Genomic DNA, 144,179 nt, shown 5'->3' on the forward strand with positions numbered 1-144,179 from the left:
GACCACCGGACCAAAAGAATAAAGTCCAAGGTACAAAATTGTTTATGTTTTGTAAAGTATACTCTAAGTTTTCTTATGTCATCAATTATATTTTTTACTTCATCATCATTTTAAGGTATACATATAGTTCCTAAATACATTATCAAGTTCTAAAAATATGCAGCTGCAATAAAAATCTCACATCCAACTATTCCTTGTTGAAAATCTTTATGGTCAAAATTCTAAAAATCAATTACAAACAAACCAATTGTTAACAAAATCAATTTCACCCAAAATAAGTTTTGCAAGGACTTGTTTTTTCTTGGCGGATGGTCTACCATGAGGTTTCTTTGCAACTGCAAACCCATCTAGTGTTAGACTATCTTTTCTCTTCTTGTCAATTACTCTAATTAGAAGTTTACATAGTTCATGGGTTTAGGTGACAACAACACACAAGTAGATGCAACGAATTTAGATAAATTAAAATTTTCCTATGAGTTACATTTCAAGAAATACTTAAACAAATTAACATATTATCAATTAAAAAAATATTTCAAAAAACTAATTTCAAATATTCAATCAAGTCAATTACGTCTTAAAAGATGGAATGATAAAAATTTAGATATGAACAACCCTTAAAAAAAATTGATAAAAGAAGATACAAAAGTAAAATAAATCAGGATAAAAAATAAGAAAAATATTAATTTTAGCACCGATGTGTATAATGATAAAAATAAAAATAATAACGATAGTAAAAATGATCGCCATGGAAATTTAAATCTACCCAAAGATATAAAAGGAAAATACCCTACTGTTGTTCAGTGTTATCGATCTCGGATAACGGATCATATCGGAGACCCCAAAAATCCTATATGTTGTGTTTGTTTCCAAGCATGAGGAGGGAGGAGGAAGTGAGTTTTTTTTTGTGTGTTTGTTTCAATGATTTTGAGAGTAGACGAGTGGATTGGGGAGAGGTAGGAGGCATTTTTCACTCTTCACACAAATGAAGATATTTGTGTTGATTCATGTGGATTCTTGTATTTTACCCAAATACCCTTGTGTATACATTTGTAGTTCAGTTCACGACTAAACAATTTGCATATTTAATTTTTTTCTAATACAAATGTTTCTTTTAATAGGTCATTGGGAGGTTAACATCTCAAATAGCTACTGTAGTTCAAGAAAAGGATAAACCAACTTACACCCCTAATGCTTCTGCCATAACCTGTTATGTTTTTCGTTATAACTGTATAATGTTGGTTTGGATTGAGGAGTCGTGGATTTGTGAGGATTAGAGAATATGTATGAGGATATGTGAGGTTGTTTGAATTGAGGACGGATAGAGTGGATTTGTGACGACGGTTTATTGTAAGTTTACAAATTTATCCTTGTTATTAAAAAATATTTGAATAATGAATTGTGATTTTTTTTTTAGGTTTGAATTAATTAAAATTTTCTAATATAGAATATCCATAATTACTTGTATTTTTCAAAAAAAAATTAAAAAATATAATAGAAAATATTTTTGCGTTAAATTGAAATTAAATTATTAAATATATTAAAATTTATGAAAATAATATTTTATTATATTCATTTTTTATTTTATATAACTATATATGTTTTGTTGATATTCTAATTTTATTTTATTATTTTTATTATTTATAGTTATATGTTGTTATTAATATTATAATTAAATACTTTTTAAATTATTAAATAAATTTATGTAATATTTAATTTTGTATATCTATACCTATATATAAAGGGAATTCTCCTCTTTAAATTTCCTCAATTTTTTTCCTATTCTATCCTTATATGAATATTTCATTTTATATCATTATTATGGGCATTGCGTTATTTCCTATTTTGTCAAAAAATTTAAATTTTAAAATTTTCAAACCCTAAAACCTTTTTGAAACACTTCAAATTTCGAAAATATTTAAATTTTCAAAAAAAATTAAATTTTCAAAAAAATTTAAATTTTCAAAAAAATTAAATTTTCAAAAAAATTAAATTTTAAAATTTTATAAATATATTAGGTAAAAAGTTGGAAACAACATTTTTATTTGAAATATTTTATGAAAAATGTATGAGAGAATAGTTTTCAAATTGGTTTAAGAAACAGTCTTTAATCTCTATTCGATTTGAATATACGCATAAATTCATGTACTCACTCTACTTCCCACTTTCTTTTCTATACCCTACTTTCCACTTTCTTTTCTCTTTCCTTTCCTTTTTCATGTTAAAGCATACTTTCATTCTCACTTCTCTTTCTCTTTCTATGTGTTTGATTAATCTTTGTGGAACCCTAATTTGACCTTTGTCTTATGAAATTGTAATTGAAGTTTGTGACTAGATGGAGGGGAAGGACTTAAGGAAAGGAGTTGCAGATACCATCACAACAATCAGTAATTCTCTTTATGTGCATTTCTATTTGTGAAACACTAATTTGACATTTTTCTTATGAAATTGTGATTGAAACATGTGACTAGTGGTATAATAAGGACTTAACAAGAGGAGCCAGAGGGTAAGTGATGAAAGTCTTTATCATTAGACATTTTTGAGAAATAATTTTATGGATTTAAATAAAATCATACATAACATTGACTAAAATATATTCTCATTTCCTCACGTTATACGGAAAATTACTTCCAATCTAATTTACTTATTCACAATCTTCAAACAGGGAGAAACTCAAATTTTTTTCCTATTTTATCCTTATATGAATATTTGATTTTATTTCATTATTATGGGCATCAAGTCATTTCGTATTTTGTCAAAAAATTTAAATTTTAAAAGTTTCAACCCCTAAATCCTTTTCAAAACATTTCAAATTTCGAAAAATTTTAAATTTTCAAAAAATTTAATAAAATTGTCAAAAAAATTAAATTTTCAAATTTTAAATTTTCAAATTTTTTAAATGTATTAATTAAAACATTGGAAACAACATTTATATTTGAAATATTTTATGAAAAATGTATGTAAGAATAGTTTTCAAATTGATTTAAGAAACAATCTTTAATCTGTATTGGATCATAATATACGCATAAACCCATGTACACACTCTACTTCCCACTTTCTTTTCTATACCCTACTTTCCATTTTCTTTTCTCTTTCCTTTCCTTTTTCATATAAAAGCTTATTTTCATTCTCACTTCTCTTTCTCTTTCTACGTGTTTGATTAATCTTTGTGGAACCCTAATTTGACATTTGTCTTAGTAATTGAAGTTTATGACTATATGGAGGGGAAGGACTTAACAAAAGGAGTTAAGGGCACCATGACAACAATCGGTAATTCTCTTTATGTGCATTTTATATTGTGAAACACTAATTTGACATTTTTCTTATGAAATTGTGATTGAAACATGTGACTAGTGGTATTCACAATCTTCAAACATGGAGAAACTCAGTTCGAAGAACGTAGAAAGAGGAAGACATTGAACCCCAAGGCACTATTTACCATGTGTGTTCCTATCCTTGTCGTGCTTATCCCCCAAGCGCAAGGTTTCAATGCGATGAAACATTGTTAAGAGCGGTGTGTAATCTAGATTCGGTACGTGTTGCATCCTCGAAAAAAAGTTACATGCGCTTCTACATCCACGGGAGAGTGTAGGGAAAGTTGGTATTTTTCCTATTTTATCCTTATATCAATATTTTATTCTATTTCATTATTATGAGCATTTTGTCATTTCCTATATTTTTCAATTTTTAAAAATTTTCAAGTCTTAGGGTATTATGATGCCTATTGAGCTTATTGTCCCATATTCAGAAGATCTAACACATGATAGTGTGTTTTCCTTGGACGTAAGTTTATATCTTGGAAAAGTAAGAAAAAAGTGTTGTTACCCAATCTAGTGGAGAAGCTAAATATAGATCTATGGCCCTAGTTCCATGTAAAATTGCATGGATTAAAAACTCCTTCAAGAGTTAAAAATTTGTGAAAATGAGGAGATGAAATTATATTGCGACAATAAGGCAACTCTTCATATTAAATTCAGATAATGCATGTGGTCACATAGATATCTAAAATTCATTTAGGCGTAGTGGCAAAATAATATTTTTATTTATTTATTATTTTAATTTTCACATAAAAAATGTTGGTGATTGTGTATAGAAAAATGGTGGCAAATAGCAAAAACGTTGGGCCGAAAGAACTAGCTCAAACCTTTTTAAATCAGGTTATTCTTCCTACTTTCTCAATCTTTTTCTTCTTTTCTCCTTGAAAAAATTATTTTTTCACTTTTCTCCTCAGTTTTTGTTTCCTTTCTCTCCCAAAATTTGTCGATGAGTTTGAAGGAGATGTTGAATCACTATTTATTCATGTTGAACCAGACTAAACTTTTGAAAAAGGAAAAAGTAATCCTGATGCAGGAGAAACATAGAATTAACACTTTGTTGCAAGATGTGCAGAATGCTATGCACGTTTTCAATGCAAGATCGCAGGTGCAGAATGTCGCAACCATCAATACTAATTCTCCAATGCATTGTAATAAAATTCTTCCAGGTTGGTGTATATTTTTTCTGGTTAATCTTAGAGTTATTTCCATTTTTTAACCTTGGGATTTATATTTTTTTTCCTTTTTTGTTAGTTGCATCATCTACTAGTGCACCTATGACTAGAGTAATGGACAAGAGGAAAGATGTTTCACCAGTACTAGAGGGAGAGGGTCCTCAAAGAAACCTCGTGGTAGACCCACTGGAAAGAAAAATCAAGTGTAAGATATAATTGTTTATGTTTTTGTAAAGTTTACAGTAAAATTTAATGTCGTCAATTATATTTTTACTTTATTATCATTTCTAGGTATCACCATACTGTCCACCATCATCTCTTCCTCTTCCTGCACCATCATTGGTTGATAGGAGGAGATGATGGTGACAACATAATAGGCACGTTGTTGGTCTTATATAATAGGCACCAGATTATGTAATCCGGTACAGTTCATTGTTTTAAATAATTCCGAATTATATTATCTGGTTTAAGTATTTAAGAAATTTCGAATTACCTAATCCGAATTAGGTACTTAAGTAATTCTGAATTACATAATGTGGTTTAGGTTTACAATATGTTTCCTTCCGAATTACATAATCTGGTATGGACATGGTGTATTTAGGGTTTCAGACTACGTAATCCGGTTTGGTAGTGTTGTCCAGTTAAGTTGTAATCTGGAGTTGCAATTTATGTGTTTTGCACCACCATTGCAAAAAAAAACCTTCTTTTTCACTTTCGAAAAAAATGTGAAACAACTTTAATTTTAATCTTTTTACTGAAGGACATTTTTTATATTTTAAAAGTTGATGGAGGGGCCAGAAGAAATCATGGAGGTGCGGCAAGAAACTGTCAAAGATGAAGGCTTTTGCTTCTTGCACTATATCAATTTGCATGCCATTTTTTTCCCTCAGATTCTCTCATTGCACTCACATAAAAAGAAACCATTCACCTTCATTTTTGTTTTTGTTACCATTGTTTAGGCCTAGGATGCATTTCTTTTATATACAGCAGTTTTGCTTCCTTAAAAACAAAGAAAAACCTGAGTCCTTTAGACTGGCCCATCAGTTTCACTATTTGCCACTTCCAGTTTTTATATCTAGACCGCTTCTAGAAAAAGCCTAGGCCCATTCGGCTGGCCCAGAAGTTTAGTTATTTGCCACTCATGATTTTATATCTGCACAATCCTTTTTAAAAAGCCTAGATCCATTCATCTCGCCCAGTATCTTTACTATTTACCACTCTCAATTTCATTTATACACCCACCAGATTTTATTTTATTTAAAAAAGGTTTGAGCTAGTTAATTCGGCCCAACGTTTTTGCTATTTGCCACCATTTTTCTATACACAATCACCAACATTTTTCATGTGAAAATTAAATTAATAAATAAATAGAAATATTATTTTGACTCTACGCCTAAATGAATTTTAGATATCTATGAGACCACATGCATCATCTGATATTTAATTAGATTGTTTGAGTATTTTCATAATCGTTTACACCATATAATACCTTTTCTCATAAAAAAATTAAAAAAATTGTTCTCTTTGAATAAAATTCACGCAAATAGTCAATACTATAGGTGTATAGTTTACACTAATGAAATCTGGACTTTTGTCAATCTGCTAAAAGGCAAAGTGATCATAGGAGTTAAATGAGTTTTCATAAACAAGTTGGATGAGCAATGTAAGGTTGTAAGAAACAAGCTAAACTTTAGCCAAAAGATACTCACAACATAAAGGTATAGATTACATAGAAAGATATGTTTTTGTAGCACATTTAAAAAGTCCATCATTATCAATTTTTAGAAACTCAATAAAACTGCTCCAATAAAAACTTTCAAAGTTGTAGACGATCAACTAGGCATATCATACTCATATGATAAAGAGTTTTGTCTCACAATTTCAAGATAATGCTAAAAAATCACAGAAAATAATGAAAGAAAAATAAGTTCAGACATAAAAAACATCAAGATTACAGATAAAAAGTGATATATACAAATGCAAAGAGTCAGGTCACTTCATATCATAATGTCCTAAATAGCTAAACAAGGACAAAAACAAAAAGAATAAATTATTCAAGATCATGAAATCTTTCATGTAACTTAAGAAAAACCATTTGATAATACCTTGATTCATTATAGATTTAGAAACTGGGAAGGAAGAAGCTCATATGGCCTTCAAGGCAAATAAATCATACAATGCATCATCTAATGACTCAAATGAAGAGGTAAAATTTAATATGTTACACATGCTGATGAGAATCAAAACGATGCTATTAATAGGAGGAATGGTCAAGGACCAAAATACTTGAAGTTCTTCTTATTAGTATTCTTAATAGGGAGGCCCAAGCCCAAGAAGCCCAAGTCATCCCATGAGGGGCAAGGCCAAACATTAAATAAATGAGCATCATTGGATGACTCTTCTTGTAATTACTCTTGTATAGTTTTAGGAAGTGTGGATATTAAATAAGGAGTATGAATATACAAAATAAAGTCACATTGTCCATGTGACTTAGGGGGATGGTGTATGAGTACTTTAGGAGCTGCCAAAACTAGAAAAGAGGTCACACCTTCCTCATGTCTAGCTAGGCGCCGAATTTGAGTTTCATTTAGGAGGGAATTCTGAATTTGTGTAGCTTTTCATTTCATCCCTCTAAAGTTATAAATAAAAGTGTTTGCTCTTTGTAAACACAAGTTGAAAGTTGAATTTTAAGTAAAGAAACTCTACTCAAATTGAGAGAGAGCTTTCTGAGATTTGATCTCCTTCCTAATCTTGTGTGCTTTTGGAGGGTACAAGTGGCGACAATCACACACTCATCTTGGAGCTTTCACCACCAAGTGGCGTGTTCCTATCCAACTCCATCTCATTCAAATCTTCATCCAATTAAGTTATCCTTCCTTTCATCTTCATTTCCATGTTTTAGCAAATTTCAATCGGTAGCTTTGTTCCTATGCTTTGTTCTTTGTTTTTAATCGGTTCAATTTGTTCCTTTAATGATTTCAATCAGTAGAATGTATTCCTTGTTCAATTCTGGTATATCTTCTATTTCTATGCCATAATTGTGTTTTTACTTGTGTTCATTTGTTGATCTTGCTTTCCTTTCCATTTCCGCCCTATATTTGTGTGTAAGGATATGACACTCACGATTCTTATGAGTTTGGCTCTTCATTTGGAAGGCAATGTCCTCCATTGACTTGTCCTTAAGCCTCCTTAATGTGTTGTATCTTGTCTTGTGTCAATTCAATTCATATCACATGCTTATGAGGCTTTTTATAATACTTCCAAATTCATAAAAGCCTTCAAAAATATAAAAAGGAATTTCTAAAGTGTTTCCAAAGAGCTTGAGAAAGTGAAAAAGATTTCTAAACTGTTTGATGACATTCTAAATGAAAATCTTGGGCTTCCATCTAAAAATAAAAAGTTATGTGAAGAGAACAAGGATATGAAACAAAGACTTGAAACTCTAACTACTAATTCAAAATACTAAAAAAAGAAAATGCTTTTGAAAAATGAAAGTATTGTAAAAATGCACAAAGTAGACAAAGATAAAAAGATCATATATGGTCTACTATATGAGAATGCTTCATTAAAGAAAGTCATGTCCCAATTTGTTATAGTTGGGAAATCTCTAGATATTTTACTAAGAAAATCAAGGAGACCCCATGATAAATCTAAGATTGGATATGAAGGAAAGTCTCATAGTAAAACACATGCATCTAAATATGTAAATATGTAGTATTGAAAATTACAATAGAAGTTTGATGATAAATATGGGCTATAGTTATATAAATTAATTCATTTTATATTAATTAATAATAGAGATTTAAATTTTTTACAATCGAAATTACATGAAAACTTTGCACTACAACTTCACTAAATTTTAGTTGCATCATTTCATATCAATTGATCTTAAGGATCTAAAATGAGTCCCTTGAGGCTTGAATTGAATTATGGCACTTCAACTGAGACAACAATATAAACAACAAAGAAACAATATGTAAATCAATATTATTTTCCTGAATCCTTGATCTACAGTGAAGTCTCTATGCTCAATGATATAGCCCCTTCCTCAGAGCTAGATATGCCACAACTCTATATCCAATCAACATTATAGTCAACACAACCACATCTTTCCACAAATTATCAAGCCCTAGACACTTTATGGCAGGAAAGTCTCTGATCTTACAATGTAAGCCATGTCCACACTCATAGACTTCATTTACTGAGTATTGCACTCCTGCAAGAAGCTTATAGCAATAGTGACTGAAAGAGATGTACTTCAACCAAGATATAAAGAATGGAATTTTTTGAATGTAGTAACCCCCAGCTAAAAGAAACACCAGCATGGTCACTGAGGCTAAGGTTGTGGCTTGTTTGACATCAATCAGAATGGCCCCAAGTGCAAGGCCTATTCCTTGAGAAACTAGCACATTGAAAAGCATGATCAAGAGAGTAAACACAAACGTAACTAGGGAAGGCTTGAGACCTTCCATCCAATAAGATATTGTTACAAAGATTGTAGGAAGCACAAGCTCCATTGGTAAGTCCCCAACTGTCCTGGCAACATAGTATGAGGATAAATGGTACATTCCTGATGATCTTTCTTTTATCAACATTGGTCGGTCAAGAGGAAAAGCAAATATGGCATTGAAGAGAGGGAAAAAACCCCAGAAGATGGAGAAGAAGAATAGCAGACCTACCTGTTACAAGGATATAAACATTGTTATGAGTTAGTAATTTGGATTGCGTTGTTAAGTGAGATTTGGAGACATATGAATAATTATTTATTCAACGGAGGAGTGGTAGACTATTCTAATGAAATTTTGTCCTTCACACAGGTTAAAGTTTGATCTTTGATCTCATCAAAGGTACCTTCAGCAAGTTTCTCATTCTCTGATTGGTACATAGAACTCCTGGTATGTATGTACCCAATTAATAGTTATTAATAGAGTGGCGGGGTTGGTCTTTAAATTTTAAGTTGTTTTTAACTAGTTGTGGCAGGGTAGACAGTCAGGATTTTTTTGAAGTATATGTCTTTTTGCTTTGAAAGAGGGTTGTACTACCCTTAAAGTAGATTACATTTATTATTTTTTTTCCTGATAAAAAAAATGTTGTTATCACCTTCTAATTTTTAGTATTTGAACAAGTAATTTAATGAGCTTTGGATAATACTCTTAACACCGTTACTAACAGGTTGACAATGTTCCTATTAAGTCTGCTGCAAAATTCTTGCCTTATTTGATAATTTAACAATCACTATAAATTTTTTTAACAATGATTCAAAGTTAAAGTTAATAGAGGTAAAATACATTAAATTTGCTTGTCTAGGGACTAAAACTCACCATTATTATGCTTAACATCTAAACAGTACAATTTTTAGTAAATTTTTCCTAATTAATATTAATTGATTTTTGAATTCTTACAAAAATAAGAACAGGTTCAAGAGAGAATATATATACCTGGTCTTGTATCTGTGAGGGATCAGAATGCCACCATAGAAGTCCTGAGAGGATTGAGACAGACAAGACTTGGAAAATTCTTAGGCTAGAGTAAGATTCATGTCTCCTCTCTTTCAAACCTCTCTTAAGCAGAACCATGAATTGTTCCCACCAGCTAGTGGTCCATTGGTTCTCAGAACCTACCAAACATTCATTTAAAGATAATTTACTCATTCAGTCATGGTATATTGATACAATACAAAGATTATACCATAAAACTTCACTTACTTCCAAATGTTCTTGAAGCAAAAAAGGCTAGTTCTCTGTGATTTTGTTGAATCTCTTGTTTTAGAAGAGGATATACATTCTTCTTATACGATGAAACTAGGAATTGTTTGATTGAAGCTTGATCCTCATGCTGATCTAAATGTTCATCTTCTTTGACATCAACAACTACACCTACAGAGCACAGGATGTGAAGAATTAAAAGGGGTCATTGCATGTCTCACTTGAGGTTCAATCCATGTCATGTTTTGTATCTTCATGACCAAACTCATGAAAATCATGATCTAAGATTCTTCCAATATCATAACTTAATATCTTGTTTACATTGTAAGAAATTAAGCTTAATTAATTATTCATTAAATTCACACTAACATAGTGCCTAAATGATCATCAATTATAAACCTTTAAAATGCATGCACAATAAATTGGTTTACTTTTAGAAACAAAAAAATATAAGTGCTCGAAAAAGGTATAAGGAGCAAAAAATGTATATGAATTCTAAGAAATAAATTTTATTAAACAGAACCTTAGTTCAATGAATGAAATCTAAATTTAAATTATTCAACATGAGTCTCTCTCCGTAGTTCTATAGAATAAATTTATATAAAGTATCATTTTCCTAAATGATAAAGACAAAAAATAAACACTTACACTAGAAAAATAAAATAAAATATCTTAAAACAGAATAACAACTAACTTATGATTGAAAAGAAAGAAATAAAGAAAAATACTATTGATATTACAAAAAGGTAGAGAGAAACAATAGAATGGGAGATTGTTATAAAAAAAATATATAATAGGAATAGTATATCTAGAAAGTGAGTGTGTTTTGTTTTATATGGTGTTAAAGAATATTTTTCATCTAAAGTATAACATTTGAAAGGAAAGAGATTCTTTTAACACCAATCATCAATGAAAAATATATATTTTACAAACACTTATATTAATATAATAATATTTTTAATTAAAAAATAAAATAAAATAAAATATTAATTTATTGAAATATGAAAGGAATGTTTTAACTTTGACAATGTTAACATATCAGCGTCCCATTTGAAATTCTTATATACATATTGTTGTTTTTTTAGTTTATTTCTGGTTGTGATTTTTAACAAAAGTTAGTTTTGAGTAGTGAGTTGGAAGGAGATGAATATAAAGATTGTTTCAAAAAAAAATTTTATCATTATTTTGATATACTTTTTAGATTGTTTCAAATTACACTTTTCAAATAAAGGTTATCAAATGTAAAGAAGTGTCAAATTATCATTGTTTTTTTTATATTATCTTTTTATGTATATATTATCTATTAATAATAAAAAAAATTCATTTAAAATTCTAAACCTTAATCTTTAAATTCTAAACTTGCTTCCATGTCACTTTAACAAACAAGGTCAAGTAGAAAATCAGCTGGGTTGATGAAACAATTGAAATTCTTAAATTTTAGGTGAAATGACTTACCATTAGCAAGGTCAAGTAGAAAATCAGCTGGGTTGATGAAACTGAAAGTGGGCACAAACCCAATGGAGTCAAGATAATTCATGGCCTGAGATGCTTGCCCGGTGAAAATCGGGCACCCCTCCGACAGCAGCAACACCTTATCAAACATCCAAAACAACCTGCTCGAAGGTTGGTGAATGGTGGTCACCACCGTCCGACCACTTCGGGCAAGACCATGAAGCATTGCCACGATGCGTTGGGCAGTGGTGGAGTCCAACCCCGATGTCGGCTCATCAAGCAACAACAAACTTGGGTTTACCAACATCTCCTGTCCTATGCTCACCCGCTTTCGCTCGCCGCCTGAAATCCCCCGAAAAAAGGCGGCGCCGCCACCAACGCGGCTGTTTCGGCACTGCGACAACCCCAGTTCCCCAATAATCATTTCAGCCTGCTCCATTTTCTCTTCCCTTGTCAAACTCTTTGGAAGTTTCAACATGGCGGCGTAACCTAGAGTCTCGATCACAGTGAGGTGAGGGTACAAGACATCGTCTTGGGACACAAACCCTATGTTGCGCCTCATGGAGCTGGAGAAAGGGTGGTTGTTGTACGTTACGGCGCCGGAGAGTTTTCCGGCGAGACGGCCGGCGAGGGCAGTGAGTAAAGTGGTCTTGCCACTCCCTGAGGGACCCAACATTGCCATTACCTCCCCTGGCCCCACCATTCCACTCACACCATTCAACACTGTTCTTGTGTGCTTTGGTTTTTGAGAAGATACACAACCATTCTTCTCCCTTCCGAAAGTTATGCTGTAGGAAACATCCTCAAACTACATGCAAAAACATTACAACGTTAGATCAACTAAATCAGCATATTAATTAACTAACCCACTAAGCAAAACACGTTATATATTGATTAATTACATGCCAATTCAATCACTTCAATGGTTTAACATATAAACATTTTTCACATATGGTTTCACATTCATACACATTGACTATGTAAAAAAAAGTTACACTCTCAACCGATCAAATATCATGCTAAGTATGTTTGACCAGATAAAAATCAACAAATTTATGTTCTACACTGTTTGTGAGAAGATGAAAATTTGCAAATTATTTGTATTGTCCGTAAATATATTGGTTACTCTTATTTTGAAAAATAAAGTTTTTAGAAATAAAGTGTTCCTATGTCGTTCCATTTGAGTTATTTTAAGGAAATATTTTCTTCATTTTCGCAGCTTAAGTGAGAAAAGATGGTATTTTTAAATTTTTTTCTGATTTGAAAAGAATTGATGAGTACTTTGAGGGTAACGGGGCGAAGGGATTGACGAAGAACAGAAAATCTTGGTGGTGGAATATTTGACTGTGGGTGTTGGTGAGAATGATTGTTGTTGTGAATGTGATTGGCGGCGGAGGAAGATGGTTCGGCGTGGACGGAGCTGTTTTCCGGGAGGTTGGGGACGGCCGGAATGTCAGGTGTAACAGCGTTTTCTTGCTGAGGGGGCATCATCGGAGATTAATTTGATGGTTTGTGTGAAGAAAATGAAGGTGGAGAAGAAGAGTGAGATGAGAGAAGAAACACACAAAGGAGTGAAGGAAGGGTGACAATATATAAAGATTAGGAAAGAGACCCACCTAACTACCCTTCTTGTGTTTTATTTCTATTTTTATTTAAAAAACTAAATAAAAAATCATTAATTATAAGGAATTATAGTGTTAGATAAATAATGTTTCCTATTTTTATATTTTTCTAAATACTTTTCTCTTTTACAAATTTAAGGTTTAAAAACTTGTTCTTGTTTTGTATTGCTGTGGAGCAACACTTATTTTTATTGATGATTAACCTTTAATTATTACAAAATTTTAGTACAAATTTTCTTTCTACCTATTTAAAAAAAAAATGTAAATCGTACTTAAGAATATCGTGTTTAGTTTCACTCGAATTAATTATTTGATTTAATTATTTTTCTTAAAAATCACTAATGGTGTTTTTTTTTATAAATTTTGATTGGTAAAGATATGATTAGCATAGGATAACGTGACACTTTTAAATTATAATATTAATGAATATAAATTAATTTATCTTTTTTTTCTCACACAAAATATTTTCAAGAATTAAACATTGCAGTATCTTTTGCTTATAAAATAATTGTGACCATTTTTTTATTAGTGAGTCTTTTGATTCCAAATATCGAGGCTTCAATGATGAAGAAGAAAAGCTTACGTAATGACTAAAAAGGAATAGCAACAGAAACATGATTTATCTAGTTTTGAAAAGTAATTTTAGTTGTGTAACTTTAATCTACTTTTCTTCATCTAAAACCTCTGTTTAATTTTCTTTTATATGAATCTTAATATAACGGAATACTTATATGCATGGTGCACGAAGCTAAATTTAATAAAATATAATATCTAATAACCTTTTATCATAGAAATAAAGTAATAATAATATATGAAAAAATTTATATAACATAATCACACTAAAATAAAAATCAATTTTTAGAAATTAAAATAATTAATCACAATAATAATTAAATTAAAAATTATTTTAAAAACTAAAAAAAATAATTTTTAAATTAATTTCTATTATTGTTAAATAGTTTCTAAATTGATATCTAATTAACAACCAAGTTTCAACTACCAATTATTTAGTTTTTAAATTTGGTAGAAAAAAATTTGATTGCTAATTAGATACCAATTTATAAACTATTTAACAATAATAAAAATTAATTCTTTTTTTAAAATTTAAAATAATTTCTAATTTAATTATAATTTAATTACTATTATAAGTAATTATTTTAGTTTTTAAAAATTAGTTTATTTTTCATTGTTATTTTAATCAAATAACATATATTTACTTGTATAAAGAAATAAGAGTGTGGTATTTGGCATTAGCAACGTGTAAGGAAGTGTTTGGTAAAATTCCAGTCTTTTTTTATGCAAAGAAGTGATTGAAGATATTTTAAATGGCAGTGAAAGTAAAACCAAACAAAGCACAGGGGACCCTACAACTTGGATTTGATCATATCCACTAGTACTTAAAGGATGCAAGAATAACAAAATCATTTTTTGTAACAGTTAAAATAATGGAAAAGTGTTGGTTAGTAGTAAAAGTTGGTAAAGTTGCTAAGATTTTTGCATCCTTGCCTCATCATATGCTTTGCTAGCTTAGACTTTTTGATACTTCTTTTTAAAATATCTCACAATTCAATAAAAAAATACATTTATTTATAACTGTAATATAATTTTTTTTATCAGTAAAAAAAATTTAAATATAAATCAGTTTAAGGATAGTCTAATCCTTACACAAAACAACTCATTACAAAAGAGAGACGTAAGTTTATCAAAAATTGTGAACTCAAAATCATCCTAAATAACTGAAGGAAAAACATGTTGGTGTATTAGAATATAATTTTTCTTTAATAACTTTGATATGGTACAATATAATTTTAAAATTATTTTATTTTAATAAAAAATATTTTTCTATCTTTAATTATAATAAAAATGTCATATCAATTTTTTTTAATTTATTTTTTACTTTATGTCATTATTGAAGCATTAGTATTTCTATTTCAACCAATATTTCAACAATAACTTTTAGAAAAAAAAATTATATTTGACTTTTTGATAAATTAAAATTAATTTATACACAAAGTATACAACTTTGTAAAATTTTATTCTAATTTTTATATAAATTAATTTTATGTTATAAAAAATTGTATGATTTTTATTTTAGGTTTTTCTTTATAAAGTTATTATGAAGAAAATTGTCAAAATATATTCAATGAATTTGAATTCTCAACTTGTTTCATTAAATTTGAGAGCAAAATCATATCTCAAGATCAACAAGTGGTATCAAGTTCATTTGTTTAACCTATATATAATATCATAAATTAATTAGATATAATTTTCAAAATGAATATTAAAATAATTAAATTTATACTTTTTAAATTTACTTCATGCAATATTTTCTAATTTCATTTAAAATTAGACCAAAAAGTATTCCTTCTGAGTTGAAAGCATTAGAATTTGAATAACATTCCTTTTTTATTGCCTCGATCCCTTCTTTTGAGTAAATTACTAATTAGTTATTCTTTAGAAGCATGAAATTAATATTTATAATTATATTTATTAGTATGAAATTAATACGATACTTAAAGTTAGTGACTATAGTTTTTTTATGTGTTTCACGTATTGATAACTTTACACCACTAATTCACAAAATTAATAATGTTAAACTTAATATAATTTGTTATTAATCAAAACAACTTATAAAGTAAGAAACCTTTAGTGACCAAATTGATTCATTTCACATTATAAATGAATCAATTCACTGCTGGTGGTTTTATAATTTAAATTAATAAATAATTATCAAATTTAAGGATTACATTTATTTATTTTATAACTTTACTGGCGTAATCGAGTAATTAATAGTTATAATTTCAAGAAGTAATTTGATGTACCTGCTAAAGAAAAAAATAATAATAATAAAAAAAAAAAAAAAAATATATATATATATATATATATATATATTCCTTAGTTTTTATAAGATTATTATTATTATTATTATTATTCAATCACAATTTATCATCACATCCTTTATATTAATTATTTAGAAATTAGTGTGAGTAATCGATGGAATGTTTGTCTTAATTAGTGTGGAAAAATTAGGTTTACGGTTACTCATATTTTTCGTGAAGGAAATACGTGTGCTAATAAGTTAGCTAATTTAAGATTTTTTCATAGAGAATCTTTTCTTTGGTATAATAGGCTTCCACATTGTCTGTTTTTAGAATTATTTATGAATAGGTATAGTCTACCTATGTATCGTTTTTGTTAACATATGGGTTTTGGTCTAGTCCCCCATATTTTTGTTTTTTTTTATTTAATAATATTTTTTTCATGTGATGGTAAATGATTGTTGTTACTTGATGTGTCAGCCTAGCTGAGTTCTTAAGTGACATAGTGATGCCTAACATGAAAACTTTTATTTTAAATTTTTTTTTTTTTTTTGTTAAGAGAGTGAAAACTAGGTTAGTATATATAACTATTAAACTAAATATGATAAAAAAAAACACTTTTTTGCAACACACTCTATGTTTTGGCTTGAAATTTTATTTTACTCTCAGAAAATATATTTTAGAAGCGTAAGTATTACTATTAAAAAAATTATTAAATAAAAAATAATTTAAAAATAATAGTAATTAATTATTATATTAATTAAATTAAATACTATTTTAAAGACTAAAAAAATTATTAACATGTAAAATAGTTTTTATTATTAATAAAAAATTTAAAATAATTTTTAAAACAATTAATTATTAAATTTTTAGTTATCAATTTTATAATTTAAATTAAATAATTAATTAAATTTAATAGCTAATTAAATATCAATTTAAAAATTAATTTATAAGTTTTTATTATAAAAAATATTTTACATACTAATAATTTTTTCAGTTTTTAAAATAATATTTAATTTAATCAATATAATAAATATTTATTTTTTACCTCTAAAATTTAATTTTTATTTAATAATTTTTTTATAGTAAAAAGTTTTTTTTTTCATAACTTGTTCACATGTCATACCCAAAATTGTAAAAAATACCCGATATTTACGTTTGAAAAAGCAAGTTTACTATATTATATATGTATAAATACACTTAATGTTTTGATTAAATTTAGTGAGGAAAATGGTAAAGAAAGGTAGCATAAATAAAAACTATTTGATTTGCCTAACTTTAGGGTTGTTTTTGAGAGGGTACTCTCTCTTTAGTGGTGTGTGCTTGACATAAAAGTAGGGTTCCCAAAAGAGCTTTAGATGTGTCATGTACCTATTCACCAACAAACCTAGTGCCTCAAAATGGTCTCCTCTTTCCCATAAAAAGCCAATGGTTGCACCATGGACTCACTATCATCATGAGGGTGTCTTCTTTATTACTATACCTTTTCCTTCCAATTCCAATTCTAAGATTGAGATTGCTATCATTTTATTTCCTTAAATATGCTAGCCACCTCTACCCAAAATAACAAGGTATATTTAGATTTTGGTACAATTTCTTTTTATACTTTCTAAGATTTTCTAATAGTTTGTAAGATTTTTTTATCAATAAAAATAAATAAATAAATGTGGTTCACTTCAGGGAGTAAATTAACTCTTACCTAAAGAGTCAAACAATTTCTTTCACCAAACAAACTCAAACCCATAAAATGATGTCTACTGCATACACTACAAGAAAATCATGAAATAGAAACCAATTTTAAAGACCAAAATAATTAGTTGCATTTTAGAGACTAAAAAAAATGTTGGTTTCTAAATTAGTTTCTATTATTGTTAAATAGTTTCTAAATTGATATCTAATTAGCTACCAAGGTTTTAACTACCAATTATTTAGATTCTAAATTTGGTAGCAAAAACTTTGGTAGTTATCAATTTAGAAACTAAAAGTTTTTTTAGTTTCTAAAATAATCTCTAATTTAGTCTCTATAACAAGTAATTATTTTTTGTCTCTAAAAATTAGTTTCTATTTCATGATTTTTTTTAGTGATAACACTGGAATCATAACTTCTTATTTAGATTAGAATATCTCTAACATAATTTTTTTTATTTAATTTTTTTTATAAAAAATTTTGATTTCGAAAGGGCAACACTAAATATTTGATTAAAGATCAATTTCAGTATTTTAAAAGAAGCAATTGAAATAAATTTTAACAAAACTGTGTGAACTATTTTTCTTTTGACAAAACTATTTTATGAATATTTAGCATAAATGTATAATTAAAATTGTAATTCAAGATTATTAGTTACGCAGAAGTAACTGCAAATAAATTTATCTACACACTTAGTGACCGTCTATATTTCATTTTTATTTATTTATAAGAATTGATTAGGATTAGACATTATTCAATTGAGTATGCTAACCTAGATTCTTATATTTTATATTTGTGTATATTTAGTAAGAACGAAAAATAAAAAAGAAAAAAAAATGAAAGAAAATATAATTCGAAATCCAATTTACTAGGTTATATAATAAGAAAGAAAAAAAAATTGTGTTATATGTATAAAAAATAATATAGAAACATATATTCATTTCTAACATTATAATTTGCTTATATAAATTTGGAAATTTACTAAGATGAGATTGCTCTAATTTAAGGTTAAAAAAAGTTTTTTTTTTATATAAAAACTTCCATATATTAGTATGAAATTTGATATCTCTATTAAGTTAATTCTTTAAGTAACAACAAAAAAGATATTTAATAAAAGAAAGAAAAGAAAAAAGTTGGATGGAGGTGGAGGAATAAAATATGTTAAAAAAATGTGGATATATTCTCACTATTTGCTATATTCTATCACACACTTGTAGATTAAAAAGAGGCTTAAAGCTGATTTGAAGTATGAAACAATATTCTAAAACTTTTCAACAAATATTCAGATGATCATACACTGATGTCACGTGTCAAAATACAAAACATTTGTCTTTAAAAAGGATTAAAATATTAAATGAATTATGATGCACTCCACTTAACATAAAGTAAAATAAATTGTTGTTAATTCAATCTCTATTATATGAACTATTATTGCTTTTCAGTTATTAAAAGATATTGCAACCTTGTTTTGGGCCTCTTCCAGCCCATGACTCATATCTCTTTGCATTTACATATAATAATATGATCAAATCTAGTTTTTACTTTGAATCAACGATACCAAAATGGATCCTTCACCTGCAATTTGGTCAAGATTATCATTGATTATATTTTTTTTGAAAGGTTTTAGTAAGTTATATAAAGCGTCAAAAGGGAAAATTCTCTTCATGGAATCTTTATGAAATATCAATGGAGATTTTTCTCTTTTTTTTCTTAAAAAAAAAATACAGTGAAGTGGTGGAGAACGTAAAATCATGACAATAACAACTCCAACACTTGGAAGACTAGAGGTGGAGGAAGAGGAAAACAATGTACTTATTATCACACAAAGTGAATCACACAATTGAGGAATTTCATCCAAACATGATTGTCCACCATGGATGAAACAAAGAAACAAGAATGTCATTCTAAAAACAAAAAACAATTAAGGATTATTATGCAAGCCAATGAGATAGTTTCTCCCACTCCGTACTTGGTTTGCAGGTTAGTGAGTATGTCCTGCATTTTCCATAGCAGATTGTGGACCGACCTGCACAACCCACCTTGCATTGCCACCCTTATCGTCGTCGATCATCATGCTACTACGCCTCCATCCTCCACTTCTCTCTAACACCCTCACTCTTCTCTCCCACCATAGTTATGTGCCCTTGTGCACCACAATTCTCGGCTTTGCACCACCATCGTCACCGCTCACCCTTGTTGTTGTGCCTCTGCAACCCTCGCGGCATCGCTTCTCCGCACTTTGTCGAACTAGTGAAACTAAGACTCTTAAAACAAACAATAGAAGAGTTTGCACTTATTGTGGTAGAAATGGTGACAACGTAAATATTTGTTACAAGAAACATGAGTATCCTCCTGGTTACAAGTTAAATAAAGGTATGTCCAATTAGGTTAATAATGTTGTTATATTTGATTAAGTGTTTTATGAAAAATGTCAAAAAGGATAGGATAATGAAGAGATTTGTCTCTCAGCACAACGGTATCAACTCCTATCTGATATGTTCAAGCAAAGTACTACTAACAGTGATACAAAGATCACTATTCTTTTTGTGTATGTGGACCATATTGTACTCACTCGAAATGATAACGAGGAGATCATTCATATCATAAATTTGCTCAATCAAAATTTCAAGATCTTGCCTGAACAATAAGGATTATATTTTTTTATAAGGATAGTAGTATTTTTTTAAATATTCCTATTAAAGATTTTTTTTATTGTTGATAAGAAAATATTATTAATGTTTTATAAACTTAAATACTTTTATTAATTAATTTTTTTGTTGTCGATAAGGAAATATGATTAAAGTTTTACAAAGCTGAGTGGTGACAATCGTGCATGGAATTGTAAAGGAAAAGGTGCACAAGGAGATGCATTAAGAGGGAATTTAACAAAATTGCATTAGGTTAAAATAATCAAATAGATAATCTCAAATGGTTATAAAAGTTCTCTAAAATTATGCTTTTGTTTAAAAAGAATATATTTAAATGAGATAAATATGAACAAGAGACAATATTTTTTATCCTTCCTTACAAAATTCAATTAAACGTTCATTTTTATAACCTTAACATTGAAGTGGATAATGTTTGTGTATATACTTAAATTTATATGATGTGAGACTTATAAATTTAAGAAAAATAAACCATTTAAATGTCAGGAGTTTTTTAAGTATTTTTACTGAAATATGTAAAACTTTTTTTTTTCAAATTCCACCTCTTAGTTTATTTGATACCTATCTCTTCCTTTTTTTAGGACCACTCAAACTTTATTAAAAATAGTCTTTCATTTATAAAAAAATATTTACACCTGTTATATTTGATATTATCCCAACACATAATTTTTTTTAATAATAATATTGAACATATTAGTGTGTACATACAATTTTATCTAAATATAAACTATTTATTACAGTACTTAGGTTAATATATAACATCCCAATATATTCTATCCTAAAGTGGTTTTACACCATTTTTACACCATTATTTCATTCTTCACTCACTCATAGTGATATATAGATGAATTCTACTTATTTGGATGTTACTTAGTTTAGTAATAATCTTTTATTAGATAACTTAATTTCAAAGATTTTATTAATTATCAAGTATAAGTTTTCATTAAAATTTAAAATGTTTATTTGAAAATAAAACTAGTTATACATTTCACAGTTCACACTGATTAGGCAATTCTTTTTTTTTTCTTTTGTATGGGTTCAATTGATTATATTGGAATCCCTTCCTTTATTGGCGTCTCTAAGTGTGTATCTTATTCTTTGGATTTAGATAAAAAAAAATATGTGAAAGGTAAAGTTAAGAGTTTATTCATTATTTTTTATTATTTATTATTTTTACTATATAATTAATTATATCTTTGATTTAATTCATTTTATAAAAGTCAATCGAGAATATTTTTTATATTAATTATTTTTGTCTTATATAAAGAGTGATATGAAAACTTTATTTGACTAGTGGATACAAAACCAATAAAAATAAAACAATAAATATGATAATGACCTGAGAGATTAAAAGACTTAGGTGTCAAAACATGTTACCTTGGTCCATTTTGGTACATGGCTCACCAAAATTAAGATAACATGTTGAAAATTTTGGTTGTCTTGATAAAAATAAAGCTGGCGAGTGGATTTATTAATTTTTTTCTAAAATATATTTTTAAAATTTGTTATATATATTAAAATTATATTTAATCATTTAAGTATTTTATAAGTTTTTATTTTATTAAAATAATTATTATATTTACATAATAAATTATTTCATTATAACCAGTAATTATAATTTAATTGAAAGTATTAATGATTTATATTACAATAATATTATATTATAGTATAGCATTCTTTTGAACCATATAATATATAAAATAATAATTTTTAAATTGTTTTTATTTTAATTTTTAATTTTAGAAAAAGAGTTAGAAGATTCTATTCTTTAATCCGACAGATTAAAAAGAACAGATCAAAATAGATTCACTTGTTGAAAGTACTAATTTATTTTCCTAAATTTTGACAAAATTGCCCTCGGATAAGACACATTTTATCATTAGTAAAGAAAAACTCAAACTAATAGAAGTATTTTTAAAAACATAAAAATAGCATTAAACTAATTTAGAAAAAGATTGAAAAAGTATATAAATTTAAGACAAACTTATTACTGTAAGATAAAATAACTCATCTTTATTAAAATGATGAAAGGTATATAATGGTTAATTGAAATTTCAAAAGTTATATTTTTTTAAGAGCAAAATAATTTCTTGAAGCAGGTGCTTAAGCAATACAAAGAAAACAAATAGCTAATGCAAATAGTAAACAACACTTAAAAAAAAATACAAAGTAAAAATCAATTTTAATTTTAGAGATAAAAAATATTTATTATAACGACTAAATTAAAGATATTTTAGAAAAAAAAAATTTTAACTTAATTTCTATTATTGTTAAATGGTCGTATCTAATTAGGTTTTTGCTACTAAATTTTATTTTTTTAAATTTTTAAAATATAATTTAGTAACTATATCAACTAATTATTTTTTAAAAATTAATTTCTATTTCATGATTTTTTTAGTGTTTATATATATATATATATATTTATTTTTGGTTTTATTAAAATTAAATCATAGCATAGGAATAGTTTCTAGTTAAATATTAGATCACAAAAGTGAAGTTGATTTTGATGATCTTCAACTTTATTGGCGGCACATATATAATAAAGAGATTAGGTCAAGGTTTTATTTACAAAAGAAAATATGAAAGTGATGTTTTGAAAGTCCATTAATTCGTTCATAATGGCTCTGATCTTGTAAGTGGTAGAGAAAATTTGAAGTAAATGTTGAAGAACTTTTGGTGAAGCATTTTGACTTTTTAAACCAAAAAGAACATGTGAGAGTACTCAGGAGTTTTTAAGATTCGGAAGTATGTTGAATAGTAAAGAAGAATTATAATCAATCTTCTATTTATGAGGATGGTATGAGGTCTGGTTGTCTTTTTGTTAAGTTGCTAGGCGTTCTAATAAGAGATTGATGTCATGTATTTCTGTATAAGGGTTGAATTACCTCTGAAGTGGTTCTTATTTATTTATTTTTTATTGTTGATAAAAAGAAATGAGAACGGTATGGAAACAAAAGACCATTTCTTTCCATATTTAATTTATTTTGAAAAAAATATTAAGTGTATGATTTGAAGTTGAAAACTAATTTTTGGTTTAGGGTTTAGGTAGTCAGGCAAAAATGTCATAGTATTTCGATATTTTTTGACAAAAATTGAGTTTCAAACAACTTGTTTTTAAAATATTTTTTAATAAATATTAAATATAAACTAATTTTAAATACTAAAATAATTAGTTAATATTTCATTAAATTAGAAATTGTTTTATAAACTAAAAAATTATTAATATTTAAAATAATTTATATTATGAATAGAAATTTAGAAAATATTTTTTAAATTATATCTAATAATTAAATATAAATGTTTTAGTTACTTACTACTTTATATTTTTTATTTGTTAATTTTGTGTTTTTATTATAGTAGATTATTTGACTAGACGGTCTTTTAAAAGCATTTAACTAAATAGAATGGATAAAATCATACAAAAAAGTTCAAGTTACTTGGGTAAATCAAAATCTAATCTTAAAAACATAAAAAAAAATAGAACCTTACAAAGTATGTATTTATATAAATTAATACATATTATTAAGTCATTTTAACTAATTTCTAATGCTATCACCTAATATTTTTTTTCAAATTTCACGTACACTTCTCCACTTTTTTTTTTCACAATTAGAATGATCTCTAATAAATCTCTTCAATAGTTCTTATATGTTCATCCAAACACGTGCACACCCTTCTTTCATTTCACTATATTAGGCGGTCGTAACAATGTATACCATTTTCTTTAAACAAATCATTATACCTTTTATAGTTGTTTTGGAATAATAAATACCTTATTAATTATAGATTTTTTTTACAGTTTGAAATATTGCTTTTCAGACAAATTATATTTTAATTTTAAAATTTAAAATGAAATTGGCTTTGAGTATATATATAACAAATATTTTAGCAAAAATTATTATATATTAAATATTTAAATAACTGTAGAAAAATTAACTCCTTTAATAAATTTACAGTTTCATTTATTCGGCGAAAACCTAAGTCTATCTTCGAATATTTCTTTTGCAACTATTTTTTGCTTAAATTTGAGCTAACCATATTATTTCTAATAAACATAAATATACTAAAGAGCACAATTTAGTTTCTTTATTTCATGGATAAATTTTTTTGTTATGAATTCTAACGTAGATAAAAAAAAACATTGTTTACTAAAAAAATTATTAAGTAAAAATTAATTTTTATTTATTATCGTATTGTTAATTTTTTCTATTTATTATAAAATTGTAGCGTCCATAAAATTCTATTTTCAAATATTTAATACAACAAGATATTCAAAAAATCGAACTCATAATTATTGGCTAAACTAATATGCTATATGATAGTTTATACACGTAGTTGGTGGTAGTTGCATGAGGAGAAATTCACCATCGTGAATACCATGATTACATGAGAAAAATTTATTTAATTCCCAACACGTAAACTCTATATTGCACATGCTGGTCAAAATCAATCAATCAATTTTCTTTGATAATTCCCAGATTTAGCTCATAATCCTTTGTGTATTCGACATGTGGAGAACCATATCTTAGATTGTCTTCAAAAAGAACCGTCCATGTTTTGATGACCCCCACACACATTGTAGTACGAATTCACAAGTTTTTCAACACATGTTTTCAACTATAGATCACTAGCTTAATAAATTACACTACTTGTTGTGGTTGACTTGTTCTTGTTTATAATAATGGTGTAAAATTGGAGGGTTGGCCCCTACCCACCAAGATCACCAAGTCAAAATGGTAACTGAGAAACCACAAAGTTCTTCAATTAATGCACCTGTGTAAAGTTGCCAACAAGAATGCTTGGTTACATAACTCTCATACAAAATATGTTAGGGTACAAAATTTGGATTTTCAATTGTTGACTTCATTCATAATCAACAATTTTGTGGGTTGCATCATCATCAATAATCAACTTAGTTTCCAAAAGGAATGAGATAAAGCACTAAAGTAGCTAAATATGCACATAATGGTATCTTCAAATAAGTGATTCTGCTAGGTGTATGGACATAAGCAATCTAGTTACTATGATGCCCTCGTGGGACTTTTTTTCTCTCTTAACCCTAAATATTAAGTATTTTTTAACTATCATAATTTTCACTTACTTTTTTATTTTTTATCAAAAAATAATTAATGTAAAATACTCTATGAATATTTTTTAGGGGTGACAAAGTGGGGCGGGTCAGTCCGCGGTCCGCTGAAAAAAAAACGCGGGGCGAGTTGCTTATTTCAACCCGCTGGCCCGCTTAAGCTCGCCCTACATTATCCGCAGCCCGCACGGGCTAAGTGCGGGGTGGGGCGGGTTAACCCGCATAACTTTAAAATGTAGAAATTTTTTTCTGCACCTCCATATTTTCTTCATGTAGTCTCATATTTCACATTCCAAAAATTTTAATAACATCTTAATACGTATGTCTAATGAAAATAATATTATGAGACCATTTACCTAATGCATCTAAATAATAAAAATTCAAAATTTTTATTTAAAAAATTATTTTTTTAAAAAAATATTTCTTATGCGAGCTGGCCCGCAAGCCCGCAAGCCCGCGGACCAACCCTTATGCGGGACGGGCTACAAAAATTAGCCTGCAAATTTTGTGCGGGGCGATCCAGCTCGCATTGCCACCCCTAATATTTTTATTCTCATAAAAGAAAGTTGTGTATATATTTTTTTATTAACAAGAAAAAATAAAATAAATATAGGTCACTTCAGAAGTGATTCAACCCTTATACTTCATTAATATCTGTCACTCAATCATACAACTAACAAAGACAGATCTTCCTTACAACATGCAGAACAAAGAAAAAACAATTAACCAATTTAAGATAAATAAATTTTTTTAATCAAATACATACAAACTAGAAAATAAAGATATCAATAAAAAAGGAAAAACAAACTAAAAAGACTTTTAAAATTAACCAAAAACTGTTGAGTAGAAATTTTTTTCATAATAATGATCACTTTATATAATATTAAAAGTATCAATAACCAATAATATATATGTTTATATATAATCCCAAAAACTCTTTTTTTTATTATAATCTACCCAATAACGTTTAAACATTTTTGTGGCAGTCTCTTTGTATGATACATAATTAAATGGTATTATTTTTTAAAAAAGTATATGTTATGTAAACATTGGCTGACACTATCAATAGATGTGACAGTTTTGACTCATGCTATTTAACATGCTTACAGATAATGTTTATCTTAAGTAGTTAGTATATTAATGCAAATCAATCACATCAATGTAAACAATTATGAATGTAGAGTCTTCATATGTGCCATGTACAATTCCTATAATCTTTCACTTCAATAATTTCCACACTTTGTAGTTAAATAATGATCATCAACTTTTGAACAAAGAAAAGAAAAATAAAGGTTATTCGATATCTGTGGATACTTCAATGGTCTACGTTCTCTGTTTTCTAAAGCCTTTGTTCCACCAAATTTGTGTACGATTTCAGCATTCACATCTAATAGATTTACCCAATAAGTAAGCTTTGGAAAATGCAACACCAACCCCTGCAGGGTAACCAACAAAAAACTTGACACATGGTTTAATTTAAATCAATAAGTAATTTTATCTTTTTTTCTTTCATCATACCTGTGCAAGTCACTGTTATAAAACAAAATATACAGATGAAAGTAACATGTTCTCCTACGTACGAGCGGTCACTCTCAGCGTGAGAAAGAATGTGTTGGAGATCTCACGTTGACTAGAAATGAGAATATTTCATTGTATATAAATAAATGCAAACCCATAAACTGATTTTATAAGGTTAGGTTAAACTTAAAGTTCACTTCTTAATAATAGGTAAAATAAAATATGAGATTGAAATTGAAAAAAATATAATAATGTCACCAAACTATCTGGTTTTTTTTTTTTTTCAGAAGAAAAGTTACTGGAGAATTCTGAAGCCGTAGGAGTGTTTTTGGTCCTTTTAAAAAGTTAATGGGCTTGAAGGTGGACATGGCCATACACTATCATTGTCATAAATGTTTCACCAACTTGTGTTATGCTAGTACACACCAATTCACTGCTCTCAGAATATCTAGCTTCTTCTGAGGTGGTTGTACTATAATATTCAATATTAAAAATTAACTAAAACTAAAAACATATAGATATATAATTGGATTTTATAATAAAATTAAAATCATAAATCATGGACTCCCAAAACTATGAAACCCAAATCAAAACTTGTACCAAAATTTATTTTGATATTGTTAATATAGTTTCACATTATTATTCGAGAGTTGAAGTGAATGTTAATTTATATACTTTTTTTTCTCCTTTAACTCACTAAAATGTTTTTTAAAAACAAAATCGTGACGAAACAATTATTGTTTAACATTTTTTTTATTAACAAGTAAAAAATAATAAATATGAACAATTTAAGGGATGAGATAAACTTTAAACCCTAAACCCTAAATTCTAAATCCAATCTTTATACATGAGCTCATGACAATATTTATCAAATCTCTTCCCTACAACATAAACCTTACAATACTAAAAAAAAATAAACAACCCATCCAGAAGAATAAACCTTACAAAATCATATGTCTACTCTAAGAGCTTCATTAGTTCTAATCATTTGAAATGCTTGCTCTTCGTGCAATGTAAAAGTTTAAAAGAGAAAATAACCAATGCCAAAAAAAAAACTTAGCAATATGGAGCACGATAAGAAAATATGGTTTTCAATTTCTTTACGACAACCACACAAAAGTTATCGATACCACAATGCAACTTTCACTACAAGAAAATCATGAAATAGAAACTAATTTTTAGAGACCAAAATAATTAGTTGCAATAGTAACTAAATTAGAGACCATTTTAGAAACTAAATAAAAAATTGATTTTTAAATTAGTTTCTATTATTGTTAAATAGTTTCTAAATTGGTATTTAATTAGCAAACAATGTTTTAACTACCAATTATTTAGTTTCTAAATTTGGTCTCTAAAACCTTGGTGGCTAATTAGATACCAATTTAAAAACTATTTAACAATAATATAAACTAATTTAGAAACCAATTTTTTATTTAGTTTCTAAAATGGTCTCTAATTTAGTTACTATTGCAACTAATTATTTTGGTCTCTAAAAATTAATTTCTATTTCATGATTTTCTTGTAGTGTTTCTTTCCTCAAATTATCATCCATGTCATATGTCCATGAATGTTAGATATTGTTTATGACTGTGCTATGTTTCATTTTAATATTTATTAGTAATTTGTTTTATTTAACTATTAACCAATATCAGTGCTTCATCTTAGTAGTTTGTTTAAGCTACATTACATACTTGCTTAAACAATTTACTTCAAATCCGGTAATACTTGAAGTAAAAACGTTCTCATCTAGACACATTACAAAATAAATCATTTTTTGTTGTGATGATCAACAATTCATCACAAAGAGTGGAAAATGTTGTGACAAACATGAATGAGTATATATACCTATAACGAATTTTTTGATGTCATTGTTATTGACTTGAAAAACAAGTCAAGTATCCAGTGAAGTTACTTGATGATGATATTTGAAGATATTGATGTTGAAGATGTATAGTGTGTTATAGCTTTCATTGGATGTGTTTTGAGTCTTACACACAAACTTTTTTTTTCTTACACACAAAATAATCACGAGTCTCAATTTTAGTACGCAGTATCAAATTAACTAACTTTAAAAATGGTTTTAAAAGATGCTGACAAATTTAGAAACTAAATAATTGGTAGTTAAAATCTTGATGGTTAATTAAATACCAATTTAGAAACTATTTAACAATAATAGAAACTAATTTAAAAACCAATTTTTTTTTTAGTTTTTAAAATGATCTCTAATTTAGTTACTATTGCAACTAATTATTTGGTATCTAAAAATTGGTTTCTATTTCATGATTTACTTGGAGTGTATTGTAAGGTTAAATACTTATGACTCGAATGTAAGATCATAGATTTTAACTAATTTGTGCAATAATTTTTTCATTTATCTTCCTTTATTGTGTTCCATTCCAAACTTAAAAATTCATTTTAATTTATAAAGAAGTGTACTTTTTTTTTCTCTTAAAATAAAAAATGTGTCTAAATATATCTTTTACTACTGTATTGTCTGGTATAAGACAGCTTTTGAAAAAACATATCTGCAGAAAGAAAAAAAGTTGATTACTCACACGCACTCATAATGTTTCCTGATATGTTATGAGAAGATAAGTATGATTATTGAGCTTACCTACACATGTCCATATTCATGAACCCTTTCTCTTCTTTTCCTACTTTCTTACTACCTCACTTCTTAGCCTGCACAACAGAATGTGGTAGTGGAAGCATGCAGGTCAATCAAGGGGCTTTATGAAAAGTTGAACCCTAATTGTTTTTTCTATTTGTTTTTCTTTTTTTATTGGTGTTTTGATCCGTTAATTTGTTTTTCTTCGCTTTAGTTTGTTGTCGGTAGAAGTTTTTGTCAGAGTGATATTTAGAATAGATGTTTAGAAGATTTTTTACTGTTAGTCTACTCTTGTTCTCCTTATATATGAGTTGGATCACCCTTAAGTACTTCATGTAAGAAATTATGTAAATTAATTTCTATAAAGTGACTCACATGACTTGGAGTTTGGGTTTTGGATCCAAATATGATTTAATAATAATTATAATAGAATAAATGGTCCATTGGTTAACGTGAGAAATATATATATGATGATAAACCTAATAGGAAAACCTACATCCGATGGAGATTGGGAACTAAAGGCTATAGGGTTCTGTTTCTGCAAATAATAGTTGTTTCACTATTAACCATCACGAAAGTGTGTGACAATAACGGAATTGCTAAGAGATAGATTGAGACAAATGAGATAAAATAATTGCTAAAGTAGGATAACTCATGGATCAAAGTAAGTGTCTATTCCTTCTTGATTGTATGGATATATGTGAGAATCATGATATGATAAGATCTGTATGAGGACATCATTGTATGTGTTCAATTGTACGTTTATTCATGTTTTGATTTACCGTTGATATATATATATTTATTTATTGTTAATAAAAAAAAAGTTGAACCCTGATTCACTCAAGGCTAGTTTGTCCATTTAGGTCTGAATTATTAAGAGATGAGAAGGGATAGAAAGAAGGGTAACCAAACAAGGTGTTAGCATGCCAAACTGGGCACATAGCAACCTCAACTTGTTAAGGTACTATGTTGGTGTTTTTCAAAACAATGTGACCCCAGTAAATGTCATGTGTCAACTCAGATGGTGTTAGGGTTTTGACAGCATAGGGTCACAATGCAGTGGTTCCTTCATGAGGTCCTTAGAATTAAAGGGTTGCCCATATGGGAAATTATTCCTACAACTCACTACCTATTCCATTCCACTTTTGCCAAAAAAACTATTACTTATATCTTCCATTTTTCTTCATATGCTTCATTGAATACAGGGAAAGTGCCATCTAGCTTGTATAAATATTCAAGTGTTAGGCCGGTTGGCAGCATAAATAAATTGGCATTCCAACCACACAAAACATCTTTATAGGGTAATGGAAATAAGAATCCAATAAAAAATAATGAAGAAAAATTAAGTGAAAACAAAAGAGTCTCATTACAATTCCATGTATGAGTCAGTCTTCAATTAGAGCACCTCCAACCGTTGAGTTGTAGCTTTTCTTCCCACTTTCAAACTCTACAAAATAGAGTTGAAAACATAGCAAGAATTCTCTTTTTTAACCATTTTTTTTATTATTAGAAAATGGATTTTAAGTGTAATTCTATTTTATAAAACCGGTTAATGAGTTTGTCTTCATTTATATATTATGAAATGTTTTACTTAGATTCTGATATCATATTAAAAAATAACTTTAAATCTAATTAACTTTATAAAATCAATTCATAAGGTAAAGTTTGCATTCGCTTATATACTATGAAATGTTCTTATTTATAGTCGATATGGATCTCCAATCAATTAGACATAAAGACATTTCATAGTATATAAAAATGAATGCAAATATCATCTTATGAGTCAATTTTATAAAGTTGAACTAAGGTTAAAGTTCACTTCTTAATATATTATCCCAATTCAAGACAAACAAAAGTTTTGAAGAAAAGAAACTTTAAAATAAAGGAGATGGTACTTATTTTTAGCTTACAAAAAAAAAAATAGAGAGATGTAACAATGAATAATCATGTATAGGAGAGTTCAGTATAGACAAACATGAAAGTAAGTCTAGTTATGGAAGTTATGGTTGAGTTCATGTGTAAAGGTTGAATCACCCTTAAATTCGTTCATATTTATTATTTTTTATTATCGATAAAAAAAAGTGAATATTTAAACTTATGATAAAGTTATTAAAATTCATGAATAATGAGATGTATAAACAGGTATATAGAAACATGGAAATATTGGTCACTAACGAACAGAAAATGAAATTATGCTCTGTATGAAATGTTGGACCTAAGAAACTGAGCTTGAAGTTGATATTGATCTGAAAATAAGGTGGACAGCACTATGGCAGTGTTATTGCTTGCGCAAGTTTCAATTATATCACACACTTGCAACCTACTTGATTGAACCTCACTACTTTCAATGCTTCCATGGTATCTGCTTTAAACAACATATGCCATATTCTAATTTATTTTTTAATTTTTTTTGCAAAAGTTGATGCCAGTGAATAGAGCATGTATGTAAAAATAGTTATACAAGTCCATTTTTAACATAACACTAAAATGTTCATTAAACAAGTAGAAAATGGGATTATAAGGTTACCTCTATTACTATCAATCAATAAAGATGAATATTCCTTGTTGCAATGGAAAAAGGAGGTTATGACGAACTCTAATTACAAATGAAAAATAGACAATAACTTAAACATAAAAGAGAGAAAATCATAAAAAATAAAATACAAAAGAAATTCTTATTTACTTGTGTATTAGAGAATAAAATACATGGTGTATATATAAGAAAAAGACTAAGATCTAACTAAAACAGAAAAGAAAGTTGGGTCAAACAAACAAAGTCAAATAAAATAAAACTAAAAATGTTAATAACCTCAACCCTAAAAAAAAAACTAACAATAATAAGATCAATGGAATAAGAAATGGGGTCAAAGTTACTTCAACCCTAAAAAAGAACTAACAAATAATATGAATGAAGTAAAGAAAATGGGATTAGAAGATTATCTCGATCCCAAAAAAGAATTAACAATAATAAGAATGAAGTAAGAAGAGGGAGTCAGAAGGTTACAACAATTTCAAAAGGAAACTAACATGCATGTGTTAATATAGTAAGAAAAATATTATTTTAACAACTGTATAATAAAAAAAACATCAGTTTACAATCTTTTAAAATTTATACATTTTTTTATATGAATCTACATATTAATAAAAAATTATTTCTTTTTCTATTTTTAACAATTATAATATAAAACATTTAGTTGTTAGGTTATATTAAATAACATTTAAAGAAAGTTACTCCACAAAAAGCAGTACAAAGGATAAAGGGTTGTAAAGATGGGGAAGCAAGCATAATGAAATAGTGAGATTCTATGTGTTGGTTATTTTAAGAGATTTTAGGAAAATTTGAAATATATGTGAGACGAATATTTATATAAAATATTATAATAATATTTTTAACTCAAAACTTAATATTTTCATTGTATGTTATTTTTTTATCTATTTATATTTAAATGTGAGATGCTTCAATACAATATTATGTAACAAAGTGATTGAACAATTATTAAAAAAAATTAAAATGAAGGATAAAATATTACACTACAAGAAAATCATTAAATAGAAACTAATTTTAGAGACAAAAAATAATTAGTTGTTATAGTGACTAAATTATAGACCATTTTAGAGACTAAAATTTTTTGGGTTCTAAATTAGTTTCTATTATTGTTAAATAGTTTCTAAATTGGTATCTAATTAACTACCAATGTTTTAACTACAAATTATTTAGATTCTAAATTTGGTAGCAAAAACATTGGTAGCTAATTAGATACACATTTAGAAACTATTTAATCATAATATAAACTAATTTAGAAACTAAACAAATTTTTAGTCTCTAAAATAGTCTCTAATTTAGTCACTATAGCAACTAATTATTTTTTATATCTAAAATTAGTTTTTATTTAGAAGTTTGTAAGTATCATCTCATACACACAAAAAATTATTTTAAAATTTAAAAATTTCCTTCAATAACATTTTTCTTAAAACTATAAACTTAAATTTCAACATATTTAAATATGGCTATGCTTTTTTTTTTTGGTTTTGTTTAAGTACTTATTTTTATATGCTTGGTAGAGATCTTATACAAATGACTTCACAATTTGGTTAGATGGTTTGATGGTTTTTATTAAGTGTCTAGGTAAAAGAAGCAATTTTGTTTAATATGCAATTAGGGGTTGTACCTTAACACAAAAATATGAGTTTAATAGTGATGTAAAATAGTTTATATCATCATCTAGTTATAAATTTGTCACATAAATTTTAGGGTCATTAATATAAAAAATAGTAAATTTACAATAATATGATGATTTTTGTATAAGGGATTAAAATAAAGGAGACTAATGTTTTGTAAATTGTTTTTGTTTGTATGTTTTTTGGAGTTTGATGTGACTTGACTGTTGTCAAAGATCGGTCTCTTTATTTGTCTTTTGACGTAAAAATTTGTTGGTAATTTCTGTTGGAAGTTTGAGATAAATTGTGAAGTTGAGGCGAAAATAGTGTCCAAACTACTTGATTTCTAAATATAAATTTTTTCAACAATAATTTCACAATCCTTTTTATAGATCTTCAAAAGATGGGCTTATGCTACCATCCAAAGGCCTAAACTTCCTGCACCCCATAATTTTTAGTTGTACACCCATAATTTTTAAAAGTACCATTTTACCCTTTATAAAAGTGAATTTTGGATTATTTGTTTTGAAAATCTTACAGAAGCTTTCTTATATTATCAGAATATGATTTTTGGGATAAAATTTTAAGAACAAAATTTCAATATGAGACACATTTTTTTGAAGACATTAATATATTTCAGAACTTTTCCAAAACAATTTTTTTTAAATAAACTTTTTACAACATATACAATATGAGAAAGAGTTTTTCAGAACAAGCTTTCCAAAAAAAAAATTAAAAAAAAAAAACTGTTAGAAACATGTTTGATAGCTTCCAGATCCAGTTTATTTTTTTTCAGAATGAGTTATCTCTCTTCTTCTTCCTCTCAAAAAGTGTATTGGAGAATGAAGACGACAACAATGACAATTGAGAGGATATTTTTTTTTTTTTTTTTGTTAATATTGGGGTGCAGTTAATAATGATGGAGGTAAAGGAAGAAAAAAGCCCATCGAAATGGTATACGACTTTTTTTTGGATAGGGAAATATAAGTGTCAACAAAGAATCTTACACTATGCACTCCCCATATTTTCAAGATGTAATTCCATACAATTTGAAATTCCAATTTTACCATCTGAAAATAAATTATCAATGGTAAGCATTCAGTTCTGGAATCGAGTAACTTTCTAGATTATAATTTTGAAATACATATTTCTAATTTAGATTATATTTTAAAATAAAAAATCTATAATATATTAATATATTCTGAATTGTGTATTATAGAATAGAATATGCATTTTAGATTAAAAATGCATTATGAAATGTATTGATACATTTTAGATTCTTCGTTTTAAAATGTATTTCTAATTTTGTCATTCTGCAGAACTTGTACAATAAGTATATTTTCAAACTAATAATATATTTTAGAATATCTAATTTTTAATTAGTTTCTTTAATAATTATGAATCTTTCATTCTAGAATATTTCAAAATAAGATTTATTGTTATGGAATACTATTTTTGGAACAATTTAAAATTTATCTCAATTGCCTTTTTATTTGACTCCCTGTGATTTCTCTGCTTTGCAAAATTCATCCAAATGTTACTATAGTCACTAGTGAATTTTAATATCAATAAAAAAATATAAATTATAAACATTAAATATTGACACTACGGTAAATGTAAAAAACTCATTAGGCTAGAACGAAATTACAATACTATAAAGTAAAATCAGTCTCTAATATAAGAAAATAGAGAGACACAAGACACAATAATAATTTATAGATATGAAAGCATGCACGTGTCAATATAATTTTTTTGGATGTTAAGAAATGATATATAATTAAAAGATGAATATGAATTGTTGAAGATCTTTACATCGTAAAAATATAAGAAGATTTTATAATATATAAGTATAAATTTGATCTTATAAGTTAGTTTTAAGGTATACTGATAAAAATATATGAGCAAGCAGATAAAGTTTTAGACTCGTTCTGCATAATTTACAACTCGCACGGGTCAAGGACGAGACGGTCCAACCTACAAGCCTCCATAATAATAAAAAGGAGATTTTTTTTTTACCCCTCAAATATTTTCTTGCATCTCGACTTTAGTAATCGAATTTTGAAAGCAAAATAGTTAATCTAGATTCTGAAAGGTAAACTAGTTGTTCCAAAAAGATTATTTCATAATAATAATTTTTTTACTTCTAGATTTTTATTTTCAAAATTGACTTTTATGAAATTAAATTTTAAAATTGATGAAGTGTTAAAAAAAAATATTTGATGGAGTATTTTCTTGTATCACAATTAATTTAAAAGTGAATTTTCAATTATCTAGTAATAATTATATCTATTCTACATATTATAATTATTGATACTAAAATGATTAACACAAGGTAGAACATACCTCTATAAGCACTAAAATTAGTGATTATTTTTTATTGGAATTTCCATAAGACAAAAAATTATAAGTTTCTTTCTATTAAATATAAAATTAGTACCGTGATGACATATGAGTGTCTGTATATGAAAATTTATAGTTTGGTACTGTTTAATGTTAAAATTTAAGGGATTCTTTTACAATGTCCAGCAACAAATTACTTTATTTTCAACTCATAATTAATTTACAATAGCTAAAGTTGTGCAAAGTGAAACACAATAATAGAAAACAATTATTTAATTTAAACAAATAAACACAAACACAATTCCTTTTAATAATTAAGTTTTACTTGTAATATGGATTCAAACAAAAAATATAAATAAAAAGTCTAAAGAGAAAGAAAGACCTTTAAAAGCAATTAAGATTGTGGAAAGAAAGTAGAAAATATTTATAGCAAAACAAATAATTTTACTTATTGTCATTTACTTTGAGAAGTGTTTTAGATTAGAAATGTATATTTCTTCTATTGTGTCTACTATGTTCTATACTAACATGTACAATTGGATAATGATGACAAAGACTATTGTTTAGGCCTAAGGGTAAACTTACTAAGTTGTGAATGTCCAATTAGTTAGGCTAATACCATGTAATAAATCTAAAATAATTTTTTTATTAAAACTAAAGAAAAAAATTTACTCATATTAATTAGCCAAATTACTTGATTAAATATTTATTTAATATAATGGGTGTTACAAATAGTCATAAGAAAATGAAAAAGCAGGGGAGAAATAGCCATCCCATATTTTGAAGTTATATTAATCTTATCTGTGCAAGTGAAAAAACATTTGACTAAGGCTTTTGGCTACATTAATCTTTCATTAGCATATACCTAATCCTAGGAAGGGTCACAAAAATAAAATGGGAAAGTGGGTAAGAGCATGTCAACATACAAAATCAGTAAAAATTGTGTATATTTGTTGAGAACTTAACCAGTGTTCCTCATCCCAGCAGCAATGCCATTTATGGTGATAAGCAAGGCATCTCTGGCTTTAAGGTTGTCATCATCACTTCTTAGCCTCTTGAGAATCTCTACCTGCAACATGTTCATGGGATTGAGGAAGGGAAGCCTGCTCTCAATCAGTTTCCTTAAGCTCCTATTATTCTGCTGAGGTTTCTCATGCCCACTAACAGATAACACAAACTTCCCAGTTTGGATGAGCTCTTCCCTTAGCTGACTTCCAAGTTTTTGTCTTTTCTCAGAGACAAGAACTTCATCATAGTGCTTGGCAATAGGAATGTCTGCTTTTCCAAGAACCATCTCAATCAAGTCTATGGTGCTTTGGAAGAAAGGCCACTCTTTGTACATTGCCCTTAGCTCTTCAGTTTGTCCTTTCTCACTAGCACCTTTCAAACCTGCTCCAACTCCAAGCCAAGCTGGAAGAACAAACCTGGTTTGAGTCCATGCAAACACCCAGGGAATGGCACGGAGGTGGCCAATTCCAGTGGTGCTCTTCCGCCTTGTGGGGCGGCTACCGATGTTGAGGAAGCCAAGCTCTGATTGAGGTGTGGCTTCATGGAAGTAGGACAGAAATTCTGGATTTTCATACACTACACTTCGGTAACACTTGCAACTGATATTTGAAATGTCTTCCATCATATTGCGCCACTTTTCTTCACGCGGTGGGAGAGGAGGACGAAGGGTAGCAAGTAAGACAGCTGTTGTGTATATCTCAAGTTGTCTAACAGCTGTTTGTGGCAACCCAAACTTGGCCTGCACCATCTCTCCTTGCTCAGTTGTACGAAGGGTTCCCTACAATGCATCAGTATCATTGGTTTCAGAACAATGCTTGTACCTCTGCTTTCAAACCAGAGACTGTTAAACAAATGAGTTTCAAACCAGACAATTTCATGGTGTAGGACACTCAAAAATTAACATAGTGAACAACAGACCAAGAATAATGCATATGTTCCCATGTTAACCTTCACCCTTCAAGCAATTCAATAGTTCACATGACAATGAGAAGTATACATCAAGTTAACTATAAACTTCTTGTATAAGTATTTATTGGAGAACGAAATAATAAGATAAAGTAACTGAGCTTCTCCTATTAAAAGTTAAAATCAACTTCTGAATTAATTTTTAAAAGAGCTATTTCATCCCAACTTCTCGAAAAGTTGAGGTGCATATGTTGATTTAACTTTACAGGAGAAACTTGATTCACTGTTTTTTTACTTTCTTCATAGAAGAATTCAATCAAACATGACCTAACACCTCAATCCTAATGAGCATAATGCTTATAACAACAATAACTTGTGTTTAGGTAACTAATTTCATAATTTTTAAGAAATTTAAACATAGAATTTCAATGGCTTTAATCTTAAATTATTTAATTTTCTCAAATATTTTGTTCGAAATCAATTTAAATTTTGTATAAATGATTTCACTTACCACCTAATACAAAAATTTGTTTTAATATGAAATATATTTTTTTCTCAATCAATAGCAGGTGAGATTACTTTAGATGCTGGTCACAATTATTTTTGCTAGCATTAATTAAGTGTTACCTTCTCAAAGTCTTTGGACAGATGTTTTATGTTTCTTTTCTAACTTTTCAGTTGATATTAGAAAAAAAAATTGACCAACTTTAGAAAAAAAGAATAACACTAATGACATCAATAGAAAAACAATTTCACCATACACAAAAAAAAATAAGTATGACAGACTTCATCTATACAAATTTTACTGACATTCTGACTAACATTGACCAAATAAATAATTTTAAATGACATAAACAGATAAATAATCTTAACAATGTCAACAAAAATATAACCTATATCAACATCGATTAAAATATCTGACTTTCATTGGTCAAAAAAAGGTATCATTGATGCTGATTAAAAAAAACTTTAGTTGGCATCCCTGGACATGAAAACCTTGGATAAGATTGGGAGAGAAGAGAACAATCCTCACTTGAGCTTTGATGGAGATTTGCTGAAAAACAACTCGACTAACATCTAGAGTTTGATATCAATAAAAAAACACCACTAATGTTTAACACAGACTACATCAACAAAAAAATAAACTTTGGTGATAAAAACTAAAAAATAATCATGACCAACTATAATCATGAAACACATTATAAATTGGCATTATCCGGTTCTAAGTTTATAAAAGGAAGATAGGACTAAAATTCAAAGTATTAAGGTTATGTTATAAAACCCACCATGACAGAGCCGGGTGGTTGAGACTGAATGGCCATATATGTTGGGCCACCACCGCGGCCAATACTCCCTCCACGGCCATGGAAGAGAGTAACCTTAATACCATACTCCTTGCATGCAGCCACAACATCTTCTTGAGCTTTGTAGAGTTCCCAAGCAGCAGTGAAACGCCCAGCATCTTTACCAGAATCAGAATACCCAACCATGACCTGCATATAGAAATTTGTAATACCAATACATGAATTCACGTCACAGCTAGTACACACAACACAAATGAAATGAAGATGTGGTTAGAAAGTACCTCTTGATGCCCATTATGGTTTTTAAGGATGTGTTGCCGGTACCAATCTATTGACAAAAGCTTTCTGATAACTGAACCAGCTCCTCTCAGGTCCTTTACAGTTTCAAATAGAGGAACCACCCGCAGCCTATGTTGGACACATTTTGTTAATAAAGTTCAAAAGCCCTTTGCAATTTACAAGCACATTTTTTCACATCAAGACCTTTGCAATTAGATAAAAGGGTTTTGAATTGTGGTTGAAGTTGTAAATTTGCCGCTTAACAAAAGTGGTTGTGGTCTGTTTTTTGAAAACTATGACAAACATTTCATTTCCATACTTACGTTCCACCTGGACAAGCTCTTCCTAACTCTCCACTAACAGCAAGCCGTGCATCCTTCTGCAAAAGCTCTACTGCTAGAACATCACTGGCCTGATCACCAGATGCAAACAAAAACGGAAACGAAAAGATGTTAGACATCTGAATATCAACATCAGATGAAAAGAATATAGAAAGAAACAAAAAAATTCATGCAAAAACAAACACTAAGAAAGAAGGGGCTAAAGAAAAGTAAAAGATAGTGTTTGTAAGGAGTTTGGTTTGGCATTGAAATTCGTAATGCAAAGTGTTTCAATAACTCGATTATGCATATTTTGCAGTTATAATTTGTAAGTACAATGGTAGTTAATCATACATTTGAGGCCATAGAGATCACATAGGCACCAAATGAATCGCTTCCTAACTCAGCAGCAGTTCGGAACGTGTCCAAGACTTCTCTAACATCTGGAACAACCTACAAAGAATAGATCAAGAGTCCAATTAAAAACAGAAACTCAGGAGCATAGAATGAAGAAAAAATCAGTGTATAACATTCTAACCGTCCTACTGGATACATAACCTGCAAAGCTAGCATTTGGTATAACAATCTAACAATCTCACCTCTATACTAGGGGGAATCAGTGGTCTCTTCCCTTTCAGCTCTCTAGTTAAGAAGTTAAGTTTTTTTTCTTCGTCCCACTCACTGTATGTACCCAAGTCCAAATACCTTGTAACTGCATCAAGCGTTTCAGCATGTCTGCCAGATTCCTGTCACACTGCTAATTTCAGGCCACAACTGATTATCCAAACAATAACAACAAAAAACTTTGACACATTACCTGCCGTAAGTCAAGCTTCATTAACACCATGCCAAAAGTAGTAACTCTTCGAATCAGATCAGCAAGTCGACCATCAGCTAGCACCCCAGATCCACATGATTGCTGGAGAAATGTAGAGCTAAATGATAATTATGCACAACATTAGAGGGTAAAGGGTATGAAAAAGAAAAAGTACCAAAGATTCATAGCAAAGGAGCAAAGGTTCCAAGAGCTGATCTGTTGTTTCATAATAATTCGTAGGATTATGTTCACATGGACCATCCTCGAGAAGAAGCTCCAACCGTCTACGAGTTCTCAGAAGCTAAACACATGGAACAGATCATGCACAGTATTACTACCTTATACTAGATTTCCAAGTAACAGGACAATGTATAAAACCAGCACATTCAATAAAAATGTATATGAACTAGTCGTAATGGCCCACCAAATACAATTCCTCCATGGACATCATTCAATCAAAACTAGAAAAGTATATTTTTCACATGCATATACTGATGTATATGATGTTTTCTATATAAGAATCTTCGTTATGAAAGCCATGGAATAATGCAAATAAGGCTTGATCTGAAGATAAGTGCACTTAACCGTCTTTTACCACAAGTAATACGATTTTCAAAATATCCACCGTAGCTCCTAATAATGCATATAAGTTTATAATCCATGGGTATTCAATGTTTCCTTCTACATAAAGGCATTTTGCAATTGAATTTCAAATCTGTAATGTCAAATTCAAGTTCAAAAGTTCATCACTCTTTACCTAGAAATAATACCGAAAATATCTATATGTTGAAATCAATGATTTATTTGCCACAACATTTTCTGCAATAATATCATTCATTAATGGTTCTGCCCACTTGATTTCATAATCATCTTTCTTTTTCCTAATGGGAAAATCAAGCCAACAACATGAACAGAAGATGAAGACAAAAAAATAATGGTCTTGGATTCTCTATCTTAGAAAATTATTTGCCAAACAACTTCACTTCTAAAACCAAAATGAACCTTCGACCAATCCAAACAAACAAAAAAAGGGTATGCAATATCACTTTTTTTTCATTTTCAAGTTAAAGGCCACTGGAGTTTAATTTAAATCCTTTATAGAAATTGCACAGGAACCAATATAGTATATGACAGGTTATGATGCTTAAGTCCTAGGAAACAAACAACATAATCTTGTACAAAATACAACAGCAGAAGCAGAATATATGGGTCCAAGAGGCCAATTTTGAACCACTGGTGAAGTAATACCTTATCTTTGACATTTCCAAGGACCACTCTATACGGAGCAATTCCAGGAAGCTGAGGTAGCTTTGGCTCCAAAAGCCTATGGAAACTGGTCCTTCCTGTCTGGGATTCTGCAAACAATTTCCTCTGAGCAAGAAGTTGTTGACTAGAGTTGAAAGAGGGAGAGCGTGTCATTGAAACTAATGAAGAAGCACTGGAATTTGGTGAAATTGGTACTGATGAACGGACATTGGGACTGCCACCACTGCTCTCAGTTGAACTTGAAATCTCGCCACCCTATCAGATAATTTGTTTACCCATGTATTATCCAGGATTAAATGGAAAATTCAGAAATTTACTCTATTGATCTACCTTGGGATTGAATTGCTTGTAATCAGCTCCTGGCATGAGTCTGGGATGCTCAGATCCACCCTTTTCTACATGAAATAAAACGTACACAATAGAACTTCGTTATAAGAGATATTAAATTAATAAAATATACTTGATTGGGAAGAATTTATATATATCATCTTCTTAATAAAATTGCACTTTATTCCTCATGCATGGCATCATGATAAGTTATTTTTAAGATTAGACGAATTCCAATTCATCTATTCATGTAATCAGCAAGGAGCATCATTCCTTAATTAGTTATTATTAGAGTTAGGAGCCACAAATGACATACAAGTATTTTTGTATGTTTCTAGAAAAAAGGACATTGCACTAAAACAGACAAGATGTTATGAAATTGACGTTGCCATTAAAAAACACGACATCCAAACGAAAATAAAACAAACATCAATTTTGTGCAAAATTATGTGTACCAGCACAAGACGGTAAATGAGCTCCAGATGGAAGTTTAGTTGGAAGTGGTGAACCTTGTTTGCTAGAATACTTCATTTGACTTACACTCCTAGATTCATTCCAAAGCTCACGGTGATTCTCCTCATCATTAGCTTCTGAAGAAAAAGAAGTAATCATCTTGATCAAACAGTGACAGCATACTCTAGAGAAAACAATTCATAAGGAAACATCTTCAGTATCTCTTGCAAAGACATTGAAAGTACATAAATAAAACAATAAATGGATAACCATTCCACTTACACCGCATCATCAAATATCATATTATACCTTTATATTATACAAAAGTTTAAAATATTTTCAACAAACAATTGTCTTGCTGGAAGAAAACTTGCCATATGAAAAAGTAGATTTTGTTTCCTCATTATATGAATCGTTCAGAAAAGAACATTCTAGGAAACAAATTAAAATGGCCTCAAAGCTTTTAGCACACGTGTGCATCTAGCCTATTTCATATCATTCAATTGGAAGAGACTTGACTTTGAGATTGGATAGGAGCCAATGTCATCATGTTGATGCCTTTGGAAACCAGAGAAAAGTAGAAGGGAAAAAACACACGCATATACTTGTATATTTTGGCGAGTTTGAGTTATTAATATAGCCAAATGAGTTCCACCGGAATAACTTTAAAGCCATTTCAATGACTAGAGGAAAATGCCTTGATGCATCAAAGAAGTAATGCATAAAGAAAATACCAGAAAGGTGATTAAATGCGTTACCAAAACCTCAAGAATAAATACGAAGAGCATAATATCATCATTTGTTTTAATAAAAATGACATAATTGATGATAGTTAGGCTTTAAAAAGGAAAGTAAATTAACATGATAATTTAACCTCCCAAAAAAACTATCTTTAAGTGTTTCAATGCTGTGCACATGAATAAGTGTTACTTCTTGACAAACAGTATCCAAAAGGTCACATTATATCAAAGAAAGATAACTGATATGCCCGTTAGCATTCGGAAGATATCACCAAACACAAAACTAAACAGAAAAAAACCTTCCAGAATTTCCTGTGCCAATTTTGACAACTTATCGCTGCACCGTTTCATGGATAGCTCAAATTTCAGGCTATCCACTTCCCGAACGTAGAGGTCAATTGCCATCCATCTCGACAGAAGTGAAACATCTTTTGAGACCTGAAAAACAAAAGGAAAGTCAATTACACAATTAAGTTTGAATTACATCATCAAATCAAAATCACATATATATTCTACAAGAAAATCCCCACTCCTAGGTAAGAAAGAAAAAATTTGGTAATTTATTGGTTATCACATGCCACAAACTTCAGTAATTGAAACAGAAAAGCGCATCCTTCAACCCCAAACTTGAAGAAAAGATGGATCAATTACTATCAGAAATTAAATTTTCTACAAGAGAAAATTTTGTTTATATCTACAAGTAATATCAACAAATGTAATGTTAGCTACATAAATTATACAACATAATTGATAGAGTTCTTGTAAAGAGTAAATTAAGGTTGAATTGGATTTAAAGTGTAATTTTTAATATGATATTTATATAAGTAAATTGTCATTGAAATTTGTCTACAGTTTTCCGAATTCAATCATCATTAAACTTGATTGAATAATATAATGACATTAGAGATTTAACTATGCTTCCACTACTAGAAAACTAAGGTAGCATGAATGGATATTTGAAAGTGCTACCTTAGCTGTCACATTTGGGTTTCCATCTCTATCACCTCCCATCCAAGATCCAAACTTTATCGGAGTACAAGTCAATGGAAGTGGTTTTCCTGTGTGCTGCAAGGAAGGGTAAATTGCATTGAAAATCTTAAAAGGGAAAGAATGTACGAGTTAACAGACATACATTAAAGATGACATACCTTCCTTAAAGCGCTGCTAACTCGACGTAAATAATGAGGAACAGCTTTCCAGAGTGATTGCTCCACAATATTCAATCCTGGGAGAATTGAAAAAATAAACCAAGAGGCTCTTGTTCTTCAACTTCTATTTTTAACAGTGTATCAAATCATTCAACAGCTGAAAGATAAATATCAAGGACTGTGTATCCTAAAAGATTAAGCCATTGTGCGTTCATCTAAGAGCATTTTTGGGACAATAAACACAAAACTCTTGAACACTTGGTCAAAAAGGCCAGAGAGCATTCTTAAGGAACAACTAAAACAACTTTTGCTCAGAGTTAAAATGTTGTTAAACATATAATACTCAAGCAGTTTACCGGCCCTGGCTTCATCGACTGGTGTGGGTTTTTCACGCCTAAGTTCATCTGTCTGCCATATTGAAGTTATCTCTCTCACCTACCAAAGCCAATATGATTTATGAGAATAGAATAAAGTTTGCTAGAAAAGAAATTTCACTAACTGTTACACTTTTATAGATTAATACCACCCTAAAACCCTATGGAATTTTACTTTTGGTGTACAAACACTAGTGCTTATACCAGATCTTCAATCAACATATCTCGATCTTCATGGCCAAGATCAGGTCGATCATTATAATCCAAAAGATGCTGCATGAAGGTTAAAAAGTAGTTAGAGAAAAAACAGTAACAAAACATATTGAGAGATTATATCATAAAGTTCAAGCCTCAAGTCTCGGCAATTGAATTTATTCAGAAAAGTGAACTCACAGCAATTTTAATGTGTTTGTATTGCAAGGTACGGCGATTAATTTGGGTGGGGTGAGCTGTAAGAACAATTTCGACCTCCTGTGTCAACATAAATAAATTTGGATTTTGAATAGCAATAGCAACTATTAGTAATGGATTCTGTTAAAATCCATGGTGATAAGCACATAATGTTTCACTAAATATCAAAAACGAAATTTTTTGCAAACTTGCAGAAACAATGAAAGATCATTTACTTATTTTCATCTATATATCTCACAGACTACGCAGATTAACAATAAATTAGAATGAAAATAACAGACCTGCTTGCAAACCGAGTTATAAAGTTCATCTGGAGTAACTCCATCTTGCAACAGCTGGTTAAATATGTCATCACAAGATTTTGCAATAAGAGCCCGGTTTCCTCCTTTACGAACCCTGCACAAGCATAACTTGCTCAAAACTATCACACTGGGGAAATCATGCACTACAGAAATATTTCATCAATGTTGAGCTTATTTTGAGATATTGCTGATTTTTTGCACAGAGCTCACACAAACAAATATCAACTAATGGAATGAAAAGGGAACATAAGTAGTTAATACCTATGGTGAGTTTCAGCAATACCCATCAAAGTAAGATGATGACTAAAGGCACGAGCTAGTGTGAGAGCTTCTTCTAGTGTCATCTTGGATAACTCTGAAGCCAATTGCTTCTCTAGCAGCTCAGCCATGTCTTCAATCCCCGCATGTCTCATATTACAAGCGCTCTAAAGACAAAAAAAATATGTTAAGGAATTTTCAATTCCTAGGATTGCCAGCAAATGCAAAAACAGTTACACTGATAATCAATTACAAAAACATTTGCATTCTTCTATTGAGACAATCAAAATTAAATATGCTTTTGTTTCTATTGTATACAATTGAATTTGCTTTTGATTTCTATATTTTAGGCTTTGAATGTATTTGACTGAACTTTTCTATAAAGTGTTTTTTCATAAATTAAAATTAATTTAGTTTGAAGTTAAAAATCAAAGCTTGAAAATTAATTTAGGTTAAGTATATTAAAAGAGCTAAAATAAAATAACGAGAACCAAAACCAAAAACAAATAAAGGGATGAAAAAAATTATTATAAATGGGAATTTCACATGCATGCACGATGAAACACTAAATGCCTTACCCATGCCATTCTTCAACCTCACAATTGAACAAAAAATAAATAAATCACAACAACTTGAAAGAAAATCATTAACAACCCGGTGAGTCTCTCTAAACAACCAAAAGACTCTCAATAAAACAGTGATGAAATCACAGCATAGAAACAAACTCCATAGCTGCAAAAACCATAAAATCAAGGTAGAAAACACTAACAACTTAGTGCTTGCTCTGTCCTCTTTCTCACCAATCAAAACAAGCCAACCTTGATAAAATCATAAGAAGAACAAAATAAATACTGATCTTAACTTAAACACCCACCAAAATCAAATTAATATCATCCTCAACTACTCAGAAACATATTAGAAATATCAAAAGAAAACTATGTTAAGATCTCTTAATGACAACCCCCTAAAAAGTAACTAGTCAAATTTTTCTAGTCTAATTAGTATTTTCTTATCCTCGATAAAACACAAAAATATTCTAATATGGTAACATGCAAAACAGCAAATAATATCTATATACTCCAACAAATTTTTACGACAATAAGTTCACTCATTATTTTGCAATCTCTTATTTTCTTTTCTTCTTTTTCTACAATTACAAAAATAACTTTTAACGTTCATATTACTCTTAAAACTAGATTGTAAAGCCATTGTTTAAATGTTAGATATCATGTTCTTGTAAAAAAAAAACGAAGGATGAGATTTTGATGATGGGTGTACAGAGAAAACACATTTCATACAAAATAATGATGCATATCTTTGTTGGGGTATCACATATTAAGTTAAATGTGAATGTATATGACCCTCAAAGTCCTTTCTTTTGAATAACTTAAATTTTTCACGTTCAAAAGTTTGGCAAACCGTGAATAATAGAGATAAAGAAGCAAGACCCATTTAAGAAAAGAGCAAGATGGATTTATAGAGAATGTGAAATGGAAGAAAAAGGAAAACCTGAGCGAGGACTCGAATTTTTTCAAGCTTGTCGACGAAGATTGGGCCAGCCTCTCTCTGCAAGATGTCGTTGAGAAGGCTTCCGAGCATATTGCAGTCATCGTCGAAGTCTTGGAAGGAGATTTCCTCCGCTATGTCGTCAGTGATGTCCGTCATTGGTGGCAGAGAAGCACCCAAACAGAGAAAAACGAAGAAGAAGAAGAAAGTGTGTGAGAAGAGAGGGATGAGAGAGAAGAAATTGGCGCATAGTAATAAGGAGGCAAAGTGTAACAAACTGGCGTGAAGGAAGGAACGTTGTGAAGGAAGGGACGTTGTAAATTGTGACTCTTCTTCTCCCACTAATTGTAAGAACATTTTACGTGATCATTTCTTTTTTTCGTTTCTTTTCTCAGTCAAAAAAAACACTAACTAACTATTATTTTCTCCAATGTTTTCGGATACATTAAAGTAAATGAGACTCACACATTGTGATATGTATCAAACATAAAAATTTAGTATGATTTACGTAGGATATGTATTAGTGAACCCTCTAATTAAAAAAAATATTTATTAAATTTTTGAAAATTATAATATATTTCTAACACAATTTTAAAAAAATAAACACATTAACTTTCTAAAAATTTAAATTTATTATATAAAATTTTATTAGAATTATTATTTAAATTTATTATATAAAATTTTATTAGAATTATAAAAATAATAACAAATTTTTTTAATCAAAGAAACATTTATCTGTCCTACTTAATGTATATCAATCTTTATTATCAATTTATATATAATTTATAATTATATAATATAATATCCTAAACTTTAGATAGTATACGTGTTATATAGTATTTTTTTTATACTATATAGATTAAGATTAATCATAATTTCCAAAAGACCAATAATTAAATAGGTTTATACTTTTTTATTTGAAAGGTGTTTGGATTTTTTTATTTTCAATAAAAATAATTTATCTTTGAAAAAAAAATGCATTTCATTTCAGTATGTGATAGAAAAATGTTTAAGAGTTAAGAGAGAAATTCAAAAAAGTTATCTTTAAGAAAAATATTTGATTAAATTATAATGGTAATCATTCGTTTTTAAGTAAAAAGCTTTTTTTTAGTCAGTTTACATATATAAATCGATGCCTTTTACGAAAATCAATACCCATTGGATAAGTCACTGTAATTAACTTTTTTTTATGTAATTACTAACATTCACCAAATAACATCAATAAATTCATTAATGATTTTAAAAAATAATTTAAAATAATTTTTTTTTAAATATTGTTTTGTTATTTATAATCATTATCACCATGATTTGTTCTATCAATGGATTCAAAAATGTACTGTTAAAACAAAAATAATGAAATAAGAATTTTTTTTCTCAAATTATAACCTTTCAAACAAAAATTACACAAACAGATAAGGGAACGTTATTCCCAAGAGTAGCACTTATTAAAAAAATACAGAGAATTTGGTTTTTCGAAAGTCGAATTTCCACTGTTATTATCATGTTTATAATCTCAACTTTCTCTCATCTTCATTAATAAATTATGTAATCTCATGATTAAAAACTATAATACAAAATTATTATTATGTTTCAGTAAGTATATTTATTATAAACAAAGCACAACTATATCATAAAATAACTTTTTTTGAGTATATGTTAGTGATTAATTACTTCCAAACATATAATACCATATTTAAATACAAAAAAAAGGATTTAGTTCATTTCTTGATTTTCAATATAGAATTTTTAGCATATTTCTGTAGAGAACAAAATAAATCCAAAATATCTTAAAAAATTTCGACTGTGATAATTTTTTTATATTATTTTTTAGATGGGTTAGTCTTTTGAAATCCTTACCTAGAAATGTTCATAGAAAAAATTGAAAAGAGAATACATATCTTTTGTTCAATTTCTTAGACAAAATTTATGACAGTTACTTTTTTTAATTTTTTTTTCTTACAATTTTTAAAAATAATAATAATCATAATAATAACAATAATAATAATAATAATAATAATAATAATAATAATAATATCAGAATATAGTAAGTCGGAATCAAATAGGCAAAAACCTTTTGAATTTTTGTATTAAAATAAAATGCTTGGAGACCAAGCAGGTCAGGTTCCGAGAAAAACCCAGTACGCCACGTGTCGTCTAACTATTGGAATAGTCCAGCAGAACTTGACGTTTCACTATATAGAGGAGCAACAGAGGAACACTGCAACACAGATTTCAATCAGAAGAGACCAAAATGGAAAACAACACCAACATTGGAGACCCGACGCCGGAGCCGCGGGTGGCGGTGGTCGTTTTTCTCTTGAAAGGCAGATCGGTCCTCCTCGGCCGCCGCCGCTCGGCGGTCGGAAACGCCACCTACGCCCTCCCCGGCGGCCACCTCGAATTCGGTCAGTCCCTTTCTCTCTTCTTTTTATTATTCTCTGTTTTTCCACTAAATATTTTAAAATAAAATATGAATGGAAAATGATAGTTTGAAATTTTTTTTAGTTTTATACAATCTTGTAGTAGATTTAAAATATATATATATATATATATATATATATATAATAAAAATAAATTTGTAATTAAATAATATAAAAAAATATTAAAATAATAAATTGTGAATTACAATATAGTTGTATAAAAAATTAGAATTATCAATATATAATTACCATATTACCTTTACCATGAATTATATTGAAGAGAACAGAGTATGTGAAAATGTTAAAGAATGTGTATTATTATGGTTTTAACTCAGAGTGTTGCTTTTGTTTTCTATAATATTGTTACTTTAAATATAGTTTTTAAAGTAGTTGTTATAAAATTAAAATCTAACCATCTACAATAAAATATAATTAAAACATACTAGGATTGGTCTTTTTGTCATTGTCATAAGTGAAAAATAATGGTTTATAACTAGAAGGAAGCATATAAAAAGTAGTGAGTTTGAATGTTATTCAACAAATGTGGGGCATTTGAAACTTTTCAGGGGAGAGTTTTGAAGAATGTGCAGCAAGAGAAGTGAAAGAGGAAACAGGATTGGAGATAGGGAAGAGTGAGTTTTTAACAGTAACAAACAATGTGATGTTGGAGCAACCAAAAAAGTGTCACTATGTGACCATTTTTATGAGATCAGTGATGGGTGTGGATGTGGAAGAAGAGCAAGTGCCACAGAATCTTGAGCCTAACAAGTGTGATGGTTGGGAGTGGTATGAGTGGGATCATTTGCCACACCCTTTGTTTGGGCCTCTTGAGAGAATGGTCAAAGGAGGTTTTAACCCATTTTCTTAATTGCTAATTATGTTTGTTAATCATTTTGTGTGAGGTTGCTTAGTTAACTATGTGTGTTGGGTTAGGTTTTATGTGTTTGTTGTTTTCATGGTTGGAGTGGATTTTGTAGTTCACTATGACATGCTTAGATTGGAGTAATTTTTGAAAAATATGATGTTTTGATAGATAAGTTTTGTAAGGACTTTCACTTTTATATAAAGAATGAGTATGTGATATCTATTAAAAAGTGTTTTTATTGGTTCCAAGTAAGTTTATTTTTTGTTCTCCTTTTCTAAATTTTCATTTTCTTCCTTTAAAATTGACATGCATGGTTAAAGTTTATGAGTTACGAAGGATATAAGCTCAGCGGAATTTGAGTTAAACTTTGCTACTAAAAATTGGCTTCATGAAGGCTTACACTGAATTCTTCTTGGTGTTGATCTTCCTCTCTTCAATCTTAACAAAGTTAGCTTTAGAGAGAGGTTAGCTTTAAAGAGGAAAGTTTAAATATAGCTTAGTCTATGAAGATATGTGTATGGCATTCTTTTTATCTTTGTTATGTTTTTGCTTCTTTTAAAAATATTGGACTTGAAAATGCTCATGCCTCCTTGTGAAATGTTTTCATGATGAAGATTGAAAATGAAAATGTTGTAGATGGGTTTAGGATGCTTTTACTTTCATTGTATAGTTGTTTGATTCCTTCAAGTAAAAGTAATTCATACAACCATCTTAAAATGAGTTTTGAAAAAAGTTTTAAGAACATTATTATCTATTATATTTTCGTTTATTCAATTACATTGTTTCTAATAGATTCAAAACAAGATAATCAATCATCTATTTCTGAATCGATTAAAGCAAAAAGTTGAAAAATCATGTCTTAGAGAATTGATTATCACACTTTTAACTCATTAAACCTGAGAATCTTTTTAACTAGTTTTCAAAATATATTTGATTAAAATTGAAAGATTCATTCATTTGGACACAAAAAAAACTCTTGAGAAGACTTATACAACTTTGAACTTTTCTTTCCAAGAAAGTAAAAATTCTAACTTTCTTTCTCAAAATTCTATAAAAAAAAATCACTTTTGTTTTGTTTCACAACACAAAGCAATGACTAAAACAAATAGGAGAAAAATATCTTTTCAAAATAATGAGCCTTAATCTTACAAAAATAATAGAGAGCATTGTTTCTTCACATAGAAACTTTAGACACACTTTTCTTAGTTTTTTTTTAATAAATATTTTTTCTCCACTTATGTTTACTGCTTGTTGTAGATTGATATTTGACCATAAAAAAAATAATAAATCAACCAACAAATGTTGTTGTCCTTGAGTATCATTCAAATCTAAGGATAGATTATTCAAGAGGGAGGGTATGATGGAAATCATCTAGTAACAAATCATTGGCTAAAAGGATATAAGAAGATGAAACTTCAAGAAAGAAGGTTCTACATTTGAAGAGTATAATACTAGGATTTTCTTCTTTTTTCTTAGTATTGTACAAATTATACAAGTGTATTTTTCCTTGTATTTTTGTTTGATTTTGTAGAGGTACATGTGGACCGCCTAAGTAAGGCCTTGATTTGGGCTTGAAAAATTAGTCGAAGAACCTTGTGATATTTGGCCTAGTCATGGAGAGGCATGAATAAGAGAGCTTGGAAGCTTGAAGTCCCACATGTGAAAGATGCCACTTTTAGGCTTAATTGGGGCTCTCCATTCAGTCATGTATTGCGTCGAATATGCTTTGCTCTAGACTTGTTTGAGTTTCATTTTTAGTGCGTCAAATATGCTTTGCTCCTGACTTGTTTGAGTTTCATTTTTAGTCCTATATTCCTTGAGTCATGAAGTGCGAGGGGCTTATGCATCTATAAATAAGATTCACTGCCTTTTGTAGCACTCGCCTTTGAATGAAAATTGAATTATCATTTTTGCATTCTTCTTGTTCTTAAATTCATATAGGTGGGATGGTAATATTCTCCTAAGTTCTTTACCAATTATTCTTCCTTAGAGGAACAAAGTTTTGAGTTTCATTTGAAATTTGGAAAAAGTTTAAGAATTTTTTAAGTCTTCTACTATTCGGGAGAAGTTGTTTTCCATCATAAGTCTCATTAACAAAACCACACAACATCTACCATTACTCATTTATAAATTAACTTGAAATTTAGATAAGTTAACCTTTATTACCTTAAAATTTTACTACAAGAAAATCATTAAATAAAATCTAATTTTAGAAACAAAAAATAATTAATCACTATATTGATCAAATTATATATTATTTTATAAACTAGAAAAATATTGGTATATAAAGTAGTTTTTATTTAATTGGTAAATAATTGGTATCTAAAATCTTGGTAGTTAATTAGATATCAATTTAGAAGTTATTTATTAATAATACAAACTATTTTATATACCAATAATTTTTGTAGTCTCTAAAATAATATTTAATTTAGTTAATATAATGACTTTTTTTTTTGTCTCTACAATTGATTTCTTGTAGTGTTTGTGGTTCTTTAAAAAAATTATAAATTGAAAGAGTATGGCTGAAGAACGTAAATGAAAATCGCATATCACTTTAAAACATTAAACCCTATGAACTAAACATCCCAAAATAAGTTTAAATTCACAAAAAATTTCATTTCTCTACATCCCAACATACATGCATGGCTAAAAAGAAACAATAGAAAATGAAAAACTTAGCCAAAGTTACTTCTCACAATTGGTAATCTACTCTTGCTCAAGACTATCTTGTAAACAACAACTTTACAAAGGAGAAAAATAATTAAAAATTAAGAAAGGAAAGCAGACTAAATCTTGAAAGCATGTTAGAGAAGAACAAGAAAAAATATAAGGGATAAGATGACGGTTTTTTTTAAGTAATACAAATTTAACTCTAATTTCTAAAAATAATCTCCCTCTATATTTTAATTTCACTTTCATTTATGTTCAAAATGGTTTTTCATTACACTTATATTCCTTGACTTTTATTCTCACTCCCTACCTCTTACTTAAAACAGCATTATACACATTTCATAACTAAATTAGATTTTAACAATAGTTTAAATTTAATGAACACAATTCCACTCACTTATTTTAATGCACCAAAATCACAAGTTCACACATAAAATAAACTTTTTTTTAATGGTAAAAATAGATTATACTAATAGGGTGATAATAATTTGAGGTGAAAAACATTATTCTTTGATGGAATATAGAGCATGACCATATATTTCCTTTCTCATGTGAGGTTCACTTAATTTCTCACTCAACCAAACATTCAAGATGAAGTAGGTTTCCATTAGAATAATGGGAAGTAAAGTAGAGACAGGTAAACGGTTTGCACTAAGCAACATATGAAACACTATTTCTAGTCCAAAACATGTTGGTTTTTTCTCAATACTAAATTATGTGTCTCACACATAGCACAAGGCATAGTCCTAGGGTTGGTTTTGCATGAAGGTTAGGTCATCCGTGAGAATGGTGGGTCCCTAGTCATGTGTTGCCACTTTTCCACACTGTCAACTGTGCTTTGACTTTTCACCACACTCTTTGATCATCAACATTATTAGCACCATCCAACTTTAATAATAATAATATTTTCATGTTTCTTTTTGACAATGTTGGATGAAATCAAATGGTTCACACTAACAAAATAATAATCGCCCAATATCCAAAACCCTATTCCCATTCATCTCTTCAAATATACCTTGCTTTATTGGCTCAATGCTTCTTTAGATATGATGATGGCATAAAGTTTCTGATTACATTGTTGCTTTTGGATTATAAGTAATAACATATTAGCTTTTATAACATTACCATAAAAATAATCTTTCAAAAAAGTATTATAACTAATTAGACAATGTGTTTTTGTGTTGAAATTTTGAAGATCTGTCTAACAATTTGTTAAGTCTTTAGACGGTATAATGAGACACTGTACAATTTATGTCAATATCTTTTATATAGTATACTATTTTATATAGTATATTTTTTTGAACATCTACAACTTTTATTTATGCTAGATTGTCTGATAAATTATTCATGATATATAAATAAATTGGACATCTAACATTTTTTTATTAAAATAGTTATAATATATATATATATATATTAAAATTTAATATCCAAAAATGAAAAACAAAATTACATAATGACTATGTTCAACCATGCTTTTTTTTATATTTATGAACAAGTTTTAGTAGAATTTATTTTGTTAGTAACACGTCCATGTGTATTTCTCTTTTTTTTTTCAGGAATTTTCAAATTTAATTAGAAACAGGAAATCCAATACCTACGGATTTTGTCCTTTTCTTTTTGACTAGTTTTCCTAACATCTCGTATTAATTTCCCAACTTTTTCCACAGTGATAGTAGTAAAGTGCAGTGTAGAGAAAGAAAGAGAGCATAGTCAATAGAGCATTCCCAACAAAATTCAAACTTTTTAGACATTAACAAAAAGTTAATATTATTTTAATAATTTAATTATAGTACATATCTTGTACTTAAAGATAGTCAAATTTTAATAATTTTAATTATATTTAATATTATTAATAAATATATCCTAAAGTATTTTTAAAAAATATTTTTTTATCATATTAAAAGAACTTCAATAACTATTTTTAATTTGCGTAAGAATAGTTAGTTTTTTAAAATTTAAATAGAAGTAAATTAACTATTTCTACTCAGATTAAAATGGTATGTACCTTACAATAAAGATGTACTTTCTTTTAAACTGCTTTCCATTATATTTATTGATAATAATATTTAAGTTTTAAAAAGAATACTATTTTTTCTTTATTTTGGGTATCTTAGGAATCCAACAATGAATAGGTCTATATTACAATGAAAGAAAAATAATTTTTTATTGAAATATAGTATGAAGAGATAGATAAATTTTGAAAAGGGTTATGATATTTTGATATTTGCTCCGCACCTACAATAAATATTAATATTTATAATAAAAAAAATTAAAAAAAAATTCCTTAATAAAAATACAAACAAGATGTAAAATGTTTCAAAATTAAAAAATATATAAATTTTTATAAATAATTAAAATATTAATATTTATTGGGTGAAGCATGAGTATGAAATAAACATTTTTTTTTGAAAATTTGAAAATTGATGTTTTTAATAGTTGGTATAAGTAATATTTTAAAAAATATATAATATTAAATAGGGTTTAAGGAGGTAAAATTAATTTATATAATTGAGAGATTTATAACATATTTCATTTTCACATACGTGACAATCATATCATTTGAGATATTATTCATTTTAGAGATTGATATTTCGTCGTAATTTTATTGTTTTATCTTTAAAAAATATCTCGATGAATTAAAAAAAAAAATATATATATATATATATATATATATAAACAGTTTTTAATCTCAATTTCATCATCACATACTATATTAAGTACTCTAAATAATAATATAGGAATGAAAACGTGTATAGAAAAAGAAGGAATAATTGGGTTATGAAAGATGTTTTGTTGGTTGGATGCAGCTGTGACAAAGTGTGAGGCTGATCCTAAAACTTAGGCAGTTTAGAGTGTGAAAGGGATGCACAGTAGACACAACACAGAACACAAAGGTGGCTGAAGGCATGCATATGGTGGTGGTCCTTGGTGGGTAGGGTAGGTGTCCCTTCACCTGCTCTTATCACTTTCCAATGCAAACTCACATTAAAATCTCTCTCAAACTCTCAACCCCACCCTATCTATCCTTTTTCAACCTTCTTTCACTACCCACCAAATTCAACTTTCTTTCAATTCACTTCCTATTTCAAAATCCTCTTTGTTTTTTTGGAACTTTTCTATTTTATGCATCATACTATAACAAAGAACAACCATATAATTTTATATTAGTTAAAGAAAAACATTTAAGAAGGTATATTCAAGGGTGCTTGTTGAAACTAACTTGTAATTATAGAAGACTTCTTTAATTTTATATAAATAAATCATAAGTTTCATATATAATTTTTTCTTCAATATGTAGTTGTATTTAGATGTTATGAACAAGTTATAATGGATGTTTTAGTTAAATGATTTGAAATTGTATGAACATAACGAACGATTGTATGTTTAAGATGTTTGAGTTATGATTAGGTTATGCAGTTTTTGTGTTCGTGATAATAATTTTGATCTAAACAATGCTGATAAAAAAAATTTGATCTAGACAAATGTTAGATGAGTTTTGAAGTATTTGTAGTGTTAAATATAGATTTAAACTTGTTTAAGATGTTAGATTTTTTTTTTATCAACAATAAAAAATAAATAAATAAAAATCATTTTAGGCATGGTTCAACCCTTATACATAAAGAGCTAGTGTCTTACCAATCTCCAACCAAGAAACACCTTCCAACTTAAATAAGGAACAATCAAATCAAACTTAAGAAAACATTAAACAACCAGTTTCATACAATCCACTAGGTTCAAAACCCTAAACACATAAAAGAATTACAACAGGAATTTGAAAAAAAATCCAAGAACAAACAAAATGTTACACTATAAAAATAATTGATAATTTTTTAACATTTTTATCTACTTTAGAAAGATTATATTGTTATTATTTAATCGAATAAATACGATGTTAATCTTAGTTAATTTTAATAAATTAATTCTTTTATAAAAATACAAAAATAATATTTTTATTAATAAATAATTGTTTTAAATTTGAAAAAAAAGTATAGTTATATATGGTTGTGTATTTGAAGTATGATAAATTTGTTATGATTTGGTCCCTCTTTGTTTGTCTCTGAAAATCTCCAAATTCCTTGTTCCCAACAAGAACAGGTAGGTTGGAGCTGCTTACCTTCCTTTTGTCAGATTCCTTTGTCTGTCCTTTGCTATCACAAATCCTGACAAAAACTTCACACAATCAAACAATAAATCACCCACACTCACATTTTCTTCAACCCAAATCTCTCTCTCTCTTTCTCATGCTTATGTGACTGTGTACCCAATGAAGACCATAATGGCAGCCAAATTCCCCCATGACACTTCCTTCTCCTTCTCAAGGAGATACTTCCATTGGAAGAAGAAAGCATTGGATGAAGATGATGATGAGGAAGAAATCCTCAACTTCTCAACTTCATCCTCACACTTCCTAGAAGACAAGCAAGAACATTTCAACCACCCACTCCAAATCCCATCCCAACATGCAACAACAACAATCACCACCGCCGCCAACCCTTTTGAACACAAGAGAAAACCCAACTTCTCAAAGTTCAAATCCGCCCTCACAGTGTTCACCAAGCGCAGCCACCACGCGCTCGGGACGCGCGTGGTGGGCACGCTCTTCGGGCACCGCCGCGGCCACGTGCACTTCGCCTTCCAGGAAGACCCGAAGGTGGGGCCCGCGTTCCTGATCCAGCTCGCGACGCCGACGAGCGTGCTGGTCCGGGAAATGGCGTCGGGGCTGGTGAGAATCGCGTTGGAGTGCGAGAAGAAGAAGAGCAAGAACAATGGTTTAAGGTTGTTGGAGGAAGGCGTGTGGAGGACCTACTGCAACGGGAGGAAGTGTGGGTACGCGAGCCGGCGCGAGTGTGGGCCTGAGGAGTGGAAGATACTGAAGGCCGTGGAGCCCATATCGATGGGAGCAGGGGTTTTGCCGGTGGAAGGGTGTGAAGAAGGAGAGGTTATGTACATGAGAGCCAGGTATGAGAGGGTGGTGGGGTCCAAAGACTCTGAAGCCTTCTACATGATGAACCCTGATGGTGTTGGTGGTCCAGAACTCAGCATTTACTTGATCAGAGTTTAGCATCATAACTTCATATACAATACTATAAATGCTTTATCTGGTTTTCATGATCATCACTGTGTTTCCCTTTCTTCTGTAAATAAGATGATGAACTGCATCATTTGCTTTTCAAATTTTGGTTCCAACTTTATGATTATAAACTCTATGCTTTGGATTCCACAGTTTTCTTAAGAACAGGTGTTGATGATGCAGTATTTGCTGTTTTGTAGTAAGTGTTTGGTTTTCTTCCATAAGTGTTTAGTTCTTTGAAATTGTGGCTTGGAAGAACAGTTTTGATTGATAAACAATGTCTGTCTCCACTGTTGAAGCTGAAGCTACTATGCTGTAACAATGATTGTTGCTTCAACTGTAGTTTCTCTGATTTGAAAATAATGGTGGGGGCCATTGAATCTTGGGATTTGTTTGTTGCAGTTTTGTTAATAAATGCAAGGTTTTTGGTTAGTTCATAATAAATCACTTTCAGAAAACCAAATGCTACTGAGAGAGGTTTCTGTGTCTGCATCATTGTACCTCTTTAGATGAAATGTGTTTGGATAAAGTATGAAAAATGAATTATTTTAATTATTAATTATTGTTATAAATGTTTATAATCAAAGTTGGTTTTGTTTTGGTGAGCTTGTTTAAATGATTTTATGTGGATAATTAGTTTTGATGCAAAAAGATAAGTTTTTATCTAAGAAACAAGTGTTTTTTTTTCATCAGATTTTGTGGTGTTAATAGAACAGAAATAGAATAGTTTCTTTTGTATCAGAATTGCAAGAAATAAATGAAGATGCAGATATAGGTAGTTTATTCTGCAACACTTTTTATTTCTGAATATTGCTTTTCCTTATCCAATGCAGTACTTTTCTTCAAATCAAAATAATATAATATAATTATTTATTTATTTAGTTCATTAAATTTTTTTAATTGGACTTAAGATGTTTTATAAAAATAAAATTACATGCATAGATAGAAGTAAAAACTAACTATTCAAACATAAATAATAGAAACATGTCTTTCTGTCCCAGGATTTTATTCAAATATTTAGAAAGATTAATATTACAATAAATAAGTAAAGAAAGAGAAAATTAAAAATTAGACAAATACACTATAAAATCATCAAAGAGGTCAGATAAAAAAATAAAATTACAATTTTTTTTATCATATTTTGTTCCTTTTCAAGTTCTTAAGTCATTCACCCTTTCCTTTATTTTAGTTCAGTTTAAATATTTCATTTTTTTTATCTTTTTTATTTTGAGATTGTCAAATCGAAATTGCATGAAGTGATTATTGTCATTCTTTTAAAGCTTTAGTGACTATTAAACTAGAAGTAGTTCTAAAGAAATTATCATAGAAAATCATTTTTTAATTATTAAAGTATTATTATTATTACTATTGATAGGTTATTACTGTATATTAATTTATTTATTATCCAAACCAAAATGAACTACGTATTTTATATTTTAAATATATACATATATATAGATATATATATTTCAATTCCTTAAAATAAATAAATAAAATTACTGAATTTGAATTAAACGCCTCTATGCTAGTAAATTTGTTCTTTTGTTTATTTGTTGATTAAGTTTTTTTATGGAATTGAAATTTCATAACGTGCACTTGCGAAGCCAAAAAACTGGATGAAAGCAACACGAAGTTATAATTTCCTTTTGAATTTGTTTTCCAAATTTATAATTTGAAAATTATTTTTTAGATTAAAAAATAAATTATAAATTATATAATTTAAAATATAAAGTTAACTTTTGAATTCTATAATTTAAAAGTTTTTAAATTAAAAAATAATTTTTAAATGGTAGAATTCGAAATACTGACTTTCAAATTCTACAATTCAAAAGTTATTTGTAAATTCAGAAAATAACTTTTAAATTGTAAAATTCAGATTACCAATTATAGATTCAAAAATAGTTTCTACGAAAAATGATTTCTAAGCGTGTAATCCAGAAGATATGTTTAACATCAGAATTGCAAAATTTGAAAAGTTTGTGAATTATAAAATTAAAATAGAAATTTTGAATTTGAAGGATAAAACAGGAATTTTCATACTTATGGAGTACAGAAAGAAAGTTTGGTGTTGCAGGAAGAAATAAAATAAAATAAAAAAGGCTATTTTAGTAAGAATGGGCTCGTATGCACAAAGTCGATGCTTCATTTCTAATCTAACCTGAAAATTTCTTCCTGCATCTTCATAATTTCTTTCCTTTGGTGATAATTTATATTTATTCTTAATGAAATTAAAAATTAAGCCATCATTTTTATTTATTTATTTAAATTTGTTGTTTGTACTTTGACATTTATATTTGGGTTGTTGGTTTTGGTGATTTCCTTTTGAGTTTTTATTTTGTAAGTATATCTTATATTAGGTTCAAAATGGAACAAATTATTTTGGCCATACAAAATAATTAAAGTAGAAAAAAGGACAAAATTGAGGGTTGTTACCTATCGTAACACATATGGTAAAAAAAAATATCTGCAAGTCTTTTATCATTTATATATTGTTTAACTTATATATTTATATGCAAGAAGAAATTTTCACAAACACTTAAACTCCAAAAAAATAAAAATCATTCCCATATTTTTTTTTCCTATAAACTATTAAGAAAAAGAATATAACTTAAAAATTGCAAAGAAGACTTTAGTTTTGGTGAAAGGGAAAGTTTGATGAAGATGTTAAGAATGACAATGGTTATCGTTCGGAGGTGAGACCTAGAAAACTATTGAAACTCTTATTTGGTTCAGCGTGCACTTTAGTTACTCTCCCCACAAGTTCTTTCCTCTTCTCTACTAGTTTCATTCCTTGACCTTCTCGAAATTCAAACTCCTCAACTTTTGGTCTTCTTGTAAACACCGAAAAAACAACAATTAAAAAAGATAAGGATATATTGATTTTTCTAATTATTAAAAAATTCGTTATAGATATTGAGCAATTTTAATTAGATACATAAAAAAAATAGATTAATTTTTATACGTCTTACTTAGTTATGTTATAAAAACATATTATCATAAATTATAACACTTTAAAATCAATTTTAACCATAATAATTTTTAAAAAACAAATTTATTCAAAATTAATATTATCAGCATGTCTCTAGCCATCCAAAAGCAAAATTGGTCACATCAAGTATCAACCAAAACAAATTTTAATAGATTAGTGAGATTAATTATTTTATCATGTACAAATAACTCCTAGTCTAATAGATCATAGAGAAGACCATTGTAAATACTATTTTAAATAGTTCTTTTTAATATAAACTGATACTTTTTAAATTCATTTAGATTCATACCAAGTTGGATCACATCATTTTATTATATAGAAAATTTTATTTAGATTTGTATTGATAAAATAAATACTTTTTATAATCACAGGATAAGATTGTTTATTTTTATAATAATTAATTTAAGATTATTATAAGTTTTTGGTAGCTCAGCATATTTTACGCTAATACTATCAAAATTGAACTTATTTTATAACATTTATATTTTGCTTCTGTTGATACTCTTTTGTTTTGCATTTTTTATTCAAAATTTCCTTTCCTTAAGATGGAGTTAATAGTTTCTTTTTGCGTTGAATAAAATTTATGTACGCATATTAAATATAATCAGAGTTTTTTTTTTTATACATTTTAACCAATAAAATAATTGTTTAAAATTAACAATTTCTACGTAGAAGATAATCTATATTTTATAATAAAGTAAAATATTTGGACATGTCAATGTATCTAAATCAAAACTCTCATTTTATTACTTTATTAATATTAAACTGTAAAACATAGTTTTTTTTATAACGCTGTCTAAATCAAAAAAAAAATCATTTTTTTAATTCTATATCAATTAACTGATATATAATTTTAATTAAAATTAATTTTACAAAAAACCTAATCTATCAAAAAATAAGTAACACTGCGTCAAGATGGATTAGTTTATTTTGAATAAACGGTTTTAAAAAAATAAATTCCAGCCAATATCAAGTTCGATCAAGTGATTATCTTCTGTATATCTTCCAAATTATTAGAGTGAATTGGAGAAACAACACTAAAAAAAAAAGAAAACAAGAAATTAAAAGAATAAAGAAGAACAGAAGAAAAAAAAAACCCACAAATTTCCCATATATATATATATATATATCATTTTTTTATCGTTAATAATAAATAAATAAATATGAACCCACTTTAGGATGATTCAATCCTTATACAAAATGACAACATTAATCACACCAGTAGACATACACCCAAGTATGGTTATACAAGACACTCCTAACTTAATCCAGAGAAAGACATTTGACATACTAAGTAAATATTTCATAAGATCATCCTAATACAAACCATCGGATCTAAACACCAATCAGAAAAGGAAAAAAGCGCAGACTGTGACTTGAATGAAACTCAAGACCAAGTCTTTAGTTGGACCAACGGGAAAACCTCCATACTCTCTCTTATTCCTATGCCTCCAGACCTCATTAACTACTGCAATCCAAATCCCTCTCCAAACCTCATCCACCGAAACCGGCACACTGCTCATCTTAAACTGGAAAAAATTTAACAATGTGACATTATGAAGCACACCCATGCATATCCAACCATACACAACAATGGTTTTACAATAACCAAACAAATATGCACTCGAAGAACAGGTAGAAACTAGTCTCCTATCATAAAATAATCATATATATTATCTCTAAAATATAATTCTTTAATTGACATTTTATTTTCAAATGACTCGTTTACTTTTCATATAACATTTTACAAAAAATATTTTTTTTTCTAAATTTGACGTAATTAAATTCTATTAATTGACGTTTATAATATTTTTCAGTATTTGAAATTAGAAGGAAGTTATTTGACATATTAGAGAATTGTCAAACCTACTTTTTCTGACTAAAATTTATAAAAAATGCATACTTTCATGGACTTCAATTATTTTTTAATATATTTTCTGTTTTATAAGTAAGATTTATTAAAATTTATTATATTCAATGAAACAGAGATTAGAAAGAAAATGTCACAATGTATCATTACCATTCTTCTTTCACATAATAAATAACTTTTAGGTACGGTTGTATTTGATACTATAAAGTGTACCTGTACGTAATTAATACGTACGTATACCTTATGATTTCTTATACTCGTGATAAAACAGAAAATAATAATTGTAGCAGATTTCAATAATAGTTAATTAAAAAAAGCTAAAAAAAAGGACATTATTTAAAATTTACAAAATCAAACAAAAAAAGATTCCTAATAACCAGTGGACTAATAATAAATGAAAGTCAAAATTCAAAGATTAGTTAGGAGGTAGCACATTGAAAAGCAAGATTTAACTTGTAATATTCCAATAGGGTGAGATTAATTTAAACTTTAATGTTGACAAAAAAAAAGTGAATAATTATGTTGACTAATACACCAACCTCTGTTTCTCTGTTTTCTTTTATATATATTTTCTGGTGTGAATCACCAATCCTTTATTTTATTACTTATCTACCTATCAAATGTGATGAAATATGTATAAGCGTGACGTCTAGTGGTCCAAATATTTGCTCAATTTTAAACTTTTCCACATAGTAATTTCAATCTTTGTAAATCACAATGTCAGACTTTGCTGCTTATTTTTACATAATTGTTTTCGAATAGATTGAACATTTGGGCTGTATTTTGTTTTATTATTTAATAAGATGATTTTATTTCTATTTATTTTTAAGTAAAACATATACCGAAGTGAAAAAATAAAGTAGTTTATAAATTGATCTTACATAATTCTCAGATAGATTTTCAAGGGATTCACTCTTCAATTTCAGTTAGAAATAAGGTACCTGTAAAAGGTAATTTGATGTTCAAGTTAGAGTTTAGTATATGGTGGTTGAGTAGTGTGATAAATACTAACAAATACATATATTGACATGATCTTGATCAATCTTTTTATAGCGACGACATGAGTCTTTATGCTTGTGGACCTTAGATTAATACAATTTTCATGGTTAATTTTTATATTAGTCTGACATTGTGTACGACTTCCTCTTAATTTGTTCTTAAGGTGTCAAGATGTATTTGTTTAAATATTTAGTTACCTAGACCGAGTGAGTTTTGATACTGTGTAGTACATTTGCCTCCCAAGCTCGAAAGTTTATAATCTTGAAGATGTTTTTGCTATCAGCTTACTTGTGAAATGGTTTGGTGATGTGCTAAGAGCGGTCCAAAAGTGTGTCGATTTTTGGGTCTTGATGAGCCATATGGGGTGGATTCCAGAATGTTCCATGTGTCTGGTGGGAATTCGAGTTTGAATTTTCTTCAGGATTTGAGTGTTTGGAATTGTGATCATCATATATAATGTGATCTAACGACTATGAGATGTCGTGACACCTGGGGTCCTTGAGTTTCGCCACCTATAAATAAAGAACGTTTCTGGAGTGTAGAATTACTCATTTTCTTCGTATTCTGAATAGTGATTAGGTGTTGAGAATTCCCTCAACAGATTTGAACGTGGGATTTGACCGTAGGATTCTACATCCAAATCTTAGTTATTCAACCTTAGAATAGCTGAAATTCACTATATAATAAAAGCACTCAATACATGCAAAACATATACAAGATAGGAAACACAATCAAATCATCTCCTAAATAAAATAAAGGAGGATATGTAAAACTCTTGGAGCACACCAAAATAAAACAATAATTCAACTCCCTTTAAGGTTTTATTCTTAAAAGATACTTCAATAAATTAAGGAATAAAGATATATATAAACTAACATTGACCTATACTTTTAAGCGATGATACTATTGGACGTACCAAAATAACAAAGAAATAAAAATTATTTATGTTTAAATTTGAATCAAATATTACACCTAAAAATTAAATACAAAAGTACTAACCTAAAATAGGTTCAATTCATATGGATAGGTGTTATGAATTTAGTCATTTTTAATTTATTAATTAATTTGTGAAGTATATTATAACATTTAAATTACTTTTTTATGAATTTAATATAAGTTATCTAATTAAATGAATCAAATATACTATAAATATAAGATCGAGATGAATTTTATAATTAGAAATTTGTGGTTTATTAAAGGATAATGGAAACTAATAGATTATAAAACCTAAGGCATGGTTATTATTCTTGTAGCATTAAATCAAGAAATAGCTTTTCCTCTTCCCATGTGAATAAAGAACAAATTTAAGTATTTTCTTTAAATATGTTTGAAATAGCCATTTGATATTTTATTAGATTAAATTAAAATATATGACCGTATAAACATTTGATGCGGGTAAAATTCAAGCCATTAATTAGAAAAGTCGAGTTCTAGCAAGAAATAAGAAATATAATTACAATTAAAATAGACCAAAAATAATTTATATAATATTAAATAGTAATAATAACATATCTATGGTGTGCCCAAGAACACGCCACTGACAAAAAGTATGGAAAAGACAAAAAATCAATTTTGCATGCTAAAATTTATTATGGTATGTTAACTCTAAAACTTTGTATATATACGTTTAAGTTCTTTGATATTTTAATGAAAATCCAGGATATCATGATAATAAAAAAATATTACTCTACGAAATAAATAAATAAAAATTTAAAAGTTTTATTTATAAATCATTAAATAAAAATCAATTAATTTTAAAAATAAAAAAATTATTAATTATTATATTAATTAAATCAGATAATAATTTAAAGACTAAAAATTATTAATATTTAAAATTAATTTTTATTATTGATAAATAATTTCTAAATTAATATTTAATTAATTATCAAGGATTTAACCATTAACTTTAAAATCTAAATAATTAATAAATTAAATCAGAAAAACTAATTTAAATAGTGAATTGAAAAAAAATAACATATAGAACATTTGAAAAGGATAAAATCATTTTCTTTCAAAATACAATAATTTCTTAGAAGTGATAACATTTTTTAAAAAATGGAATATAAATAAAAGATTAACTATTTTAAAACATTGCTGTGCAAGTCTTCTGTCGATTAGGAGAAAAATAAAGTAAATAGTGGTACTTCACCTAAATTAGAATAAAATAGTAATAAATCAACAAATAAATAATAAAAAAGCTATCCATGATTTTTTTTTTTTTGTATATTAAGCTATCCTTGATGTAAAAATTCAACCAATACTATTTTTTGGTAAAGTGAATTCCCTTCTCCAAGAAATTTATTAGGGAATCAATGCAAATATATTGAAGAAAACAATTATTTTTATTATTTTAATGGAACTTTCCCGTCAAAGTCTAAGCCAGCTATATATGTTCAATTGGAAGACTAAGAAAATATTTTTTTTAGTCCAAATTCTGACTTTTTTTTTCTGAATTTTCACCTAATGTCAATACTACACGTACGCACACATGTAACCTTCGTTTCAGACAGAACCTGATGTCTGCATGTGATACTGTTTTTTCTGATTTTCACGAAATTTATGAAACAGATAAAACAGAAAATTGGATGTAAGAAGATGGGAAGAGGAGATAATATCTGTGTTTTGTATTTATATTTTCATAAATAGATAATTTATACGGAAGATTTTTTTTATCTATAATTAAGTAAGGAATGCATTAATTAAATTATCTGTAATTAAGTTATTATTAAATTAATTGCATATAATTGAAATACAATATCTCATACAATAATTATATATAATTTGATAATTATTATTTTTTTAATAATTATTATTTTCTTAATAATTATTATTTTCTTAATAATTATTATTTTCTTAATAGTATTTTACATCAATTATAAATCAATTGGGCAACGATTGTTTTGTCATAATAATGGACAACAAGTAGAAAAATCTCATACTGGAAAATTAATATACATCGATCCATATATATATTCCTATCTATGTCACAACAGCAATGTTTTCTATACAGTGGAGTTCAGAATCAGAGCCAAAAATATTTCAGACCCTTTTAAGGATCTGATTTCTCGGGGCTTCAAATTTGATTTACAGGTAGAATCCTTGCAGCCCTCGAGTCAAATATAGAAAACCAAAAACTCCACAAGAAAAGGAATCCATCCAGAAGAAAACAGTGGAAGAATTGAAGAAAAATTGAAGAAAATGAAAGAACTGTTTGTATGTACTCAATTATTAGGTGTTGAATCCAGCACTGCGTTGTGCCTCTTTGAAGGACCTGAAGGTGGCACGAGTCCTTTGGGGAAGAAGTTGAAAACCATGGTGTGGTATGAAAGATCATCACCCTGTTGTTGGTTTCTGTGCTGTCTTCTTTGATTCAGCTTCATGGTTTGGCCTGCTCTTGTTGCATCAGAAGAACCAAGGAGTAGCAAGTAAACAAAGAGAAGAACAAGAGATAGGGTTCTGCATGGAAGATCCATGGAGGGAAAGGCCAAAGGGGTTTTTGATTGTGAAGATGATGTTGTTGTTGTGTTGTGTTTTTGGAGAGAAGTTCAATTTTTGAGTTGGGAGGAAGAGGGGTTTTTATATATGAGTGTGGTTGCATGGGGAACATGGAAAAAGTTAGGCAAATGGGGGGGTGAAGAGTGGGAAATTTGAACAAGAGAAGTGAGGTACACGCTAGAGATGTAGAATATAGAGACTATTGCAATTTTTATTTTTAATGTCAACGCAAAGTTCAGGATAAAATAATGGTTTTTGTGAGAGTATTTGGCGCCGGCTACGCTTGATCTTGGACTTGCAATACCAATTTTCTCACTTGGCTACACGTAAATTTCTTATGGTTTGGTCCACGAAAATTGTTTCCTAGAAAAACACTACGAAGCGTGTCATTGTGAAAAATTGAAAACTTGGCACATGTTTGATCTTTCATAACACCTCATAACGATGATCACACTTATCATAGGTGAAGTTTTTCCCTCTCCTTCAATCCATGAAAATTATGTGTATTTATGAAAGTTAATTAGAAGTTTGTTCGAGATCCCACATCAAATAACTACAAATCTTATTTTATAAGTCGATTTTATAAAATTGAATTAGGTTTAAAATTTCCTTTCTTATATATGGTATTAAGGTCATTTATAGTCTAGTATATCGAGACTTTGTTAGGTTTATCGGACTATTATCAAACCATCCATAAATATATAGTTTCACGTACAAGTTGAAAGTTTCAATATTAAAGATGTGTTGGAGATCCTACATATCATAAAGATAAGAATTAATAAAAATTTGTTGGATTTGTCAACCATTCATTATCGAGTCGGAATACTTATTCAGTTTATTCTTATCCAAGTTTCTAATGGTATGCCATGTTGAAGTTGTTTTTTTCTTTCTCTTCTTTCCTTTTGGTGTTGTGATGAAATCTTAAATCTAGTTTCACACGGAGGAAATTTTGGATTCTAGTACGGCAAGTATGGCTTTATAAAAGGTGATTTTTTTTTTTGAGATGGGGTATATAATTTGATGGCACTAGTGTGTGAAGAAAATGGATAAAATGGGTGTGATAATGGGACAAAGCCAAAACTGTTGAAGCCTATTTGCATTTGCAACTCAAGATCTCCACTTTTGGGAAGATGGAAGAGGCTTTTTCACTGGTGAATGGCATTAATTATTGGCATTTTTATTGTGGGCGAAAAGGAAAGAAAGAAAGAAAGAAAAAAGTGAGAAAAAAATGTAGTTATGGCTGTTCATGATTTGCCAATTTGTGACAATAGTTATGTCATGGCTTCATTATTGGAGCATTTCTTTGTTGCAGAAATTAAACAAATAAGCTTTTTAGGGTTTATTTGTTCAACATCACACCAATTATTTTTGTGGGTATCTTTGCGTGAGACGCTCTAATAAGAAAACACGCAATTTTTGGGCTCCACTCTTCTTCTACATTACTCTTATTCACACCCATAGATTTTTTGCTATCAAAATTATTGTTAATTTTAGAACTCCAAACTTTATAATGATTTGATTTTTCAAAAATATCTCATAATTAAAAAAAATATTTAAAGTGCTTTTAATTTCGACTTCATGGAACACAAATAAAAATTATTTAAAAAAAAAATTAAGTTATGACCAAGATGAGATAAATTAAATTACAAACAAATTATTATAGTGTTTAGGCTATTACGTTTTTAACTACTTTTAGCTGATAACGAATGTTGTTTGATCCAATCATTTTTTCCACCCAATATCACCTATTTTAAAGCAATGATACTTTATATCATTAACCTTTTTAAAAATCTAGGAAGTTAAATTCACTTTCTCAATAAAGATCTTCGAAATTATCTTTTACATATATTTTTCACACATTATTTTCTCAACTAGTTAAAGAAATAGAATTAAAGATACCCATTATCTTTAACTACCATTATTTCATTGTTATCTATGTATATAGATCTTCTTACTTATCTTCTTATTTTTACTTTACTTTATATTTAAATTGAATTAAACAATTAAAATTTTGATATCCCAATTTAAATTGTGCATTGCAAATTAAAAAATTATATATTTAAAACATTTATTTTATGCAACACACAATCTAAGGACTAGTTAAATTAAAAGCAAATATGGATTAAATATTAAATATTTGTCCTTAAAGACATTTATGGTATCCATGAAAAAATCACAATACCCAAGCTAACTCTTTTGTTTATCCAAAGAAGTTAATTTACTTTTGTGCTTTAATTAAGTATATCATTCAATGGTTCTTGCACACAAAAATCTTCAATGGTTGATAAATATTAATTAATAGGTAAGCAATCCCAATCTCAACAAATTAAACACTACATCATTTTGCGTATTATTTTCTTGAAATAGCAATAATTCTAACATTAAAATACACAATATTTGTATTCATAAGTACTTAGAATTAGGTAAGTGTCTACATTTGCGGGACCAGAAATTTTATTTTATTTTCTCTAAAATTTGGTCAAATAAAACATATTCATTAAACAAAAATCTTCAAAGTTTACAATGATTTTTCAACTATTTGTAGATGTGATCTCACTCACCACCAAATGAACTACTTTTTTTTTTCTCTTCAACGTTTTATTATTTAAGTACAAGTAGCCTAACTTCAATTTTAATTCCATACTCTAGTACGGATATCCATGTACAACTTTGACTATTAATTAGGGTTACTATTGTGCAATTTAGGCTTAATATTATTAAAATTTAAAAGTGTGTAAAGAATAAATTGAGTGTAAATTCATTTAGGAGAATATTATATTATAAAAGTAGATTTGAGTATAAAGAAAAGTATGAAAAATGGTCAACGTCATAGATGGCACATATTTTTAACCAAAGAGATGCGTGTGACGGCACTTTAATGGGTTGGTAAGCAATTTTTGAAAAAGAAAAAGAAAGAAAAAGAAAAAGATATTGTATGTGTCAAATCTCAACAATGCCTACGAGTTTCATGCAACTATCTATCCCAATCTTAATATTTATTTCATATTTTTAAGTGTTTAAATTAAACCTAATGATATTGAATTAATCTCGTCTTATTTCAAGAAATTTTTTATTGAATATTTTGAAGATCTCACGTCGATTAGAGACTAAAGTATTTTATTGTATATAAGTTGGTGTATTGCTCATCCCATGAGTTGATTTTATGGAGTTGAGCCGGTTTTATGAAGTTGAGTTAAACTTAAAGTTCATTTCGTAATATGGTATCAGAGTCATTTAAAACATATTTTAGCAAATATTTGTTGGACTTATCAGACCACCCACTATTGGTCCGCATGCTCGGAACGGTGTGTTGGAGATCTCACATTGACTAGAGATTATAGTAGTTCATTGTATATAAGTGGATGCAAACATTACTTTATGAGTTGATTTTATGGGTTGAATTAGGATTAAAGTTCACTTTCGTAATATAATATAAAATATTTTAAATTTTAATTTATTATTTTGTGTATTTTTATAAAAAATAAAGATTAAAAATATTACATGCATTAAAAAATATTTCTTGCCCTAACTCTCTTACCGAAATATTATATTTAAACCTTGACTCTATTCACTTTTTTTCTTTGATGATAAACTCGGATTTTTCTCTAGTTTTTTTATTTTATTTTTTTAAAGAAAAAAATCTTCATAAGACACTGTTCTTGTAGAATTTCAACCACAAACGTAAAGAAACATAAATTCGTAGCTAATGAACTGAATTTTGAATGTCCGTCATAAATGCCTTAACACTTTCTTAATTTTTTTATTTAATTTAAGACTTGATTATTTAACCAACACATGTGATGAATTCTGGTGCACATGAACATCTCTAAATATAATTCTTTAATCAGATAAATATGAACTAAATTAAAATAAAATATTTAATAAATATTTCAACCTTGTATAAAAACAAATAACTTGTGGTGACCTTTCATCCAAAATTAAAAGGTTTGCTTATAAATCATTCACCAAAACCAAAATCCGTTGATATAACTAAGTATTATAAAAATATTATTAAATAAAAATTAACTAATTTAAAAAATAAAAAATAATTAATTGTTACATTGACTAAATTAAATAATATTTTAGATACTAAAAAATTATTAGTTTCTAAATTAATTTATATTATTGATAATAATTTATAAATTAGTATCTAATTAGCTATAAATATTTTTGTTATCAAATTTAAAATCTAAATAAATGATAGTTAAACTTTGTACCTAATTAGATGTCAATTTAAAATCTATTTATTAATAAATATTTTTTTATTATTTATTATCTAATTTAGTTAATATAACAACTAATTATTTTTTTCTAAAATTAATTTTTATTTAATGTTTTTTTAGGAGTGAAGCTATTAACTCATATTAGTAAAAAAAATAAAAAAATTACATCTATTAATGAGAAAAACACATTAGTACCTCATTATTAACTTTGTATTGTTTTACACATTGCAAAGTTAAATCCCCAAATATTATACACTTAACCATAATTAAATAGGTAATTAGAGTGAGATTGAACTTAATTGTTTTAAGTAAAATGGTGATTGAAAATGATGAGTCAATGATTTTCACTGTTGGTGAGTCTTTGATATGTTCAAATCAATTCTTGATGTGAGCTTTCATTATAACTTGCAATAACTAACTCACTAAAAATAATATATTCTACAAGTCATTCTTAACATTTCATAGACATTTAATAAATTGTTATTACTAAAAAAAACAAACATATTGCATATATACATTTTTTAATAATGATTTTATCTAATTTTATTTCTTAAATCTACCTTTTATTCTTCTTGTTATTACACTACAAGAAAATCATGAAATAGAAACCAATTTTTAGATACCAAAATAATTAGTTACAATAGAAACTAAAATAGAAATCATTTTAGAAACTAAAAAAAAATTGGTTTTTAAATTAGTTTCTATTATTTTTTATTATTATTAAATAGTTTCTAAATTGGTATCTAATTAGCAACTAAGGTTACTATTGCAACTAATTATTTTGGTTTCTAGAAATTAGTTTCTATTTCATGATTTTTTTAGTGTTATTTTACTCTTTTGAAGCAGAATGATTCTTAATATTCTCTATAGTTTTTTTTTTCTTTAATAAAATGTGAAAGTAAATTGTACATACAGTATTTTTTTTTTAATTATAATTGCTACCTTGAAATTTAAAATCAAAATATCTTTTTTTATATACTGGCACTAATACTCTTGTATTTTTTTAATTTATATATAATTTTGACTTTCACGAACAATATTTTAAATTTTTAGTTAGATCTATTTATATCTCTCATTGAAAATATCACTAAAATAATAATTAATTAATATCAATGAATTTAAATTATATTTTATAATTAAAAAATTATTAATATAAAATAATTTTTATTATTAATAAAAATTTATAAAATAGTTTATAAATTGATATCTAATATTAGATAACAAAGTTTTAGTTACTAACTAATTTAGATTCTAAATTAATCTTTAATGACTAATTTAAAATTTAAAGTAATTAATAACTAAAATTTTAATAACAAATAATATTAGATACCAATTTAAATATTAATTTATAATTTTTTATTAATAATATAAATTATTTTAAATACTAATAAATAATAGTTAAAACCTTAGTAGTTAATGTTAGATAAGTTTAAATATTAATTTATAAATTTTTATTAATAATATAAATTATTTTAAATATTAATAATTATTTAGTTTATAAAATAATATTTAACTTAGTTAATTTAGTTAATATAGTAATTAATTATCATTAATTTTTCAATTTAATATTTTCTAGGTATATCATTGTATTAGGTTAAAGTCTACAAATCTTTTTGTTCTTTACTGTTATACCAATGTTTAATTGTAGTTTCTTTATGATTTTAGTCATGGTTAAAAAAAAAAAAACATACAATGAGTTATTACTATAAGTTGTTGAAATGTCTCAGTTATGTAAAATTTCATTTAATATAAATTTATAAATATAACATGTGAGAAAAACAAAAGTAACAAAAATGATAGTGATAGTTTTGAATGACATGAATGATTTATGCAACTACAAATATGTTTTATGATTAGAATTGTGAGAATGAATTAGTGATGTTTATGTGATATATATAGTTTGCATTTATTGGACTGTGCAAGCATATTGGGGTTAGATTTTTTGAAGAACTTTTGTTGAATAATTTAGAAGATACATTCGATGTGGTCAAGAAATGAAGAGAAACGTGGGATGATAGATGATCATCATGTCGTGCAATTTCCTCTCTACGAGGTTGGGTTGGGTGGGAAATAGTCACATACTAAGGGATTTTCAAACCATTTTCTAATGCAATAATTCACATGCTAAATCTCAAATATTTTGCTTCTATATCAACCTGACACATTTTTCTTAAATGGTGTGTAAATGAGTGTAAGATATTTGTATCGTACAACGACACTCGCATAACACTTGTATGATACGTATTCGTGAAGTGTCTAATTCAAAAAGTATTTGTTGGATTTTTGACAATTCTAGTACGGTTATAACATAATTTTATAAAGAAAAAATACATTGATTTTTTAAAAACTCAAACTTATTGTATAAATTTTTATTATGATTATAAAAATAAGAAACAAATCTTTTTAAACCAATCATAAAAAAACATCGTTTTGCTATAAAAAAAACAATTTGGAAGATACTTGTGTACATAAATCTTTGTTGTCAATTTATATAATTCATAATTATATAATATATAGATATGTGTCTCCGTGTCCTACATTTTAAAGATTATACGTATCTTTGTGTCCATGTCCGCATCGTATCAGCGTACATGTCAATGTATGTGCTACATATCTTCTACCTTTTTTTAGACTAGATTTTGACCTTCTACAATTATAATTTATTTTGTTTTATAATTTGTGCTTTTCATCTTCCTATATTTTTCTTCATTATTTTAGTTTTTATAATTATTAACCATTATTAGCTGTGAGAAGTATATAAATTTAGAAGGCATTATAGTAAAAAAAATCCTTAATGAAATGACATATTATTTTGTGTTTTGTAATTCATCTTATGTTCGTCTCAATCAAACAGTTATGAGATTTGAAAAAGTTGCATATCCTCATTGTAAAAATAATTTGGTATTATCACTTTGTTATGTATTTTTTTTTCTTTCATATAAATTCACATTTCATATAAATTCACATTAAAGATTCATGAAAAAAAAATAATATACAATTAACTTAAATATGTTAAATGTCTTTAATGTTAATTTTATTTTTAATATTTGATTTTGTTAGATATTTAGCGATTCATCTCTATTGAAGGAGGAAGTGTTACAAGAGTTTGGAATTAATGGGCATCATTATTTTTGTGATAGGGTGTTGCAGTGTGTGATTTGGTTCTTATAGTGTTTAAGAATAGTTTTTGTTCTTTTTACAAAAGAATTTTGTTGCTCTAGTGAATTTTATCTTGGTGTGAAGTGGGACTAGATATAGGTATGTTGTGAGTGAACAAGTGTAAATTTTTGGTTTTCTTTAAGCTTTCTTTATCAGTGCACTTTAATTTTTCTAGATAATTACCTGTATTGGTTTAATCAATCGATTGTTTTTAAAATCAATCATTTGTTTTTGTTATCTACAAATTTGTTTGTTTTTCTGAATTAAACAAATTTTGAATTACATAATTCGGAAGCCTTTTTTCAAATGCATGATTAGTTTCTGGATTACATAATTTGTAAGTCTTTTTTACCTTATGAATTACGTAATCTGGAAGTCTTTTTTCATATGCGTTTCCAGATTACATAATTCGGAAGCTACTCTAAAATCCATACTTTTGGATTATATAATTCAGAATACCCTTTTTTAAAAATATATTTTGAATTACGTAATCTGTAAGTTATTTCTGGATTCGAGATTAACTTCCGGATTATGTAATCCAGAATATGAAAGTGGCAGAAGAAGGATAAAAACGTATTTTCATGTTTTGTATAGGTGCCAAAAAAACAATTAGAAAGGACTCTGTTGGCTTATTCTTTTTATTAGTAATGACACTTCTTTTCCTAAAATCCAATAACACTTAACTCCTTTTACACACTTTTATAACTTATTCTACTTGTAAACTAATCAGTTAAAATAGGAGAATTATATTTTTATTTTTCACCTTTTTATTTAATTTTATTTAAATAATTATTGGATTTTATTTTTCACATTTAAATCAATATTTTATTTATTCTTTTGTGTTAATCGTTCAACAGTCTTGAACTTGTACTAAAGAAAAAATTAAAATTTCAAAAAGAGAATTAAACACATTATACTACTAATTCAAACAAAGTTCATTATAAATTTGATAATTATAATTCAAATACTTAATTCTATTAAGATTTTAGTGTGTTGCAAAAAATTAACTTATTACTCAACCAGAAACATAATTATGATTATTAAAGTATTTAGAGGTCAAATTTGGAGAAATTTAAAGTTTATACATAATTATAAGTTTGAAAAGATGAATAGCCAAAAATAATAAGACATATAAATCCAAGTTCACTTTTCTTTCTCCCACCACTTATACTTCAACAAATATTCATCATTTTCCAAATATCATATATTTTAAAGACAAATTGTTTGCATGGAAGAAAAACTTAACTTATTCATAGTTTTTTAATATTTTGATTTATCTTAGCTTTATTTTATGATTAATAATTGTGTTTATGTAAATGTTATTAGTCAATAATAGTATAGAAGGATAACAAAATTTAGAATCTGGGAAAGAGGAACATACTTATTGATATTACAAATTGTAAATATTTTTGTATTTAAATTTTATGATTTTTAAATTATGTGTCTCATTTTTTAAAAATTACGTGTTACACTAATGATGTTATTTTTATATAATTATATTTATTTTAAAATACGATTTTTTAATATGAATCAAAGTAGATACATCACCGTACATATTAAAAGTTTACCTAATTTTTTAAACTTAAAATAATTATATTAAATATTTTAAAAATATATGATTTTTTATTTGGATTTTTTTTATTGGAAAATTATTATTTACATATTTCTAAAATACTAATTAAATACAATATAAAAAGTAGATATTTTAAAGTTATAAAGATTATTAGAGAAGTAGTCACATAAGCTATTGGGTAAAAAAGAAAAAAGCCCAAAGCATTGTTGGGTTAAGTTTAGAAAGCCTGGCCCATTAAGAAGGAAACGCTGCGTTTTAGAAGGGGGTACATAAGAATTAGGGTTTTGCTTGACGAGGGTGAGCAGAAGCGCAGAAGAAGCAAAAGCGCAGAAGAAGCAGAAGGAAAAAGAGAAGCAATGGCGCCGAAGAAGCCAAGAAGCACGTCGAGGAACCCTGAACTCATCAGGGGTATTGGGAAGTACTCGAGGTCCCAGATGTACCACAAGAGGGGCATCTGGGCCATCAAGGCAAAAAATGGCGGCGCTTTCCCTCGCCACGCCCCCACGCCCAAACCCGACGCCCCGGCCCAGAAGCCTCCCAAGTTTTACCCCGCCGACGATGTCAAGAAGCCTCTCGTCAACAAGCATAAGCCCAAGCCCGCTAAACTCAGGTACTTTCCTCCTCCCTCTTATCTGTTTGATGCTTTGATTTGTTTGGTATGATGTATTTTTATGTTTCCCTAATTTATTGTTGTTAGAAAATGTGGAACAAAAGAAGGGTTTTTAGACTTTAGATGCAATGAGATTCAAATTGAACCTATTGTGCTTGTGTGTGTTTTAGTGTTTTGATTTGTTAACTATGATGAGTTTTAAATTCTTCTGTGGTTCTAAATGTTAAAAGTCAAATATATTTTTTGAGATTTAGTGGTCTCGTGTGTGGAATGTATGGAAAAATATTAATCTGTGTTTTTTTTTTGTCTAATGATGAAATCATCCGTTTTAATTATATAAAAGTTCTCATTATTATGGGTTTTAATTTTTGTTTATTGTTTTGCCAATTGATTGATGTGCTTTGATATTCTGGGCTTGTGTTTTTGTTTTTTCGTTGAATGATAAAATGAACTCTTTTCAAGTATATAAGATATCCCACTGTAAGATATCCCACAGTAAGAGTTTTAATGGTGCATTTTGTTTTGTTATTTGAGTCCTTATATAAAAGAAATCCCATTGTAATAGTTTTAATGGTGCATTTTTTGTTGTTATTATGAGTCTTTATATTTGGTGTTTTTCCTCCTCAGGGCTAGCGTTACTCCAGGAACAGTGTTGATCCTACTTGCTGGGAGGTTCAAGGGAAAGAGGGTTGTTTTTCTGAAGCAGCTTCCATCTGGTTTGCTTCTTGTAACAGGTGTGTGGTATTTGTGATGAGATTAATTTATGATAAACTAGTTCTTTACATGATAAGATTTGTTGGTAATCAATTTATCACTCTGTTGTGGTCATTGTACTCCAATGAGTTTATCTGGTTGCTATAGTTTCTCACTTCTGAAACGTAATTGAGTTACAAGGGTTCCTTCTATATGTTGTGGTCTGTTCTTCAACATGCTCAGTTCTGTTTTGTATTATATAATATTTTGGTTACAGTTATATGCTTCCCTTCAATTATTGGTTCTTGCATGTGATTTCTACCAATTGAAATGGGATATTTAATGTCTTTGCGTTTTTTAGGTCCCTTTAAGATCAACGGTGTTCCTCTAAGAAGGGTGAACCAATCATATGTCATTGGTACATCCACAAAAGTGGACATCTCTGGTGTTAATGTGGATAGATTTGATGACAAGTACTTTGCCAAGGATGCCAAGAAGAAGAAAACTAAGGGAGAAGGCGAGTTCTTTGAGGCAGAGAAGGAGGTTGGTCAATAATTAAATTTTAACTTGTCCCTTCTTATTTTGAGCTGCTTATGCGATGCTGATCTTTATTATAATTTATGCATTGTAGGAGAAAAATACTCTTCCCCAAGAGAAGAAAGATGACCAGAAAACCGTGGATTCTGCTTTGTTAAAGGCAATTGAGAGTGTTCAAGACCTGAAGTCTTACTTGGGTGCTAGGTTTTCTTTGAAGGCAGGAATGAAACCCCATGAACTAGTCTTCTAGACTACATAAATTATTAACCTCATTCTGTTTTGTTGAGCCTTTTCTTCCCAATAGTTGCACTGTCCTTTGTACTTTATTATTGTTGAAGTTTTTTCTATCAGTTTTGGTTCTAGTTGTTTTATACATTATCTTAGTATGCGTTTTTGTTTCTACCCATGGTGCTATCGTGCGTATCTAGTGGACATGCAAAGAGAATTTGTTATTCTGTTGCAGTGGATAAACTCACGTTATTTTATGTTAAAATGCGTTTAATCTTTGTTCTTTTTATCATAGTTTGTGTTAATCCTCGAACACTGAAATCGATGAATTACTTTACCATTTAAAATAAGTCATTTTTATGTTTAAATATAGCTGTAGGAAACGATTTTAACTAAAACAATTGTTGGAGGGTCTTGATTTAAAGAGCTAAACAGGTTGTGTTATAAATACAGCTAATCAGTGTGCATGTATTATAAATACAACTGATATTGTTATTACGTTATTTGTGTACGTATCATTGATATTGAGTTGGTAAGTTTACAGAAGTATTAGACTATACAGTTTGAGTTTTGTTTCATAAGTAAAATTCAGAGATGCTAATCTGAATCAGGGATCTAACTTTGTGAAATAAGAATAATGATCTTGAATAGCAGATATTCCGTAACTTAAAACATTAAAAATAAAATTCCACGAAATGAATAAAATGCAGACTGAACTCTTTGCTATGCATCACAACATGCTATCTGTTCTAGCTGGAAGCCTCTTGAAGAAGTTGATGGGTGCAGAAGGAAGTTTGCTACGAAACTTTGGATGCCTTAGATAGTACACAACTACTTTTGGTGGTGTTGCATACAGAACCACAGTTGAACACAAACTGAACACTACGAAGAGGCTGGTGGCTCTGGTGTCTCTCCAACTCAGTAGAGAATGAAACCTCTCCCTGCATTGCTATGTCTGCAACAACTGTTTGGATCCTTCCTGCAACAAATGTGTCAAACTCTTCATCAAGTTCATCAGGGTGAACTGTTTCTGCCCATGAGAGTTTTGTGTCCATATGGGGTGGGTTTCTTGGCCTAAACCTATAGTTCCACAGGCCAATCAAGAACATGTAGAGAAACAAAGTTGGAAGTATCAATTCAAGGTAGCAAATTAGTATTAGGAAGAGAATGTAAACTAGGACAGATGTGACGGGGCTCTTCCAATTGCAAACTTGGCTAAACCACTGCCCCATTGTTATGATGCCAGAGAAAAGTGACATGATGCGGAAGAAGTTGGCTTTGCTTGTTCTCATGCTCCACATATTGGAATCAACATCCAACATGTACTCCACCACTTCCTTCCTGAGGGGAGGTTCAGCTCTTTCAAGCCTCCCGGCCACAATGTTCATGGCTTGGTACCTCAAACTCTCTATTTGGTTAACTGTGAAAGGGCGCAACTAATGCATCTTTGGAAGCAAGGGTTGGCCATAAATGTAAATCATGTTAGCCAGTGAGAGGCTAGTGAACCTCACGGCTAGCTGAAACTCACCCATTTTCTTAACACCATGTGTGTGCAAAACAAGAAGTGGATAACTATGAGTGTATATCCTTTGAGCTTCAAGTGTTGAGAGTCTAATTCTTACCTTTCCAATTCTTGAATCCCTGGCCACAGTGCTTGCAGTGGTTTTTTCACCCCCACATAAATGGCAGTTGTCAAAAACACCAATGTGTTATTACAGAGCAAGGATCATAAACCTCCTATGAGTATTGCTCATTCCATTTTGGACTATGAGTGTCAACAATTGTTCTGGTTCTGACCCATTTTTTACCGTACTTGCCAACACAGTATGCATCTGTGCTGCCATGACCATCCCTCATCTTCATTGGTATGTGTCCTTGTGCTCCTAAGATGCCTACTTCAAGTACCCCAATAGGCTGCTTCCATAGCTGTCTAGCTGTTGGTCTTTGGTCACTTGAGTACAAAGTGGACTCATCAAGGACGTGGTATCCACCTTCAAGGCAAATTCTTAGGTGAATCCGGCTTGAAAATTTAAGCTCATTTCTCCTATCAGCTTCCATCATTCCAAAACCAAACTTCTCAAGATTGAACTAGCGCGAATGAACTGGCCTGTGGTCTAGCCGCTTCTCAAAGAGGGTCAGTGGCAAGATCATCTTCCCAAGTACTTCATCTTTTTAAGGGTGAACACGATCCTCCACAGCGATTGTCAACTTTTCCTCAAATGGTTCAGCCGCCACAAAGACCAAATCTTCATTCCAAAGTGGTGTGGTTGTGCTAGTTGGACATATCTTGGTCTTCAACACCTGGCTCCCTATCTGCACCTTTACAAAAACCTCTGGCAGCCGGTTTCTGTCACTTGGTATCACATCTTGTGCTTCAATGACATTCACCCTGAGATACCACAGTTTTGCTGACAAATAAACCTTTGATCTGGCATTGAAAACACCCTCTCCATACACAGTGGCAGCATCAGAATGCCAAGCCTCTGAGAAGGCCTCATCGGCTTCTTGAGTTCCCATCCACTCAGCAAGCATGATGTCACCTCCTCGTCGATCCTCGAGTCTGTACCACTGAGGAGCCAGTGGACTTTTCTGGGGAACTCTGGTTGGAACCTCATTGAGATCAAATGCCACCCTTCCAATACAATCATCTCTTCCCAACATTTCTTTGTCTTTCACTATGACTTCCAAAACAGAAGATTGAATTCTGTCTTTGGAGAAAGCGTAGACTTGGTTCCATTATGGATTTGTTTTATTCTCTTGATTTGTTCTCCCTTTGTAGTTCCCCAGCTTCACTTCCACGTAAGAATCACAGCTGGAGGTAAGAGTGCTGCGATGAAGATCCTTGGCTTTCACTACCCTAACATACAGATAGAACATCTGCTCAACAAGGTCATGTGTGCTTGTGAATCTTTCACCACCAGTCATCCACCCTCTTCTGGCATTTGGCCACCGCTCCCCCCGACTCGGTCTCCCTCAGATTGTAGTGTTCATCTTGCCCACTAGGATGAACTTGAGGACCAACTGAGTGCATTGTGGCTGGACCACCTCTTTGTCTTCTCTTTATTGGAATCATTTGCGAATGCTGCTTGGTGTTTGTGTAGTTGATGTGTTATCTGTAGGACCGACTCTATGGTTTCTTTTAGATCTTGACCAGTATCAATGCCATTACACTGCTGCTGAGTTTACTTTCTCAGCTCCTTTTGTGATTGATTTTGGGGTGTGCTCTTTGTGATCAGCTTTTGATATTATGTCAGTAAGGTCAATATTTTCTGTGATTGGGGATGGACAATCAGGAAGATTGGTAGTGTTGGATTTGCATTCTTGTACTTTTGGTGAAGTTGGAGATGACAGGTTTTCTAATTCTGAAGTAGGAAAGCTAGAAGGAGCATTGAGATTGGACTTCAATAGTTTGGTGATGGTAAGGTTTTGTTGCATCCAAATGGAATAACAGTTTTTGATTCCAAGTGGGGTTCAGGTTCTTTTGGACTATTCTGGTTCTTTTTAATTGGTTTGCAAACTCTACTTCAACAAATGCACTTGTGATCTCTCACTGTGTTTGGGTATAAGATCATGAGCATCAATGATCTCCACTGCCTCCTTCATATCCTATTCTTCCTTGTAGCTATGCCACAGCAAGCTAAAGCTTATATGGCTGTCCACAAGTAACCCAATATTCGATTCTGAAGCAACCAAATCCTACTTATGAAGGCAAAAGATGGAAGAAAACACAGTGGTGGTGGTTGTCTCACTTTCCTACACAATAGAACTCCTCACACCACCTTGGTTTAAGAAAGGAATAATTTGATGAAGAAGTTGCATGAACTTTACTAGTAGTAATCTAAATATGAAAAAAAAAAACAGAAAATAATGGACAAAAAGCCTCTTGTTAACTCACATGACATATTTTCTGTATGGAGGTTGTAATTATTAGTTTTATCTTAGTGATTATAAAACATGAGAATTGTTACTTGGTATGAAACATGAAAGGCTAAATAGTAAATAGCAAATAGTTTAATTTGTTTTTACTAGGTTTGTGAGAAGGTGATGTAATAACTTAATTTGAAAGGATCAGTTCTTTCTTCAATGTGCAGCAATGTGAAAGAGGAGGAAAAGTGAGTAAAACAGGATGTGAAAGGCAGATTTGAAGCAACAAGAAAGCAAAGGTGGCTTTGCTCAAGTGCTTGTGCTGTGACATTGCTCAAAGATGTTTGCCTTGTGCTGTATTAACCCTTTAAGAATGTATATTATAATTTCTCTCTTCCATCTTCACATGCTTATGTTTTTCAATCCTTGTCAAAATTTGTTCATAGGTGCTTTGGTGTTAACATTTTAGGATGGACAAAGACGAAGGGTGATGCAACAGTTAACAAAAGATGAATATGAAACTTCAAACATAGAAGAAACCAAAAACACACTCTAGAGTTTTACCACACAACAGTTAACAAAAGATGAATATGAAACTTAAAACATAGAAGAAACCAAAAACAGACTCTAGGGTTTTACCACTGTTTGAATTTTGATATATATTTAGTCCTAAAGAATTTCTTATTCAATTCACGTAAACTTTTTGATAAGAAAACAAAGTTGATGCATTGGCAATGACATGATTTTTATAATTCTGGCTAAGATACATAAGCCACTTTATGAAGTTGTTCGTTATTTGCTGGAATGAATATTTGCCTTGAGATTAGAAAGTTTTCCTAATTACGGAATTTATCACGAGTGCAAATGTGATTAGATTGAACTCTGTTCTTGGAAATCACTATTTAATTGGGATACACTAGTAAAGGTTTTAATATTACCATATAATAATAAATTGTTGTACTATGAAAATTGATAAATTTTGAAATAATTATAAAAAAAGGTGTTGTGTATTTCAAAATTAAAAGGGATGCAAAAAGGATTTACATGACGTTAATACAATTTTCCTTATAATATTTTGTTTGGATTAATATTATGAAAATGAATAAATTGATAAGAAACTAAAACAAATAGATTGAAAAATGTGTATCTTTATACGATAAAAGAAAAAGAAAGAAGTACAAAACTTTATCTTTACTTTTTAAGATGAGTAGAAAAGAGAATGAAATAAATAAATTATATAGAAAGTATTATATCAATTAAAAATAGTTATTACTCTATTTTTTAACAATCAATAAATGTAAAAATGAGAAATATTTATACTAAAATAAGTAAAAAATAAATAAATAGTAAAATAGTTACTATAAACTAACGAAATGTATACTTAAGTTACATAAAAAATTGTTGGAACTTAACATTTTATATGAAAGTGCAACTAAAAAGTATATCAATAACCCATAAAATTGACTTTTTACTACAAATATCTTTACTTAACCTTTTCATCCTGACCAAGAACTATCCAATTCAATCATGTATATGTGGTAATAGTAAAACATTACTAAAGAGAAAAAAAAATGGTGACACCAAATTCAAAGGAGAATTTTTTTATTAATTTAATATAATTTTATCTCTTAATTATTAAAATGAATAAAACATAAATTTAGTTAAAATTTGAATTCATTAAAATCATACCATTTTAACATACTTTATTTTAAATACATTAAAATTATTTTATGCCACCCTACTTCTTCATAATAAAGTCGTGATATCTTGACACAATTTAGATAATTTTTTAAAATTTTATTTATTTTTATAGTTAAAATGTAAATAATTTTTAAAAGTTTATTCATTTTAATAATTAAAATGTAAAATTGTAGGAACTTATTAAAAATATCCTAGAAAGGAATGTATCTTAGAAGATGATGAAAAATTGAGGCTATGTAGTAGTTCAAATCCAAAAAGGAGATGATGAGAAACATTAAATTTTGCAGAGTTGAAGATTTTTGGATACCCTTTGAAGAAATGAAGAAACCAATGTTGAAGAAAGAGAAGAGAGGGTTATGAGAACCTCCATTAAAGGCACTGTACCATTTCATCATCAACAACACAACAATCCCTACACCTATAGGATCATAGCTTCACCATCACATTTCACTTTCACCCTATTAAAGTCACAAATAAATTAATAAATAAATGCCATTGCCTCGGAAATCGAAAGGTAGAAATGCCAAAGTCCCATTCTGGATTCTGTTTCCTAATTCTCCTAACATCACAGATGCAAATGTTCATCAAAATATGTATAATAATATTACTGTCCACCAGACACATCAGACAAGAACCCACCAAAAGGACACAAAAAATTAATAACAACTGTAATATTGTAGCATGTGTAGTTAATTCTTCTTGTTAACTGTGCTCGCTACAATTTTTTCCTTCAACTTCTAATACTATAGTAATGTCAAATTTAATCATATTGGAGATCCACATGGAATAATACAATTCATTATAAATAAGTGGGTGCAAACCTCATCACATCTCATCACATAAGTCGGTTTTATGGGGTTCAGTTAGATTTAAAGTTCACTTACTAATATAGTACTAGAGTCATTTCGAGTCTATCCTAACGAGTATTTGTTAGGCTTATCAGATCACCCGCTGTCGGGCCATTATCGGACTACCCCTCATATATTATTCCATTTACGAACTGTCATTCTCGACGTGAGTGAAGTTGCGTTTGAAATTATTTTTTAACCATTTAAAATTGTGTAAGCTACCAACTAATTAAACCTTTTCTCAAACTCAAAATCACTGGAGTGGAGAGTATGAACACATGAGAGGAAGTGAAGTCAGTTTCTCTTAAAGCAACCAAACTTTTTAGAGATGACAACATCATGCAATCCAACCTCTTTTGGTCTCATGTGTTGTTCTTCTGTCAAAAAGGAATTAAACAGGTTGAAATTCTTCACCCTTCATCTGAAAAAGGTGAATTTGTTTATCAACTTTTTTTAAATTGTTTTTTAAATATTGTGTTTTTAAAATTTGTTATATATATATAATTCAAGAAGATAAACAAAGGTTTGCAAATATTTGCATGATCGAAATATGTATATTCACATAACAGTTCAAGACTTTGTATCAAGTGCAACATTTATGCTGCTATTTTTCTTATATTATCCAAGTATGCTCATGAAAAATTGATTATCAAAAGGATTAGGCAACAAGTCCAGGTAGTTAGTTACAAGTAACTCTTGAGGGTCTCTATTCTTTGCACAAAATACAAACAGTGAAATCCAATGATAACTTCAATTATTTGTACGATGAAAGTAAGTGTTACCAGCATACACTGTTAGGTTCTTAGCCTTTACCTGTGGAACTGTAAGGAGATGTGACATTGACATTACTGTTTTCTATTCCATTTGTAGAGTTTCTTGGTTTCTTGTTTGAACATTAGGAAAGCAAGTATTCAGGAACTACTACTAGTGGTTACAATTTATGAAAATCAAAGACTTGAGCTACCCTTAATGCAATTGTAATCACAAATGAATTATAGGATAGTTGTGGGAACTAATTTGTACAAACATTAAAACAGTGAGTTGGAATCATGTTATGGCTGATAAGAACTTCATAAATATCTCTCTATAAGTGTTTTTTGAGGATTGGAGTTTGTCTCAAGTCTTAGACCTATAAGATTCTCAAACTCAACTTATCTACACTTTTATTGAAAGAAAAAGATATTGTATGCAAAATCATTGAATAGAGAAATTAAATTAGATGGTGTATATGGTAAGATGAGGCCAAGAAGCAAATTGAAAAAACACTTTCAACTTGTGTCATAACAAAATACAGAAGAAGTACTACAATACAGGTTGCTGTAACTAATACCCCCTATAAAGTTAAAGCCAAAGTTGAAGTACTATCATGATTAAAGACCTATATAAGAATTTAGGAAGAGAAGCATGATGAATGGAAAAGTCCAGCAGAAGTGATTAGGATCATGGCTCATAAGTCCTGAAGAGGCTATGGAATGGAAAGTCTTGTTCACATTCCCAGCACTTGTATTAGATTCTACCAATTTGATCTCCTGCTGGCATGGTTTTACCCCAAATGGAACATGACTTGTTGGCAATACTTCAAGAGGGTAACAAAGGTTGGGGTTGTTCCAGGCCCCAAAACGTGTTCCCATTTTACCATAAAACTCCATAGAGAATTTAAGCTCTCCTGCAAGATTGTTACCACTAACATAGAGTGCATTGAGGCAAGGAAGAGTTGATAGTTTTGGTGAAAGGTTGCCTGTGAGGTTGTTGTCACTGAGGCCTAGAAATCTCAACCTCTTCAATTCTAATATAGACTCAGGAATTTCCCCTTTCAACCCCATGTTAGAGAGATCCAAACTGACCAAGTTATGAAGGTTTTCCCACTTTAGGGTCCTGATATCTCCACCTATTGCATTCTTGGACAAAACCATTTCCTCTAAAGAATACATCTCTTGAATACTCAATGTCAATCCACCAGAGAATCTGTTATCTCCAAGGTCCAAAAGGGACAAATTCTTAAGATAAGCAAATTCTTTCAACAGATTCCCCTCCAAATGGTTATTGCTCACATCAAGCTTCAAAAGGGAAGTTAAGCATCCAAGTGTCAAAGGTAAAGACCCTGATAATGAATTTCTACTTAAATCAAGTATTAACAAGTCACCCAGTGCACTGAAAATATCTGGAATATGTCCAATAAAATTGTTTTCTGCAAGAACAAGCCGCTTCAACTTGTTCAGGTTGCCAATATCTGGTGGAATTTCACCAGTTAAACTATTTTCTAATAGTACTAGGGACTGAAGCTTCTTGAGGACACCAAAACTCGAAGGAATTTTTCCAACAAGACCTGTGTTTGATCTAAACTCAAGTGATTCTAAGCTGCCAGCCAGATTTTCCCAGTTTGCATTGGGGATGGTAACCTGATGCCTGCGTTGTGATTTAAAGCATTTGAATAGGGATAGAGATTTAAGGTGCTTCAGCTCAAACAAATGTGGTCTGAATTCCAAATTTTTTGCACATCTTAGAGAATTTTCGTGGATTGGTCCAATGTTCAAGACAGTAACATACCAAAATCCATCAAACAGATCACAAGAAACCCCCTGCAGCAGAAAACAGTACCAAATATAATTAAACAGTATTTTAAGATCATGTACTGTTTTGGAATATTTATAACTTCTTGTAAAGAAATTTGTAAAGAGAACATGGCTTAATAGAAAACAGATATAGTGAATACTTAATGCATGCAATATTTTACAAGGACCAGTTTCAACAATTGGAAGAAAAAAAAGACAAAAATAACTGATATTCGTACTTTGAAGCTATCATTTTGTAAAAAATAAATCTTTAAAGAAGAATAATTTTGGACTGTGTATAATTGGAAAATTTGAGCCAAGTGATTTTCTTTTCTTTTCTTTTCCGATGGTTGCCTGCAGAATGCCAAGTTCACCTCAGAATTCATATGATAGTTTGAAATTCTTGAATGCAAGGATGGTCTCATAACTTTAACCAGAAATGATTAAAATGTGCTACACTTTTCCATAGCACAGTATAAAGGTAGTTGCTAGGAATTTTTTTCACTATGATGTGTAAGTTACTCAGATGGGTCAAAACAGAAAAGCACCTGAATAGGAGTCCAACCACAAGGATCTGGATAGAGATCTGAGCCATTCCACCAGTTACCAACAAAACCTTGAATAGTGGAGAATAGAGCATCCCTCTCAGCCTTCTCCATTGGAGCCGTGTCAAGTTCTACTTGTCCATGACACCTAGCACTCAGAGAGATGATGAAGAGAGAAATGATGGCATGACCAAAAGCCTTGAAGTTCCTCATGAGTTAATTGAGTGAAAGCAGCAGTATCATGAACAGGATAAACTCAAGGTGCTGAAGAAGCAAAATTGATGAAACAAAAGCAACCAAAAGGAGCTAATTTGGTTTGAACTCTAGCGCACAATTTGCATTGTGGTTTTCATAAGCAATTTACTTTTTCACATGGAAACAACATCCAACTAAATTACAAGAAAAAGGACAGACAAAGGAGGAGGAAGAGCAGGTCACTTACTCCCTCAACAGTAACCAAGCACATCAAGACAAAACAAATACCAATGGGTCCCTACTGAAAGCTAGGGATATTTTGAAGTATTTTGATAAAACAAATGGAGCAGATTCTAGCATCAGGAAAGGAAGAACAGGATCCTGAAATTGTGTTCAAATCTTAAGAGGAAAAGGAGAAAAACTATGGTAGAGGAAAAACAAAACCTGACTTCTTTTCTTCATTGTGTTTATGGAAAAGCTAAGGAAGTATATAGCAGATACAAGGGAACAACAACACAAGATGTTATGTTAGCACAGTTCTCGAAGCTCAAAGTCATAACATTAAGAACTCTAATATGGCCAGAGCCTGTATCAAGTGACTGAAGGCCTATATATAAGATGAAAGCGAAATCTGGTCTGAAAATGGCACACTCTTTCTGATTCAATTATTGAATGCCACATTATTAGTATTATTATCATGGTTATCAAGGCACTGGTTATGGAACCAATGAATAAAGAAAAATATTTAAGATTTATGTTGGTGTTCCATTACAAGTCATAAAAGAGTATGTTGTTTATACCAATACCTCAGATACTGGTTAGCATTTTTCAATCAATAAAAGTTCTATTTAGTATATCAATGTAAAAACTTCCAACTAGTTACTTAAGAATAGATTATTTACATTGAGAACACATAAACTACTTCCTCATGTTTATAGTTATTATCTTGAGTTGAGTAGATTCTTGAGTCTGATAACCTTGATATTGAGTAGATTCTTGAGTCTGATAACCTTGATATAAACATCTTGTTAGATTGGTTAAGGGTGTTGTGAAAAATTGAAAGTATGATTTAGGGAGATAGATGGAGAAAAGTGGTATTAGGAGGGGACCATGATGCATGGAAGAAATGAAAGGTGCATGTAAGTGCATGCAAGACAAAGTAGGCTTTTATCTGTTATTGCCTTGTTGTCTTGTTTGGTGGTGGTGGCCTGGGGGGTTTTAACAGCCCTCTGAAACTGCAGAGGGTAAAAAGGACAAGAGATCACAGAGGCTTTGAAAACTGAAGCTAACCATATTGCTTCATTGCATTGCATTGCGGTTGGATCATGAGGACCACATTATTTTGTACCAAAAAAACCACTTCACAAGACTCTTTGCTTATGCTCAAAATTTGTAGTCTGGGGTGTGAATGCAGTTCCTGTCTCAGCAAAAGAAGAACAAAATTGACACTAATAGTATTATGGATTTGTTGCTTCCCATGCTTTCTTCAACATTGTTACATGATTTCTTTAGTTTTTGGTAAACTGTTGCATGATTTATAAAATGTAAATAATCATTGAGTTTCTGTCTCTTTTGTATGTTTTTATGCTGAGGAAGAGTTTTTGCTTTTTTTTATTACATTTTCACATAAAAGGAAAATTTTCATGTTTTTATTTTCTAACTGGTGTTTTCATGTATAATGCTTGAAGTACAAAAATTACTTGTACCAACTCAGATTAATTTAAAGCTCTGCAAATATTGGATATGGTTTTGTTCTTTTGTAACTTCATGATTTTGCAGTGACTTAATTGGCTACTTTTGAATTCGTGTCAATTGATAGATTTTATGCAAACTAGTTATGCAGCATTATATTGAGTTGCATGTTAGGTAATGAGTAATAACTATTCTTTTCTATATAACTATTTTGTAAAATATTATAAATTATTTCAAATTATATGTCAGAAAATTTTAGTTATTATTAAAAAAAAGTTGTTCTAGAAAAAAAATAACAAATAATTGAATTAAACACATTATTTCATAATCGGTTTTTTCCATTTTTTTTGGTAGATAGTGTAGTTTCATTTGATATTTGGTAAAAAAAAAAAACTATTTTAAAATTATGAATACATTGAAATTTGTTGATTTTAATTTTTATATTACATATTGTATTTTATATGTACGATTTCTGTTACCAATTTTGGAATAATTTTTCTTTTTACCTATTTCAGAAAATATCAAATAAAATTACATATGTGAAAAAAACCTCCACAATATCTTATGAGTATATACTTCTTTTTCACTCTGTAGTCACCTAGTACATAATACTGGTGGGTATATTAATTACCTTTAATAATGAATACATTTATATTTCTACTTTTATTTATTAAATGTTGTGTATTATTATTTTTATTACTATGTATTAATTGAACAATATGTATATATATGAGGTTTTTTAGGTTTAATAGTTTTTTCATATTATTATTAAAATAAGAAAGTTGTGGAATTGGAGAGAATGAAAAAGACAAAAAAAAGAGGAGAAAAGGGTAAAGAATCCTATCTAAGGGCCAAGTTGCAATAAGTTAAGGCCTAACCCTAAAAATTAGGTTGAAAGGTCCTTTTCTTCCCTATACCCTCTCGTGAGTAATTTAGAGCCAGAAAAAAATAAATCATAATAACTATGTAATTTAATCATTTTTTTTTCTTTTACTTTAAACCCAATAACAATGTTATTTAAATTAAAGTTTAATCACTTTATTTGCTTAGGTTTTATAAACTTAAATTAAGTCGAAAAAGCAAACTAAATAAAACTTATATTATATTACGTTACAATTTACGGTTGTTTAATAAGTATTGCAGTTAAGGTTATGTAAATTATTTTTTTTATGAAATTTAATTTATAAAATTGGTTTTGAAGTAAGAATATTTATGTTCGATTGCGTTTTTATTCTATTTTTTTAGTGTTTTATCTAACGCAAAAGTTATTTATGTTTATTTCATTTAGAAAAGAAAGTGAACCAAACAAAAATAAACAAATGGAAAAAAGGAATGATGTTTATGTTTTTCAGTAGGGCAACAAAGTAAAGAAAAAACTTATTTTTTTTCTCTCTGGTTTAATTATATAGAGTGAAAGGGAAAAAAATGTATTTATATACAATGGTATAATTATTCCTAATAAAAGTAAGTTGTCTAAATATGATTTAGTACTTTTATTAAAAAAAATAGTACTTTATGTAAAAATGAATAGCTTCTAGAGGCACACATATATGTTTTTTATATTTATTTCCTTTCTTTTAAGTAGAAAATAGAGGAACGTTATTTAAATTGTTTTCTTTGCTTTTTTTTTCTTTCCTATATTTTTCTATCTACTTTATGAAAAGCGTTGAAACATTAGAAAATTTCCATCATATCATTCAAAACTACCCTTAATTATTATTTGTATACACATGAAAGAATAATAATATATTTAAAATAGAAATAGAAATACCATATATAAAAAAGTAATAAAATTATAAATAATAATGATAATAACTAAAATAATAATAATAAAAATAAATATAAATATGAATTACATATTTAATATTAATTAAAATAAATTTATTAAATAATAATATTAACAATAATAAAAATTAATTTTTTTTATTTGATTTTATGAAAATATTTTTTACATATAATTATAAAAATTTAATTAACTAAAATTTATACAAAAATATCTCATAATTTATTATTTAAATATTTTGTAAGAAAAAGGTAAATTTGTAAACTTACATTTTACACATTTACAAATAAATAAAAATCTCCTTACAACCATCATATCACTCACAAACTTAACAAATTTACTCTAATATATGTAATCCAAACAATCTCACTATCTTTATACTTTCCTCTCAAATCACTACTCCAAATCCACTTCCTCAAATCCTCTTCCTAATCCAAACACAACCATAATAATTTTTTCAGTAAAACCAAATATATAGAATGCACTTAATTAATATTTTCATATTTTTGAATAACTTAAATATATTTCTAACAAAACATTTAAAATTATTTTTAAACTAACATTTTGAACCTCAAACTTAATTATCATTGGTTCTTATATGAGATACTATAAAACAGAAAAAAGAAAAATACAAAAACATGGTATCAAACCAAATCTATATTAAAAAAAATCAAACATCTCAATAAGAAAATACAACCAACCTAACAGACCCTGAAATTAGAAGATTAAGCATATTTCTAAAAATATATAATGTCTTATAAGAGAAGACAATTTATTAAAAAAAAAAACTAAGTGTATTGTTCATCCTATAATATTGGCCAACGAATCAAGATATTTATTTTCATCACGAAAAATATAAAAAACCTTAAATTTCATAAATTATAAATTTGGATATGTGAAGGTCTTTACTAGTCTAAGGAATAATGTGCACGTTTTGGAAAGCTTGACAAACAACTCAACAAAAAGCGTATTCCTAATACTGAGATAAGCTAAACCCACCAATGCATTCATCTTTAATATCTTTCAAAATTTCATGGAATTTCTTTACAAACCATTACATTAATAACAAATTTTATTCTTAATTAGCTTACAAAATCAATATTACGAAAACAAAACTTATTCGCACTTAAATTATTGTGTTTTCTTCCTCCTCTCAAAGTAAATAAAATTTAATATCAACATTTTTAATTAATTATTTTAAATTATGTTTTTCTATAATAAATTTCCACTTCTTATCCTTTTATTTTTTTACTTTTTTTAATTTTTCTCCCCGTTATCTAAAAATGTAAAAAAAAATAAAAAATGCCGGTATTTGGCTCCTGAGAATCAAAGTCCTGACGGTTTTTCGTCGCTGGTTGCCACAAAATTCGGCTTTTCAGGAACTGAGTTCTTAACATCTATAGTAAATAGGTTAAAATTGGTTAATTTGATAAAATCGAGAAATCAAATATGCAAATAAAATTCTAAAAGGAAACAATTAAACATACTAATTGAACAAAGCTGCATAAATTGTCTTGGCACAAATATTTATGCAAATAGAAATAAGATTTTTCATGATATTTTACAGAACCTCGAAAAGCCCACAAGTAGTAACTACAGAGAGTAATACCGGACCCATCACCATCAATAATTAGGATGACGAAAATGCTTTCTTCAGAACCAGCGGCAAACTGCAATTGAAAACTCTGTTAGGTTCTCAGGTATGAACTTAACGTTGGGTCGCTGAATATGCTCCAAATAATATTCTGAAATTGGTCAATGTATTACCAGACGACAAAGCCGACTAAAAGATAAGATGCAAAGCTAAACACGTAATTAGATATAAATAAGCAAACTTAGGTAATAAACACGGTTAAGACACGATTGGACCTTCGTTTGGACCTTAAAGCAGGTCCATAGCAGCCATAGCCCATTTAGAGCAGTATAAATAGCAGAAGAGACACAACACCTAAGGTAACTATTCACTCCTCACTCTTCTGGTACTTAGCTCTCGGTCTAACTTGATCGTCGGAGTGTCTTCGCAGGTACTCCCCCCATCGTATCTAGACCAAAGGAGATCCGGCTGAAAGAAGACTAACCGAAAGGCCGAAAAAACGAGAAGATCATCACAAGAGGAAGTGTTCTGCAGGGCTTAGATCTTGTAGGAAACAGTCAATTTTATGAATAATGAAAACGTTGGTATTACACAGTTGAGTACGTAGTAAAGATGGATTCACACCTTTAGTTAATTTCTGGAAAGCATAATACTTTCTTAGTAGCAAATCTATTTTTGCAAGAGAACAGTTATTGAGAACACAGGCAGCAGAACAATGCTTCTCATCTGCCAGTAATAAATGCCAAACAAACATGGAAGCTACCTTAATGTAATATTACAAGCCTAATCTCCTAAATAAGGAATCATCACATTTGTATATCTATTGTGACATAAATGAAATATAACTTCCATCACGTCGTAAAAAATCTGAAGATCTTCTTTCCGATGGACACCTCACCCGGATGTTCCTCATCTCCATCCTCCTCCTCATCATCATCATCATCTTCATCTTCAAAATCATGGATTGTGCTTCCATTTTCGTTTTGATGTTCTGGTGTACCATTTTCCTCCGCGGGATTCAGAGAGTCAGTTGCAGCACCATTGTCATCAACAATATCTCTTGGCACTTCAAACTGAAAAAGGAAAGGAATGTGTAAAAATAAAATAGAACGTATGTATAAAAAGTTTAGAGAAATCAATCATCACAGCAAGGTTGTTACCCTAACAACAACTCTTTCGTCTGAGACTTCCACAGTTTTTGTTGTTGAGTCCTGCACCATGCTTTTGTCTTGTGCATTGTCATCAGCTGCTGCTAATGAAGTTTCAACAACTTCAGGGCTCATCTCCCCCTTCAGTTTATTACCACCCGCAGCCTCTTTCACCACACTCTTAGTTGCATTTGGTAAGTCCCGTGTTGATGAATCTTTGCCCGCACTGCTCAAGAAAAGAGGTGATATCAGAACAATGGAGAAAGATATGACCACAACACCAAATATTACCATACATGATGCACGATGGTTTTGCTGCTAAATATACTCAACAGCCACAAGCAAGACACTTGCAATAACAACCCCTTGACATCCTCTCACATAAATCTGAATGGCATTAAAACTCAATCAAGCAATTCACTTTCCTACTACTATACATACGTAAATACAATTTACTAAAAAGGAAAATATCCTCCACACTACAGCTGGACAGCCAAGTAAATTAGTGCTGTCTAAACCCAAAATTGTTTTGAATAAGGATATTTTTCATTTCAGTAAAAAACATTTCTGAATAATCAACAACAGAGCTTTATCTCACTATGTAAGGTCAGCTACATGGATTTCAATGCGCCATTGGATTCCGTTAAAAACCAAATTCTTAAAGATATTATTCAGCATGGGGCCATATCAACAAATAAAAGTCTCTGGCCTTTCATTACTAGTAAAACCAGTTTTATTTTAATAAACATAACAAAAACTGCCATATAATATTCAATAATCTCACCACCTGAATTACGACAAAATATAACTTCCCAACTACAATTTAACGATGAGAATATAATAAATACTATACTTGCTATTACAGAAAACTACCGAACACATTAGGAAATATCAATTGGCCTTCAGAAATCAACCATGAATTTATTTCAAACATATCATTCCTTTAGAATTAATATAAATCTAAATATTAACCGTATATTCAGTTCACACCTCACATCCAAGAGTATCCCTCCAGTAAATACACAATCAGCAAAAGATATAATGTAACCCTGCTACTGGTCCTAATGAGGTCTGATGAGACCTGAGAATAAACTTACATCTTATGCTGCCTGAGATTGTATCGCTTTTCACTAGTAACTTGAGCTGGTGGAGCAAGTGCTTGCCTCTTCTTCCTGCGCCCACCAGCTGTAATACTCTCTGATTGTCCTTCACTATCACCGGCATTCTGTTCACTTTCTGTAACCCTAGAAGTTTGTGCCCGTTGCCGCTTCCTTCCAGTGTTGCCAACAGCTTTCTCAACATGACTGGAGTCCTCTCGACTGTCTTCTTTGATATGATCAGTAGTCAGAGACTGCAAGCTTGCATTTTCATTTTTTTTTGGGGTTTTGCCTAGGAACTCTCTGGCCTCTTCAACAACAGCCTTCACTGAGCGAGTTCTAGCAATTCCAGATTTGCTTTTCTTCCCAGGTCTGCCCCGACGAAGCTTTGGAACAGACTGATGAGAATCATCTCGATCTCCATCAACCAAACTATCTACCCGGCTGTGATCACCTACGGATTGGGAGTATTCATCATCAAGCTCTTTGTCAATGTTTTCAGATTGGAGGAGCGGTGTATCTAAAGAGTGATATGCCCTCCCACTTGCTGGTTGACGTTCATCTAGAATAACTCTAGCTCCTTCTATATTAGGAAGAGATGCAGGCTCATCTGCTTTTTCTACACTAACATTCACATCTGAGGGTAGTGATGTCCCAGCCGTATCTAGAGCACTAACAGCTTCAGCCCTTTTATTTGGGGACAGTTTGAAAATCTTGGATGTGCATTTACGGATCCAAGACACAGGTCTTACAGATCCAGAGTTGTTAATGTCAGAACTAGCTACAATGTCCTGGGAGTTCTTAGGAGACTTATAATTCAGAACAGGGGAAATTGGTGAGGGAATGGCCATACTTTCCTTGAAGTCAGGTAATTCAATATCAGATATGACAAAGTCCCCAACAACTTCCCCACAGACCCTGCAACTCTTCAGATTCTCAACAAGTTCAAGAAAATGTTTTCTTTCAGCCACAAGGCGTTGACGTTCTTTCTTAACCTTCTGACTGAGATTCATAAGCATTTCAGAATCTTCATGCATCTCCTGTTGGCCTGACTTAAGTTGCTGCTTGTTCAATTCAAGTTCCTTCCTCTCATTTTCTAATCTAATCCCCTCAGCCTTTGCTTCTTCCCATTCCTTCTCAGTAACATCCTTCAATATATTAATATTGTCAAGTTCTTTGCGCATTTCCTCCTGAAAATTTCTCTCTCTTTCCTGCAAATCTTTCTCTATTTCTTCCTGTCTTTTCTGGATTTCATTCTCAAGATTCCTTGTCTTCGATTCAAAATCTTGAAGCATTTTATCTTGTTCATTTTTCACCTTTTCAGACAACAGATGTTTCTCTTGATTCATTGAATCTCTAAATGATTCCTTCTCCAATTCAAGCTTCTCCAGCTCTTTCTTTATATGTTCTTGCATATTTTGTTTCTTGCTTCTCAACCTTTCTTCTTCACTGTTCTGAAGCTTTCTTAAACTTTCTTTCTCCTCATCAATATCATGCTGCTTCCTAGTAATTTCTTCTCTCCTTTCATCCAGTACTTCCCACTCTTTCTCAAACCTCTGTCTCTCCTCCCTTAAGCTTTCAGCTTCCTTCACAAGAGAGTCCTTCTGCAATCGGGTATTCTCTATCTCCTGTTTTAGTTCCAATTGCAAACGAGAATTCTCTAACCTATCATCCTCAGTAAGCTTCAAATTCTTAGTCTCTTCGCATATTTGCAGCTCCTGCAGAGAAATCTCAGCTTTTATCTTCTGAAGTTCAGCATTTAAATTCTCCAGGCTCTCCCGATCAGCAAGCAACTGTTGATTGTCCTTCTCCAACTCTTTCTCTTTGATTTTCATTGTCTTTTCTTTCTCCTTTAAAGATTTCAACTTTGCTTCAATCTCCTTACTTTGTTCTTTTAGTCTCTCAGCCTTCTTACTCAAAGCCTGCTCTTCTTTTTCAACCTTTTTTTCCCTATGGTTGACTTCAACCTCCCTCTGCTCCAAGGCTTCCTCCTTACTGCTAAACTCCTCAACAAGGGATTTCCGCTTGTGTTCCATTTCAAATTCAACCTGCTGCAACTGCAAATCCAGTGTAGCCTTTTGTTCACCAAGGAGCTTCTGGATCCCCTCCTGTAAGAACCACAGGTTCAACAGTCAGAATGCCATAAAATCATGCAAGTTACTAATGTCATACATGTACACTTTGGCTCACAATTTTTTATGATTATGGGTTTATATGGTGAATTCCCACTTTCAATTTGTTTCCCAAAGTAAACCCTTAAAAAGGTTTATTACCATGATAACTCAGTTAAGCAAAATAAATCTTTAAACTATCATCTGCTAATGTATAAAGCTAAAGCATAGCTTCAGTATTTGGTCTCTCCCTATGATGCAATCTTTATACTTAAAACAAGTAGTAAGTTCTTGTCAGTGGAAAAGAGTTTCCATTTTTACTGTCCTGTAAAAGAATTAAAAGAAAAAAAATGAACAGCCAATATGAATATAGAAGTTATTCAAAATCATAAATTCTTCAATTTTATTATGAAATACACAAATGAAAGGCAGATGTCAAGATGATAATATAAAAGCAAAGCATTTATAATATTGCACTCATAGTTTTCAATTGTGAACTAATATCTGCCTGGGACATTGTACAGATGCAGAAACTAAAAGAATCCTTAGCCCTAAGAAAATTCATTCATTCACAAAGAAATTTACTGTGTGCTCTTAGAAATTTGTAAGGATCAAGTCATCTCATTTTACACCAAAAAAATACCACTCTTGCATCTCAGCATGTGTGAAAGCATATGTGTCTTGTTAAGCATCTTCAGAATCTATACATTTCAAGATGAATGTCTATCTCAATGATATCATTTCAAGGTCATCTGTACTAAGCAGTTATACATTGATGTATCATGCAGTTTTTTTCCTTGAACTTTTCCACATCATTTTATTGCATTGAATAGCAAACAGATTCCTGGACTCACTCTTTCTCTAGAACTAAGTTTTGATTCCAATGCAAACAATTCTTTCTCTTTCTTCTCCAGCATGCTCTTCAAAGAATCCACTTTCTGTAACCATAATAACAACATACAAAGAATGAAAAATATCAGCAAATTAATGTCTGCATACAAAAAAACAGAACACAATCATCCAGACACAATGAAAAAATCATCAAACACACCTTCTCTTCCATATTTAAATCTGCTGTTCTTCTAATAATCTCAGCTTCCTTTTCTTTCAATATAGAATTAGATGAATTGATTTTCTTCTCCAACACTTCCAGGTCTCTTTCTTTCTGTTTAAGGTTCTTCTCAGTTTTAACTATATTTTCTTCTTTCTCACCAATATTTTGCCTACCATTACATAGCATATTTTCTCTTTGTTGTAGCTTCCTTTCCCACTCCTTCAAATCTTCCCTTTCTTTATAGAATGTCGCGTCAAACAATTCTCGACTGTAACGTACAATAGCAACTTAAAGTTAAATTACAATGCATAAGAGCCCAAAAAATATAACAAGAAAATTCATAAATTGTAGAGAATAGAGCATACTCAGTAACTAAAGACAAACGCTCCTTTTGAAGCAAACTTTCACGCGCCTCAACCTCTTGCAATTTCATACCCAGCTCTGCATTTTTCCTGTTTACCTCAGCAAGCTTAGCCTCTGCATCAAGCAGTTTCTTGTCAACCACTGAAGACTTCTCTTCAATTCCATCAACCAATGCACTAGCTTCAGCTAGCTTTGTATGGGATTTAGACTGGATTTGGGCATGCTCTTCTTGCATTGCACGCAGAGCTCTCTCAAGCTGCAATTGAACGATTTAGCAACATCAACATAGAATAAAGGAACATCTAAACAACATCTCAAGCTCCAACCCTAAATGAGAAACTCCAGAAATATCCTACAAATCTGATCATAAAATTGGTAAAGTATTGAACAATCTGAAGAGTCTTATAAAGGAAAGAGAACATGTATCCATGGTAAGCGTAAGGCCAGAGGTTTAAGACGATGATTGATATTTTCACTATTCCTATTTTCTGTTGTTTTCACCATTTCCAATACAAATCTTTGAAAACAGGAAAGCTAGTTAAAATAAGGTGACCTTATTGTAATAATTAGAAAGGCAGGACCAAAACAGATAAAACTGAAGTTTTCATTGAACTATTATTTTATCCTATATCAATTGTGTTAGGGAAAGGTAATGGCTAAATACTCCAAAATGATGTCATGGAAAGGGGTGAAAAGGAAGACAGGAAAAATTGAAGCCCAACCTATCATCAGCTTTTCTTCCAAACTTAACCAAAGTAAAAAGGATAACAACAAAACAGATGAAAGTAGAAATGCAAGCAAGTAGACAAATATAACAACCATATAATTGAAGATAAAAACAAAAACATACATCAGCCCCACATTGCCTCTCTGTGCTCAATGCTTTCCTCAAATTCTCCTCTCGCTTCTCAACTTCAAACAACGCAATTAAATGTGCTGATTGTTCTCGTTTTAGAATCTCCTCAGTTTCAGCTAGTTCTTGCCTCAGCTGGTCAAACTTCGAATTCCATTCTTTCTTCTCAATCAATAGCAGGCCCATGTTGTACTGGTAGTCAAAAAGCTATAAAAAATGAAAGAAACAAAATCAGGGAGATGACAAATGATATCCACAAAAACATGCTTTGTAATGTAACATCAAGGAACACAATATAGAGAAACACAGCAACCATAAAATATTTCAGAAATTATAATACTAGAGGCTACCCAAGAATTTGCTTGGTTACACACGTAGATATGTTCTTGTACTTTTATTTATATTTAGTATACAATACCAGTTCAGATTTCATTTTGATATCATAACAACATTGCATAGAAAGTAGCTTTTAATGAGTTAGAAACTTTGAATCAGCAAGTTTAAAGGAAAGTAATTAAACCAAGAGTCAGAATCACAGCCTATAAGCCTGGCACAGAAAGACATGAATTACCTTATTCCTACTGCAGTATGTTTCTCAACCTTAAATTTATCATTTGACTGTCAGCTCCAATCTTCAAAATTACTCCCTTAGATCCTTAATACAAGGGGGAAAAATGGTAGTACTTTTTATAAGGCATTTCATAGTTTCTATGAAACACAAAAAAAAAACTTTGTTTTCCCCTGTTAATATTATGAATGTGTGCCTTTTATCAATAAATAACGATAAAAAAAATTCAAATTCATTAAAAATGCAGGTAAATTTGGTACATGGTAACATTGTTTTAAAAACTCAACAAAAACAACTTAATTAATTGATTTTATTGGTATGTGTGATTACATTCATAGTGAGCTATACTACGGACCAGCAAGAGTATTCCAGAGCAATTTAGGTTACTGTTTTGTTTTAGTTTTCACCTTCACATTGATATGTTTTTACTAATAATTACAATAAATTGCACTTAATTTTAATTATTTTCTACTGAAAATTATTTCACTAAATTACAAAAGAATTATCATTATTCAATTCATAAAATATTCTTATAATTCACAGTTAAGCATATAAACAAAAAAAATATACAAAAAAAGTCACGTATGTATATGTTTTCATTTACTTTCTAAACAGTCCTGCCAAAATATTGAAGTAATATTAATACTGGATCAGAATTGCAAAAAGAAAAAAGTAAAAAACACAAACATGGTACGCATCTTCTGTCCTGACCAGTGCTATTGAAAAACATTTATGGCATATTTTCTGTCAGTGTAAAATGGTGGTTATGGCAAAAATCACGACCAGTGTAACCCGACCCAAGACATGTCATTTCTTCTATATTGTCTTCTATTTCAAGGTTATACACCCAGTTGCCAATCCACTAATTCTATTGTAAAGGGTTGGATCATACAACCCAAACCCAAACAAAATTTAAACTTAACCTAAGTCACACCCCACCACAGCTGCACCTCTGTCAAACAAGTGTAAACAAATGCAGAACTCTAAGAAATGTAAAACAAATACAAGAGTAACCAAGCATTTTGATGAAGAGGCCTAGTTCCCTGCCACCAATTCCCTTCTTTCTTACGCTTTCACCCTCCCTCTCATCCTTCCTTATCAACCATAACAGAACAAATACTTGCACTTGCTTTAAGTGTCAATATCAGGGGCATATCCATACCAATACTCATACATACCTCAGCAATACATACATATTAAGTGCTAAGTTTTAGAAACCACTAACAATGTTAAATTCTTAATTTTAATTAAAGTGGATCACATTATTTTCTTTTCTCAGTGTTTCGCTACCAGTGGGTGATAGGCAGCTGATAAGCACATAGACATCCTATACTACTCGATATTGTATTCAGGCATCCCATAATACCCAAGACCTATCATACTTACACCCCTGTAAAATTCCTTTTACATACAACAAATAATTTTTTTAAAAGTACATGGAAAAAGCTACTGACAACGATTTCAAAATTCATCTATTAAGGAAACGTTTAAATGGTTCTTTTCTACCGACAGTTGGTCCATCCAAAGTCAAAACCATGTAATAATTTCAAGCCCTTCGGTATCAATCATTTATATCAAATAGCATAAAATGGTTTGCCTTCATTACTCTACCAAGTACAACGTTTAGGATTGCAATCTGCACTTCAACTGCAACTGCAATATCACAGTTTTTGAAGTCTCTAGAACTGCATTGCACCTAAAATCACAGCCACATTTTCCAGTGATTTCTGCAACACATCAAGGGCTTCTTTTAGGGGGAATCGGGGGATCTAAACAAATTTACTTGCTCTCAAGCTGCTACTAGAATCAATGAAAAGAGTTCCTTGCTCTAAACTACACAAGCACCAATAGCGATATCAATATCAATATTCAAAACATCATAGACCATAGATTCAAATTGATCAATCATAAATATCACGCGCTAAACGCCAATCAATCATAAATTTAAACAAATGTCATCTTTAAAAGCTAAACAAAAATCATAAACAGATAAAGTTTCGCTCAAACGCGTCGAAATCGAAAACGCAAAACCCTAGAAAGGCGCCTCAGATCAATATCGATAAAAAATTGCAAAACCTTCACCGAGACTAACCTCTCTTTCGAGCCTCAAGACCTTCTCCATGAGCGCTTCGTGGTCCTTCCTCTGCATCACACTCTCATCCAGCAACCCTAACTCCGTGAACCGCTTCCAGTCCTCGGCATTCCCCGTGTCAAACCCCACTGCTACTGTGGTTTCAGTCAGAGACCCTAACGGCGGAGGCGGTGGACCGTCGGCGACGGCCTTTCCCTTCGCAGAGGCGGAAACTGTCGCAGCACCGCCTCGGTGCGGTGTGAAAGGCACAGCGGCATTCGGCCACGCCTTTTGCTGCGGCGTGAACATTGCACCGTAACTGAAAATGGCAGGTAAAAACGCTGTGCGGTCGAAGAAAACGAAACGACGGTGACGGTTTCGCCGGAAAAGAAAAAGGAAGGGACCGTGCGTTTAGGGAAGTGAGAAATTTTGGAAACGGAAAAGGGTTTAAAGGTTTTGCGGAAGACAACGCTGTCCTTTAACAGTGCTTTGTACCACCAATTTGGGTTGCAATGTTGTGAATTGGTGACCAATGAGATATTTATCTAATATACGAAAATTAAACGGTAATATTTGCAAAAATATTGGTGATAATAAAATACAAAAAAAATGTGAAACAAAATAAATCGTTTTAATTAAAGTTTTCATTTTAGTGTTTAAGTTGATAAAATTATAAAAATAAAAAAAAATAATTATATTACAATATTTTCATTTTAGATAACTTAGGGATAACAAATAAATTAATATTTTAATTATATTTAACTTATTTTTTAATTAAAAATATTATTATATTGTTATAATAATTTGTTAAGTATATGTATTTTACTTTTCAGATGTTAAAAAATCTTTTTGTATAAAGAATTATTTCATATAATTTGTATTCTAAATCTATTTAATAAATGTAAATGGTAACAAAGATACATTGAAACTTTTTCACGGGAAAATATTTCTTTCACACTATAAACAGTAAATATATATTTAAAATTAAAAATAAAATAAATATAATTAAAATATTATTTTATTAGTTTGTAAAGTGAATGTTTTTTATTAGGCAGTTTCTCTTGTATTCCTACATTTTTTTTCCTACACCCCCACAAAGGCTGTGCAAAGACAAAACTCTCCCTATATAAAACTGTATTTTTTTTTTATTTCGGATTATGAAATACGGTAAATTGGTAAAAATTCGGATTGGCGCGTTCGGTAATCTCCCGAATTGGTGCTTTTGGAAGAAAATTGAAAATAACATCCATAATTGAAAAAACTATTCCAGATCCGCCAATCCATAATTCAAAATATACATTCCAGATTCAAAAATTCATAATTGAAAAAATCATTCAAAATCCACCAATCCATAATAGAAATTAGGCTTCTGGATTCAGCAATCCGAAAATCAACAATTTATGCAAACTTTGCTTTTGGAACATCCGGTCATCCAGAAAACAACATAATTCACTTCTAGATTGATGAATCTGTAACACACTCCCAGATCTCGAATTCAAATAACAGGTGAAGGTCAGTTTCAGAATTTACAAAATTGTGGAGGTGCAGGAAGAAAAATATAGGGTGCAGGAAGAAACTGCCTTTTTATTATTTGTGGTGTTAAGATATCACCACCTTCTATATCCATATGCATAAAATGAATTTTTAATTAAAAGTGGGTTTAGTGACTGGGTTGTGAAGGCAGTTTCTTCCTGCACCCCTATATTTTTCTTCCTGCACCCCATAATGTTATGCAAAGACCAAATTGTCCTAATTATTTTTTAAAAACCCTAAAATGCACTTGATATGTATTTATTTTTTTGCATTATGGAATCTGGAAAAATTTTGGATTGGCACTTCCCGTAAAATTTCGGATCTATCAATCCGTAATTCAAAAATATGCATTTCACATTCAAAAATTCATCATTCAAAAAAAAGCATTCCGAATCCACCAATCCGTAACAGAAATATGCATTCCAAATTCAAAAATCCATAATTAAAAAAAAAAAGCATTTCAGATCCACAAATCCATAACAGAACTAGACTTCCAGATTCAGCAATCCAAAAATCAATAATTTATACAAAAATTGCTTCCAGAACACCCCCTCATCCGGAAAAAAAAAAATTAGTTCTGGATTAAAGAATCCGTAGCAAACTCTCAGATTTCTATTTCCGGTAACTACGGTGTCCTTTTTCAAATGAAAGATTAAGGCCAGTTTCGAAATTTAGAAAATTATGAGAGTGCAGGAAGAAAAATGTAGGAGTGCAGGAAGAAGAACCGGTTGTGAATAGCTCCTGGAAGTCCACAAAGTAAAACTCATTTGAAGTGATAATATGTGGGCTATGTATAAAGTTAGTACTTCTACACGTGTAACGCACGGATTTTTTTAAAAAATATAAAATTGTGTAGTTCAAAAGCATAGTTATCGATACAAAGTAATGGTTATAATGCATACTAACAATATAAATAAAGATAAAATAAGTATAAATATATCTAATTTTCATCAAAGAGAAGTGCATATCCAAAAATGACCGGATGAAAATTGATTTTTTTAAATAAAAAATTTTGTTAGATAACTTCACACTACTTCAAGTAACACTAATTATTTATCATCACATAAAAAAAAATATTAAAAAATACAAAAATATGAGAAGATTAAACCAAAACTCATGTTAATAAAAACGATACATAGGTAAACTATACTTATTCATAAATAATTTTAAAAATATACTAGATGATAACTTATTATACCAATGAAAATATTCTCTATGAATAAATTTTAAATTAGCCAACTTATCAACCCACGCATTTTTTTTATGAAAAATATGAGTAATTCCAAATCTAATTTTCCTAAGACAATTGGAAAAAATAATGAATTGTAAAATTTAGAAAAGAACAACCCCTCTCGTGTTCTTATTGAATTGGTCGTTATACCTTAAAGAAAAGTTTGTCCTCTTTTTTAATAATGTTAAATTAACAAAAATCTTTTCACCCATTTTTAATTTTAGTGGATTTCTTCAAGCCTTGTTGTATGAAGATTTTGCAAGTGGTATCCTTGTCATGTCTATGAAAGTTTACTTATTTGAATTTGTTTTTGGGAATATAACTTTTAAGGGTAAAAGGCAAAATCCTAAAAAAAATGTGTAGCAATGAGTCAAAACTAAATATAAGACTTTAATGTTAACAAAGTTAAAATAGTATTAAAGTAAAATATAAAAAGTATTTAAAAAAACATAAAATTATCACAAGATGACTAGTTTGATATTGATAATAGGTTAAAGGGACCGAAAAGTAAATCAAAATCAACAGAATATATGTGATATATTTTTTTTCTTCCTTTATATTCAAATTTTTTTTTTTTTTACCAAATTCAATTTTCAGTTTAAATTTATCATATTTTAAAATTATAAAAAATATGTAAAAAAATATATTTTATATAGTTAGAGAGATTAATAATAATAATAATAATAATAATAATATTATTATTATAACTAGTGAAAACACATGTGTAGAACATCTGTATTGATGTTTTTATTAGATTAAAAAATATATAATTTTATTATTTTTATAGTTTTATTATTTTAAGAATAACTAATTAAAAAATTATATAATTTTATAAAAACTATATATACTAGTAAATAAAATATTCAATTATTTATTTTATTTAAGAAATATTTTTTTATTTATTAAAAGATAAAATTGTCTAATTAAAAATAAATTTAAAGATAAACGACAAGAGAATTTTTTTTAATGTTATAGATAATAACGATATTAATAATAAATATAGTTATAATAATAAAAATAATAATAGTTCTAGTAATAATAATAATAATAATCTATACCTATATATAAAGGGAATTTCCCTCTTGACTGCTCTTAATTTTTTTTCCTATTTTATCCTTATATTAATATTTAATTCTATTATTGTATTATGGTTTTTGTGTCATTTCTTATTCTCCTCTTAACTGCTCTTAATTTTTTTTCCTATTTTATTATTATATTAATATTTAATTTTATTATTGTATTATGGTCATTGTGTCATTTCTTATTCTCCTTTTAACTGCTCTTAATTTGTTTTTTCATTTTATCTTTACTTAATAATTTATTGTATTAATTTATTTTGTTTGTTATTATTTAACTGGAGAGTGGGGAGTGGAGAGAGTGGAGAAATTGATTAGTTACTTTTCTGTTTTAAAGATCTTCTTCTCTATGGAGGGTGGAGATGATTTAAACTGATATTCTCCACTACACATAACTCACGTGTCCTACTTCCCACTTTCTCTTTCCTATATAGGTACCTACTTCTCACTTTCTCTCTCCACTACACATAACACATTTTTTTTTACCGTACTTCTCACTTTCTTTTTTCTTTCCTTTTCACTTTCATGGAAAATCATACTTTCATTTCTTTGATTAATCTTGCACTTTTCATTGATTGTTTGTGAGTTTTTGGGTTTTTTTTTTTTGCAGTGGCTTTGGATCGGTGATTGAGAAAATCTCGACAAACTATGGTGTTCTAGGAGCATCTCTTCAAGGTTTATTTGTTTTCAAGAAACTATGCAGGTTTTGTTGTCTAATGATTATGAAGGTTTTGTTGTGTCTAATGAGGGTCTAGCCTATACTCAAGACTGAAAAAGATATTGATGTAAGTTCTTTAGAAGAAGAATTTGTCGAAGACCTTCTTGAGCAAAATAATGAGATTGAGTTTGCAAATCAATGACATATGATCTTAAAACCTACTTTTGCGTTGTTCCCTTTTTGTTTTCTTCCTTTTCTTCTTCTTTGGGCAATTCATTATCCACCATGAATTTGAATTATATGCATATATATTACGGTATGTAGATGTACAATACATTTCATTTATTTCTTCTGGGGAGAAGAATACTGTGCAATTTTGAGAGAAAGTTGGTTGCGAAAGAATCCTATTTCAATGGGTATCAAAAAAGTGCAACAAATCTAATACATATACCTCAAATTTTTATATCTTAATTATAAAGCATTAAAGTTAAATACATATTAATTATTGTTTTTATGATCATTTAATATCTGTTGTGATTTTCTTCTGCTTATCATAATTATGTGGTGTTGTGGCCGTCTTTGTAATTTGATAACATAGAACCTATATTTTCTCAATATTGCACTACATTATAATTCAAACTTTTTTAACTTTTTTGCTTTGCTTTATATTAAATTATAAAAAAATTGGAAAGTGATAACTTCTCATACTCTAATTTCACCTCCGCAATCATAAAATAATGTTTTTTCATCATTACTCTAATTCAGATTTGAACAGCAAAATTAATATGTAAAATGTTTCAATTTTTTATTTTATGCATTATCTTATTTTGGTTTATATTTTTATTTATGAAGATCTGATTTTTTTTTTATATTGTGGAACATAATTTAATGAGAGGTCTTTTAAAATTACTATGTAAACCATAATAAACATAATTTTACTAAATTTAATGAGTTTTAATAATATTCAATCAATATGCATTTAAAAAAATATTTTTATGACATAATTTTCACAATCTATGTTAAAACAATGATCGTCTATATATTTGATTTAAAAGGTTAAATATTACTATAATCACTAAAATAATGTATTAATTAAGACCTAAGTTTCTTTTAGTTTGAAATACTAATCAAAATCAAACTACTATAGATTTGATGAATAGTCAAATCAGTAAAAATAAAAAATATTGATACATAATAATAATAACATTAATAGCAAAAATAAAAAATAAAAAACACAATAATTATAAAAATAAAATATTAGATATATAATAATAAAAATAAAATATAGATATACATTAAAAACAAAAATTAAAAATGCGAAATAAAATATTAGATATATAATAATAAAAATAAAATATAGATATACATTAAAAACAAAAATTAAAAATGCGGATCCATAGGCACGACGCTTCCCGCTAGTAATAATAATGGTGATGATATTAATAACCTCCATCATGATAATATGAATAATAGATCACTGATCTAAGATCAGGATAGAAAAAAATATATCAATTCGTTGACTTATCTAAAATTTAACTACAAAAAACAATTTAATTTCATCCATTAATAAAAATTTAATCCAATTCATGTATTGATGATTTTTTATGAATAGATATCGATTTATCCATAAAAGTAACAATTTCAAAAAAAATTAAAAATATATTTTTGAAAAGGCAAATTTAATTAAGATGTTTAATTATGAAAAAATTAATTGAATTAATATTGATACATAAAATTAGATTTTAAGAAATAATTTGTGGATCATAAAATTGAAAGGATATTTGACCTGATCCTTCTTTATTATACTTTCTATAAAGTATTTACTGAATGAATTTTCATGTAAATGAAACAGATATACGATAGATAAATAAATTGCTATTTTGTCTCTATAAAGTATTTAAACCTATTTTGTCTCTATTTTTAGAAAACAGAATTTATTTTGAAATTTATATTTGGAAACTAAACCTTGCAACCACTGTTACAAAACACAAGGTAATCAAAGGCAATAACACACAAAAGTTAATAGTGATAGTAGCAATTATTTGTGATGCCCTTGAATTGTATGCTACCACAGAAAAAGATTGTCAAAATCTATGCAACTACAAGCATCATAGAAATAAATTTATCCAAAGTTCATCATGAGTTTTAGGTGATTTTCTCAAAAACAAGTTTAATGGTATTAAGTTTATAGTAAAAGTAAAGAAACACATTAACCAAAATCATAGAAATAATAATTGTAGGGATAAGAATCATTTGGCATCCCAGCACAAATGACTAAGCTGCAATACTGCAAAAAATTGTCTGAACTTGGGTGCTTGTTGATATAAGCTAAAATAAAATGGTGTACAAACATGTTTCCACCAAACCAGGTAACTTTGGTAGAGGTGTAACAAGAGGCATATACATGCAATAAGAAAAGGTCCTTACTTATTCTGTTAAACAAGCATATAACAGACAACCCAACAATGAAACATAATCTCTAACATAACTAAGGTACTTTAATTGGAGGCTACCTAAGCTCTTGCTCTCCACCATGTCCATAACTAAACATTACCTGCCACCTATAATGTGTGACTAGGCATGCTGCCGCCACGACCCCTCCCTCGTCCAGAATAGCCATATCCTCCTCCTCCTCTTCCATAATAACCGCCACGAAATCGTCCACCACGGCCAGGGCCACGGCCACCTCGACCTCCATGGTACCTCACAAAATCGCCAAACGTCTGCACCACAAATCAGCAAAAGAATTTGACATTGTCCCCGGAAATATGAACTCTAAGAAAAGAGAAAAATCTCACCTCGGTATCAATCTTGACTTGTTCAGAGTATCTAGTCCTTCCATTTCGTGAAGTATTATCATGCACGTTGGAAGAGAGGGAGTCAAAGAAGTCATCTTTGTTATACATAGGCTGCAAAAATCATGAAAAGCAAAGTGAAAAACTCAATACAAAGACTAAAAACCAAAATCATTTGGTGAAAACTTGATACATATCAAGCTGCACACTAGATTATATTACCTTAACCTCAACGTTTGATAAATCATTATTGTCTTCAACTTGGTAATCTTCATCATAGGCAATTTCTTCCCCATCTTTGTCTTTTGAATGAGACTTGCTTTTACCAAGATGACCCCATACTTCATCCTTTTTGAATTTCTCATTCATTGCCATGAAATCAAAATCTTCAGTGAATTTTGTGACTGGGCCCTGCAAGCATTAATAATTTGTCTTCATTAACCACTGAATATTAGAATCATAATGTTATCAGAAGAAAGGGGGGAAAAGTAAAATGACTTTTCGGAAGATTTATTTAGCAAATCCCAAGTGGTGCAAAATTATTTTTAAAAAAAGACAAAAATAGAGCATATTTCATTATAGATATTCATAGTAAGTGACTTGAGAAATGACTACATTTATAAATGAAATAGTAATTTGAATGTTGTTACCCCAGTTCCTCTTCCTCTTCCGCGTCCTCTGTAACTATAGTTATGATGAGTTTGAGTTGGAGCTCCACCAGGCTTAAAAAAATGCAACCAAATGTCAGAAGTCCTTCTCAATCAAACGAATAAATTTTAAATACAATAACTAATATAATAAAGCATTCATGCGTCACTTGATGCTAATTTTATTTGATAAAAGCACAAGGCATACAAATTAAGAAAGAATCATCAATCATTAATAATTTATGTATGGAAGCTGACAATTAAAACCACACACAAAACAGATCAAATCCTACTTTAATTCTCAGCAAAAGCAATGGAAAGAATACAGAAAAGTTTATCAGCAGAGAAGATTTTGTATATCTAAATTACAGAACACAATTTCCCCATATTCCGCACTAGAGCAAAGCCTAGCTTAATGGATGGGAGGAGAGCAAGTTGTCACGGAAGATCAAAGTGAAAGTGTCATATGATTTTCACATTTACAATGTTTGAACTTATCAAATGCATATTTAACTTGGGAAAATGTGATTTTGCTTAAAAAATAATGTTTGGTTTAATTTTTAAAAACACTTTTGCTAAGAAGTGAAAATATATAACTTCTGCATTGGGCTGAAAATTTTGTATCATACTACAAACTTGCTTTTTAGATTAAATTTTCAAATGTAAACCACTTTCTTCACACATGGTATGATAGGATTCATGGTAAACAGCTTTGGAATTGCTTTGTTCCCGGTCCAACATGATTTTAGTAAAATATAGATTTTTTTATTAATGTTCAGTAGAATTGATTTTGCCTCCAAACCGAGGTTTAACAAGAACTGATAAAACTCACTACGCCAAACCTGCTTTCAAGTTCAGCACATCCAAACAAAAATCACTTACCTTATAAATCAATTTTACAAAATTAATTACATTCATAAAGAATTTTGTAAATGCTCAATCAAACATGCACTCCAAAATCAGGATAATCTAAAATCAACTTTACAAATGTTCATTCAAGCACCCTAAATACCTTTGGAGGATGAGATTATTCCAAATCATTATCGAGATTATGACCTCTTACGACATTGTATAGAAACAAACAAGCATATTAGAAACCGTAAAAAACAAACTAATAGATCAAGAGAAGAAATGATACCCTGTGATTGGGTCGTGAAGTTACTGGCAAAGGCAGTATTGGCGGTTGAGCATCAGCAAAAACTGGCAGAGATGGCTCAGGAAATGACATTGATGTTACCTGAACCACTTCAACATCCTTATGAGGTGCTTGTGAAGGCTGACCTGAAGTAACTAACGATGGTCCAGGCTGCAATAATTGACCTGGGGTTATCAGAGAAGGGGCTGATGTTTCTGTATGGATAGAAGTTGATGATCCAACAACTGCTGGAGGCAACTGAGATCCAGTTTGATAGGCCAAGCTTGAACCTGAAATTGCATTTGGTTTGCTGTTGATGGGTGGCACTAGAGCATTTATTTCTGGACCAGAATTAGTCAGCAAAGTCAGTGATGGTAAGCTAGCAGCTAACATGGTTGGGGAAGTTGAAACATTGAGTGTCTTGTTTGTTACTGATACTGGCAAAATTTCAGAAGCAAGCGTTGCAGAAGGTGCAGGAGGCAAAGTGGATGGTGCAGGAGGCAAAGCAGAAGGCGCTGGGGGCAAATTAGATGGAGGTAAGGAAGCAGATATTACACTAGGGGTAGTAGTACTCACAGGTAGTAGTGATGATGGTAATTCTGGTAGGTTAGAAGATACAGCAGGTAATGAGTGACTAAAATTGGGATACTGCATAGGCTGCTGCATGGAGGAAGGCATTGATAAACCAGGTGGAGGTCGAAGCAAAGATTGTTGCGGTAATTGAGGAAGCCCATTGGGAGCACCATAATATCCTTGCCAATACATTGGCATGGCAAGCCTACCACCATTTGCATTTGGAGCAGGTGGAGAAGCTCCCCATGATCCTATGTTCCCTCCAGGTTGATACAAAGGCAAGGGCCCTTGAAAATTTGACCCAGGAAGTCCAAGCTGAGGGTTATGAGAGCTAAGATCAGTCAAAGGCCCACTTACAGCAGAAGGCAATGTTGTAGATGTGGGGACTGGACGAGGATAGTGAGACTGCAAAATGCAATACCATATAATTAGGAATACATTATTTAACTGATTCATTATTTACACAAAAGAAATCTCATTAACCTGAATAATAGCTGGGTCATTGTTGACTTGTGGAGGAGGCTGCACAGGTGGAGAGGATTTAACCTGTAAATCCTGCAGAAAAGAAATAAGACATGTCTCAGCTGATCTGACTTATATATAATATATATGAACATCGTTCAATCAATATTCCATGCAGTAACATCTAAACAAAGCCCTTATAGGCTAAACACATTAACTCATAAAACAGATAAGAAAATCTGGATCAGCCTTCTAATGTATTGGTATATTGAATCAAAGATTCTAGAACCAAGTTATACCATTAATGTTTCACAAAACTCACTCAAGTTACATGCCATTATTTCTAAGGTACTCTCAACAAAGTCAGGTACAAATACATACAACTTAGGGAGAAAAAAAAAAAAACTTGTGCATATTACGTGCATAGTACCTTGATGTCAGTACCGCGGAAAAGTATGTACTCATAAACCTTGTCACCTGGGGGAATTTGCTGGCCATCCTTTTTCCTTCCTTCTGTTCCAAAAGATCGCACTGCAACACCAAGAACAAAAAAGAATCACTTTGTTAAATGAATCTATGATACTAAATAACATACTTAGATGGTCAAATTCGATGCTGCAATAACCCACACGGTTTCATGAAATCTATTGATCAAAATTCCTGATGATTTGAAATTCAATCAAAGAGCACAACCTTTATAAATACTACATAAACTTGCTTAATGTGTACATGACTTCAACTCCTAACCAATACACACACATACGAAGCATATCAAGTAAGAAATCAGGTATCATCACTTGTAAGATATAAGAATAACAAATATAGAACATTCAATCATATTTAAATGAGGATTAAAAGATAAATGCACGTGACATTTTTATGAGGTCATGTGACCATTGGAGATATATATATATATATATATGCAGGGCACAACAATTATCATTGCAATTAAAGTTTGTTTGGATAGATAGAAAATAAGTAAACTATGATGCAAATCTTAGAATTAGAATACCACATATTGTGGTGGGAGAGACCTAGACCACATAAACCTCATATCAAAAACCCACACTTCCTATGTGGCAGTCAGGCAATACGGCTGTAACATTCCACCAGACTTTGTAATCTCTGAAGAAGATTATGTACAGGCTCAGATATCAATTGATATGAATTTCATAAGAACAGTACCTAAAAGCTAGCTAGTGTGGTGAGAGAGCCCAAGTCCACATTTAGAATCCCAATACAAAACATAAAATGGCCTAAGGGATGTGTTACAGCACTCACAGGGAGCTGTGCTAGTCAACAACAGCATCCATGATTGCCACGACACTGAGTGCTTACAAAAGCCATCAGAAAGGTGTCAAAAACCATCAGAAATTGCTAGAGATCGCACCAGATATAGTGGGTCATGAGTGTGATTCACAACCCTCGACATGACACAAAAGCGGAACACAACAGGCTACAATGGTTATAGATCATGTGAGACACCACAACAGCTCTACTAATACAGATATGTATGTAAATTGCCAATTATTATTCTCTCACTAACATTAAAAATTCAAACATAAGAGGGAAAAATATGAATTCCATTCTTTAATTCAGTTTGGCCTTAGGTTTGGAAGTTTTTTCATTAATCTATTACCACCAGAGTATCTTTGCTTCTTTCAGCGTTGCACGCCAATCAACTTAGGGACTAAATTTATGAGTTCACTATTTACTCCTTGCATTTATTAATCAAAAAGCTTTCCATTAGCCCGGAATGCAATAATTAAACAATCAACAAAGCCAAGCAGCCAAATAACAAAATCAAAAAATTACAAACCAAACATAAGCCTACATCCATCTGAGAATCATATTCAAACACTGAAAGCCAAATCCAGACACTTCAACAGAGACAGATTAAAACCACATGACGCGCTTAAGAGACAAGTGAAACATGCAACACAGATGCTACAGGGATAAAGAAACCAATCAAGACCATTCTCAACCTCTTAACAGAAGAACAATCACAACTCCAAAAAATTACTTCCCTGTGGAGGAATTCACACCCCTGTGACAAAGCCCCTTCAGAATTCAATAAAAAAATGACAAACAACAACAGCAACAACAAAGATCAAATTTTGACAGTGAATTCAGAGATCTGAAACCAAGGAAACCAAATTAAACTGAAAATAAACAAAACCCAGAAAGGATTAAGGGAAATTGGTCAGAAAAAAAAAGTGGGTAGCAGAAGAATACCATTTCTGAGGCCAATACTGGACTCTTCTGTGTTGATGTTGTACAAAATGCCCTCATATCTGATTTCACTCTTGGAAGTGAGGCTTATCAAGCTCCCAATGTAGGTATCAGCCGCAGAATTCGATCGAGAAGCGTTATCGGACGCCATAACCGTAGGCAAATGAGGTTAGGGTTTGGGTTTTGGGGCCCCTTTGTCTGAAGCCCCTATTACAGTATGTTCCAAAGTTTGAAATGGGGTCTGAGGTGATGGGATGTGAATGAGATTATGTACTTTACATGCACAATATATAATACTTTGTGAATGGATAGGATGCATGTGTATGTGATGGTGATGATGATGATGTTATTATGATTTACATTTTATATTTAATGCATGGTAGTTTGTGAATGAAAATGGGATATTGTGAATGAGATATTGTGAATGAGATGATGTCTTATTTGAGTATTGTCTTATAATTTTCTTTACCCAAAATATCTCAATTAATCTTATACAAGAATGGTATGAACATTACACATCAGTTGAGGATGTGGATATATTAAATTATAAGATTTTTACATTATCTACAATTAATTATTTTTTTAATGATTATTAAAAATCAATTACTTTGTAATAAATATTTTTTTGAAAGTTATATTTAAAATACTATTTAATTCATTGATTACCTAAAAAAAATTAAAGATTTTTAAGAACTAAACTGCTGAAAAATCATTGTTTAATTTTTTAAATTAATATTAATGTACAGTTTTTTATATGACTCCACCACTCTTCTCCTCATTCCTTGTTTAAGGCAACAAAAAGAACATATTCTTACACATTTTCACATCAAATCTTACATGTAAAATAAAATAACTTTCACTTTTAATCTTTCTGCACTCTATTTTTTATTTTGACTTATTCAAAAATTATTTCTATATGTATGTTATTTCTATCTTCGTAAAAATTGAGTAAAAGATAAAAATGTGGATAAACAAACGTAATCGCGCTTGTGTTTCTACTAGTGTAAATAAAATAAAAGAAAAATATGAAACTAAGTTATTTCAGTATTATTTTTTAATTAACACATGTATATTGTCATTTAGATTATGATGAACACATTAATCATTAATTACTTTTTCTCTAAGTTTATTTTGATATTCTTTTAATTTTATTAAAGGTTCTAGGTAAGTTGTAATGTGTTTGAGATCTTATATTAAAAAGAAAATTGTTAAATCATAATTTATAAGATAAATGAGGTGTAAACTTCGTTTTACAAGTTAGTTTGTATAGTTGAGTTGGTCATATTCTCACTTACTAAAATAATATTAAGTTATTCAAAATTTATCGTAATAAAATTTATTGGATTGTTGTGTCACCCATGATCGAAATCGAATTCTTTTTAACCCACCTATAAATATATAATTTCACACGTAACCAATTAAAGTGGAGATGAGTTACCATAAACTCACTTAGAGATATTTTTGAGTTATATTTGATTTTAATTTATAACGAATATGAAATTTATGTTTCATCTTTATCTTTATGGGATAACCACTATAATTAATCACACTCATAATCATTCAAATATTTATTGAATAATTTTTATTATAAAACATAAAAATATAGTGTTAGTAAGAAATTAATGTAAAAAAACTAATATATACATCTTCACAAAGTGTAAGAAATTATAATTAGATAAATTTAAAGAGAAAATAAATAGTATTTTAATAATTTAGCATAACAAGGAGTAAACAAATAAATATAAAATCATAAACAAAATGAATAATGTATATTTATCTATTTCTTATACATAATTTAAAAAGTCAAATAATATCAATACACATATTAATATTGGCCCAATCCAAATATTTTATGCTAACACCATGATGATAATCATGTATACTATCAATAAATTCATCATTTTATATATATTTATCATTTTATATATATACACCCTTTTACAACACACATAGGAACAGAAATGGAGAGAAAACAAGAGGAATTTTATCACTATAGAAACTAAATAATATACATCATTCACCATTTACAAGTATTTTGTATAATTGTAATGATAGTTAATATAGTTACAAAATACTTTAACTATTACAACACTTTCTCTTAAAAATCATTTTATAATTTTTTATTAATAATAAAATAATTTTATAAATAAATATTTTTTTTAATCTTTAAAATAATATATAATTTAGTCGATATAGATTTTTTATCTCTAAATTTAGTTGTTATTATTGATTTTTTAATATCTTAATTGTGTAAGAGATTTGGTGAATTTATCAGCAATCTAATATCCACTAAAGTAGCTCCAGTTTTCCTTTTACTCACTAAAAAAATAAAATTTTGTTTCAATATATTAACTCTTTAAAAAGAGTTTTCAACCACAAATATCATGTTGTTTCTACTGGTTCAATATACTTAGCTTCAAATGAAAAAAGGGTTATAATATTTTACTTATTTGAACATAAGAGATTGATGTATTCATGTACTTGTAGCCAAAAGTGGTTATTCTCTCCACTTATACATGCACAATATATGAGTTTGTGAATGGAAAAGGATGCTATTTGTATGAGATATGTTATTATGATTTACATTTTATGTTTAATGTATGGTAGTTTGTGAACAAAATGGGATATTGTGAATGAGATATGTAATAACTTACATTTGGTCTTATTTGAGTATTTTCTTAGAAATTTCTTTACCCAAAATATCTCAATTAATCTTTATACAATAATGGTATGAACATTACTTCATTTTTTTAAAATTACACATTATGTGGATATATTAAATTATAAGATTTTTTATATTATCTATAATTAATTATTTTTTAATGATTATTAAAAGTCAATTACTTTTGTAATAAATATTTTTTGAAAGTTATATTTAAAATACTATTTAATTAACTGATTATCTAAAAACAATAAAGAGACTGACTTTTTAAGTAAAATTAAACTGAAAAATCATCTTTTAAATTTTATATTTGTAACATAAATTTTTTTAGGATTTGTTTGGATTGAAGTAAAAGTAGAAAAAAATTTATAAAATATTTTCCGTAAAAAATAAATTTGTAAAATATTAAAATCAAGTAGGATTGAAGAGTTAATCCATCTACAATTAAAATCTAAAAGTTTTGGTTTGACCAACACCCTCCAATATTTGGTGAAACACTAATGTCAAAAACCTCAATCTAACACCAGAGTCAGTTGCGCACATAGGGCGTCATTCTTCTCCTTCTTACATACCGCTTGGCCAGAATCGACTTTCTTAAATTTGATGGAGACAACGTCATCCCTTGTATCCATCAAAGCGACAATTATTTCTTGATCGATAATACCTGAATGAATTTAAAGTGAAATTAGTTATTGTTCATTTGGTTGGAAATCCCTTGTGTTCATTCAAATTTGTTAAACATTCATTATATTAAGTCATCACATAATAAAATAATAGTTTGTTAATGGTTACTCATCGGATAAGATGGACAAGTCAGTCCATTAATTTATGTGTGAAGCTTCCAACCTTTAATTTAAACATTTTAAATATGTTCACATTTTGTTTGAAAGAGATCTAAATATGTAACATAAAAGTACCTCAAATTTAACAAATTAGTCATTTCATGATAATTAGTTGGTTTAAACCTGGTATGTAACTGATATGCATACTTTTCTTTACATAATCTTCATTATCAAACAATCAAACACAGAATGATGTCATGATAATACACATGTTAACAAAAAATTAAACAAAAAAGAGACAAAGAAAATTACCTGTAAAGAGGAAGAGCCATGTATCGAATGATTTCTTTTATTAAATAAAAAAAAAGTCTTGCAATAATAGACCAATTTGAATTAAAATTAAAAACAAAATAATATTATGCAAGATGTAAATAAGAACAACTTGATTATAGTAACATGTTAAATTTATTTAGAGTACAAAAACAGGAAGATAAATGAGAGAGAACCGGAGATCAATAGAGAATAGGAAGAACAGAGAATAAGAGAACGAAACGTATATTTCATGTCTGGCAAAGAAGTAGAAAAAACAAAAAAAAAGTAATATGGGGTCCACAAGTTTGCTTTAACGCTTTAACAAAATATTAATAACTTTGTCCATAATATCAATACATTCTCTACCTTCATTATTTAGTCTATCCATGTTATTATATCAGTACACTAAATGCAAACATTTCAAAGTAGAGCAAAAATCATAAAAAAACAAGAAAATTGCCATAAACTATCAACAAAACAATATCCCTAAACACTAAAGAAACGGAAAGAATTACATTGAATGCAAACATTTCAGAGGAAAGAAGAAATCATGCAAAAAAAAATAAGGAACTTCCCATAAATTATCAACAAAATAATATCATTAAACCCTAAAGAAACATAAAGAATTGCAGTGAATGCAAACATTTTAGAGGAGAGCATAAATCATACAAAGAATAAGAAACTTGCCATAAACTATTAACAAAACAATATACCTAAACCCTAAATAAACAAAAAAAATTGCAGTGAATGCAAACATTTCAGAACAAAGCATAAATCATACAAAGAATAAGAAACTTGTCATAAATCATCAATAAAACACCCTGCAACATCACTTTAACAGATAATCATACAAAGAATAAAGAACTTGCCATAAACTATCAACAAAACAATATCCCTAAATTCGAAAGAAACAGAAAGAATTGCAATGAATGCAAATATTTCATAGTAGATAAGAAATCATATGAAAAATAAGAAACTTGCCACAAACTATCAACAAAACAATATCCCTAAACCCTAAAGAAACATAAAGAATTGCATTGAACGCAAACATTTTATAGCAGAGCATAAATAATACAAAGAATGAGAAACCTGCCATAAACTATAAACAAAACATCGTTCAACATCACTTTAATGGATAATCATATAAATAATAAGGAACTAGTCATAAACTATCAACAAAATAATATCCCTAAACCCTAAAGAAATAGAATGAATTGCAATAAATGCAAACATTTCAGAGTAAAACATAAATCATACAAAGAATAAGAAACTTGCCATAAATTATCAACAAAACACCGTGCAACATCACTTTAACAGATAATCATACAAAGAATAAAGAACTTGCCATAAACTATCAACAAAACAATATCCCTAAACACTAAAGAAACAGAAAGAATTGTATTGAATGCAAACATTTCAGAGCAAAGCAAAAATCATACAAAAAATAAGAAACTTGCCATAAATTATCAACAAAACACCGTTTACCATCACTTTAATGGGTAATCCTATAAAGAATAAGGAACTTGTCATAAACTATCAATAAAACAATATCATTAAACCCTAAAGAACCAGAAAGAATTGCACTGAATGCAAACATTTTAGAGCATAGCAGAAATCATACAATTAATAAGAAACTTGCCATAAACTATCAACAAAACACCGTGCAACATCACTTTAATGGATAATCATATAAAGAATAAAGAACTTGCTATAAACTATCAACAAAACTATATCCCTAGACCCTAAAGAAACAGAAAGAATTGCAGTGAAAACAAACATTTCAGAGTAGAGTAGAAATCGTACAAAGAATAAAAAATTTGCCATAAACTATCAACAAAACACCGTGCAACATCACTTTAATGGATAATCATACAAAGAATAAGGAACTTGCCATAAAATATCAACAAAACAATATCCCTAAACCCTTAAGAAACAGAAAGAATTGCAATGAATGCAACCATTTTAGAGCAAAGCAGAGCATAAATAATACAAAGAATAAGAAACTTGTCATAAACTATCAACAAAACACCGTGCATCATCACTTTAATGGATAATGATACAAAGAAAAAGGAATTTTACAAAAACTATCAACAAAACAATATCCCTAAACCCTAAAGAAACAAAAAAGAATTGCAATGAATGCAAACATTTTATAGCAAAGCAAAAATCATTCAAAGAATAAGAAACTTGTCATAAACTATCAACAAAACACCATGCAACATCACTTTAATGGATAATCATACATAGAATAAGAAACTTGCCATAAACTATCAACAAAACAATATCCATAAACGCCAAAGAAATAGAATGAATTGCAGTGAATGCAAACATATCAGAACAAAACATAAATCATACAAAGAATAAGAAACTTGTCATAAACTATCAACAAAACACCATGCAACATCACTTTAATGGATAATCATACAAAGAATAAGGAACTTGTTGAAAATCAAACCTCAAACGACACTATGAAGATATTGCAAAGGGGGTTGCGAACCCAAAAATCACATTCACATAAATTAAGGAGAAACAGAAGGGAGTTACGCTCAATTTCCCTTCTTTTTCGAGTGGTTCGGAGAACGTTTGCAGAACGTTGCAAGAGTCTTGGGTGGTCGGCTCCTCCATTCACGCGGGTCTTCCTCCATCACCGGCGGTTGCTCCGTTTCCGACAGCCATGACCATGGAATGGTGCCGCTCAATTAGGGCTTGAAACTACGATAGTTGTGGATTCTCCATCTATAAATACCACATCCATTTGCTTCAGAAAATGGATCTCTGGAACTCTCACTCACACTTCTTCTCTTCTTTATCTTCAACCCACCACCGTGCACCTTTATTCCTCCTCACACTTTTTCATCTTTTCCTTTTTCTCTCTCTTCATTTATTATTTTATTTTATTATAAATATTTTTTTATGGATTTATTAAGTTTTACTCTTTTAAGAGTAATTTGCTAGTTTTGATCATTGGAAATTTTCGAGAAGTTCATGTTGTATCCTCGGGGACTTGCGCAATACACTGCGTATAAGTCCTTATGGATAATGATCACTCACGTCTTGGGAAATCAATTTTGTTTGTGTTTTGAGGCCTCATTTATTACATAACTTTCCATAAACTATCAACAAACAATATTCTTAAACCCTAAATAAGCGTAAACGAATTCAATGTGTGGCAAAGAAAGAGAAATGACCTGTAATTGTAGTGAATGACAATGAATGAGAGAGAACGCGAGAACAACAAATAATAGGAAGAAGAGAATAAGAAAACAAAACTGAGAATGACGTATAGAAGAGAAGCGTAAACGAATTCAATGTGTGCCAAAGAAACAGAAAAATAGAAAAACCTGGAGCAAAGTTTCTTCTATACTCCGTACCTGAAAATGAACAAGCTATGAGAGTGAAAATGTAAGTGCGTAGTGAGGGGAATATAAGGGGTGGTGAAAAAATGAATACCTGTTGACTTGAGATGAGAGCAGAATAAGGTGTGGTTTTACAGCATTTTAGACATCGCTTTTAAAGTGTTATCTAAAGTAAAACTATTTAAATTAACGTCTCTAAAAAATCAGATATTTAAGTATTGGTGTCTTAATACCTAAAAGTTATAGAGATGAAAATAATATTTGATAAAAAGTACTTTTTTAAAAAATTGTAATGTACACAATTGAGATAGTCTCTACCATAAAAGACTTAAAATATTAAAGTTGATTTTTCTTAGAAACAGTACTACATTAATAAATATTATTAAAAAAATACTCTCAGAGGTTCCTAATCTTAGATTCGCTACTACTACAAATAGTGGTTGTATGTAGGAGTGACAAAGCGAGTCGACCTGTCCCGCATAGGCCTGTCCCGCTTAGGCCTGCAAAATGCGGGTCGGATTGCCCCGCCTTGCATACAAAATGTAGGTTGGTTTTCATGGCCTGCCTCACATGTTGGTTGGTCTGCGGGCTTACGAACTGGCCCACTTTTTCAATAATTATTAAAATTCAATTACTTTTGTAATAAATATTTTTTGAAAGTTATATTTAAAATAATACTAAATTGACTGGTTATCTAAAAAAAATAAAGACACTTTTTAAGTAAAATTAATATGTAAAATCATTGTTTAAATTTTATATTTGTAACATAAATTTTTCTAGGATTTATTTGGATTGAGGTGAAACTGAAAAAGAAATTTATAAAATGTTGCTTGTAAAAAATAATCTGTAAAATATTAAAATCCATCTACACTTAATCCATCTACACTTAAAATCTAAAAGTTATCATTTTGCTTAAATAAGGAGATAAAATTTATAATCTACATTTTCCATTTTCCTTTAATGTTCTTAAAGTTTTATTACTTATAAAATTTATAATCTACATTTTCCTTTAATGTTTTTAAAGTTTTATTGTTTATAATTATTTAGAATTTTTTGCATATGATAACTTTATCCCACAATTTAATTAAATTTTGTTATCTGGTATGTATCCTAATCAAATTTGTTGGGTTGTTGTTTCACCCATTATCAGGAGTGAGTTTCTCTTAGATCACCTACAAATATTTAATCTCACATTCCAAATATGTATTCCTCAGTCTAACATTATGAGTTAAAAATCTCACACTAATTAGAAGATATGACCAAATCATATATATATATGGTGCATACATAATCTTACAAACTAAATTTGTGAGAATGAGTTAGAAATAAACTCACTTAAAGGCATAGGTTTAAGTTATATTTGCCTTTAATATATTATGCATATGACTTGTATGAAATTTAGGTTTCATCTTTATATTTATTGGATAACCAATATAATTAATCACATCATAATTGTTCAAATATTTATTGAATATTTTTTATTATAAAAAATAAAAATCACACTTAAAGAAAATAATACTATTAAGTAATTAATGTAAAAAAACTAACATTTACTGTAAGAAATTATTATTACATAAATTTAAAGAGAAAACAAATAACATTTTAATAACTTAACATAACAACAAGTACAAAAAAAAAATATAAAAACATAAACAAAATGAATAATGTATATTTATCTCTTTCTTATACCTAATTTAAATACCATATAGTTTATCTTCATCCTTTGTAATTAATACCTTGTCAATTTATTTTACTGCAATGATGTTATCATCAACAAATCTCACCCTCCTCTTGATATTGGAATCAACATCTATCAACGAATCTATATTTCTAATCATGTGATTGGAACACTTGATATAAGATAGAAAGAAGAATGTTCTTCATCATAATTTTGTGGTTATCATCAACAACACTTGATTTAAACAAGAACTTTCAGCATCTTGTACTAAATGTACTTCATCATTCTTCTTAACTTTCTTATTTGTATTGTTGCCCTACCAACACAACACTTATAAGAATAATGACCAAACTTGTCATAGTTGTAACATTCGACCTTCCTTTTGTCAAGATTCTTTCTTCCTTTGCCTCAGTACTAACACTCCAACAATAACAACAAATGACAAAGATAGATGTTACCAACTAATCACACTAGAAGCAACACAATGATTTTTCATCACAACACAACCTTTATAATCTTAAATCTTGAAAACTCTTTTTAATTATTTGAAATACATTAAATTTTTCACTTAGAATTCGCTTTTTCAACAAATGTATTTTGTATATAGAAGAGTGAGTGAAAAGCTCAGAGAGTTTTAATAACACTAATTTAAAAGTGGTATTGATGTATTTAATCGATTATTTCAAGATGTTATTTGATAATTCTTATTTAAATTTTTAAAAATACTACAACGCTTTCTATTTTAATTGATTATAAAATATTATAATAAATTAATATCCTGAAACGTGTGTTTCCCAAGTCCTTGGTTTAATCGATTATTAAAGAGATGATCGATTATCCTTTTTTGAATCTCATCAGGAATAATTTAATTGATTATACTAAAACTTAATCGATTAACTAGGTCATAAAACCTTTTGAAAATATTTTTTCAGTTTTCAAAACTCATTTTCTTTTTAATTCATTTTTTTTATGATTGTGTGATAAATATATCCTTGTGAATACTTTATGTAAAGGACTAAACAATAAACAATGAAAGCTAAATAAATATATCCTTATGAATACTTTATGTAAAGGACTAAACAATAAACAATGAAAGCTAAAACTCTCTAAAAATCTTCTAACATCTTAATTGAAGAATAATCTTAGATTTGAAGTGGAATCCAGAGTTGATGACTAGATGCATAAAGTCAAAACGCTCAAGCAATGATGTGATGATTCATATGGCAAAGTCAATGTTGGTTATCTATCTACTAAGAGTTTATCAAATATTATTTTACTACACTCAAATAAGGAAAATACTAGATCAATTACCTCTCTTATTAATTTGTTATATTCAAACAATAACAACTTATTCATGTTTTATTACTACTATATGTATTAAAATTATAAAAATTTAATATATAATTGATTATGTGTGCTTATATAAATTATTTTATTTTATTGTTTTTCCTTATAGATATTATATTGTTATTTCTTATAATAGTACCTAAGTGAATAAATATCATGTAAACAGGAAAACTATTATATATAATAAACAATTTTATTCTTTTCCCTTTTATATGTTTTTTTTTTTACTTTTATAAATAGATTTGAGAGTCCAATAGATGACAATAATTATTTTTGTGCGCACCTAAAATTAATATAGTATATTATGTAAGTAGAGAAACTATTATATATAATTAATAATTTTATTTCTTTCCTTTTTATATGTTTTTGGGCTTTTATAAATAATTTTGAGAGTCCAATAGTTCATAGGACAATAATTATCTATCTGGCCACCCAATATTAATATAGTATATTTATGTATTTAGTTTTAAAGGATGTTAAATATTAAGATTATATAAAATATGTTAAATACTGCGGTTAAATATAAACAAAGTATAATTAATTTTTACTTATTTAATGATATAATTTTAAAAATTATTATTAATTTAATTGAAATTTTATCTCTAATGACTTTTTTCGTATAAAGTTATGCAGTTTAGTAATTTTATGTTATGTTTAAAATAAAATTAATACAGTTAATTACTGTTCTTAATTGTTCTGATTTAATTTTTTTCTCATGTATTTAAGACAAAACATATATACCAATATTTATTAAAAAATTAATATATTTTAAGAATTTATATACATATCCTACTAGTATATATATATTCACATAAAATTTGGAAAAAAGAAGTTTTTTTTTCTAATAATATAATTTGTAACTGCTGAGTCTGATAGAGCTGAGTTAGAAACGAGTTATTATATGGTGTATGTTGAAAGCAAAGATCAAAGAATAAAACTCAAACCCTAATGCATCGTCTTGCTCACACATCCCATCACCAGAGTTGAACCTTGAGACCGATTGGATTAGAGAGGCTTCTAACCAGAAGCCCCAAAACCCAATTCCTAATCCGATTCGCTTCTGATTATGGCGTCTGAAAGCGCTTCTCGATCGAGTTCCGCTGCCGATTCCTACATTGGGAGCTTGATAAGCTTGACCTCAAAGAGTGAGATCAGATACGAAGGCATTCTCTACAACATCAACACTGAAGAGTCCAGTATTGGCCTTAGAAACGGTATTCTTCTGCTACCCACTTCTTTTTCTTCCCACGAATTTTCTTAATCCTTTCTGGGTTTTGTTCATTTTCAGTTTAATTTGGTTCCTTTGGTTTCAGATCTCTGAATTCTCCGTCTGAATTTGATCTTTCTTTTGGTTATTTTAATTATTTAATCCTGAAGAGCGGGCTTTGTCACGAGTTTGAATTCCTGCCACAGTGAAGGAATTGTTCTGAACTTTTGATAGCTTTTGTGGGCCTTCTGTTGAGAAGCTATGAAGGGTCTTTTGATGTTTTTTTTTTCTCCCTGTAGCATCTGGCTTGCTTCTTTTACTGATGTGTCTCGGTTTGTTTTGTGGTTTTAATCTTGTTCTGTTGGAGTATCTGAATTTTTCTTCTCTGAGTGTTAGCATGTGACTCTCACTTGAACAGGGAACTAGGTTTGACTTTTGTAACTTTTTGAGTTTGTTATTTGCTGCTTGCTTTTGCTGACTGTACTGTTGTGGTATTGGGGATTAGTGGAAATCTTAATGATTGATAAATGCAGGGAGTAAATAAAAATCCCTAAGTTGTTAGCCTGTGAGAATCATGTGCAATGCTAAAAGGAGCGAAATCAGATAGTCCAGAACTAATATATTAATGACACAGCTTCTAAAAACTAAGGCACTGGATTAAAAAGTGAAGATTCATGTTTTTCCCTTTTATGTTTTTGGAGTATTAATGCTAGTGAGAGAAAAATAATTGACATACATATCTGTATTCCAGAATTGACAATCATATTGAGCCATTGTGGCATATTGCGCTCTAGTGAGCCGTCACGTGCCATAGAGCCGTTGTGGTGTGTCACGTGCTATAGAGCCACCCGTTGTGGTGTGTCATGCGCTATAGAGCTGTTGTGGTGTGCCAACATGGTGTGTTCTGTGTAGCTCTCTGCCATGTCTGAAGCAAAGAAAATTGCACATTTACGGCTTTAGTGGATGAAACATTGGTTAATGTTTGAAACCCCTGTTTGATGGTGTTGTTTAAGGTTTATTTTGGGAGACATTTGTATGATTTGACTTCCATTATTCAAGGTGTGAAACGTTGACCTGCTCTTGTGTATCTGAAACATGAACCACTATTCTCTGGCAACATATCTGAAAATTTCTGATGGTTTTAGGCACCTTCCGGTGTTTTAGAGGGGATCATGCCATAATAGTGCCTCTTCCATGAGTGCTGCACCTCATCCCTCAGGCTATTTTGTCATTAAAGCCCCTTCCGACCTGGGGCTCCCTTTTCCATCAGTGATTTTTGTCCACTCTTGTCTGCATTTGTCTCTCCTCTATATATGATTGAATCTTCTATAATACATGGGATGCAGCGCATAGCTGCTGGATCTTAGGATTACAGCAAACAAAGGGTTGAGGTTGGGGGAATTTGGCCAGTGGCCTAAATGTTTTTAAAGTGTATTTTTTCCTTTTTTGTTGTTTTGGTCTGTTGGACCCCTATTTGAGTCTAGTTTAGCTCGTAGTTTTTTTTTTGTCTTTTTTATTTAAATCATAACATATAATATAATAAACCAAATAGCAACTTTAATAAAAATTTCAAAGAATAGCGATCATCCCACTATCTACTATCCTACTATAGTGGTATTGGAGTTGGGCCATCCTTGCCACTATTTGGGATTGATAAGTATGAAATGTTTTTTCATTGAGTACTCTCTCCCTATCTCTACATGTGTATATATGTATGATGTATGTATGTAAGTGTACACCATTAACATACACTCGTTTAAGAAGATTAAAGTTATAGCTTGTTGAAGTACTCCTTCTAAAATAAGTGGATGTAGGGTTTGCTCAAGTATACGTACTTGTTATTTAGGAATATAAATATTGGCTGGAAGTTGATGCAATTACTATATATATGTATAAATATTGGTTGGAATGGAAGTTGAAGCTATTACTGTTAAAAAGAAAAAATAACACATCAAGCAAATGTACAAGTTATAAAGGTTATGTTCTTTGCTTATGTTTCAAATGTTCAGGACTGTTGATCATTAGCTTTCAATATGTGCCAGATTTTCATGCAACCCTGTGGGTTATTGCAACTTCAGATTTTACCATCTAATATGTTGTTTAGTATAATGGCTTGGGCTGGCAGAGTGATAATTCTATTTTTTTGTATTGCAGTGCGATCTTTTGGAACAGAAGGAAGGAAAAAGGATGGCCAACAAATTCCTCCTGGTGACAAGGTTTATGAGTATATACTTTTTCGTGGGACTGACATCAAGGTATTATATGTGGAATTATTACCAGTCGTTTTTTATATATTCAATGTATTGGTACCCTAGTTTTTTTGACTGTATAGTATTGGTACCCTAGTTTTTTGACTGTACAGTATTGGTACCCTAAACTTGTGTGTTATTTTGTAAAGAAACTGCTTTTGTACAACTTGGTTCTACAGTATATGAATGCATATACCGTGAGATGGAATGTTAGAAGGCTGATCCTGATTTTCTTATCTATTTTATAAGTGTATGTAATTACCTGATAAAGGCTTTGCTCAGACTTTGCTGCGTGTATAATATAGAAACAGATCAGCTGAGGCGTCTCTCTTATTTTTTCTGTAGGATTTACAGGTTAAATCTTCTCCACCTGTCCAACCTACCCCACAAGTCAACAACGACCCAGCTATTATTCAGGTTGATGACAAAAAATTGTCTGTATATTGAATCAGTTGAATTAATCTTATCCTAATTACATGGAAATGCATTTACAGTCTCACTATGCTCGCCCAGTTGCCACATCTACAAGTTTGCCTTCGGCTGTAAGTGGGTCTGTGACTGATCTTAGCTCTCATACCCCCCAGCTTGGACATCCTGGGTCAAATTTTCAAGGGCCCTTGCCTTTGTATCAACCTGGAGGGAACATAGGATCATGGGGAGCTTCTCCAGCTGCTCCAAATACAAATGGTAGTAGACTTGCTATGCCAATGTATTGGCAAGGATATTATGGTGCCCCAAATGGGCTTCCTCATTTACACCAACAATCTCTGCTTCAACCACCACCTGGTTTATCAATGCCTTCATCTATGCAGCAGCCAATGCAGTATCCCAATTTCAGTCCTATACCTACTGTATCTTCTAATTTGCCAGAATTACCATCATCTTTGCTGCATGTGAGTTCTAGTATCTCTAGTGTAACATCTTCATTGCCTTCAGCACCATCTACTTTGCCTCCTGCACCATCTGCTTTGCCTCCTGCTCCTTCTGCTTTGCCTCCTGCACCTTCTACTTTGCCTACTGCACCTTCTGCTTTGCCTCTTGCACCTTCTGCTTTGCCTCATGCATCTTCTGCCTTATCTCCTGTACCCTCTGCAACACTTGCTTCTGAAATTTTACCAGTATCAGTAACAAACAAGGCACCCAATGTTTCAAATTCAGCAGTCAGTTTAGCCACTAACTTACCATCACTGACTTCCCTGACCAATTCTGGTTCTGATATAAATGCTTTAGTGCCACCAATCTCCAGTAAACCAAATGCAATTTCAGGTTTAAGTTTGCCCTATCAAACTGTATCCCAGTTGTCTCCTGCTGTTGTTGGATCATCAACTTCTATACATGCAGAAACATCAACTCTTTCTCTGATAACCCCAGGTCAATTATTGCAACAAGGACCAACTATAGTTTCTTCTGCTCAGCCTTCACAAGCATCTCATAAGGATGTTGAAGTGGTTCAGGTATCATCAACATCATCTCCTGAGATATCTCTGCCAGTTTCTGCTGCAATTCAACCACCAATTCTGCCATTGCCAGTAACTTCACGGTCCAGTCACAGGGTATCCTTCTTTGATCTATGAATTTATGCATGCAGACAGAGATACACTTGTGATGGTTTTGCACATGCCTATATGCTTTATACAATATGTGACATAGTGGAGACTAGAATCTTGTGATTTAACTGGAGTAATCCCATTATCCTAAGATATTTAGTGTGTTGGATTGGATGACTGTGAATTTGATTTTAGATTATTTTGGTTAGGGTTATGTTTGAAGTGAAGTGATTTATTTTTGGAGTCTTTTTATCTAAACTCCAATTTTGTAGTAGAACTTAATATAAAATTTTCAACCGATGCAAAAGTTGTATTTTTCAATTTTTGTCAAATGTGCTTTAATAAATACATGCATGCTTTTTCATGCGGAGTCGAGTTTGCCGAAGTTGAGTGTACATTTGACCAGTTCAAATGCTGCAAACTTGCCAATTATGTGGAGATTTGATCTTCCATGTCAAGTTGCTCTCGACCCATCCTTCAAGCTGTGCTTTGATCAAATCAGGAATGTGGGACAAATTTTCTCTGAAATTTAGATAACCCACAAACCCTTTTTCTCCTGACCAACATCTTCCCCCTCTCTCTTTTGCAAAGAATTGGAAGTAGGATTGGATCTGTTTTGTCTATGGTTTTAATTGGCATTTGCCATACATGAATTCTGCTGATTGATGAACCTTTCTTAATTTGTTTGCTATGTGCTTCTATTAAATAATAAAATCAGCATCGAGTGATTAAAACTTAAGATCACAAGTATGGATCTTTTATTGTATTGACTTATCTTATTTACTGTATGTTCTTTTGATTGAGAATGACTTTTGACATTTGGTTGCAATTTTTTAAGCCCGGTGGTGTTCCTACCCAATCTCATCATGGCTATAGTTATAGAGGACGTGGAAGAGGAAGAGGAACTGGGGTAATGTTCAATTTACTCTTTCATTTATATATGTTGGGTTTTAGAATGTCGTATATCAATAGAAATTGGGAATGTGTCGGATGGTTCAGAGATTTAAAAGTTTTCCTGTTTTGAAGTGGAGTGGGGAGTGGTGGTTTGGATTGTTGTTAGTTTTGTGTTTCATACAACATTTTTCACTTATTTTAAGCATGTAAACAATGAAATGTCCTCTAAATTTTGTTTTCTTTTAAATAGTTGTTACACCATTAAATAGATATGCCGCACAAATTGTCATTTTTTAATTTTTTTCCCTGTTGATAAGATTAAGGGTGCATTTGGGTAGAGAGCTTAATGAAGCAGTTATTCAATAACTGTTTATCTTGTAATCACTTAGGTATATGTTTCAAAGAGGAAGTAGGGTTAAATTATTTGCATGCAAGTTGTAAGCTGTTTTTGTAATTTATTCTGAAGAGCGTACTGAAATTAGCTTAAAAAGTTTAATTAATGCTTTGCTGCAGCAGGGTCTACGCCCAGTCACAAAATTCACTGAAGATTTTGATTTCATTGCGATGAATGAGAAGTTCAATAAGGATGAAGTTTGGGGTCATCTTGGTAAAAACAAGTCTCATTCAAAGGATGGGGAAGGAAATGCCTTTGATGAAGATTATCAAGACGAAGAGATTGAAGATTTATCAAACTTTGACGTTAAGGTAATGTTTATCTAGTGCGCAGCTTGATATGTATTCAGGTTTGACCTAAGTATATTGTATCTGATCTTTCTGTCATGGCTTTGACTATACTTTCATGTTTTTTACAGCCTATTTATAACAAGGATGACTTCTTTGATTCACTCTCTTCCAATGTGCATGATAATGCTCCACAGAATGGAAGGACTAGATACTCTGAACAAATCAAGATTGACACTGAGGTATGTTCTATCTTTCATGGATCTTTTATTTGGGAAACAATATTCAATTCTTGTGCTGATTTATGGTGCAGACATTTGGTGATTTTGTGAGGCACCGTGGTGGCCGTGGGGGTCGCGGCCCTGGCCGTGGTGGACGTTTTCGGGGTGGTTATTATGGAAGAGGAGGAGGGTATGGCTATTCTGGACGGGGTAGGGGCCGTGGTATGCCAGGTCGCAATTTGTAGGTGGAAGTTAATGTTTAGTCATGATGGACATGGTGGAGACAAGAGCCTAGGAAGCCTACCATTAAAATCGTAGTTATGGTAGAGATTATGCTTCACTGTTGTGTTTCCTGTTATATGTTTGTTTCACAAATAAGTAGGACATTTTTTTCCTTGTCATGTTACCCTCTTGTTACTACTCTACCAAAATCCCTTGGTCTGGTGGGAATATGTTGTTACACCATTTTATTTTAGCTGATATATTATATCAACAAAGCAGAAGTTTAGACTAATACATACATTGCAGGATTCTTGTAATGTATGCAAGCCATAATTTTCTATAAAATCTTGTATGATAATAAAATAATTTGAAACGGAAAACACTTCTTATAAGTTAAAATTAATTTAAGTCAACTTAAAGCGATATTTTAGAGAAGTTATGAAAGATTTTTAATAAATTAATTTATGTACTACTTAACTTTATATTATAAGAGAATTTTATTCATTTAATAATCTCTATTTCTTTTCTATACTAGTTTTTGAAAAAAAGTTGTGTAAGTAGAGCAGTATTTTAACTTAAAAGATAGTTTTTACTTTTAGTCGTAAGAATAAATTATTTACTTTTCCTGAAAAAACTAATAATTATGATAACCATAGCAATTTTTTTGGCTCCATTATAGTTATCTTCATTTTTCCTCCATATCATGACAAATTATATCATCATTAGTTATATAAACATTACCAATACTACATTAATAGTGATAACTCTAGCGATATTTTGATTAATACCACCATATTTCTTATTTTCACTATTTTTCCTAATGTTGAACCATTAAACTAGCTACGTCATTTCTAGTCACATGAAAATATGTGAGAACTTATCACCCAAGAAGAGAGGTTAAGGTAATAAAGTCATTTAGTTACACAAAAGGAAGTTATCAAAATGTCATACAAAGGGAGGAAAATAAAATTTTCTTCCTCTTCAAAAAACTTAAAAGAAAATATGAAGTATTACCTCAGCCCATAAGACTAAAAGGGTAAATGTATAGACAATGGGTTATTTCAATTTAATAAGTAATGTCGTTTAAATATTAAATATATTTATTTCTGTAATTTAGTCAATAGTAATTAATTGTTTTTTTTTTTAAATTAATTTTTATTTAATGATTATATATATATATATATATATATCACTTTTAGACATATAATCATGCAAACATATTCAAACAATTTTGTATACAACTTAACATAACTTAATATTCACATACACTTTAGTTTGGTGGTGCTTTATAAGTAGGTTCTTGAGAGAGCTATTTATTCAAGAAATAATGCATACATTTTTTTCCTTGCCATATATTGGTGAAATGACAAAGTTATTCATCACTTTTTTCCTCCATACCCTTTCTCTCTTAGCATATAATTTGAATTCCACAATCTCAAATTACTTGCATGTAGCAACAAGGACTTTCCTTGGAGGAAGGGAAGGCCTTCTACCATGAAGCAATGCATAGTTATCAAAGAAGACAACATCCCCTTTCTCCCACTTGAACTGTATGCTCTCTTCTTCAATGATCTCTTCACATCTTTTCACTACATGTTCTGGAATCTCTGTTCCATCAGCCATCATTGCCGAGCTAAGCTCCTTCCCATACATCCCTACCATTGTGTTAAACCACATTTTTCTTCCCTTCCTTCCTTCAAATACCTTGGTTAAATTTCTTGGTCCAAGTATTGTCTTCACCCCTCCATCAGGAAGCCACTCCATGTCCATTCCTAGAGCTTTTGCTCTGCAGTTTTTCAATCAAAACATGTAAGGTTCAATGAGCCAAATACAGATTTTCATTGGATTCTCTGTATAAGTTTTTACAAGACTAAAGCCTTACGTACATAATTGATAGCATGGCTATCAGTATTGCAGCTTATTCATTTATTTCTTTTTTCTTCATTGGGTTTTATTTATGATGAAAACAACACAAGTAGTAGCATCATGCTCTTTCAGCACATTTTCTACAAGGAAAAAATATTATATGGATTGTGTCATGAACTTTCTCTTTTAACACACTCTTTACAAGAGTTTATTATATAGATTGAGATCTTGTAGTCTCAACCAATTTCTATGCAACATGTTATTAATGCATCACTCATGTGGATTGAAAGATCAAGAAAAATGTTATTTTGACAACTCTTTGGAATTGTATACAACTTTGATATGACAGGTTTAAAAATAAAAATATATATAATAAATGGTAGATTTGTAATTAAATAATATGAAAAAAATATTAAAATAATAGTGTTGGAAGTTGTAATATGGTTATATAAAAAATTGAAGTTGTCAATGTATCATTAACCATTGTTCAAATAGTCTTGAGTGTTGATATGTTGACAACTCTGCACCAGATTACAACTGGAAAGAGAAATAACTTTTTGTTGAAATTGAACAATTTTGAAATTGCACTTGTTAAATCAGAGTTGTAAATTGGTGTCTTTCAATATTCACAGTTCAATAGCATTTTCCAATAGTCTTATAACATGCAATCATTTATTGTGTTTAAAAGTGTTTTGAGACCCTTTGTAGCCTTCAAATAAGCATGCATGTACAAAACTAGTTAATATTGTGTGTTGGCATTTGAAGGAAGAAAACACCTTTTCTCAGCTTCTTTGCGATCTGAGGTCCCAAAGGCATCCTCCCAACCTCTACCTCTCATGGAAGAGTTATCATTCTGAGTACTACGAGCTGTAAATGAATACTTCAAACCCTTTTCCTCCATCTCCTTCACCTCTTCTGGGAACTCTTTCACCATCCTTTCTGTCACTTTGAAGCTTGGAACAAAAGGGGTCTCTCCCCCTTTAGGAGGAGGTATCTCACAAAAGAGTATCACTTTCTTGGGATATTCCTTGATCTGGTGATTAAATCAACAAATTTTATTAGCATTTTTTCATTGAAATTATAGTGTTGATTGTTAAGAGCTAAATTATAAATAAATATATTGGCATTTGCTTTTGAAGAGGATACAATACCAGTTCAATTATTTTTATTAAATAATCAGCGTGCTAGGTTCTCATCATCACATCATCACTTTCTGCCTCAATTATAGTGTGCAAACATACAAAGGATGAGCTAAGCAGAAACTTTTAATATCACGAATAGAAGAATATGCACTGAATATTGTCAAACATTGTCTATTAGTGATATTTTTATATACATAACTTTATTTCTATACTACCTTTGTATCTATTGGTCAAACAGATTGATAATCAGATTAACTGATGGAAATCATCATTGACTGAAAAGGTTTTCTATGCTGCTGCATATTGATCTCAAATTCTATTTTCTTAGTCCTTGTGGTCAAAGAAGGCCTCAGATTTTTTAGTTGGAATAATTTCCTGATAATGAACTGAAATTGGAGTTGCCAACAAGAATACATGAAATAGAACAAAGGAAAAACTAAAAACTGTTTGAAAGTACTTACTAGAAATGATTCTGTGATCCTTGGATATGATTATATGATATTGATATCAAGAAACTAGCTAAGTGTGTGAAACATCATGGTGCTAATGTGAGTGTATAGTTGACTTACCAAAACCATTTCATGGTGATAGTATATGAACTCTGAAAGGGGTCCTTCATTGGCAGTCCACACCCTTTTGTAAATATGTGTGCGAGGTGCTGGTCCAACATAACGAATGTCTTCCCATTCAAAGGTTTCTACGATTTCATTGAAGTCCTCAGCATTTTTGACATCATAGCCTCTGAGGAGAACAGCACTGTTCTTGGTTATCATTTGATCAAACCAGTCTTTGTTGTTCTTCAGAGCCAAGAGCAAGGATTCCATGTCACTCTTGATAGGTGCAGGAGGTTCTAGCACCAATGGCATGGTTTCTCCATCTACTACTTTTTCTCCCTCACATTTTCCCACCTTGAAGTCCTTGCAAGAAAACTCCATCTCAATGGCTCCTACCTCTCTAATTCCAAATAGTTTTATGCAGGGTTTATTAACCTGTGTGGTTTTACCTTCAATAGGCTTATGTCTATATATAATATAGTAGTGGTTGGTGTTGACAATTGCAATGCTAAGAAGATGGCTTTGAAATTGTCCTTATTATATCTTTTCATGTGTTTTCCAAGGAAATGAAGATGGTCAATTTGCAAGTTATTCTGAATTGCAAAAGCATCATTGTTTGGATTGATACTAAGACATTTTTATGGGGGGATTACAATTATCTTCATTTCTTTTTTTGTTGCTATCTATACTACTATTTCAAAACATGCCAAACTGCTAACGGCACAAGGAATTTATAAACTCTTTGAATGATAATGATTGGATTAAAGCCAAAAGAAGTGATATGATCAATTATAATACCCAAACCCTACACGCAATGTTCTTAGTAATTATCTCACAACATTGCTTGAGAAACTCAGATTGTGATTGTGACTTGTGAGGAAGCCAAGTAATCCTGCAATTTGATTGATAGAATTACTTTTAAAATCAACCTAGAAACAGTGTTTTCAATAACTATTTGTTGAGCTTTTGGAAGTTCTGAAGTTAGTGAGATGACATTATAAAATGAAATTTGTTGTTCTGTAGCAAGAAAGCATCTGCTGCTAGATGGCCTGTGCCAAAGCAATCTCTTACTAAATCACACAAGTTGGTTCATGTTTGGATCCAAGTCAATCATAAGTGTGTTTTTATTCCTTTTCATATAATGTTTTTCTATATATTTGGGTCACGTCTACTAAGATGAAGTAAACTTTAAACCTAATTCAACCTTATAAAATCAGCTTATAAGGTTAGATTTGCACCAATTTATTTATTATGAAAAGTTCTTATTTCTAGTCGATCTGTTATTTTCAACACCTCCTCACGTCGAGACTGACAATTTATGCGTGAGACTATATATTTATAGATAGTCCGATAGCAGATGACTTGATAAGTTCAACAAACTCTCGCTAAGATAGACTCTAAATAACTTTAATACCATATTAAGAAGTGAACTTTTAAACCTAACTCAATATTATATAATGGATTAATACAAAGCAAACATAACACAATAAGATCGGGAGATGTGTTTTTTTATCTGCAGACTGTAAAATCAAATCAGATATTATAATGAAAAACTGCATATTGACCTCTAAAGTTCTGATTTAACCTTTATAAAATATGCAATTGGAAAGACTAGTTATTTTCAACATTTCATCAGTCACCCTATCCATCACTTAAAATGAAGTCTCAACTTCAGATTCATATACACTTGTCATGCTTAAATGAGAGTTTGACCAGAAAGTTTCATTTTGTTTGAAACTTCTTCTGACTCTATAATCAATCAATTCATGTGCTATCTTCTGCTTGGAGATTGCTCTTGGTATGCATATGCAAGAGTCTAAATCAAAATCATAAAGTGAAAGCCAGAAGCACAAGACAACAGAATAATCCAACTTACAACAATAGGTGCATATTTTATTTTAAATTCAGGAAAAAGGAACAGACAAACAAAGGTAGTGAGCAAGAAGCAAGCAACTGTTAAGGCTCTGATAGTACAATTTGCAGTAGCTTGGAGCCTCACAAATTAGTGAATTAAGATTGGTCATTAAACTTTGTGCACAAAAGTTTAGTTTTGTATGGTATGATAATAAAGTTATGATTGTAATCATGATTGTTATGTTGCATCACATGTCTAGGTTTCTATAATACAAGTGGCATGTGTTTATCTTTTGTTTCTAACTTTTAGCTAATATTTTGATGTTAGTGATGACAGCAGACACTGCACCTGTGATGTATTTTTTATTCCATTTAAATGGAAAGACGCATTAAATGGTGTTATGCAGAAATACTGGTGTCAACAGGATCAGCCAAAAAAAAAGTCTCTTCTACAATAATTTCTGACTAGGAACAAAAGATTTCAATTTTCATATTGTTCCCTCTTGCACAACAAAAAAAAATTAAACGAATTGGACTTTAAACCTAACTCAACCCCATAACTGGCTCATGAGGTTGAGGTTTGCACCTAGTCAATGTGAGATCTCCAACACACCTCTCTGGACTATATATTATGGGTGGTCCGATAGCGGCTTTAATCTCTAGTCGATGTGGGATCTCCAACACACCCTCCTCTGGGACTATATATTATGAGTGATCTGATAGCGGCTTGATAACGGGTGACACGATAGGCCCAACACAAACCATCATTAAATAGGCTCGAAATGACTACCCATTTTGTGTTTGGATCCTTTCTTGCTAACAATATCAAGAAATTGATGTATAACAATAAAAAAATATATAAAATGTGTCCTGGATGAATCTTTAAAATGAAAATAATTTTTAAAATATTTATGTTTCCTTGAAAAAACATATCCAGTTCTGGATCAATCCATTACACACTTTTGGAAATTAACAAGGGTGTCCAAGTTTGATTTTTCCATTGTAAATTTTGTAACAATTTCCTCAAGATATTCAACTTTATTTTAAAAGTTCTTGTAATATTTACAATTATAAATCTCAAATTGCAAGGTTGAATTACAATTACAATATAAATTTTATTAATACTAATTATAAACACTAATACTAATTATTAAATTTTAATAATATTAATTATATAACTAAAATAATATTAGTTATAAATCCTAAAATTACTTATAAAATTTTATTATTCAAATTATAAACCCTAATATTAATTATTAAATTTTAATAATCTAAATTATATAACTAAAATAATATTAATTATAAGATTTTATTAATATAAATTCTATAACTAAAATAATATTAACTAAAACAATACTAATTATAAATCTAAAAATTGTACTATAAAAATACATTAAATAAATAAAATATAATTAAAAAATTAAAAATCACCCTGATGAGTGCAAACAACAAGGAGAAGAAAGAGCAAATGAGCAAGAACGGCAGCAACACCGACAAAAGAAGACAAAAAAAAAACGTAATATTAGCAACAAAATGGAACAAAAAAATAGCTAACAAATCAAAATAACAATGGCAAACGAAAGGAACCTAGAGAACCGAAGAGAAGAGCTTTCAAAACTCGAAAATTTTAAATCCTAAACCCTAAACCTTAAACCCTAAACCAGTAAACACATAAGAAAAAGAGTTTTGGGAGAATTTTTAAAAACACCATAGTTGACTATTGTTCACTAAAATTGTCGCCTATGATTGTCGCCTATGATGGCATGTCTTTAAATAGGTGACAATTTCCCCTATAGCCGTTGTTTATGCCCCCTAAATAGGTGATGATCTCCCAAATAATCGTAGCTTATTCCCTCTCATTGAGTATTGGCAACGGTCCTCCCCACAACTAGGTTCACATTATTCACAAAAATGCCACCGTGTTTATTTGGACGACGTGTGACTATCAAACAGTGTTAAAAATTGTCGTTATATGTTGTTTTTGTACTAGTGTTCTAACAATGATTTGTACAACTACAATATAGAGTAGACCTTTCGAACATCAATAGTTTTGTTCATACTAGACAATTTGACTAATGTGTTAAACAAATAACATGTTTGATTATAATGATTAAACGAAATCTTCTTAATTCATATATCTAATGAAAACCACATTTTTTTATCAACAACAAATAATATAATAAATAAGAGTATTAGGAGTACTCTAACCCATTACAAAAAGAGTCTTAAATACAGAAAAATTAAGAGTGTTTTGATCTCCTAATTCTTCGGTAGTCCTATTCCTAAAACAAAACCTTCCACTTTCAACCCAGAGTTTGGTACCCTTCGTGCAATTCTTAAACCTCTCCCAAAACAACCAAAAATAGTTATTCTAAAGTAAAACATAACTACTAATTGTAAATCTCTAAAATGCTAGTCACCTCTATCAATTATAATTATAAGAAACCGTATTTAATTAGAGATTTTATGCCTATTTTTTTTATATCTTTAAAATCAATCTTTTCTTAAAGTTGATATGATTTTCATTATACTTGTGCTTAAATTCTATTCAAACACATGCAAAATATTCACCATTTAATCGCATATATATCGGATAGTGTAATTACTCTTGTAGTTTTATTCCCTCCTCCTATACGAAAATTTTCAAATTTTCAATTTAGTCTATTTTTTTTAAGAAATAGTCAATATATAATTTTTTTAATTAATGTAATGATTCTACAAGAATGACACCGATGTTATTCATTAAAGTTAACTTTATGGCAAAGATAATGGCACGTAGCATGTCATGTGTTACGGTCCAGTGAATTGAATAAAGTAAATTACATTAACATATGTTTAGAAAAATGAAAAAAACTGAAAACACTCAAACTAAAGAAGCAAAATTTTAAGAATATGATAATAACAAAGCTAAAACGATTAAACCTTGTTTGGCCAAAGATTTGGTTTCTGCATAAAAAAAAAAGTGGCTGATTCTCCCTGCCCAGAATAAATTTAAATTTCCACCTAAACAAAAAGATTTTACTTTCTGTACTGGATAGGCAAGTCTGAACTGTCTGAACTATTATGATCATGAAATTTTTTATCTTAACAGCATAAATGATCTTTTGGATGTGAAGATAATGAGTTTCACATTCCGATCCTCAACATCATTTCACCACACTATTCAGAATATGAAAATCCGAAACTTATAACTCACTTTCGGATAACATCATCTAAAAATTTAAATGAAATATAAAAATACCTCCCAAATATCTAAATCCAGAATATATACCAATCAGTTTCGAATTTCTACGCAAAACCTAAAACTAATAACAATTTTGAGTTTTAAATTTTATATTGGTTGATTATGTTGGGAGAATTTGAAAAAAAAAAATTATTCTCGTAACTAGTTCACCCAAATTAAGTTTTTAAAAGCGGAAAAGGTGTCGGCAAAGTGAAGTGTGAGAATGTGAGTTGTTATGGGGAGTGTGTATTCTCCTTCAGTCCTTCTCTTGTTTGCTAGAGTTGCAGGGCTTGCAGTGGCAGTGCTTGTTCTCATCTGGGCCCTTGCCTTCAAATCCAGCTTCCTCACTCCCTCACTCTCCCAACAAGACCTCCTCTATGCTGTACACTACACACCCTTCTTTCTTCCTCCATTAACACTTCAAAGAAACCATGTTAAACCATCTTCCTTTTTCTCTCTTTGTAGGTTCTTCATCCTCTCCTCATGGTCATTGGCTTCATTCTCTTAACTGGAGAAGGTATATTCCTCTGCTTAATTTTACTTTCATCTCAAACACAAGCTACCTTACCTTAGCATGTGCTAGTTTTTGTGAAAAGGGAGAGACATTAGAGTTTGTTGGAGATCTCGACTAGAGACTAAAGTATTTCATCGTATATAACTGGGTGCAAACCTCACTTCATGAAGTTGAGTTAGGCTTAAAGTCCACTTCGTAATATGGTATCAAAGTCATTTAAAGTCTATCTTAACGAATGTTTGTTGAGATTATGAGGTTGAGTAATTGTGTTGTGTTATGCAGCAATTTTGGTGCACAGGTGGTTACCTGGATCAAGGGGGTTGAAGAAATTGGTGCATTTGTGGCTGCAAGGAGTGGCTTTAGCTTGTGGGATCTTTGGGATTTGGACAAGGTTTCAGGGAAAGGATGGGATTGTTGCAAATTTCTATAGCCTGCATTCATGGATGGGTTTGGTTTGTGTGTCCCTCTTTGCAGCCCAGGTATTTTTACATTTACTTCTTCCTCTTTCAAATTTTTCTTACATCTTTCTTTTATCCATTTTGGTGCACTAAGAATGAAATTGTCCTATTTTGCTTAGAGAAAAGTTATGTTGATATCAACTTTTGTAGGGTAGTTTAAAGCTTTTAACATTTTTTTTCTATTTTGAAATGGTTTTTAAATGTGATCGATGGCATTAAGTAGGTGATAAGATAAAGGGTGGTTGATAATGTCATTGTGGTCCTACTCTCTTTTGAGTCTTTTCAGAACAAAGGAAGGTTTCAATTCGAGTGCTTTCTTTCTTCATTTCATTTCTTTTATCAAAACATGGAAATGTTGATAGTGAAAACAAAAGAAGATACGTTAAATTGGAGAAAATATTTCATAATTGTTGATCATAAAAAGTAATGACATTAGCTAGTTTGATAATGCATTATAAAAGTTAAGTAATTTGTATTTAAATATACTTGCTTTAACGGTAATCACTATTTTAGTTAATAAATATTTTTAGTGAATTTAAATTCATTTTTTGTCATCTAATATACTATCTTTTATAATTTAAAAATCATGAAATTATTGTGATGTTTGGGAAGAGGACACATGCCCAAACACCTAGAAATATGTCGGCAACGTTGTCGAGCAATTATGAGTTTCAATTTGTTTACATTTCCAAGATGGGCTTTCTTCTCTTGTTTATTTCGGCTTCTTCTTTCTGCACCCCTACGTTTTTCTTCCTGCATCTCCACAATTTTCTAAATTTTGAAACTGACCTTGACTTTTTATTTGAAAAAGAGCACCGTGGTTAATGGAAATTGGGATATGTGAGTGTGTTACAGATTCATTAAATCATTTTTTTTCCGGATGAGGGGGTGTTCCAGAAACAAATTTTGCATAAATTATTGATTTTCGGATTGCTTAATCCGAAAGCCTAATTTTGTTACAGATTGGATCTTGAATGTTTTTTTTTTTAATTATGAATTTCTGAATCCAAAATGCATATTTTTGTTACGGATTGGTGGATCTGGAATGCTTGAAATGCATATTTTGAATTACAAATCGGTGGATCCAAAATTTTACCGAAAGTTCCAATCCAAATTTTTTCCAGATTTTCATAATTCAGAATGCAAAAAAATAAATAGACTTCAAGTGCATTTTAGGGTTTTTAAAAAATAATAGAGACAGTTTGGTCTTTGCATAACATTGTGAGGGTGCAGGAAGAAAATTGTAGGAGTGCAGTAAGAAACTGCCGTTGATTTTTGGTACCAAGTCATTGGGCATTTTGGTGCTGACTTATAGTCACCAGGATTTCTTTCTGCACTCCATCAAAACACTTCTTGCACGCCATCATTTTCGAAAATACGATTTTACCTTTTTTTTTAAAATGGCTTTTGGATTATCTTTTCCAAAACCTTCTGGAACACCCCTTTCTCGAATCCATGAAATGTATTCAAAAAATGTTTTATGGTGCAAAGAAGTATATAAAATCTGATATTGTATTATTTGTTGTTCACACACAGTGGTTAATAGGGTTCTTGAGCTTTTGGCACCGAGGAGAATTGCGTAGGGTGAGGATAAGGATCTTACCATGGCATGTGTTCCTTGGCCTATACACCTATGCATTGGCCATAGCAACAGCAGAAACTGGTTTGTTGGAGAAGATAACATTCCTACAAACAATGAGAAATGTGGCCAAACACAGCACTGAGTCCATGGTGGTTAATACTTTAGGCTTGGCTCTTGCCCTTCTCAGTGCCTTTGTTATTTTGGCTGCTGTTTCACCTAAGTATCAAACTCTTCAAACCAAACTTTTGTACTCAGATAATACTAGGACTTTGTCCTCTTAATACAATGCATTACACTGCTTTATTCATGCTTGAGTAGTGATGTTTGAAACATGATCATCAATGAAGCACTTTGAGTGTTGGAGGAACTAAGTTTGTTAGAGAAAAAAAAAATGTGAATAAATAGGTTTGATGGGATATGAGAAGTGTTTCTCCACAATTATCTTGGATATATGAGATATTTTCATAAACTTCAAT

At 29.8% G+C, this 144,179-nt stretch overlaps 12 protein-coding genes and 1 pseudogene across 15 annotated transcripts; 5 read left to right on the forward strand and 8 right to left on the reverse strand.

Annotated features, from left to right (window-relative positions):
- Positions 1-8,376: 8,376 nt before the first annotated feature.
- On the reverse strand, positions 8,377-13,209 carry LOC137806218 (ABC transporter G family member 21). Its single transcript, XM_068606213.2, has 5 exons — positions 12,925-13,209; positions 11,647-12,451; positions 10,192-10,362; positions 9,925-10,103; positions 8,377-9,165 (listed from the first exon to the last, which is right to left on the reverse strand). The coding sequence occupies exons 1-5, from the start codon at positions 13,132-13,134 to the stop codon at positions 8,515-8,517; spliced, it is 2,016 nt and encodes a 671-aa protein (XP_068462314.1). The 5' UTR covers positions 13,135-13,209; the 3' UTR covers positions 8,377-8,514.
- Positions 13,210-36,904: 23,695 nt separating this feature from the next.
- On the reverse strand, positions 36,905-47,878 carry PPC4 (phosphoenolpyruvate carboxylase 4). Its single transcript, XM_068606215.2, has 20 exons — positions 47,570-47,878; positions 46,064-46,227; positions 45,782-45,896; positions 45,483-45,560; positions 45,294-45,362; positions 45,072-45,150; positions 44,716-44,792; positions 44,537-44,632; positions 43,867-44,005; positions 42,830-42,964; positions 42,378-42,442; positions 42,030-42,302; positions 40,957-41,082; positions 40,782-40,883; positions 40,564-40,710; positions 40,319-40,417; positions 39,968-40,056; positions 39,647-39,773; positions 39,348-39,554; positions 36,905-37,933 (listed from the first exon to the last, which is right to left on the reverse strand). Exons 1-20 carry the CDS (start codon positions 47,723-47,725, stop codon positions 37,109-37,111), a joined length of 3,168 nt encoding a protein of 1,055 aa, XP_068462316.1. The 5' UTR covers positions 47,726-47,878; the 3' UTR covers positions 36,905-37,108.
- A 1,901-nt stretch (positions 47,879-49,779) lies between these two features.
- NUDX1 (nudix hydrolase 1) lies at positions 49,780-51,080 on the forward strand. The gene is made up of 2 exons (XM_068606216.2): positions 49,780-49,971; positions 50,553-51,080. The coding sequence occupies exons 1-2, from the start codon at positions 49,818-49,820 to the stop codon at positions 50,852-50,854; spliced, it is 456 nt and encodes a 151-aa protein (XP_068462317.1). The 5' UTR covers positions 49,780-49,817; the 3' UTR covers positions 50,855-51,080.
- Positions 51,081-57,558: 6,478 nt separating this feature from the next.
- On the forward strand, positions 57,559-58,777 carry LOC137806221 (MIZU-KUSSEI-like protein (Protein of unknown function, DUF617)). Its single transcript, XM_068606217.2, has one exon. It carries the CDS (start codon positions 57,789-57,791, stop codon positions 58,584-58,586), a length of 798 nt encoding a protein of 265 aa, XP_068462318.1. The 5' UTR covers positions 57,559-57,788; the 3' UTR covers positions 58,587-58,777.
- Positions 58,778-67,389: 8,612 nt separating this feature from the next.
- Positions 67,390-68,058, reverse strand: LOC150028633 (protein IDA-like). The gene has a single exon (XM_090300393.1). It carries the CDS (start codon positions 67,924-67,926, stop codon positions 67,675-67,677), a length of 252 nt encoding a protein of 83 aa, XP_090156519.1. The 5' UTR covers positions 67,927-68,058; the 3' UTR covers positions 67,390-67,674.
- Positions 68,059-77,251: 9,193 nt separating this feature from the next.
- On the forward strand, positions 77,252-79,263 carry LOC137806224 (large ribosomal subunit protein eL6). Its single transcript, XM_068606218.2, has 4 exons — positions 77,252-77,513; positions 78,141-78,247; positions 78,568-78,749; positions 78,838-79,263. Exons 1-4 carry the CDS (start codon positions 77,260-77,262, stop codon positions 78,991-78,993), a joined length of 699 nt encoding a protein of 232 aa, XP_068462319.1. The 5' UTR covers positions 77,252-77,259; the 3' UTR covers positions 78,994-79,263.
- A 337-nt stretch (positions 79,264-79,600) lies between these two features.
- On the reverse strand, positions 79,601-82,182 carry LOC137806223 (FT-interacting protein 1 pseudogene; annotated as a pseudogene).
- A 4,456-nt stretch (positions 82,183-86,638) lies between these two features.
- Positions 86,639-89,263, reverse strand: LOC137806225 (RNI-like superfamily protein). Its single transcript, XM_068606219.2, has 2 exons — positions 88,485-89,263; positions 86,639-87,963 (listed from the first exon to the last, which is right to left on the reverse strand). The coding sequence occupies exons 1-2, from the start codon at positions 88,692-88,694 to the stop codon at positions 86,755-86,757; spliced, it is 1,419 nt and encodes a 472-aa protein (XP_068462320.2). The 5' UTR covers positions 88,695-89,263; the 3' UTR covers positions 86,639-86,754.
- Positions 89,264-94,349: 5,086 nt separating this feature from the next.
- LINC3 (little nuclei3) lies at positions 94,350-103,533 on the reverse strand. The gene is made up of 8 exons (XM_068606220.2): positions 103,032-103,533; positions 100,369-100,578; positions 99,521-99,774; positions 99,153-99,423; positions 98,956-99,039; positions 95,991-98,098; positions 94,906-95,119; positions 94,350-94,818 (listed from the first exon to the last, which is right to left on the reverse strand). Exons 1-8 carry the CDS (start codon positions 103,317-103,319, stop codon positions 94,597-94,599), a joined length of 3,651 nt encoding a protein of 1,216 aa, XP_068462321.1. The 5' UTR covers positions 103,320-103,533; the 3' UTR covers positions 94,350-94,596.
- Positions 103,534-109,805: 6,272 nt separating this feature from the next.
- Positions 109,806-115,807, reverse strand: LOC137806228 (protein decapping 5). The gene is made up of 8 exons (XM_068606221.2): positions 115,356-115,807; positions 113,551-113,651; positions 113,142-113,213; positions 112,089-113,063; positions 110,954-111,025; positions 110,526-110,714; positions 110,307-110,417; positions 109,806-110,231 (listed from the first exon to the last, which is right to left on the reverse strand). Exons 1-8 carry the CDS (start codon positions 115,501-115,503, stop codon positions 110,070-110,072), a joined length of 1,830 nt encoding a protein of 609 aa, XP_068462322.1. The 5' UTR covers positions 115,504-115,807; the 3' UTR covers positions 109,806-110,069.
- Positions 115,808-126,331: 10,524 nt separating this feature from the next.
- Positions 126,332-132,802, forward strand: LOC137806229 (protein decapping 5). 4 transcript variants are annotated; one of them, XM_068606225.1, is made up of 9 exons: positions 126,352-126,703; positions 128,851-128,951; positions 129,291-129,362; positions 129,440-130,211; positions 130,317-130,498; positions 131,331-131,402; positions 131,900-132,091; positions 132,199-132,309; positions 132,381-132,802. In XM_068606225.1, the coding sequence occupies exons 1-9, from the start codon at positions 126,556-126,558 to the stop codon at positions 132,531-132,533; spliced, it is 1,803 nt and encodes a 600-aa protein (XP_068462326.1). In that variant the 5' UTR covers positions 126,352-126,555; the 3' UTR covers positions 132,534-132,802. The 4 variants fall into 4 exon arrangements, with proteins under 4 accessions (XP_068462324.1, XP_068462326.1, XP_068462327.1 ...); XM_068606226.1 differs by having other exon boundaries at positions 131,903-132,091; XM_068606223.1 differs by having other exon boundaries at positions 126,332-126,703; positions 129,440-130,498; positions 131,903-132,091.
- Positions 132,803-133,759: 957 nt separating this feature from the next.
- On the reverse strand, positions 133,760-136,527 carry LOC137805750 (clavaminate synthase-like protein At3g21360). The gene is made up of 3 exons (XM_068605676.2): positions 136,088-136,527; positions 135,153-135,409; positions 133,760-134,296 (listed from the first exon to the last, which is right to left on the reverse strand). Exons 1-3 carry the CDS (start codon positions 136,451-136,453, stop codon positions 133,951-133,953), a joined length of 969 nt encoding a protein of 322 aa, XP_068461777.1. The 5' UTR covers positions 136,454-136,527; the 3' UTR covers positions 133,760-133,950.
- A 4,815-nt stretch (positions 136,528-141,342) lies between these two features.
- Positions 141,343-144,010, forward strand: LOC137806230 (Cytochrome b561/ferric reductase transmembrane protein family). The gene is made up of 4 exons (XM_068606227.1): positions 141,343-141,531; positions 141,615-141,666; positions 141,946-142,142; positions 143,658-144,010. The coding sequence occupies exons 1-4, from the start codon at positions 141,385-141,387 to the stop codon at positions 143,982-143,984; spliced, it is 723 nt and encodes a 240-aa protein (XP_068462328.1). The 5' UTR covers positions 141,343-141,384; the 3' UTR covers positions 143,985-144,010.
- The last annotated feature ends 169 nt before the right edge of the window (positions 144,011-144,179 follow it).

The sequence above is a fragment of the Phaseolus vulgaris genome, chromosome 3 (genome assembly GCF_051622355.1).
Source record: "Phaseolus vulgaris cultivar YP4 chromosome 3, ASM5162235v1, whole genome shotgun sequence".
Lineage (NCBI taxonomy): Eukaryota > Viridiplantae > Streptophyta > Magnoliopsida > Fabales > Fabaceae > Phaseolus > Phaseolus vulgaris.

Bases quoted from the DNA above. Each gene is read 5' to 3' on its own strand.
- LOC137805750 (XM_068605676.2), bottom strand. From the start codon at position 136,453: ATGGAGTTTTCTTGCAAGGACTTCAAGGTGGGAAAATGTGAGGGAGAA. The intron at 135,410-136,087 runs GTAAGTCAACTA...TTTAATCACCAG, and splicing joins ATCACCATGAAATGGTTTTG to ATCAAGGAATATCCCAAGAA. The intron at 134,297-135,152 runs GTGTTTTCTTCC...GAAAAACTGCAG, and splicing joins CGCAAAGAAGCTGAGAAAAG to AGCAAAAGCTCTAGGAATGG.
- LOC137806218 (XM_068606213.2), bottom strand. From the start codon at position 13,134: ATGATGCCCCCTCAGCAAGAAAACGCTGTTACACCTGACATTCCGGCC. The intron at 12,452-12,924 runs GTACTCATCAAT...TTTTGCATGTAG, and splicing joins TTCGCCCCGTTACCCTCAAA to TTTGAGGATGTTTCCTACAG. The intron at 10,363-11,646 runs GTAAGTCATTTC...TGTGCTCTGTAG, and splicing joins TCTACTTGACCTTGCTAATG to GTGTAGTTGTTGATGTCAAA.
- LOC137806224 (XM_068606218.2), top strand. From the start codon at position 77,260: ATGGCGCCGAAGAAGCCAAGAAGCACGTCGAGGAACCCTGAACTCATC. The intron at 78,248-78,567 runs GTGTGTGGTATT...TGCGTTTTTTAG, and splicing joins TGGTTTGCTTCTTGTAACAG to GTCCCTTTAAGATCAACGGT. The intron at 78,750-78,837 runs GTTGGTCAATAA...TATGCATTGTAG, and splicing joins TCTTTGAGGCAGAGAAGGAG to GAGAAAAATACTCTTCCCCA.
- LOC150028633 (XM_090300393.1), bottom strand. From the start codon at position 67,926: ATGGATCTTCCATGCAGAACCCTATCTCTTGTTCTTCTCTTTGTTTAC.
- LOC137806225 (XM_068606219.2), bottom strand. From the start codon at position 88,694: ATGAGGAACTTCAAGGCTTTTGGTCATGCCATCATTTCTCTCTTCATC. The intron at 87,964-88,484 runs GTGCTTTTCTGT...TTTCTGCTGCAG, and splicing joins GTGGTTGGACTCCTATTCAG to GGGGTTTCTTGTGATCTGTT.
- LOC137806230 (XM_068606227.1), top strand. From the start codon at position 141,385: ATGGGGAGTGTGTATTCTCCTTCAGTCCTTCTCTTGTTTGCTAGAGTT. The intron at 141,532-141,614 runs GTACACTACACA...CTCTCTTTGTAG, and splicing joins AACAAGACCTCCTCTATGCT to GTTCTTCATCCTCTCCTCAT. The intron at 142,143-143,657 runs GTATTTTTACAT...GTTCACACACAG, and splicing joins TGTCCCTCTTTGCAGCCCAG to TGGTTAATAGGGTTCTTGAG.
- PPC4 (XM_068606215.2), bottom strand. From the start codon at position 47,725: ATGACGGACATCACTGACGACATAGCGGAGGAAATCTCCTTCCAAGAC. The intron at 41,083-42,029 runs GTATTACTTCAC...CCATGTGTTTAG, and splicing joins TTGGAAATGTCAAAGATAAG to CTTCTGAGAACTCGTAGACG. The intron at 37,934-39,347 runs GTGGGTTTTATA...GATGCATTGTAG, and splicing joins AACCACCCGGCTCTGTCATG to GGAACCCTTCGTACAACTGA.
- LOC137806221 (XM_068606217.2), top strand. From the start codon at position 57,789: ATGAAGACCATAATGGCAGCCAAATTCCCCCATGACACTTCCTTCTCC.
- LOC137806228 (XM_068606221.2), bottom strand. From the start codon at position 115,503: ATGGCGTCCGATAACGCTTCTCGATCGAATTCTGCGGCTGATACCTAC. The intron at 113,214-113,550 runs GTACTATGCACG...TCTTTTCTGCAG, and splicing joins TCCGCGGTACTGACATCAAG to GATTTACAGGTTAAATCCTC. The intron at 113,064-113,141 runs GTTAATGAGATT...TGCATTTTGCAG, and splicing joins ATGACCCAGCTATTATTCAG to TCTCACTATCCTCGTCCAGT.
- LOC137806229 (XM_068606222.1), top strand. From the start codon at position 126,556: ATGGCGTCTGAAAGCGCTTCTCGATCGAGTTCCGCTGCCGATTCCTAC. The intron at 130,499-131,330 runs GTATCCTTCTTT...CAATTTTTTAAG, and splicing joins CTTCACGGTCCAGTCACAGG to CCCGGTGGTGTTCCTACCCA. The intron at 132,310-132,380 runs GTATGTTCTATC...TTTATGGTGCAG, and splicing joins AAATCAAGATTGACACTGAG to ACATTTGGTGATTTTGTGAG.
- LINC3 (XM_068606220.2), bottom strand. From the start codon at position 103,319: ATGTTCACGCCGCAGCAAAAGGCGTGGCCGAATGCCGCTGTGCCTTTC. The intron at 99,040-99,152 runs GTGTGTTTGATG...TTATGGTTACAG, and splicing joins ATTTAAATATGGAAGAGAAG to AAAGTGGATTCTTTGAAGAG. The intron at 98,099-98,955 runs GTGAGTCCAGGA...TGGTTCTTACAG, and splicing joins AACTTAGTTCTAGAGAAAGA to GAGGGGATCCAGAAGCTCCT.
- NUDX1 (XM_068606216.2), top strand. From the start codon at position 49,818: ATGGAAAACAACACCAACATTGGAGACCCGACGCCGGAGCCGCGGGTG. The intron at 49,972-50,552 runs GTCAGTCCCTTT...GAAACTTTTCAG, and splicing joins CGGCGGCCACCTCGAATTCG to GGGAGAGTTTTGAAGAATGT.